The sequence below is a fragment of the Taudactylus pleione genome, unplaced genomic scaffold (genome assembly GCF_031769625.1).
Source record: "Taudactylus pleione unplaced genomic scaffold, aTauple2 ptg000086l, whole genome shotgun sequence".
NCBI classification, from domain to species: Eukaryota; Metazoa; Chordata; class Amphibia; order Anura; family Myobatrachidae; genus Taudactylus; species Taudactylus pleione.
Window position 1 is genome coordinate 22,714,188 of NW_028284488.1, and position 144,179 is coordinate 22,858,366.

A 144,179-nucleotide genomic window follows, 5' to 3' on the forward strand; every position below is an offset into this window, starting at 1 on the left:
CCCAGTGAGCTTCTGGCTCTTAATAGAGCCGGAAGCTCACCACTGACATCACTCGTGATGTCAGTGGGGCCGTCCCCAAATGGCAGGTGTTCCGTCGGGAACGCCTCCGTTTGGCCAGCCACCCCCCCTGCCCGCCTCCAAAACTGTGAGAGCTGTGGATCAAAATCGTCAGCCGCCCCTTTTGGTGCGAGACCCGGAGCGACGGAGCGCCCGTCGCTAGCCAGGTCTCGCGCATGCCAGAGCCGGCTCCGGCGTGCGCAGTGGCCAAACATCGACCCGCTCACGAGAGCATAGCGCTTGCGAGCGGGTCTGAATCAGGCCCAATGTTTTGTCAGAAGCCAATTAACCTACCGTATGTTTTTTGATTGTGGGAGGAAACCGGAATACCAAGAGGGATAACCAACAAACTCCAAACAGATAGGGCCCTGCTGTCGGGATTCCAACCGCCGGGCAGGGGTCCGGCGGTAAATCATACAGATTCCCTTTTTCAGCCATAGGAACTTGCACTTACCCCAACCAAGAGGCTCATATTGGCCCGGTCACACTTTCACTACCACATTCAAGCGTTGGACTTGGCATTAATGACTTTCCATTACAAGATACTTATTGTAAAACACAATTGTAGGTCTCTATTGAAAAATAGTGTAATGACTTGCCGGGTATTTCAAAAGTCTTGGGTAGCACCATACTTGCCTACTTTTGAAAATGACTTTGAGGGAGATTGTAGATGGCTGCAGAATGCGACGCGCCGTTGTGGGGGCGTGGTCTGCTCCACCCAAAGGGCGTGTCTAACTCCACCTATGGGCGTATATATTCCTATAAGCTGACGCCCTAGCTCCCCCACTGACATTAATACATCTCTACCCTGCCATATTGACATTAATAGATTCCCCCCCAGACGCACACATTCATTTATATGAATAGATTCACACACACACACACACACACACACACACACACACACATCCTATGAATAGATTCATACACAGGGGCCCATTTATCAAAGTGCATTTGAGGTAAATTCCCCGAAAACACCTGTTTTCGGGGGTTTACCTCAAATACTTAGTATCCCCCGAATGTATGAAGGAGGGACCGCAGCAGGTATCGGAGATACCTGCTGCGATCCCTCCATTGCCGCCGGCAGCCGCCTCCCCCATTTGGATGCTGCCAAATGTATCAATATCAGGAATGCGAAGCATTCCCGATATTGGCCCCAGCAGCTAACGCTATCTAAAGATAGCGTTAGCCGCTGTTTCCTATGAGCACTTACCGCATATCAGCCGGCGGAGGGATCTGCCAGATCCCTCCGCCGGCAATCGGCGCCGCTCATGTGCAGTCCGCGGGACTGCGCATGCGCAGAAGCCCCGACTGCCCTCCGGAGACATCGCAGGGACGGGCTCTTTTCGGAGCCCGTCTCCCTGCATGTCCCGGATAATACATCCGGCAGATAGGATCGCATTTTGCAATGCGATCAGGGGCGGTCCTGCATGCCCTGATCGCATTGCAAAATGCGATCATTAATAAATGGGCCCCACAGTCACACACAGACAGTCTCAGCACATCCCATGAATAGATTCACACACACACAGTCTCTCACACACAGACACCCAGTCACACACATCATATGAAGATTTCACCTCCCCACACACACACACACACACACATCACATTACTACACACACACACACACACACATACATCACATTAGTACACACACACATGCATCACATTACTACACACACATACATCACATCACTACACATACATCACATTACTACACATCACATTACTACACATTCATCACATTACTACACATACATCACATTACTACACACACATACATCACATTACTACACATACATCACATTACTACACACACATACATCACATTACTACACATACATCACATTACTACACACACATACATCACATTACTACACACACATACATCACATTACTACACACACATACATCACATTACTACACACACACACACACACACACATCACATTACTACACATCACATTACTACACATACATCACATTACTACACACACATACATCACATTACTACACACACATACATCACATTACTACACACACATCACATTACTACACATCACATTACTACACATTCATCACATTACTACACATACATCACATTACTACACACACATACATCACATTACTACACATACATCACATTACTACACACACATACATCACATTACTACACATACATCACATTACTACACACACATACATCACATTACTACACACACATACATCACATTACTACACACACATACATCACATTACTACACACACACACACACACATCACATTACTACACATCACATTACTACACATACATCACATTACTACACACACATACATCACATTACTACACACACATACATCACATTACTACACACACATCACATTACTACACATCACATTACTACACATACATCACATTACTACACACACATACATCACATTACTACACATACATCACATTACTACACCCACACATACTGTACATCACATTACTACACATACATCACATACAAACACACAGTAATAGATCTCTCTCCCTCCCTCCCCCACGGCACTGACATGAGTTATACATGTGGCAAGGGCTGCAGTGAGCTCTAACACTCACAGTCTCAGGCAGCTCCTCTGTCTCTGTCTTCAGTGTCCTCCGGCGTTGGCTCCTCCCCCCTCCGTCCTCTGTCATCACAGGCTGGCCAGGGAATGCTGGGAGCATCAGTCTCTCCCAGCAGCAGTCTGTGAGCAGGGGAAGGCGTGCCCAGGAGACCTCACAGCAGCCACACTCCTGCCTCCCTGCACCCGGTGAGTGCGCCCCTGCGTCTTAAGCTCGGGCCCCGCCCCCTTTACCTCCGGACCCGCGCATGCGCAGTCCGGATTTTTAGACAGGGCAGAGGGAATGCGGGGGATTCAACTTACTTTACGGGGTTGCGGGAGCTCCCACCTTTATTCGGGAGACTCCCGCGAAAATCGGGAGGGTAGGCAACTCTGGGTAGCACATAAATGTGAAGAACAGAGGGTAAAACAGAAAGAAAAGATAAATGTCTTAGCAATGAGCCACAAATCCTTTGCATTGCAAACTTTACACACTGAATTTGGGAAGGGGTAACAAACCTGATAAAATGCTTGTCAATGTCTTAATGGCATAAAGAGTGACTATAAAGAATCAAGGGAACCTAGTGCCAGGGCTGCCATTAGAAATTGTGGGTCCAGGACTGACAAAATAGGCTGGCCACCCCCCCCCCGACTTGTTTCTCCCCTCCTGAGGATGCATGTGGCTCAGTGATGTTACTGTTTGCAAGGGGACACTCAAAGTAGCTGCCTCAATGGTATTTATTTTATTAGTGCACTTTAACTGAAACAAAAAAAACAAATTTGTTTCAGCATGTGACATACTGTACAAGTGATTATATTTAGCCTAAATATAATCACTTGTACGCCACATGATGAAACAAATCATCCCATAATTTAAGTCTAATTTCTTACCTCCTTGAAGGAGACTCCTTCTATCTTCTTCCCCTGGTCTGGCTGGCTTGCTGGCACTGCTCCTCATCCGCGGTGGCCCCTCTGATGGCCTCTGTCCCCTTCCAGAGGCACAATGTGAACAAGACTAAAACTTTTTTAAGTGGAAGTGGGCGGATCATGTAGCCAGGGCCAGGGGGTGTAAGTTCATCCCCGTCGCCCGGAGGCAATTTAGAGTTTGGTAGTGCGGCACTGGCTGACGCAGGCTGGCTGGCTTGTGAGGCCAGGAAGTCTGCATCCATGGACGCTGATCCTGGTCTCATCCATAACGGAAAATGGGGGCAACATCCTTCGGCTAAGAGAAAAAAGGCTGGTAGTACAATATTTTGATTGAGGTGAAAAGATGAGACCACTTTCAGCAAAAAAATTCGGCTTTGTTTACTCTGTTTGGTGTAATGTACAGTTATGGTTCCTCTGCCCACAAGGCCTGTGGTTCACTTACTCTTCTTGCTGATGTGATTGCAATTGGAAAACTTTTTTTTTCTTCTTTGCAGTAAAAGTTTTTATTTAAATCAACAAAAAGAAGAAACACATCCAAAATATTCCACAAAATTAATTATAAATCACAAAATAAATCACAAATAATATAAGACAGGTCAAAAATAAACAACAAAGCCATAAGAGAGAAAATGTTGGTGACGGGACTGGGACTGACACATAAATTCAAAAGGAGTCGGGAGTCTACGAGCAGCCAGGGCCAGATTAACAATGGGGCAGTTGGAGCTACAGCCCCAGGCCTCCCATGAAAATAGGCCCACTGGATCCCCTGCAGTGCAGTGTTGACAGGTATTTTTTTTCCTGTCACCACTCACTACCAACAGCCCAACACATTATCCTCCTGATCGTCCAATCAACAACCCTGCCCTGTACTACCCATGTGCCGACCACCGAGTCAATCTGAAGCTCTGCCCCCTACTATCCAAACCTGTGCAACCAGTGTGTGAGCTCTTTCCCTGGTTGCAGTAAACTCCGCCCCCGGTTAGCTAAGCTCCGCCCCCAGTCTTCCAATGATGTATCCTCAGTGTGAGCCCCTTGTCACGCTAAGCTCCGCCCCCTGGTCTCGCTAAGCTCTATCCCCAGTCGCGCTAAGCTCCTCACCCCGTCACCCGGAAATGTGCCCCCAGTGTGGGAGTCCCCTGGTCTCCCTAAGTTCTATCCCCAGTCACGCTAAGCTCCTCACCCCGTCACCCGGAAATGTGCCACTAGTGTGTGGTCATGTTAAGCTCCACCCCTACGGGCATCCAAAACACTTACACAGGACACACCAAGACATGGGTGCAGGGAGCCCTTTTTTGCTGGCAAAAACCCTCCTAACAGCCATCTGGGAGCAGCAGACATATCAGTACCTGGCTACCCTGGGGCCTGGACCATACAGCATTGGAACTCTGCAACTCAGGAGGGATGAGTGGTGCATCCAATTTTTCTCTACTTGGTTGTATTCCTTTTAGTTGTCTGCGATTCAGGTACCATATGGTGATTTAAGAACAACAGGGTCTGAGTCAGAGATGTACATAATCACGGTGGTCTACATACATCTCCAATGTTTGTGGGTCTGTGCATGCGCAGGTCCCATCCTGCGCATGTGCAGAACGAGTCCTGTGTGATCACTCGCAGTCCCCCATCATCCGCAGCATGATTGACAGGCTGCGGCGTTTAGAGGACTGTGTGGGGACGGCAACCTGGACTGTACTTACAAAACGGGGGTTGTCACCATCATGTTGTAGGTGTGCCAATTCCAGGAACTGTGTCTCTGGACGCAGATGTTTTGGCCCTGGCAGAGGAGTTCCGGTAGCCGGTCTGAATAAGCTTCGGCTTACTCGGATGGTCGATGTATGTAATGGTGATCCGATGCTGCGTCATTGGATGCAGCACTCAGGTCAATGCTGCATGAGGAGACGTCTTTTTCTTTAAAACACCTCGTGCTGTATTAGAATATTTCAGCATCCAAAGACGCAGCAATAATGCTCACTGTGTCCATCTCTGAATCCGGCCCCCTGCTCACTATTGAATATAGATACAGAGAACTTTACATATACATTTGGGACCTGTGAGAAGCATATAACTCTTCACCAGGATTCTACAGGAACTTCTTAATACTATTTAATCCTGTTGAGTGGATTTTGCCCTTTTTTAACTATATTTTTATATTTTTGCATTTTTTATTTGACTATTTTTTTAATAATGTTTTTGTGTCTTTAGTTTGTCATTTGTATACCAGTAATCACAACATGCATTTTTAATTTTTATTTCCCTGTAATATCTACAATTATTTATATGGGGCATATTTACTAATTATCAGGTTTCAGACCCAATAATTAGAATTTCTTTTTGCCGCTATTTGTGGCAAAAAGAAATGAACTTTCCCCCAAATGTACTAAATATCATATGCAGGGACAGGAGCTCCAAAAGAAGCTCAACCCTGTGATGTGTAAAGAAGGGAAATGATGGCAAAACAATAATTTCCTTTCTATATAGCAGACCGCACATGTGTGGTGGCCATTTCCAAGAAGGTCTCTCCTGGTAATTTTTGGCCACAGGCTACTATAGGGTAACGACATCTGAAGATGCCATCATCCTATCCGGGCAAGCTCCGGAATGTGAAAGGTAAATCTGACAGCTTCACAGCCTCATAGAAACATATTGTGGATGCTGGAGCTGTTACAATATCCTGCAAATAATATTTGATAAATAGGCCCCTATAACCTTTATTAAACTACTCATGGTTTGCCTACAGTATTTACTGTTGTATTACTTTTTTTTAGACCACAAATTGTACACTATTTGAAGCAGTAGTACTGCTTATGTGCTAGGAACTTTGATTACTCTACAATGCTGACATCTGTATTCAAGCAAAACAAGGGTGACTACTATCCAACGGGTGGAGGGCGGGGGTGTCAAGCTGTGAGCCTGAGCGCTGAGCGCTCACAAGCGGGTCGATGTTGGCCCAGTGCGCATGCGCATGACGGAGCCGGCTCCGTCGTGCGCATGCGCAAGACCCGGATAGCGACGGGCAAGCCGTCGCTCCGGGTCTCGTACCAAAGGGGGCGTGCTGTCGATGTTGAGTGACAGCATGCCCCCTTTGGTGGGCGGGCTGGGGGCGTGGCTGGCCAGACAGAGGCGTTCCCATGGGAACGCCTACCATCTGTGGCCGGCCCCACTGACATCACAAGTGATGTTAGTGGGAGCGCTTTTGGCTCTGTTTGAGCCGAAAGCACTCATGGGCTTGCGGCAACGAGACCCTACCACAAGGGTCTCATCGCAAGCCCGATGGTCATGATGGTCTTGACCATCGCGACCATCATCATGGCCCTCGCTATAGCTGTGGATGGTTACCCACAGCTATGCGAGCGGCCAGGAGGCCGCTCAAGAAAACCAGCGGGCCAGCCCTGATTCAGAGTGAGCGCTCTGTCAGAGCGTCCGGCTCTGAATCAGGCCCTGTGTCTTACAGAAAGCTTAGCTTCACGTATAATAATTTTATACTCAAAAATCCTACTCAGTTACTTTTTCTATAAACATGAAACTTGCCACTGGTATGTGATAACACTACTATCTGGTGGAGGCTTCCCAAAGCCTTTGCATGGAGAATCCTATTTGCAGGGCCGGCTCCAGGGGTCGGAGCACCCTGTGCTGGCTCTCTCTAGTGTGCCCCACTCTCTAGTGCGCCCCTACAGAATGGGGGTGTGGCCTAATTGCCATAGGCCATGCCTCCTATGTGACACCTCCAAACAAAGTCAGGCTGGGGGGGAGCAACACTAGCTTGGCTTCCCCCAGCCCTCTCCCGTCTGAATGGATGCTGCGCGCAACATCCATTCAGACTCCGGGGTCCGGCACCGCCGCACAGCTGTCGGTGGGGGACCCCAACCTCCTGATTTGACCACCCGCAGGCCACTTTAGCCCACGGGTGGAACAGCGGGACAGTACTGTCCTGCTGAAATCGGGATGTTGGGGAGGGGTGTGCGCTCTATTGGTGGCGCCTCTGTTCGACCGCACTGGTCTAACACCCCTAGTGCCGGCCCTGCCTATTTGACTAGTACTGTAGCGGTGGATGGGTACGGGATGCCGGCGATCGGGATTCCGTCGGTCAAAATCCTGATGCCGGCATCCCGACAGAGTTAGTATACCGAAACTTGTCGGTTGGTAACCCTCCCCCTAACCTTCCCTTTCCGGTGCCTGACCCTAACCTTCCCCTCCCCATACCCTAAACCTAACCCTCCCCCCTAGTGCTTAAACCTAACCTCCCCCCTAGTGCCTAACCCCCCGCACTCTACAACTAACCCTCCCCCCCCTAGTGCCTAAACCTAGTCTCCCCCCTTAGTGCCTAACATTAACGCTCCCCCCTAACCCCGCTACTTACCTTTGGGATGCAGGCGGTCAGGATGCCGGCGCCGGGAATCTGACAGGTGTCTGCACCGTCATCCTGACTGTATCCCTTGTAGCAGTACTTGCACCACTGCATTACCTGTTCTGATAGCGCTATCCTAGCATGGCAATTACAGATTAAAATAGTTTTTATGTAAAAATTGTTGAGATTTTTTTTTATCATCTTAATTATTATTTTTTAAACTTATTAGTATTTTTTTATTAGCATGTAAAACTAAATCCCAAACCAGCTCACACGTGCACATCTGCAAAGAAATAAATTAAACCTTACCGCCCTGGACCAGTATTGCCATTGCAGCAAAAGGCAACAGCTAAGAAGGCAGTTAATTTATACATTTACTGCAGTGGCCAGGGATGTTGGAAAACTTAGCGAAATATGCCAATAATAAGTGCACAATTATTATTTTTATTAATCTAAACTATTCTATCAGTAATGGAAAGACAGACAGTTCTCACCTTTTATTCTTGTTATAGCTCTATTTTAGAGTGATTGAAGGTAGGCAGTAGCTAGGCCCTCCATGGAAATAGCCACACCCACAGCACAAGCCACACCCACATAACACTGGTCACGGCTACACATCACTAGTCACACTGCCGCTGCGCTTGTCACCCCCCCTGCAGCGGCACACAGTAGGCCCTTCATAAATTTTAGCTCCAGGCCCATGTGGACATTAATCTGGCACTGCGAGCAGCCTCTCGGATCGATTTACTAGATAGGTAAAATGTTGGATAGGGAGATATCTTCAAATCTCGGAGGCCGGTAGATTCCAAGTCTCTTGAACTTGGTTATAAGGAGGCACCCCAGACGAGGACACCAGCTGACTGACACACGTCACCCCAACCTGTATCCAATGTCGATATGTGAACAAAATCACCCCTGGGGGAAATTCCGGATTATGAAAAATTGGGGTCATAGGAGAGATTGTAGCGGAAACACATGGTCTTTTCCTTAATGATTTCCAAAGAGTAAAACTGGGGTCATAGGAGAGATTGTAGCGGAAACACATGGTCTTTTCCTTAATGATTTCCAAAGAGTAAGAGTCGGACCTACAGTGGGGTGGGTAATAGAGGGAAGGGCCTGTAACCACACTGTCAATCCAAGGCTTGCTAGGACACCGTGGCTCTCAAGCCTCACCCACTGTCTGTCAGAATCTGGTCAGGTCCATTCAAGGACTCTACTGAGGGCCACCACTTCATAGTAAGTAAAGAATTGGGGCAACTGAAACACCCCCAAGTGTCTACGTCTGAAGAGAACATCATGTCTAAAGCGAGGCCATCTTCCCCCCACACAAAGTCTCTCACCAAGCGGTGAATGTTCAGAAACCAGCTCTTAGGGGCATAAATCGGGAGGGTCTGGAGCATCTAAAGTACTCCTGGAAGTATATTAATTTTGATTATACTCACCCTACCCAACCACGAGAACGTACCCTGATGCCAGTCCCGAAGTTCACTTCTGATCTTTGTCAAAAGGGGAAAAAAAAGTGTCTGGTTGTAAGGCAACCAAACGAAAGCACTCTATAATGGTGCACTCCTATTTGTAATCTGAAGAAGACAGTTAAAACCTCACTTTTAATGAGTCAAATAATAAAATAAATTGTATAATCAGACATAATATAATATTAATTAATATAAAGTGGACACAAGAATCACTGCTTTGGGTATCAAGCCGTATGAGATGAATACACTAGTATTCAAAATTCGGGTTATATCCACCGTGGATTAAATCAGACGAAAATATTTACATAGATAATACACAATAACAACATAGAACATGTAAAATATTAAAAGACACCAGGATAATGTAGGCACTTATAGTACACTTAATGCAAACATCCCTACCGAAGAGAAATGGGTGCAAAGAAAATGTCGGGAATGATATTAAGTTGCTGACAGACTCGGCTTCTTATTCTCTTACTAATAGCATAGGAGAGAAAGTGAGAGATCTGACATGGCATTCATCCCTAGAAACAACAGTCAACTGAGGTTCCCTTTATAAGCCCTAATCTCTGCTGTTATTTGTCTTGCCCTATGGTATGGGACAAAGTAATGAGAGGATTAATAGGCTGGTATGAAAACCTCAGGGAAAGTATAGACAGATAAGGAAAGAAACAGGGTAATCTAAGTGCACTAAAACTTGAGTATCACTCAGAAAAATTTGGATGTAAAGTGAAAGTCGGGAGTGGTAATAGTTGCTGTCAGACTCTGCTTCTTATTCTCTTACTAATAGTAGAGGAGAAAAAGTGAGAGATCTGGCAAGGCACTCATCCCTTGAAACAACAGTCAAATGGGGTTTCCTTCATAAGCCCTAATCTCAACTATCATTTGTCTTGCCTGATAGCATAAGACAAAAAAATGAGAAAATTAATAGGCTGGTATGAAAACCACATGGAGAGTATAGATCAAGTAAAATAAACGGGAATAAACTGGGTGTATTGCTCAATACATCAGAAAACAACCTAATAGGTTCAGTATTTACTCAGACACATTACATCCTCGGTATATAAATATTTAGTGTTCATACCATGACATAAGATAATAACTGAAGGCAAAATTATTATTGAAATAGTCAAAGTATTGTGGATATATAGCAACTGTGAAAGTAACAAAATAGGCAAAGAACAAAGTAGCAGAAAGATATATAACAAAAAAATATATCTCTAAGGTCAGAGCCAGATGTAAAAGCTATTAAGTGTACCCAATAAAATGTATAGGACTATCATATCCAGTATATAAAGCACCTTTTTCACATGCTGTATCAATAGACATTACAATCGTAACCAGTGCCAAATATCAGGATCTAATGCAGAGTGCACCATTATAGAGTGCAGAGCGGCTGACTGGTGCACCGTATCCTAGGCATGTGCCTCCATACAGATGACACTAGCAGGTACAAACAGTCTGAAAAACCTGGTGTCGGGGTGTCCCGCTATGCGCAATGGCGGGGCACCCGGGGAATCCGACGCGCATTTCGCCTGGCTTGCTTGCTCACGGAAGGTGGTGCCGGGTCTTACCATCACTCAGTCTATATCCATGAAGTGACGAATCAGGAAGGCCCGGTGTGTGATGGGCATGCGTATTAAGCCCATCACAAAAGAGGGAAAGCAGGTGGAAAGTTAACGAGGGTCAATCCCTCATGATTAAAGCGGGTCCTATCATTCCGGCTCTGTAGTAATGGCTGTTAGAATAAACATCAGGTTGCCAAATTACAATTAAATAGAAGCCAGAAAAAACCTGCATAATCATAATATTGATCTTAGGAATATATGAATTACATATATTAAGAACCCTTTATTGAGGTTCTACCACAATAAAATATATGAAAAATTAATAAAAATAGTGATAGTGAACTGAAATAGTGCAGTATAGGATAACCGTGTTGTACAACATGACCCTAAAATACAGTGGAATAACGTTGCAAATAAGTAAACGGAATTCTGAATTAGTGTATAAATAATATGAAATTAAAAATAAAGGTTGTGCAGGTTGAGTCTCCCATATCCAAAATGCTTGGGACCAAGGGTAATTTGGATATCGGAATATTCCGTATTTTGGAATAATTGCATACCATAATGAAATGTCTTAGGGATATGGCCCAAATCTAAACACAGAATGCATTTATGATTCATATACATCTTATATACACAGCCTGAAGGTTATTTTATACAATATTTTCAATAATTTTGTGGCTCAAATAAAGTTTGTGTAGATACATGAAATTCATTTATATGTCATATACACCTTATACACACAGCCTATAGGTCATTTTATACTTTATTTTTAATAATGTTGTGCCTTAAATAAAGTTTGTGTACATTGAACCATCAAAAATCAAAGGTTTCACTATTTCAGTCATGCTAAAAATATTCCGTATTTCGGAATATTCCGTATTTCGGAATATTTGGATATGGGAGACTCAACCTGTATATGAAATAGATAAATAAAATAAATAAATGAATAAATAAAGGCACGTTAGCCATGTGGTGAACAATGCTGTAATGACATATAGCACCAAGTAAATAATAATCATTTTAATAATTTAATCCTAACAGTAATTTAGTGTTGTGTTAAATACACCAAATATACAATAATCAAAAACAAAATCAAAATATATTTAATTGTATCAAAAATGGGGAGAGAGAGAAGGAGAACTGAAACAGGGCATCAGACCATGAGTGTCCTTACCTAAAATATCCTATATGTATCCGTGCAATAATCACATATAGTGTTAAATATATAAAAAAATAAAATTAAATAGGAATCCCATGGTAATCTTTTATATACTATTAGTAATAACAAAATGAGAATGGTAAAGTAAGATTACCGCAAGGGTAAAGTAAATGATAAATATTAACAGACTATAGAAGAAAGAATTAAATTCAAGTTAGAAATGGAACATAACTCTTATATTCGTTAAGTCCTTTGGGAGTCAGAGTTCCCAAACGGAAGATCCATTCCGTTTCTTTTCTTGCCAGGTTATTGTGGACATCACCCCCTCTGATGCCTAGATGAATCCTTTCAAGCCCAAAGGCTTTAAGAGACTGTGGATTACCACCATGTTTATGTAGGAAGTGTCTCGCAACTGAGGTAATTTTCTTCATTTTGGCCTGATCAGAGCGGGCATTCCTGATATTCCCTACATGCTCCAAAATAAGTAACTTGAAAGCTCTTGTAGTCATTCCAACGTATCTTAATCCACAGTCACATTGGAGACAATAAACTACTCCAATGGCTTTACAATTCAAGAAGCTATGTATCTTAATAAGGTTCCCATGCCTATCCTTCACTGTATTTGTCTTCAAAATATGTGAACATGCCTTGCAGCTTCCACAGGGGTAGGTGCCTGTGAGTTTATATTTCTTCCTTCTTGACTCATTTTCATAGTGACTGTGAACCAAATGGTCTTTCAGATTTTTCGCCCTACTCCAGCTCATGGAGACGTGTTCCTAAATGTTGTTTTAAAATTGGATCTGACTGTAGGATGTGCCAATGGTTCTGTATGATCTTCCTCACTTCACGCCATTCACTACAATAACTGGCCACAAATCTAATCTCCTTATTCTCTTCAGATTTCTTTCTTGGAGGAAAGACTAATCTGTCTCTCATTGTTTTGAGAGCCATAAACCTGGCTTTGTTAATTGAACGGTTGCTGTAGCCCCTCCTAGAAAGTCGGAATGCCAGTTCCTGACTGCGTATTGCAAAGGTCTTGTCATCAGAGCAATTATGCCTGAGACGGCGAAACTCTCCTTTGGGTAAATTCATAATGGTGGGGGGAAAATGACAACTACTCTTATGTAGGAGACTGTTTGTTGCAGTCTCCTTCCTATACAGAGCAGTCACTATATCTCCATTAGAGTTCTTGGAGATTTTAAGATCTAAGAATGAGATACACTCCTGGTTGACCTCCCAGGTGAGCTTGAGATTGAGAGAGTTTGTATTTAAAATCTGTACAAACTCCAAGAAGTCATTTGTGCTACCGCTCCATATGATCAGTATATCATCTATGTAGCGAAGCCATTGTTCAACATGTCATGTATACTTGTCATGATGTTCCGCAAAGACTATCTCCCGCTTCCACCAACCTAAATATAGGTTGGCGTACGTCGGGGCACATGTTGAACCCATCGCTGTGCCCCTGCTCTGAAGGTAGAATTTGTTTTGGAATGTAAAGTAGTTTCTATGTAGGATAAAGTGAAGTAGGTCAATGAGGAACTCTGAAAAATCACTTTTATCTCTCATCTCAAGAAAATATCTTGTTGCCTGTATCCATCCTGATGGTTTATGGAAGTATAAAGAGATTCAACATCTACAGTGATCAGCAAGTGGTGATCCTCAATCTTAATATCATGTAACTTTTGAAGAACATCTGTTGTGTCTCGAAGATAAGATGGTAAAGATAAAACAAAATCTCTAAGATGAGTATCAACGAATCTACTAGCCTGTTCTGTTAAACTGCCAATACCTGCCATGATTGGCCTTCCAGGGGGGTTTATTGGGTCCTTGTGGACTTTAGGCAGAACATAAAATGTCGGCGCTTTTGGATTTTTTACTGTAAGAAAATCGAATTCATGTTTATCTATAATACCTCTCTTTAAACCATCATTGATTAACCTGTTATAGGTTAGGAGGAAGTTATCTGTGGGATTGAACAGTGGCTGTTGGTAACAGGAGGTGTCATTAAGTTGTCTCATGACTTCCTTAACATAGGCGTCCTTGGGCCATAGGACTATGTTGCCCCCTTTGTCTGATGGTTTCAAAACAATGTGGTCCCACTCCTTCATTTCTGCAAGGGCATCTCTCTCTTGCTGCGTGATATTCTGGTGTCGTGATTGATTACACGTGACCAGAAGATCATCCAGATCCCTGGATACCAGTTCCTTAAAGATGTATACTGCTGGGGATATGTTATTCTGGGGAAAGAAAGATGATCTTTTCTTACACTTCGGTCTTACTGGATTTTCCAATGTCATCACATTTGGAGTCATGGGAATTGTTTCCTCAGCTAATTCTTCTAGAATACCCAAGGCTTCTAGATCCTGTTCAGTATCTATATGTGTTACATTGGATGTTGTCCCATCCAGGATAGCACCATCCAATGTTGTAATATTAGCATCATTTGAAAAAAAATTCTTGAGGAATAATTTTCTCCCAGTTGGAGATCCTTTTCCCATGCAAATCTGTTAAAGCTAGTTGTTGGGGAGAAACTAAGACCCTTTTTCAACAGTGAAATTTGTGCTTCTGTTAGAATCTGATCTGACAGATTGATGACCTCCAGATCATCTTCCTTGGGAGTGGAGACTACCTCCGTTTGTTGGTCCTCTGCGATTGTCTCTGTGGTATCGGTGAGTCCCATATAGTTTGATCTCTGCCTCCTCTTCCCACCCCTCCTTGTGCGCCCCTGGTGGGGTATCTTCCTCTGGTGCCCCTGCCAACGCCTAAAAAAGGAACCAGGGATTTGGGGGAAGTGACAGTTGATTCTCTGAATTGTGTTTCCGTATACTCTTCCATTCCTGAAGAGTCTGCCTCTGAAGAAGAATATTTAAATTGATAATTCTGTTGTCAATGTATATTAACTTTATTTACCCTATTGAACTTAAAGATTTTTCCTGTGGCAAAGTCCTTTTTGTCCCGTGAGAATTTCTCCTTCTTACGATCAATGATAACCTTCTCTAATTCCTCCAAATCTTTTTTTCAAAACATTTTTGAAATAGGGGTAAAAAGTTATCTGAATACAACCTGGACAGGTCACGGTTCAACCAAATCCCCAAGTATTTAAGCTTTGAGGGATGCCAGGAGAAGGGTAAAGAGGCCTGTAAACCTTCCGCCACTGAGGTGGGAAGTGAAAGGTTAACTGCTATAGATTTAGAGTACTTTATTTTGAAATTAGAGAGAGCACCAAAGTCCTGGAACTCAGAGACTAAGGGCCTGATTCAGAGCCGTTCGCTATTTGCGGTCGTTCGTTCAAAAACAAGGGGTGGCTATTCAAATGATCCCTTCGCAAATTGCAGTCTGTTCACACCTCTAAGTCTGAACGAGCGAGCAAAACATACGCTCGTTTATTTGTTAAAAACGCCCCCTGGCCGCTCGCACCATACGTCATGTCCGCTATTTATTAGATTAATCGAGTACATCGACCAGCGTATGAACTGCTCGCTATTCTTGTGGTTGGTTTTTGCTACCACAATCTTGCGAGCAGTTCTGGCTATAAAACAACCCAGTGACGTGGTCAATGACGCTGCTGTATTAATTATGCACACCCATAAAACGCCCGTTTTGACCTTTAAGCACGCCTGCGTTCGGATCTCCACTCCCCATTTTCACGCACCTTCCCCTGTTACCACCCACATACGCCTCATTCTGTCACTCAAAATAGCGGGCATTCGCTATATTGCGAGCACATGAATTTCGGCCGCACTGACTGGTTCGCGCATGCGTATAACGATCCATACGCATGCGCAGATGTGCGAACATCGCTCGGAACGAGCGTACTGCCGCTAGCGAGTGGCTCTGAATGAGGGCCTAAGTTAGATACAGAAATAGAGGGGTTGGTAAGGATGGCCAGAAGGTAGTCGGCAAACAAGGCCAGCTTATATTCATGCCCATCTACAAACAACCCAGATATGTCAGGGTTTAATCTGATAGCCCTAGCCAATGCCTCCATACACAAAATAAAAATAATGGGGGATAGGGGGCAACCCTGTCTAGTGCCATTAAAAATCTGCACTGGGTCGGAAAGGGCACCATTTATCTTAATACGTGCCGTAGGTGTGGAATATAAAGCCAGGATCCTATGCAAGGATGCAAGACCCAACCCCATGTGTGCCAATAAACCCCTCATGAAATGCCAATTTATTCTGTCGAAGGCCTTCTCTGCATCAGTGGATAACAGAAGAGCTGAGGAATCTTCCATTACAGCAAGATGCATCAGGTCAATTACTTTGGTAGTATTGTCTCGAGCCTCCCGGCCCAGGACAAAACCAACCTGGTCTGAATGAAGAATCTTCAGTCTGTTCGCAATAAGTTTGGCTAATAGTTTAATATCTGTATTCAGAAGGGAGATAGGCCTATAGCTGGAGCACAGGGCCGGGTCCTTACCATCCTTATGGATAACCGCAACATGGGCTTCAAGGGACTCGGATGAAAAACCTATCTTAGATACAGAGTTAAAAGCCGACAACATCTTGTGTAAAAGAGTGGTCTTAAACTTTTTATAATACGAAACCGTAATGCCATCAGGGCCCGGGCTTTTACCAGTAGGGGTGTTTTTTAGAGCTTCTTCCAATTCCTCCAACGTGAATGGGCTGTCTAACCAGTCCCTGTCCTTGTCAGAGATAGAGGGGAAACTAACCTTCTGGAGATAACTAAATACAGTCTCCCTGAAAAGCAGCAACCTCTGCGGGAGAGCCCAAGGCTGAAAGGTTATACAGCTTTGAATAATAAGAATGAAATGCTGAGGCAATATAGGGGGTCAATCTATAATCTCTACCAGTCCCATCCTTGACCACCTCTATAAAAGATACCGCTCTCTGTGGCCACAAGGCCTGTGCCAATAATTTACCTGGTTTATTGCCCCATTGAAAATAACAATTTTTGCATAAACGAAAATCTCTTTTCACCCCTTCATTCAATAGTTTATTGAGTTCAGATCGGGCCAAGGATAAAGCTTTCTGATCTGTAACTGACAAAGAGGCTTTGTGTTTCAATTCAAACAATCTAATTTTCTGGAGCAAGTGACCCTCTCGTTGTTTTTTAATATAAGAACCCAGTTGGATCAATTTCCCCCTCAATACACATTTGTGAGCCTCCCAAACAGTGAGGCTGGAAACCTCAGGAGTGTCATTTAGTTCAAAATAGTCAGTGAGAGTCTGGTCCAACTGAGGTTTACAATAAGCATCCGAAAGAAGGCTTTCATTTCATAAGCACCAAGTGCAAGTTTTAGGAGGAAGAAGACTGGTAGAGAGTGTAAGAGTGATCGGGGCATGGTCAGACCAAGTCATTGGTTCAATAGAAGTATGTTGCAAGAGATGTAAGAACCTATGGGGCAAAAAAAAATAGTCCAATCTAGAATAAGAGTTGTGCGGAGAAGAGAAGAATGTATAGTCTTGGTCAGTAGGATGTTGTAAACGCCACGCATCGATCAGATGGTGCTCGTGTAGCGTGTCTAACACTTTGGTATGGTTTAGAGGGGCGACTATGGGAGGAAATGGAAGTATCCACATCAGGATGAAGTGTCCAATTCAAATCGCCCCCTAGAATGAGGATGCCCTCTTTTAAGGCATCGATACTGTCTAACACTGTTTTTAGGAATGATGGTTGGTTGGTATTAGGCGCGTAGAGACATGCAAAGGTGTAAATCTGACCATGGAGAGTGCCCTTAACTAATAATGCCCGTCCACCAACTATAGAAAAGCGCTCCAGGGCTGTGAAAGGGAGACGACAAGAAAATAGAATTGCTACTCCTAGGGTTTTACCGTCCCTATTATTACTATAAAAAGTATTAGTAAAATTGCGTCCATTCAAAGAAGGAGCCACACCAGCTTTAAAGTGTGTCTCCTGGATAAAAGCCACATTAGCCTTAAGGGCATATAATTCATGCAGTGCCCTGGAATGTTTTTCAGGGATATTTAGCCCTTTTGCATTAATTGAAACAACCCTATGGGTTGTATTCCTAGAACTGGTCGCCATCATATACTAATAATGATCTTGGCTGGGGGGAAGGGGCATGGGAAGGGAAAAGAAAAAAAATTTAAATAAATAAAACAAGAAAAGAAAAAGAAAAAAAAAAAAAGACAAATAGATAACAACAATAATGGAGAACATTGAAAAACCGCTCCTTAGCCGCATGGGTGTGACGTACACAACCTGGCATAAGAACAAGCATATGCTGTGTGGGGGAACACCAGGGGTCAGCGACAGTAGCCGCCAAAACTAGAAAAACACAGTAAACTACAGCTGGCCACAGACATAGCGATGTGCTCACGATCCGACATCGTGCACGATTTCCCTTGAAAACTCTCCTCGGCAGCTCTGCACACGATTTGGTGTTTGCAGTGTCCAATCTACAAACAATCTATCGTGCAGCCAGACATTGCTCCAGTGCATTTGTATCCCAGATTGGCAGATCTGCCCTACAGCATGGCAGATCTGAAGATGCGATGTGCGACCAGAGGGGACGCGCATCGCATCGTGATTGTGAGTGGGGACATGATTTTCTCACGATTTGGCCATATTTTACACGATCTCCCGTTCCAATGTGTTGGAATCGGCCAGATCAGGTAAAATATCGCTGTGTGTGTGGCCAGCATAACAGTGCAGAGAACTATCTAAGCATTTACAGTTTCAAAATATTATAAAATCTAAGGTAGACCTAAGACATAATCCTTCCAAAAAAACGTCAATAGAACATCAAAACATGGAAAATAAGAGTGTAGAGAATCTGTCAAAATATATAGACCGAAAGAACATGGGAAAAATATATCAAACATGTAAGGCACAAAAGTGAGCCACCTCTGGGTTAGCACAAGTCCAGGCAGTAAGTTCGCAGTTGAAAGGGGAGATATAACAATCTCTAAATGTAAAGAAGGCAGATGGCAAACAGTGTGATAATTCCATATAACAGATGATTATCCAAAAAAGTCCCTGTAATATATAGGCCGGCTAAACCCAGGTCCATGGGATTAACAAGGCAGAGCAGACCAAAAAAAAAAAATCATGTCACCCGACTATCGGATGGTCTTCTACGACGCTTGGGACTCTTTCTGGGTGTTCTACAACTTGCCATCTGTCGTCGTCCATCTGAAGCGCAGGTGGAAAAGGACCCGTTGTGCAATCTTGCCAATCTGGGAGCTGGGCAGGAGTAATCCCCAAAGCGGCGCAGAAGGAAGACAAATCCGAAGTATTTTTAAGGATGAGCTGTTTCCCCTGGTGCGTTACCTGTAGACTGAAAGGGAAGCCCCACCTATAGCGCAAATTGAGATTACATAGTTCCACCGTAAGAGTTCTGAGGGCTCTGCGGTTCTGGAGAGTAGAACACGACAGGTCTTGGATAATCTGGATCCTCTGGCCATCTATCTCGATGGAGTCTTGATTACGGACCTTGTATACAATATCCTCCTTCTGTGTAAAATAATGTAGGCGACATATAATGTCTCTAGGCTGGTCTCCCGCTGAGGATTCTGAATCCCTACCCAGGATATTGTTAGAGATTCTGGTGAGATAATCAGTCATACTATACGCAGGGATATCTTACGATACACACCGAATCCTAAGATTGTTGCGCCTGCCTCTGTTGTCCAAGCCCTCCAACCGCTAGGACATGGCAGTGATCAAAGATGCCTGGCGGATCACCACTTCACGTTGACCATTATAAGCATCCATTGAGGTGTCCCGAAATTCCTCACATTGAGAGACCCTCTCGCCCAGGTGTGAAATGTCTGCTTTAATTTCCGCAAGTTCTGAATGGATAGTGGCATGAATATTATGCTCTAGAGAGGTAAAGTCTCGACGGGTAGGCATAGAGTGCAAGAGTCGGAGTATTTGTAAAAGATCATTTCCATCAGGGGTCTGGACGGACTGGGAGGAAGCAGCAGAAGGGTCAGATTCAGCCACAGGTTCGTGAATTGGTGAAGGCAAGGAGTCATCACTGAGCGGTGATGGGACTGTCGACTTAGGGAATTGCCGCAGGTCTGATCTAGAAGGAGGAGGACATGCGTCCTTTTCGGCAGAATGCTTTTTAAACTTCCCCATGGCTCACAGTAAATTAGATGTTAGGACAAAAATAAATAAAAAGTTATACACTCTTCTTAAAATTATGAGACGTGTACTGAGACAGCGGTGAGGTGACTGCTGGTCACATTCCCCAGTGAAAAGTGGCCTAGGCCACCATGTACCCGGCAAGTGTTAGAGCATAAGAGCTAGTCGCATCTTGGGGCGAATCGGAGTACCTCGAGTGCTCTTGTACCTATAATAGTAGTATGCTCTGAGGTTTTGATTATGTCATGCAATCACAGCAAAAATCCACAAGAGGGCGCTCAAGTGATAAAAATAATAACTGTTAGGACTCTATCTGAAGTGCAGTGAATAAATTAAAGATGGCCATGCTCTCCTGAGATCGGCTCCTCCAGACCCAGTACATAGGATACAAATCAGGGATAGTGCCAGCAACTGCAAGGTAAGTGCAGGGTCTTCACTTCTGAGTAATTCCAGGCAGCAGCTGAGCCAGGGATCACAGCAAAGGGTGTCTGGGTCTCTGCAAAAATCCCGATCCCGGCTCCAATGAGAACAGTAGGCCTCAATCTTTAGAGAGGCAGGAAGCTCCCCAAGCTCTGTAAACACTGCTGCCTGCTATGTACCTGATGAGAAACACAGGTAGGGCAGTGGCAAGGTCTCAGGGGCCCGGCAAGGGAGGAATATAGGGGATGTAATTCAGAAAGGAGCCCTGAAATCACACGTCCTCCTCGAATGGCTGCCAGTCCACGCCCTTCAGGAAAACTACTTTTAATGTCAGATGCTTAAGAGAAACTTCTTCTAGAGGTTCGAATGGAGTCACCATTAATGCCCTCAGGACTAAATTCAAATCTCATGGGGCTATGAGGAATTTAACTTGTGGACGTATCCTCTTAATTGCTTGACAGAATCTTTTCACCAATTCATCTTCTGCTAGCTTTCTATCCAGAAGTGCACTGAGAGCTGACATTTGCACTTTGATTGTTGAAGCTGCCCAACCTTTCATAAATACCTCATGTAAGAATTGCAGTATCTGTGCCTTCATAGCATCAGCTTCATTTCCCCTGAAAGAGATAAAGGTTTTCCAAATCTTGTAGTAGATCTGTGAAGAATTATTTTTTCTTGCTTGTAATAGAATCTGTATTACTTGTTTTGAAAGCCCCTTCTGCTTTAATAACTTCCTCTCAATCTCCAGACCGCTAAAGTGAGGACTGTCGGGTTCTGATGTAGTAACGGATCCTGTGTTAATATGTCCGGCCTGGCTGGTAGCAACCATGGTTCCTCAATTGTAATTTTCAATGCTGTTGAAAACCAGGCTCTTCTGGGCCAATAGGGAACTTGTTCCAGTTCGATCTTTTTTAATACATGGTATATCAATGGGAAAGACGGAAAATCATAAGCCAAGTGAAAGTTTCATTTCTGTGGGAAGACATACAGTATATGCCCTTTGTCCTAGGTATGTTATTTCTTGAGAAAAATGAAGTAGTTTCATCTGTTGCCATTAGGTCCACTTGCAAACCTCCGAATCTTATTATTAGTATTGCTCAAAATAGTCAGGTGCATAAATATTGGGACATTGATAGAATTTCCATATTTTGGCCTCTATTCACCACCACAATGGCTTTGAAATGAAACAAACAAGATGTGCTTTAACTGCAGACTTTCAGATTTAATTTGAGGGTAATTACATTCAAATCAGGTAAACGGTGTAGGAATTACAATGGTTTCTATATGTGCCTCCCACTTTTTAAGGGGCCAAAAGTAATGGGACTATCAACTCAAAAGCTATTTCATGGACAGGTGTGGACTATTCCCTCATTATTTCATTATCAATTAAGCAGGTAAAAGGTCTGGAGTTGATTCTAGGTGTGACATTTGCAATTGGAAACAGTTGATGTCGACTCTCAATATGAGATTAAAGAGCTGTGACTATCAGTGAAGCAAGCCATCATTAGGCTGAAAAATCAAAACAAACCCATCAGAGAGATAGCAAAAACATTAGGCGTGTCCAAATCAACTGTTTGGAACATTCTTAAAAAGAAAGAACTCACCTGAGAGCTCAGCAACACCAAAAGACCCGGAAGACCACGGAAAACAACTGTGGTGGATGACAGAAGAATTATTTCCCTGGTGAAGAAAAACCCCTTCACAACAGTTGGCCAAATCAAGAACACTCTCCAGGAGGTAGGTGTATATGTGTCAAAGTCAACAATCAAGAGAAGACTTCACAAGAGTGAATATAGAGGGTTCACCACAAGATGTAAACCATTGGTGAGCCACAAAAACAGGAAGACCAGATTAGAGTTTGCCAAACAATATCTAAAAAAGCCATTACAGTTCTGGAACAACATACTATGGACAGATGAGACAAAGATCAACTTGTACCAGAGTGATGGGAAGAGAAGAGTATGGAGAAGGAAAGGAACTGCTCATGATCCAAAACATACCACCTCATCAGTGAAGCATGGTGGTGGTAGTGTCATGGCATGGGCATGTATGGCTGCCAATGGAACTGGTTCCCTTGTATTTATTGATGATGTGACTGCTAACAAAAGCAGCAGAATGAAATCTGAAGTGTATCGGGCAATATTATATGCTTACATTCAGTCAAATGTTTCAGAACTCATTGGACGGCGCTTCACAGTGCAGATGGACAATGACTCGAATCATACTGCAAAAGCAACCAAAGAGTTTTTTAAGGCTAAAAAGTGGAATGTTATGTAATGGCCAAGTCAATCCCCTGACCTGAATCCGATTGAGCATGCATTTCACTTGATGAAGACAAAACTGAAGGGAAAATGCCCCAAGAACAAGCAGGAACTGAAGTAGAGGCCTGGCAGAGCATCACCAGGGATGAAACCCAGCGTCTGGTGATGTCTATACCAGGGGTCTTCAAACTTGGCCCTCCAGCTGCTGTGGAACTACACATCCAGCATGCACTGCCATAGTTTTAGCATGCTGTTATATCAAAAAGGTGGCAGTGCATGCTGGGATGTGTAGTTCCACAGCAGCTGGAGGGCCAAGTTTGAAGACCCCTGGTCTATACGTTCCAGACTGCAGGCCTGCAAAGGATTTGCAACAACGTATTAAAAAGTGAAAGTTAGATTTAGGATTGTTTAGTTTGTCCCATTACTTTTGGCCCCTTAAAAAGTGGGAGGCACATATAGAAACCGTAGTAATTCCTACACCGTTCACCTGATTTGGATGTAATTACCTTCAAATAAAATATGAAAGTCTGCAGTTAAAGCACATCTTGTTTGTTTCATTTCAAAGCCATTGTGGTGGTGAATAGAGGCCAAAATATGAAAATTATGTCAATGTCCCAATATTTATGCACCTTACTGTATATCTGTGTTCAATTCCCATTCTCCCGGGAAAATTTGTTTCCTGCTCAAGAAGTCTGCTACCACATTTTCCTTGCCAGCCACATGGAGGGCTGAAAGGGAAAGCAAATACTTTTTTGCCCAAGTCCTGATCTTTGAAACCTCTTTCATGAGGGCCTGACTTCTAGTGCCACCCTGGTGATTTATGTATGTTACCACTGTCATATTGTCTGAAAATATTCTTAAATGAGTTCCTCTCAGATAGTCTTGGAAGTACTGTATAGCCATACATACAGCTTGCATTTCTCTTCAATTTGAAGAAAATAATGTTTCCTGTTGAATCCACCAACCTTGTGTTACCAGTTGTGACACATGTGCTCCCTAATTTTGACTGACTTGCATCTGTCCTTAGGACTAGGTATTGTGGTTGTAGCAGTGGTGTTGATATGTTCTTCAGATTCACACTCTTCCGCCAGTCTAGGGATTCTTTTGTGTCTTGTTTCAGTCATTTGTGATGATAAAGAGGTACTTTTTCTGAATGAACTTTAATATGCCCCTACTGTAGGCTTCTCATGTGCCACCTTGCCCAAGGGACTACATCTATGGTTGACGAGATTATGCCAATCAGTCTTAATCCTGTAGAGAGTTGAATCCTGCTGCGATTCTGTATGATCTTGACCATTCTCTGTATCTGCATACATCTGTCTTCTGACAGATATCCAGAGGTACAGGGTCAGCCTGTCATAACCTCTAGAAATTGGATTCTCTGGACTGGATTCAAACAACTCTTGTTCCAATTTATAATCCAGTCCAATGTCTGCAAGCATTGTAGAACTTGGCCCGCATTGTTTCGCACTATATCTTCCGTCTTTCCGGAAATCAATATGTTGTTTAAGACTAGATCATTATTCTTGGAGCTCTTAGGTGCGCCATCACTGTCACTAATACCTTGGTGAACACCCTTGGTAAACTTTATAAACCGTAGGGAAGACATGTGAACTGGAAATATCTTCTTACTATACAAAATCTCAGATATTTCTGATAATTTATGTACACTGGAATGTGAAAGTAAGCTTCTTTTAAATCTATCAATGCTAGAAAGTCCCATTCCATAATGCCTGCTAGACTAGATTTTAGTATCTCCATATGAAACTTTTGTTCAGTTCTCTTAGATCCAAGATGATCCTGAATTCTCCTGATAATTTTTTTTTTTTTACCAGAAAGAGAAGTGAATAGAACCGGTTTCCCTTACTACAGTAGGTACTGCTTGAAGGCTGATACATTTTGCTAAATTGCCTTCCATGGCCATGTTTTACACTTGTAATTGGCATTCTTGATAGTACAAATTTCTGGTTCCTTCTAGAACTCTATTCGATATCTGTTGAATACCACATCCAGAACCCATTATCCTGAATATAATGAATCCATTGATTGACAAACTGTAATAATATTCCCCCTACTGCTATTTCTAAAGGGGCCCTGTAATCACTGAATCTCCTGAAATTCTACTGAAAGGATTGTCTGGTCATTCCTGAGGAATACCTCATTATATATATATATATATATATATATATATATATATATATATATAGGCGACTGGGTCTGTAGGTCTTAGCATCTCTTTATTGTTGTTTTAATGATGGAAACGCGTATCTATTCCACTTATCCTGAGATAATCGATCAGATTTACCTCCCATCACACTTTGTATTAGTGAGTCTACTTTACACCAATGTAAAAAGAATCCTTTATAGGGTAACATAGCCAACCTGTTTTTTTGTTTTTTTTTCATTCAGATCAGTCATCCAGGATAATACCATAAAGCTCTCCATGCTACTACCCCTGTATCCATAGATTTAGTTGCATATGTCACAGTGTCCAAAAATGCATCACATAGATATTCAATAGCTTTCTGCATAATCTCTACCTTTTTCAAATGTATTGTTTTTATATCCTTTCTTCAATATCTGTATGCAAGAAAGCACTCCAGAGTCTTAGTGCCTTTGAAACAAAGGCCATAACTATACCAGCCTTCAGAGACACAGCAGAAGAAATATGTCATTTCTTGAATTAATTATCTATTCTTTTATCCATGGTATCCTTACATGCTGCACAATCCTCTGACACAGAGTTTTTCAAACTCGGTCCTCAGGACCCCACACCGGTCATATTTTCCATGTCACCTAGCAGGTGCACTGGTGTATTCATTACTCACTGACACATTTTAAAAGAACTACAGGTGGAGCCAATTATTTCACTTATGATTTTGTGAGGAGACCTGGAAAACATGCACTGTTTGGGGTCCTGAAGACAGAGTTTGAGAACCTGTTCTCTAACAGAATTGTTGTTCTTGCTATTAACTCTGCAATTGCAGCATCCACTTTAGGTAATGTACACCAAATAAGCAAATCATTATCTCTAAGAGGATACATACTTTTAATATGGTGAATGAAAAAAATGGGGAGGAGGGTAAACTCCTACCAAGCTCTCGGCGCTAGTATTAGTAGTATAACACTGTCAGCGAGGATCAGCTGCAACTGCTTGGAGTTTGGTGTGAACTCCCACTACAAAAACTATTGAAACAACATGGGCAACGCGCTATGATCACATCTGACTACAATGAATTGTATGTCTAAACAATGTAACACACACTGAATGAATAAAAGAGATATTTTACTTCTAAAAATGGAATGAATACATCACACACAATACATTACACACAATACATATAACATATATAATTTGGACTGTTAGGTTGCAAATATATAAAATGATTATATCAAAATGATAACTTGTGTCAAACAGTAACTCTTCTGTTGAGCAAAGAATGAGTGATACAGTTAGATGTAACAAATCAGATCAATTGTGTCATTTCCATGGAATGAATTAGTACTGTCTCAATTCTTTGTACACCGTTTGAAATTACTGCGTTCTCACACCTGGAATGAGTATATATTATCTGTATTAATTGATTTAGGTTTAAAGATATCGTGCTGGCGTCCCAGCATATAATAATGATATTAGTGATAATCAATTGAAGTTATATAACTTCTATTCTGGAATGAATAGTCCTGTGAAAAAATATGTCCATCGACAATGGGGATAGAGCGGCAGATATATAAATATCTTTCTCTCCGTTTGTTGGAAAGGAGAGAGTGTATCTTACCGCTACCGGGAAGGATGCAGCAGCGTTCTCCCAGAAAATGTGAACACTGTGGGGAGCTGAATATCGACGTGCCGTGGGATCGGTGGTTCCGCTGTGTTTGGCTGTAAGGTCAGCTCCGGAATCCCGCTTGCACAGTGCGTGTGGCAGTGTTCTCCCGGCTGGATGTGATCACTGCGGGGAGCTGGAAGGTGATGCTCCATGTGCGGCTGTTCGATCAGCTCCGAAATCCCACTGGCACGATGAGTGTGTCGGTGCTTTCCCAATTGGATATGGTCACTGTGGGGAGCTGAAAGGTATTGCTCCGTGAGACGGGTGTCTCCGCTGCCTGGGGCTGTGTGATCAGCTCGGGGATTCTCCAAAAGGTACAGGTGTGTAGAACGTAGAGGAAGGACTGAACAGCAATGACATCAACGCGTTTCGTCTCTTTAAACTGGAGACTTTTTCAAGACTGACATTGCAATGTTAGGTGCCGTATTTATCCTTCTGAAAGGTCCGCCTTTGTAATTATTTTATTTTATTCCATTATTATCAACATCATTATTTCTCATATCATTTTTCATTTTCACATCTATATATACATTCATTTATATTAACATTGCTCACAATTACATTCATTTGCATACCTTTCAGCTCCCCACAGTGACCATATCCAATTGGGAAAGCACCGACACACTCATCGTGCCAGTGGGATTTCGGAGCTGATCGAACAGCCGCACACGGAGCATCACCTTCCAGCTCCCCGCAGTGATCACATCCAGCCGGGAGAACACTGCCACACGCACTGTGCAAGCAGGATTCCGGAGCTGACCTTACAGCCAAACACAGCGGAACCACCGATCCCACGGCACGTCGATATTCAGCTCCCCACAGTGTTCACATTTTCTGGGAGAACGCTGCTGCATCCTTCCCGGTAGCGGTAAGATACACTCTCTCCTTTCCAACAAACGGAGAGAAAGATATTTATATATCTGTCGCTCTATCCCCATTGTCGATGGACATATTTTTTCACAGGACTATTCATTCCAGAATAGAAGTTATATAACTTCAATTGATTATCACTAATATCATTATTATATGCTGGGACGCCAGCACGATATCTTTAAACCTAAATCAATTAATACAGATAATATATACTCATTCCAGGTGTGAGAACGCAGTAATTTCAAACAGTGTACAAAGAATTGAGACAGTACTAATTCATTCCATGGAAATGACACAATTGATCTGATTTGTTACATCTAACTGTATCACTCATTCTTTGCGCAACAGAAGAGTTACTGTTTGACACAAGTTATCATTTTGATATAATCATTTTATATATTTGCAACCTAACAGTCCAAATTATATATGTTATATGTATTGTGTGTAATGTATTCATTCCATTTTTAGAAGTAAAATATCTCTTTTATTCATTCAGTGTGTGTTACATTGTTTAGACATACAATTCATTGTAGTCAGATGTGATCATAGCGCATTGCCCATGTTGTTTCAATACTTTTAATATGATTTACTTTACCTTTTATCTAGATTTTGCCACTCTTGGATACAATTTCTTCCAGGCAACTTCTACCCCACTTTAGTCTGTCCTCAAACAGTTAAGGTGCATACACACGTAAAGATTTTCTGTCCAACCATCCAACTAGTTGATTGGTTGGAATGAAAATCTGGTAAGGTATGAAAGCAAATGACAATCAGCAATTTGCTCCCAAATGCCGGAAAATGGACAAAAACTGTTGTTTGAACAAATTGTTTAGATCAAACATTTAACAAACTTGACTGACGACCATTTTCATCTGTTTTCTGGCATTTAGGAGCAAATTGTTGATTATCAGTTACTCCCATACGTTACCAGATTTTCATTCCAACCAATCAACTAGTTGAATGGTTGGACAGAAAATCTTTACGTGTATGCACCTTAAGTCTTGCACTTATGTTCTGGAAAGTCTTTATAATTATACATTTGTCAACATGCTATCAATCAATTCAATATAAAAAGCTCTCACATCTTTCCAGACTCCTCACTGGACAAATCACACTCCTGTAGGAGACCATATTCAGAAGAAACAACATCATGTTCATAGTCAAAGACCTTTTAGACATATGTATAAATGTAGTGCAAACCTCTGCTTTAGATACAAGAGACTTTTTTCATTTTTTTCATCCAGCTCATTAACTCTTGAAACTGGTTAGGCTGCTGAGCAATTATAGGTGTGGGACGCTTCTGAGCACAATCCCCACCAAATGCCATCCCTTGCCTAAAATGGTTTATCACAGCTAGCATACAGTCACTTTAAATTGTTTTCCTTAATCAATGTCTTCTAGTTCCAACAGTAGTTACAGCTAAAACCTAAATGTGTATAAATGCCCACTAAAGGGACTTACCTCGGCTGGGCACTATTTGGCTGTTGGGGAGAAGGCTCTGCATCCATTTTGTGGCACACCTGCAAACTTCCAATGGCATGGATCCTTTGAAAAGGTGCAAGGGAGAGAGACACCTGCCTCTGGTGTGCAGCGCCATATTATAGCCCTATGACCTTAGTTCTGAGGTCGGGTGCATGCACGTGCTCTCCTGCACAGGCTGCTGGTCTGGCAAGTCATCGGGTCGCATCTGTGCACAACGGGCAGACATGCCATGGCGCATTGTCCCGCGCTTCGGCTATGGGGAGCCACCCCACCTTTGCCCATCGCGCCCTAAGCACTGCAGTCTAAGAAAGAGGTAAGTCCCATTCTATAGAAAATAACAAACTTCCCTTCTCTGCCTCTATACTGCTAGGAAACAGGAAAAAAAGACAAGGGACAAGAGGAAGGGGCTGGACTATATACAGTGAGGGGACAGTCCCTGAAAAACCTTCCTGTCTATACTAAGGTGAACAGGTCCTATATCCCAAGGTGTGGCTACCATGGAGGAACAAAGAAGAAAGGATCCCTCATTACAGTATGTCCAAGCTATAGGCCTATTTCACTCATTGATGGTAAATGGTACGCCAAGTGAATTGCAAACAGTATGGAGGTGTTCCTACCCAAGTTGATCCATTTAATAGTTATTGTCATGTAATATTATCAATCAGAATTTTTAAGTAAACTGAACATTAAGCAATGGGTATCTATTGCAGAGAATCATACCCTTTTGGAAGGCATTCATACGGTGCACTACATTTATTTTGGGGAGCACTGTTCTGAAAGACCCAGGTTCTGGCTTCTGAACTGGACTAAAACTTCTATTAGCAGGTATAAGAAATCCCTCTTAAAGAATCCAGTGAAAGCTGCATTATTTGTATATAGAAGCTATTAGAATGTCTGCAAATGATAAACACATGGCATTCTGTACTACTTGGTTACAGTCACTTGAATCCAAAGATTGATGCCTATAAAACTTTCCTGTCGGGGTTGGCAATCCATGAAACAGATCTGAATTGTAAATTACATCTTCTGGAAATATTGATATGGCACAATGTGCAACTCATTTATTTGATTTCTTTTGTTTCTGTAGCATTTCTCTGTTTCCCTTCCACTCTCCTTCCCCTTCCCCTACTGCTTACCTTATGTTGTCTTTTGACTGATAGTAACAGAAAAGCTTGCCTATCTACGTGTCATTATATTCTCATTATAGTGTACACATTGGATGAAAGGGGAACACATTTGTACTTCAGTTACGTCCCTTTCCCCTAGAATTTGTGTGTTCTCTATGTTGTCTATTAATATGTAGCCATCATTTAATTGTTTTAAAGGGCAACTAAAATAGTTTGAACAAAAACAAATGCAGGCTGGGAACACTTGTGCGGCTCTTGTTACCTTCACATGCAAAAAAAATATTGCTCTGTGGGAAGAGATTAAAAAAGTTACATTTAACAGTTTAAGAGAGTGTACTTATAGGAGTGTCTCAGTTTATGGGCAGATGGAGATTATTTTTTCAGGTGCACAAATGGAAAGAGGATATTGGAGAGTGCTCTAGTGCTAGATTTGTCTCCTCCATAGCTTGGTTATTCAGCCTATCGCAGGAGCTGCCTGTGGCACTGGATTATGAACTTCGTAGTATATAGAAATGTGTTTGCTACTACAATCGGTCCTCTCTAGTTTGACCAGAGCCTCACATAACCACTCTATGCTGTTGCTAATGTTTATATTGTGTCCATGTTGAATTTGCTCTTCCCAATTCAAAAAGTTCCTACACATGGACACAGGAATTGGCAGAGCTGACATACTCAGTGCTGTGGTTAACATTATAATGCTCCTATTGTTCTGACCCTACAAATCTCCAGTTCATTTATGTGTAACAAAGAGTTATCGGATATTGAATAAAAATATTGAGACATAAGATGCATAGCTCAGTAGCTTTATTAAGCATAGATTTGGTTCTGAGAACTCTGACCCTCATTTCATAACACAGTAAATCAACCATACAAGAGCAAATACAAATTAATATAATCATGGAAAATAAAAGGATCCCTTCATATAAACTAGCAGAGAACAAAATTCTTAAAATGCATTAAAAAAAATAGATTGTTATCAAAAGGTAGAGGCATAAAAATATTGAAACAAACTAAAATGACTATACATTTGCCTCATGTCTACGAGTAAAAAAATATATCAAAATTGACCTAGCGCTGTGAGTGTCCCACAAATAATATATATTTTCCAAACAGGAAGGTAACATAACAATCATTAGCCATTACACATTCTTGTACTTGCAATTGTTAGACCGTAAAAATCCGGAACCATGGGACTAATAGGAGTTGTTAGTACTCATGAGCAAGATTTTATTTATTCATTTATTTGAATTGATTCAATGAAACTAAATAAATTGTTACTTTAAAAAAATAAAAATAATGGTTGTTAAAACAATAAAAATGTTTACTATTGACACAGGATGTGTGCGGTGTGTTTTATGGTCATTTAAATGGTGGCACTGTTCCTTTATATGTTGTGTATAGAATAATCCATTGTTGGTGTCTCAGACTAATCAAATAATACAAATTCTAGGAAAAAGATTACTCAAAATATAAATAAATGTTTAAATCAGACAATATCCACAGGATTGTATTTCTAGGTGTTTAATTTAAATTCATATTTTCCTATAATAAACACTTCCAATATACCCAAAGCTTAGATGGGGTACATTTCAATAAATGTTTTACTTTATTTTAACACAAAAGTATGAGTGGATTTTTATTTTCAAAGTAAAGTTTCATATCACAGGGGTTTATAAGTACTTTATTTTTAAAAGAAGAAAAATAAATTATGGGAGCCCTACTGTAGGGTTTAAATGCAGGTTAAAAAAAAAAACCATACTTTCAGATAGTAGATTCCCTTTAAATGATAATCCTGTGCCAGTCCAGCTTTAGGATACAGTCATTTGACAAACCAAAACTAAATATTGTAGGACAATACTTACAGCATGGAAGAGTTGACATCCCAAAACTTTAGAAAGGAATTATTACAATAGCTTTAAAAAAAATCATAATATTTATTCAATATCACCTAGTTTTTAGTGAGCACAGAATACATTCAGAAACAAAGTTAGGAAATATGTATAAAGTTACATGAATTTCAGATATCATAGATCTGAAGACTACACTATAACTTAGATCTGTTTTCCAAGAGGATTTGCTGCAGTATCAGTATTTTATAACCAACAAAGTCCCAAACGCCCTGCCAGCCAGATTTATAGATCCACAAGATATTCGCAAGAGAACCGCAGAGACTTGTATGTCCCCAACAGGCTAGAAGGGCATGTTATTTTTACAACAGCTGGTGAGCCACATGTTGCTTTCTTTGTTCTATAACAGTTTATCCACACTAAAAAGGCAAATTATTTTTCTTATCTTTGCTTATATATATAATATAAAATAGAAGTATAAGAAGACTTGATTGCATATTATATGGATCCCAGATTCATTTATATTAGAATTGACCTTGTGAAAAACGTTTACAATAAACAAACCAAGAAATGTGTGAAAGCCAGTTAATCAGGAACCGTCTACATGTGTCAAAGACTACCTAGTAATAATAAATATAACCCATCACATTGTACATACAAGAGGAATAAAGCCAGTCAGAGAATTAGCTTTTCTGTTGTACCCAAAAACTGCTTTCCCCAACACTTCTCCAGAAAATATGCAGATGGCACAGTAAGTTCTAAGAAAGGTGAAAAGTAGCCTACCTCTTATAAGGAAACATTATGATGTATGGCACGTGAAGAGAAGACAGTGTGAAAGCGGGTGCCTACTTCCAAGATATAGGGGTCTATGTATCTATGTACTAAGCCTTGGAGAGAGATAAGGTGGAGAGAGATGAAGTACCAACCAATCAGCTCCTGTCATGTTACAGGCTGTGTTTGAGGAAATTACAAATAGGAGCTGATTGGTTGGTACTTTATCTCTTTACAAGGTTTAGTACATAGACCCTTAAGAAAGTTTTTCTCAAAGGTTACCAGCAGCTTAACCCAGAATGTTCAAGTTTGCAAGGATAAGTAAACAGATGTAAATAAGTAAGGCTTTTTCAATCGTTATGCTAACATTCATCACTAAAGGACATATTCAAATGTACAAATATGTTTGAAGAATATGAATGTACACTTTACAAAGAAAGTTGAATAAAAAGCATCTGTCGCCTATAGAATGACATAAAGAGGTGAAGATGTGTAAATGCGATGAAAGGCCTTAAATAAGTCCTCATCCTAACGCATGGTTATGTTGATTTGTAAAAGCTGGCATGACGCAGTAAGATGCAGTCAGCCGATAAAGTTTTTATAATCATGCAAATTGGCGCACCGTCGTTTGGTGGTGGGGCTTAACAGGTTCTTGTGTCCAATTAAATCTGAAAAGGGCGACATGGCTATTCTGATCAGGTCAATTAATGTGCCATTCCCTAACCAGAATGCATACAGCCACTTATGATCTGGTCATTGTTAACAAACCTTAGCTCTATCTTGGCATCCATGGGGGATAATCATTGAAGCACCAGACTCCATCTGAACCTCACACGATGTGCAGCTTTGCACACTGCAGGGATTTGCGGGTAAGGGAAAACCTTGTTCATTTTTGCCCACACCTCCATTTGGTACAAGCAAAAACGTGCAAGATTTCCTTCCCGGATAACCCACTTTATATATGTATTATCTGACCAAACAACTTGATCATTGCATCCATGGCAAATGCAATATGTAACTTATATTCACCAGAGAAAAGGCCTACTTTGACATATTGATGTTTGGACCCTATAACAGCAGTAAAACTACTAATCAAAAATGAAACACATCATGTGCAGTTAAGAGCTTAAGTTGTAGAAGCCAACCTTCAAACAAGACAAGTAGAAAGATCTGTAAATACATGTTCAGGAAATACTAGCAGTAACTATCATGATAATCACATACAGTAAATGTACAGCCTTTTTTTTTTTCCTTTTAGCTTAAACACAAACCAGTGAAGTCATTGCAAAGTATTGTACTGATGCCGCTTATTTTAGACTACACATAAAATAGTGTGAGTTCACAGACAGGGAAAAGAGCTGTATAAGACAGCAATAGCTGAATGTTTCCCATTGCTGCTGAACTAAATTCCCTGCTGTGTGAGAATGATGGGAACTTATAGAACAGCACAATTCAGCCACCAATAAACAAATGATGGAAACCAGCAAAAGATCTACATACGAAGAGGTTTATTAAAAAAATAACGCATCTATATGCCCTTCACTTGCCCCAGGTAGTATGCAGGAGGTGATAATACACCAGCATTTCATTTATAGATTACTTTACCGAGCAGCTACGTTTGTAATTTAGGCATGTTGTAACAGAAGTCAAATGTAACAACTCCCTCACCACCTATATGATACCAGTGTAGCAGATCTACCTCAACATTACTTCTACATTCTTAAGGCACACATCCACTAGCAGACCAAAATACGACTGCACGATGACGACATTGTACGGTCTGTGCTGTGCCTACACTGAACGGTCAGTTGTTCAGTGCAGGCTCATCAATCATCCCCTAACATGCTCAACCTGTCGTTATCGTCAATTTGTTCAGCATGTTCGACCGATGATTGATGTCGGAAACGACCAGCGGGAGCGCGCATCGCTGGTCGCTTCTGACATTAATGTGCCAGATTCATGCACGATTCATGAGCGATTGAATGAGAACGATATCGTTATCGCTCAGTCACTCATAGAAATCGACTACTGGATGTGTGCCCTAACACTTAAGGGGTTTGGATTGGAAGGGGAGGATATTGGGTGATTTAAACTTGAAACCAGAAAACATTACGATGTCTTCCCCAGCATAAAAAAAGACACATTTTATATAACCCTGCAAAAAAAGGTAAAAAGAGCCTGGATGGAGGTGATGCAGCCCCCAGTCTTTCCATGCAACCCATTGTCATTGCTTCAACAGCTTTTTAAAAAATAATAATAAGAACACCACAAGCAGACAGTGCTGTACCCAGATCGCTCAATGATCAGTCTGCTGCAGATTCTTGCACAGTGTTTCTGCTGTGAAAGGATGTTTAAAAGCTTCAAGGATGAAGGATCAATTTGGAAATATCCATTAAGGCAAGCCTTCAACAAAATGTCCATCTCTAGTCCAGTAAAATTTCCACAGTACATAACAAATGCCTTTTATATCCCTCTGTCTACGAATCGCTGCCATTGGTTATTTCATGATTCATTCTCCTGAGGTTGCCTTTAACTTTGAGAAACTCTGGCTTATTTTCCTGTTCCTCCTCAGTCTTATGTTTTTCCATTTCCATCTGCAAGATAGATACAAAGAGCTTAATGAACCACACCTCTATTAACCATATCGCACAGTTATCAGGTTGGTTAATTTTTTTTTTACATTTGTAAACAAAAAATTAAAAATTACTTTCTGACAATATGGAAGGTTCACTAAAAATTACTTTATTCACATAGTACGTACTGTACTATGGATAACTGTACATGGAAGAGGCCATCTGTGCAGGGGTGTTGTAAGAGGAGAGGGTCCATGTGCAGACTCAGTGCGGGCCCCCTTCTCTGTGGCAGCGCAGTAGATTCTGGCTTGGTGCCAAAATCCACTGCCCATGCGCGGGTCACCAGAAGAATGGCGCTTGCGCCTTATTCCCAGGAACATGTCTAATGCGTATGCGCAAATCACCAGGAAAATACCCACCACCATTCCCTCTGATTTTTGCTGCTCTGCAGCGCCAGGCTGCAGAGGGGTAAGTATAACTATGTATGGGTGCAGGGTGTGTGGTCTTGGCCTCCATGAACCCAAGGGCTGGTGTGCACCACACACCCTGCACCTATTACACTGTAGATACGCCATTGCTTCTGTGGCTGTACATCTAGCCAATGAACTGCTAACAGGGCATGGTAGAAACTGTAATACAAGATTGGGCTTAAAGATGTTAGTTGCCTATCCCTGGCATTCAAAACCACCAGCCCCCTTTAGGTCAATACAAGTGGCTATTCCAGAGCAGCATGGATAGGTCAGTATATTGTTAAAAACAATGCAACTTTTAGGATCAATAGTGAATAGCCAACACTGCAACATCAGTTGTTTTCTAACATCAGTAAACCAAGGTTCTTCAATGGCAGCTCTCACCTCTTCTAGCTTCTGATGCCGCTTTTGCAGTTCTATCTCCAAGTCTGTCTTTTTCTGCTCAGCTTCTTCTTTTTGTAGTTTGATAACTTGATCTCTTTTTCTCTTTTCCATAACTTTCTGCAACTCAGGTTTGTTTTGGGGCGAGAGGCCTCTATAAATGCCAAATCATATTCCAAAAATTAGAAGGATTGAGAAATTGAAAAAAAAAAAAATCTAAATATTCTTCTATATTAATTCATTTAAAACAAGCCTTTTTTTTACAATGTTTTAATATTGACTGTTAGGTAATGTATTCATAAATCTATGGGCCCGATCAAACAGGTCATCTAAAAGGCAGCTGTTGCTGTCTGTCAGAGACGGATTATAGGCAGGACGACAGGGGTGGTCATCCCAGGGCCCCCACACACTGTCCCTGGCCACATCCCCCTGATGAACCATTTTTTTCTTTTAATGAAGCTGTGGCCCGCAATTAAGCCACACCCCTCCCGCCTTTTGGCTCCGCCTCCACTTCAAAGACCCACGAATCGCGGTGGTCGAACTTCTGCTGCCTCTGAAACTAGGAGAAGTAAGCAGTAAAGTATATTTGTATGATCTGTGTCTATATGTGTGTGTATGTATACATGTGTACTGTATAAAATTATATATATAGATAGAGAGAGAGAGAGAGAGAGAGAGAGAGAGAGACACACACACACACAATTCAATAGATCAGAATACGACGCTTGAAAAACAGGAGTTACCCCTGTGCTGTGAGCTTCAGCAGCTGCCTTCACATAACAGTGCAGTCTACAGATGGGAAAGATAACAGTACAGGTCTCAGGGATTCCCACCTACTAGCAACATGGATGGAGCAGAAAATATAAAAGTGGGAGGGATATGGGGACAACAAAACTGAGCAACCCCTTTAAGATAAGAATACCCAATACCAAGTTGAGCACCGTGGTAGCGTGCGTCCATGTACTAGTGAATACAGCTTGTAATAGCTAGTGGGGTATAAGGCTGCCAAAAGATGGGTCAGGTCCCAGTACTAGGGGGCGTGACCAAGCATGAGGCCTGATTCAGAGATGGACGAAATTGCAGAGTCACACACAGGCAGCTTTGCAATTACGTCCATCTTAATGCAAATGTAAAAGGAAGAGTAAGACACCTCCTTGCTGCATTTGCAAGCACCATCATAATTGGTTGCTCCTTTGGTCAGGCTGCGGGAGCTAAAGCTTCTCGCAGCCTGACTAGGTGCTGGTCTCTTCAAAGGACGAAGCAGACCCTGGCCTCGTCCGTCAGTTTCCAGGAACGGTGACCAGAAAAGCCCCCACTCCGCCCCCTAAACACTGCAGCATGTCAATCATGCTGCGGCTTCAGGGAGTTTGCGAGCGTAATCACTGGAACCATACTGCATATGCATAGAACAGATTCCTAACCATTGGATATGTACGTACATCTCAGAATCAGGCCCATGATCTGAGGGTGCTCTCCACGGAAATTGTGCATCACCCAAGGGAGGCACAAGCGCAGCAACTTGAGGGAGTGGTTAAGCCTCCATGGCCGACCTGGGCCCTTGGAAAGCCCCCCTTTGACGTCCCTGTAAAGTGCAGAATAATATGTAGGTGCAACTAAACCATATCTTTCAGGTGTTACATATTTTCTAAGACTGGAACACAAATTGCTGCTCTAAGTGATACACATGGCAGACTATGGGAGAAATGTATTAAACCTTCTAAAGAATGGGGGAAGTACACAAATGGAAAAGTTGCCCAAGCAAATGCTAGAAAACGATAGGTAGATGCTGATTGGTTGCTATGGCCAACTTCTCCACCCTTTAGAAGATTTGATACATCTCCCCCTCCTTTTCAGTCGCCTTATGTTGACTCTACAATTTTCTAATATTACCAATCATCAGCCCCTCCCCCCAAGCTCCTCTGAAAACGCCAAATGCTTTTTCTCTGTAGATTGATGTAAATTGGTGCTCAGCAACAGTCTAGATTGAACATTACCTTTTCTGGTTCATTAACAATTCTCTGTGCAGATCCTGGTGGTTTCTGGAAGTCTTCACTGGGTTTACTAATTTGTGGGGCTTTACTAGTTCTGAATTATCAGACTCAATGTAGTCTGGCTCAGCCATGATGCTCTTCACAATCAGATAGTTGTCACCAAACTCTGAATCAATTGGAGAATTTTCTGAAAACAAAAGCAAATAAAACCACTTCAATATGGTAATTAAGAAAACAATACAGAATATTTTATTATACTATTTCCCATTTCACAAGCCGACCCTAAAGCTGGGTACACAATATATGTTGTGTGTACCCAGCGACAGCACAAAGCAATGGATCGATATATCACGCCCGCAGTACACACTACACGATCCAGTGTACGATCACACAATATTTTGTTCCATGCCACATTTACCAGCATGGCGTCGTTCATTGCATCGTCCCATCTTCTGTGAAGTACAGCATATAGGATGATGCGATGAATGACCACCGTGCACGCGCATACACAATATACGATTTGCATGATAGATCGTTCTGATACACGTTGGAATGATAGATCATAAGAAGGATTGCATAGTGTCCACCTATCTTTAGTCTCTGAGTCACTATCTAGAGAACAGTTACATAAGCAGGCAATTAATGCACCAGTTCCTGGTATGCAAAGTTATATCCACGTTATAAATTCTATACTATGCTTGGATATAGGGAAAATCGTCCAGTGAATTAACAATTGAGGGAATTCTGAAATTGAGGGGTCCATTTACTAAGCCTGGAGATAAAGTGAACAATGCTAAAGTACCAGCCAATCAGCTCCTAACTGCCATGTCACAGGCTGTGTTTGAAAAATGACAGTTAGGAGCTGGTTGGCTGGTACTTTATCTCCATCCAAGGCTTAGTAAACAGACCCAAGAAGGAGATAGTTTTTATGCTGCATCTTCTACATACACTATTTTGAAACATGTGCCATCATTATCGCTATGTATACTTTTAAAATACATTGTTGGTTTAAAGACAAAAGGAATAGGTAGAATATTACAACCAAAAAACAAGAGAGGTGTAGAAATGACTAGTGAATAATGAATGCAGAATGCTAACAAATGAACAGATGCCCATAGTCAATCGGTATGTAATGCCTCCCTGTCACAATACCAACAGCGGCATCCCGATGGTTGGTATCCTGACAGGGGCTGGGTAAGTATACTTACCCTCCCCCTTCTCCCCCTAACCCTACCTTTTTGAAGACCAACGTTAACCCTCTCCACCCCGCACCCTAACTCTCCCCATTAGTACCTAAACCTAAGTACCCCCCCTTCGTGCCTAACCCTAACATCTTAGTGCCTAGCCCCCCCCCCCCCAGTGGTGCCTAACCCTCCCCCTAGGGGTGGCTAACCCTAACCTCCACCCCAAAACCTAACCCCACTAAGCTACCTAAACCTACCAATTTCCTTGCAGCTAACAGTAAGGGCTCCCCAAACTTACCTAATTCAAGCTTGCGTCCTACTGTATGTTATCGTCGGGATTAAGATAGCCGTCGGTATTTCAACGCCTATCTTAAGTCCCTTGTCGGGCTACCCCCGTCGGGATTTAAATCAGTGGCATCTCTGCTGCAAGTCTCATAACTACATTAAGTCAATAGATCTAATCTAAGATTGCATGCACTAAAATTTAAGAGGACTGTATTAAACCTGAAAATATTCATTCACTGGTATCTTCACTCACTGGCTGATTAACCCTATGCTTCACACATTTGTCACGTAATACATGAAATCCATTGTAAATTCCCAAACTAACTGAACAATACAGGTATTTATTTATGTAGCCTTGTCCAATCTTTGTATGAATGTTGCTATTGTAATCTTTTATGTTTATGCAAAATCTCAAGTTAACAATCTGTTATAGAGTACCCCGACTTCCATAAATTTCTGTTCTTGCTATTTTAGATGATTAAGAAAAAGGAGACTGGTCAAATAGTTATTTAATAATTGAAAATCCCTTAAATTCTGAAAGATTGCCTACACAAGCAAACCAAATATTAGCGAGAACTTCAGCTCCCAGTGTACACAGTTATGAGTACAAACATAAGACATACTGTACTAGAAATACTGCTGATTCTAATTTTGTTGTTTTGGAAGGCACCTTTCATATATTGCTGATACATTCCACACTGGGATCAATGATACTCCTTTTCCCTTTTCAAGTTCTGGTAATCAGCCTGTGGCCGACGAGGACTGCATAAGAACACTGCTCACAGTGCAGCACCTATGTGTTCCTACCCTAATACTTACAAGAAATATTTACATGTACACATGATTCCCTCCAACTGTCCGAACACAGTAACCTAGGATAAATTACATAAGTTATTTAATTTAATTTGCCTATGTGGCACAGTGGTTAGCATTGCTGCCACGTATTATTACTTAAATGGCCCGTTAAATATGCGGAAACTAGCGTTCCTGCATGGTTAAGTTAATGAGCCCTTCATCATCAGGGGTCCAATATGACCACCTGATATTCAGCAAAACATTTTCGGAGTTCGCATGAGAGAACACGTGCCATCTTCAGATGGCGCTTGTTCTAGTAGCCCCACTCCTTTCTATGGGAAGAAGTCCCGGGGATGCGAAGAGGGATCCAACCACCGCCTCCTCACTAACACCCTGGGGGCTTTGCACATGCGTGACCTCAGGCTACATATGCGCAGGAGCCAGCCGCAGGGGTAGGTAAGTAACGCTGCTACTTCTGTAGTAGTGTTACTAATCACAAGGATAGCTGCTTTCCAGAGCAGCTGACCCGCACCGGAGCAACGATGAATTACTACCGTGTTAAGTATCGCCTGCTGCGAGGAAAATACTTAATCGGGGTCCATATAAATGAATAGGCTCCTATATGTGTAGCATTTGCATGTTCTCCCCATTTTGCGTGGGTTTCCTCTGGAAAATATGCTGGTAGGTTGATTACAAACACACTGTTTAGCTTTATCATAAGTCAAAGTAGGGAACATAGATTGTAAGCTCCACTAGGGCAGACACTGATTGAGAATATTTAATTATTTAAATCAGAAGTCAATTAAAGTTGCCTTAGGAAGATTACTAATAACTTATAATAAGTAGAATTCAATTAGAAAAGCAGCTGATAAAAATGTAGTATTCATTCTAGCACCCTGCAACAACCCCTGCAGATTCTCTTTCCTGCCTGGGGTGTCGCTCTTTTCTCTGGTGCTTCTAGCACACTCTGCTGATGCAAGAACTGCTGAGATACAGAGCAATGTGTGCTAGAAGCACCAGAGAAGAGAGCAATACCCCAGGCAGGAAAGAGGAACTGCACTGGTTGTGATGGGTGCAGGGTGCTAGAATGAACACTAAAAATCTGATAACTGTGTAGTGTGTGAAAGGTATGTGTATACGTGATGCACTGCCTAAATTCATGTAAGTCTTTTACATACATGCTAACATTGTACATTCAGCACTCAGAGTTGTGCTCCTGTATTCCCCAAAGATCCTTCAACTGAAATATCATTGGTTGGATCAAACAATTGGTGCAAAAATCTTTACTATGTTACTAATCAAATATATTCTGCTATGCTGTGGAAGCAGGTGAACGTGTGTGCCTACAGGTGCGTATCCACTTGCAGATAGAACAACAGTACGATTACAACATTGTAATCGCACAGTCGTTTCCCATCCCCTGCAGTGCCTACACTGAGCGATATGTTGTTCAGTGCAGGGATGAGGGAGGCACCCTCCCTCATCCCTGAACATGGCCTATCTGTCATTATCGGCAGATTGACTGGCATGTTCAGGCAATGATTGATGTCGAAATCTACCAGCGGGAGCGCACATCGCTGGTCATTTTCGACATATTCATGGCCGATTGTGAACTATTAATGAGCGATTGAACGATAACAATATCGTTATCGATCAATCTCTCATTTTAATCGCCTAGTGAATACGCGGCTTTACGTTATCTTGGGTGCAAGAACAGTTCTATTTGCTAAATTAATTGCTAGTTTCTTTGAATGTTCACCCCACATCTCAAGTCACTGATTTGGATCAATATTTTTTTCTGGATAAAACTTAATTTGTACACTCCAATTATACAACATAAATTCATAAAAATATTTTCAATTAATCACAGCACTAATGCTCTCCCACAGGTAGAAGGTTCCTCCTTTGATTATACCATACATGCCAACTCTCCCTCATTGTCAGGGAGCCTCCCTGAAATATTAGCAATCTCTCTGTCTCCCTGACGAGTCTAGCAATCTCCCGGATTGTTATATTAAAAAAAAAACCAGAGCTATATACATTCGATTGTGATCATTAGTATCATTTCCCTGCATTGGTTATAACAATAGGCACAATATCCCTATGGCTACATGCATTTTCTGATAAGTATTAGTGTTTTTTTCATTAACAAGTAGATCTTACTATCTGCTTTTGCTCTCGTTTACATTTGGATATAAGTAAATTTTATGATGCGCCTCTCAGATGTAGCAGTACACACCCACTATACAGCCGCACTCATAGGTGTTGCTTTCCCAATCTCCCCGAATGCTTTTTCAAAAGTAGGCAAGTATGGATTATACCAGATCCAAATCTATTGTTCAACATTACCCTACTTTGGTTCTCATCCCCAATGCATTTTTCTTGACCACTTCTCCCTGTTTTTCAGTTTTGTTTAGTTATAATTGTTCAGTTGTGGGGACGTACCCTATAATGCTTTTTATTGTAGAGTATAAAACATAGCAAAATAAAATTGGATTATAAATAAAAAAAAATATGTTAGTAGCAGTTTATGCCAAGGCATACTGTACTGCATCCTTATGATTAGTTCTCAGCACAAACAGAAGAATCAGTATGTAATGCCACCGAATGTGTTCCCAGCGGATGTAATACTGACGCTGAAAGCCCGAACAGTGGAGATCCCGTTTGGGGCTGGCAAGTACCGGAACCCTCCCCCCCCCCCCAAGTGGTGCCTAACCCTAACCTTCCCCCGGTGGTGCCTAACCCTAACCCCCCACTTTCTGCACCCTAAACCTTACTCTCCCAGGGGGTGCCTAACCCTAACCCCTCCCCAGTGGTGCCTAACCTCCCCCCCCCCCATTCTCGCAGCCTAAACCTAACTCTCCCGGGGGGTGCCTAACCCTAACCTCCCCCCAGTAGTGCCTAACCCACCCTTCCCCTAGCGTTAGTGGTTCCCACACTGTGCGCCATGGCACCCTGGAGTCCCTTGGGTCATTTGCAGGGGTGCCTCTGGTTGGTGGTCCAGCAACAAATTACATTTTTTATGGTCAATGTAATGTAATGTAAGTATGTGGACAAACAGGAGCGCAAACCTGTCCACTAACTGAACCTAAGGATGACAGGGAAGCACAATTTACTTCACTTTACTATATTTTTTTCTGAATTTTTCATTAACAAGCTTTTGGTTAGGGGTGCCGTGAGAACAATGCTGATACTCTACGGTGCTGTGATTCAAAAAAGTTTGGGAACCACTGCCCTAGCCTAACCCGAGGGTAACAGCTAAGAGACCCTGCTTACCTTCGTTTGGGATGCCGGCTGTTGGGATTTCAGCGTCTGGCTAGAGATAAGGTCGGGATTTAGACAACTATGTTTAGTACCAGGTCGGACTTCCAGCGTCGGGATTCAGGCGGCCGGCAGTAAGTTAACCGCATCCACATACAGATATAGCACTAAGAGAAATCACTGTACATTTAGATTCCTCTTACATGTGGTTTTTAAAATAGGATAAAAATGGTCAGTTTGGATATATTTTACACTAGCTGGGATACCCGGCATAGCCCGGGTTGAAGACTGGACCCTGAAGTACACCTGCAGCCTTTATTTGTTTACATTGCCCTCACCTACTGTTTGCTAACATACATGCAAACAGTGGTGTAAGTACTGTGGGTGCAAGGAGTGCAGCTGCTATGGTGCCCGAGCTGCCTCTGTGGCCCACCGCTCCCCCTGCACCCAGTCACGCATACAAGGTGGGCCGGTCCAGTCAGGGCCGCCAAGGGGGGCCCAGGTGTCAGTGGTGTTGATTTGGTGCCAGCCTGCCAGCTGAATATAGATGGCACACTGGAAGGCAGTCATGGAGAGACTGCGTCGCCGGTCGAAAGGCAATCAGAACTCATGGACCGGCAGCCAAATCAGCACTCCTGGCTGCCGGTCTGTGAGCTCCCAATGGCTCGCGACAGGCACCAGCTTCAGCTATGACAGGCATCAGCTATGTGAAAAACTTCTCCGGGGCAGCTGACACTGTGCATGCACCAGACGGGAGCTGCGAGAGAGAGATTGAAAGATCTCTGTCCTGCACCGGGAGCCTCTGTCGGCTTGCAGCAGTAAACTACCAGGGCTAAACTCCGAAAAGCTTTGCTTTTTGGAGTTTGGTACATTGGGGTCAGATTGTAATCACCATTGATAATAATGGGGACTGCAGTCTGCAGTGCTAATTAGCAGTTTTCTGTGAAATCTCCTACATTGTGTTTTTAGTACATAGGAGCAATACATAAAATGATGCAAAAACTGCAGTTGCTACATAATTTTATGCAAAAAACATAGGCCCCACTGATTGTTAAGCTGTACACAGCACACAGCTGAGAAAGAACATGTACCTGCCTTAGTTCATTACCCTTAGAATAATTGATAAAAAAGCCAAATGATTGCCTTTTTTCAGTAAATGCAAGTGAACCAGTTCCCATAATAAATGTCTGAATTTAGGAAATATAGTAGATAAGCAGGATAAATTGCAACTACTTCCCAACCAGTAGCAGATTTTACCTAGGGGCTGAACGGCTGCAGCCACCCCAGTATAATCTGTTACCTCTGTGCCAGTTGCAGTCCGTGACTGCACTGGGTACACTGTAACAGTCAGCGGCTTCCGATTAGAAGCACTACCTACCAATCACACACAGGACAGACAGCCCCAGGGGGAGGTGTTTTCTCCCCCTGGAGCTGCCAGTCCGGGCTGCAATTAGTAGAGACTCGCTTCTAGTGGAAGTCGCTGCTCTGCTTTTCGGGCAGCCCCACACAGCTTTTAGGGGCTCCAGCCAAAACAGTCCCTAGAAGCCGGAATTATGCGCATGTGCGGCGCCACCGCCTGCTTGTAGCCATGTGCCAGTCCTGGCGCCTGCCAGTTCCATTGCAGGCGCTGGGACCTGGCCGACTGGACCAGCAACCGTGGCAGTTCTCCACTGCTGCTTCCAACTGTCCTGATTTTGCCAGGATAGTCGTAAACTGATAAAGTTTTAAAAAGTTGAATATAAGGAAGAAAAAGGACAAATAATGTAATGTAAGGGGAATAAATAAGGAATGAAAATAAAATAGTGTTATGGATTGTTTGAGGAAGGGGGTCCCCAAATCAGTGTTTTACTTAGGGCCCCATAAGGTCTAAATCCGCCTCTCGGCCTGGCCCCAAATCCACACCTGCTGGCTGCTGATGGCACACTGGGGGAGGCAAGAGGTTACTGGAGGGACACGGGAAGGAGTTGCTGGCTTGGGACATAATGTGTAAGGGGCACTACCACTGTGTGGAATAATGTGTTATATGGGGCACTGCTACTATGTGGCATAATCTGTTAAGGGCATTACTGTGTGGAATAATATGTAAGGGGCATTACTGTGTAATGTAAGGGGCATTACTGTGTGGCATAATGTATAAGGGACACAACCATTGTGTGGCATAATGTGTATAAGGGGTACTACTATGTGGCATAACCTAAATAGGCTCTGTGTGGGGGCAAATGTATTATTTTTACCTCTGGGGGGGCCCTTTTAAGATCTTGCTATGTGACCCAAATAGTTCTAGTTACACCCTCGCATGGAAACACAGAGGCTCTGGATTGAATATGAATTTGCATGAGTCATCAAGATTGCAGCTTTCTCACAGGCTTTTGGCAGAATGCCAATTTCCACTGGATCCAGGCCCAGAACATGTGTAATTTAAGAGTGTCTCTATTTTTAGGATTGTATGACAGTGTGTGACCCTGATGAAGTTCAAACCTAGGCAAAAACCTAATCCTGGTCAAACTACACCACCAAGCCAAATTTGGTGGAGCTAGGTCCAAAACACTCTCCGTGCTTGAAGGACAAAAAGACAGACAGACTTTCTCGCTCATTATATAGACATACTCATAAATTACAATTCTGGATGCAATATTGCAGTCAGAATAAGTGTTATTATCCAGGATTTTTCCGTACGTTGACATCCATGGCGAAAGTACAAAAATTGTCCCTGTTATTCCTCACTTTACTAATATCGGTGTGTCTGACACTATCACTGCAGCAGTCACTTCCTTTTATCTCATCTGGATTTCAGAACATTAAGGATAATCAGGTTCTGGATAGAAGATCCCATGCAGTTTCATACTTGCCTACTCTCCCGAAATGGTTGGGAGCCTTCCAAAAATAGTCTGTCGCTCCCAGCCTCCCAGCAGGGTGGAAAAGTCTCCCGGCCGGCGCGCCGCTCGTACCCCCCTGCAACCCCTGCTGGTGTCTGCTCCCACCTTTCATAATTAGCCGGTCTGGGGGCAGCTGATGACGCCATTCACGCTGAATCGTGTCATCGTGGCCTGCCCTTGACAACACAATGCCGGTAACCTGGGAATTGTGTACCGGGGGCAAGGCCATGATGATGCGGTCACACACCCCGCCCCACCCTCAAAGTTCCGTCACGCCTCCCCAGCTGTGCCATGCTGACTGCCTCTCTCGGAAGAGACAGCCAGATTGTTGGCAAGCCTGCGTTATATTCTGCTGTAACTTACATACCTGTTTCATATGTACACCAAATCAGCAAAGATATTGCTTGAATTATGAAAGCACACCGAACACAACAAAGATTCTGACTGCCAATGTCAGTGGATAAGAATATTTCTGCTTGTGGCTCTTAATTATAAAGCAACATTGTAGTTACTTATTAACCTGCTGCAACACATGTCTCTTTGTAAGGAGTACAACCTATTCCCTAGTGAGTCCCTTCATTATTGCAAACTAGAATGCAGTCAGATCATCAGGCTAAGCAAACAACTATAAAAAGGTATTTAAATGAACTAGGAAATAAATATCGACAGACCATTTATTGTCTGTATTAACATATTAAAACAATAAAGGAAGATAATTTATAAGAAGGCTGCCAAAATTCATGCAGCAGAAAAACCCCATGAGGACTAAAAGGAAGTATCATTTCACTGAGATGAAAGTGGTCACAATAGTGCAAAAACAAAAGACGGATTATAAAATAGAGATACTGAAATTGTGAGTTTTACACTGAAATTAAAAGTTTTACACTGGAAGATAAACTAGAATAAATTAACCAACTATAATATTCATTAAAAAAAAATAACCCGTATGATTATTTTAAAAGATACATATAGTTGATGAAAGGTACACATATACTCAAAATGGAAGCTGGAACACTGTCTGAAAGTCCTGTGCTTAAAGTAATTCTTCAGAGTAATTATAATGTGAGCTACACGAGCTGTACAGCGAGTCTTTCCCTATACAGTTCAATCTGAAACTGTATAAGTTGTGGTACAGTGCCCCACAGTGGCATAGCATGAAATACTAGTACTATAAGCACACTGGAAAAGGAAGACAGCAAGAAGAAAAGAAAGGAGGAGTCAAAATCCGTTTATACATATTTCATATATAAGTTAGTGAGGGCACAGCGATCACATGCAGATAATGCATCAGTAGAATTATCAAATTGTAGAATTCAACCATAAGGCATCCCACCTAGTTAGCCATGACAACAGAAACACCATCTCTTGCCACTGGTAGTCGTAAGGGTTCCTTTATAACAAAACAAAAAAGACGCCATGGTTGTGACAGAGGCCAATGATAAAATATTGACTTGTATGTAATTATAGAAATTATTATGAATAATCTTTATATAGGTCATATTATGGAGCACTTTATAGATAATGGGGTAATACACAGTTGAACACAAGTCGGCCACAATTGCACTTACACTCTGCGTGGGGATATTTGCCTATGCAGAGTTGTATGCATCTATGCAACCACACCACCCCTATACATGCACTTGGCTTCAGCCATCATCATTATCAATACGCACTTACACCAGCCCTATTCCTGGCACAAGAGATCCATCTGCAAAACTAACTTACAATACATTCTGCATCAGCCCCAATGTAGAATCATTCATGTCTGGCCGGAAGCAGCAATTCTCTGTTGCACATACATACACTAACCTTAAATGTCTTTTTAAACTGTGGAAGGAGCCTCACAGAGACACCGGAAGAACATACAAACTCTACATACCCAATGACCTAGTCCGTACAGAATATATGACCCAAGCGCTGTAATGCTGGATCCACACTGGCCGATATATTGGCCGATCAATTGATCGGCCAATATATCGTGCCCCCATCAGCCAGTATGTACAGACGATATGTCTGAACGACGTCGTCCACAGACATATCGCATTGGCTGTGATGCATATGTGTCCATCGGCAAGTGTGTACGGGCAATCAGGGGCACCGAGAGGGGGGGGGGGTGAGCCGCGGGCGGTTACTAATTACCTGGGTCCGGCACCGCTCAGCAGCTGGAGAGTCTCCTATGCCAAGGGGGGGGGGGGGGAGCGGTCACGTGGATTGCGCCCCCCATTGGCTGTGCGCCGGGATGATGGGCACACATCGCCCCCCCCCTCCCCAGCGCACGTCTTTTTATTTTCCGAAGGGGTCGTGGCCACGAGTTCCGCGATTAGGTCACGCCCCCTACATGGCCCCAGGCAGCATGCAGAGGATGGTCGTTCAGTGTGTATGAACGGCCATCATCTGCAGATGTATCGCTATAGTGTGTACCCACCTTAAGGCAGCAATATTAACCAGTGTGCTAAAATTGTCTCAATTGCTGTAGGTATTCATTATTTTTCAATCTGGAATTGTACAACTTCTCACTGTCTCTGCAACATATTGTAGATAAAATACTTGATAGAATGTGGAGAGACAAGCATGAATAATACCTAAATTAAGCATATTCCATAACCAGATGTTGGTAATTACATTAGCAGTTAGAGATAAAGCTATAATAAACATCCCAGAGGCAGCCTGGCGAACACAGACATGCTTAAAATAATTGATGTAGTGAAAATAGAATATAGATTTTAACCACAATATAGTATTAATTGCTTGATGACTTTCTAATAGTGGGAAAACATGACATGTAACGGAAGACAAGATTAAGTCTATGTGAATTTCTTGACATGTATAATTGGCCTAACAAACCAGAAACCACTGGTGCACAACATAGAGCCCACTAAGCCATTTTTGCAGCCCATGGTAAGCAGGACAGGTACAGGGGGAATTAGCCCGATGGGAATGATCTTGGCTTCCTGGTTCCTCCTGTTTTTCATTGTACTAACTCAAATATATTGTGGCTATGGAGGACTACTCCTGCTGTGGCAGTGAGACCTGACAGGCCTTAATCTCATTTACTCTAATTCACTGACTATGCTTTTACACCTGCGGAGCATAGTCTAACAAGCAAAACTAGTAAGTTACTGCTTGTAATCTGAAGCGGAATATGTTATTACAAAGATGACATAGGGGAAGGGTTGGGTACGGGATGCCGGCACTCGGGATTCCGGCTGTCAGAATCCCGACGCTGGCATCCCGACAGGGTTAGGATACAGACACCAGTTGGCCAGTATCCTAACCCTCACCCCTCTCCTTACCCCTCAGTCCCTGCTGCCTAAACCTAACCCTCCCCTCCTGGCACCAAAACCTAACCTCCCCCTAGTGCCTAACCCTTCCCCCTTAGCGCCTAACCCTAACCTTCCCCCTAACCCCAGGACTTACAGTCGGGATTCTGGCGCCGGCATTGTAAGTGCCGGCATCCCCACTGTCGGGATTATAATTACATCTCGGGGGAAAATGTGTTAGTACAGAGGTGATGGATGCTACAAAAGGGGATGGAAGGAGAAAATATGTTTTACTACAGAAGTGACTGATACCAGAGCAATGGTGGGGGGGCGGGTGATGTGTTACTACAGATGTGACTGATACCAGAGCAATGGTGGGGGCCGGGTGATGTGTTACTACAGAGGTGACTGATACCAGAGCAATGGTGGGGGGCAGGTGATGTGTTACTACAGAGGTGACAAATGGGGAAAATTTTCTCCTACAAAAGTTGCGGGGGGGGATGTGCTGTTATAAGGGTGGTATGACAGAGAGGGCAGGGGTGACAGAAGTATTTTACTACGGAGCAGGGGCGTGCCAAGAACTATAAGTGCCCCCTTTGCCTTCTAGAGAGAGACCGCTCTCCTTCTCCCCAACAGTTATTCATTTTATTAGACATAGTAGTGCCCTAGTTCATTTTAGGAGCTATAGTGGAGCCCTATGGTAGTGTCTTAGTTCAAATTATAAATCGGTGTCCCTGGTACATATGCAACATTGTAGTCCCCTATGCCAACAATATGCCACATTGTACTGTGGGCCTGATTCAGAGCCGGACGCTCTTTCAGAGCGCTCGCTCTGAATCCGTGCCCTCCCTGTCTCTTTTTAGAGCGGCCTCCTGGCCGCTCGCACAGTTGTGGGTAACCACCCACAGCTATAGCAAGCGGCCAAAAAGATGGTCGCGATGGTCAAGACCATCGGGCTTGCGACGAGACCCTTGTGGTAGGGTCTCGTCTACCACAAGCCCTGGAGTGCTTTTGGCTCTATCAGAGCCAAAAGCACTCCCACTGACATCATTTGTGATGTCAGTGGGGCCGACCCCAGACGGTAGGCGTTCCCATGGGAACGCCTCAGTCTGGGCAGCAACGCCCCCTGCACGCCCACCAAAGGGGGCGCTCTGTCACTCAACATCGACAGCATGCCCCCTTTGTAGCGAGACCCATAGCGACGGCTTGCCCATCGCTATGCGGGTCTCGCGCATGCGCACGACGGAGCCGGCTCCTTCGTGCGCATGCGCACTTTGCTAACATCAACCCGCATGCGAGCGCTCAGCGCTCGCGAGCGGGTCTGAATCAGGCCCTGAGTCCAGTGCACATGCCACACAGTTCCCCCAGTTAAACAGTGCTTAGCAGGCAAGTCCGGGAACCTTGTACACAAATTTATGACCTGGGTGCAGTTGAGTCAAGCCCCAGGGGTGGGCCTCCTAAGCATCTGGGCCCATAGCAACAGCACTCCCTGCACCCACTATAGCTACGCCCATGCTACGGAGGTGGTTGTGGAGGTAGAACGTGTTACTACTGAAATGAGAGAGGCCTAAGGTGGAGGGAAATTAAATTAATTGTGAACACATCCACTACAAGGGATGACCACACCTCTGCTGGTAGTGCACAACACAGTTGTCCACTAGGGGACTTCTGCAAAATACAGAGGTGTATGGTATACCTGCAAAAAGTTTCCTCTTTGCTCCTGTACTCTTACATATTCTACATGCAAGTTTTACTGTAGCCCCATAAAATGTGCACTGTCTACCAATGTGACCCTTTAACAAAAATAAGGCTGTTCTCCGCTGCCATAAAGTAACCAGAACTTACTAACGGTGTGCAAAATTATTTAAAGATACATATGCAAAAGTAATATATTATTTGACAGGGAAAATTAAAATTAGCCAAAATTATTGTTATTTGAATGTAATAAAATTTTAACTACTCTGTTTTTGAGGACTGCCTGCTGATTTGTTTCCTGAAATGGTGGGCTGCACATTTTCAAATATGGCAAAAATACAATTAAATGCAACACTTTACATCTTTCCTCAGTGGGGTAAAAATGTGTTTATTAGCAGAAATATTTTCCCTGTTCTCCCTGAGGCCAATACACAAATAGTCTGCACAGGGGCATTTTAAGAGAGGAGGAGGCCCGTGTGCAGTCTCCGTTTGGGCCCCCTCCTCTCTGTCGGTGCACAGAGTGCAGTAGATTCTGGCTTCATGCCAGAATCTACTGCACATGTGCGGATCTCCGAGAAAATGGCACCCGCGCCTACTTTCCCAAGGACATCTTTTCTGCGCATGTACAGGTCACTGGGAAAATGTCCGCCGCCATTTTCCCAGTTATTTTTTTGCTGCGCTGTAGCACCGGTCATCAGCACATCAGAATCTGCGGAAAGGTAATTATTTTATTTAATTATTTTATTTAATTATTTATAACAATGGGTGCACCCATTATAAAGATGCCTATGAGTCTGCACTTTAATAAATAAAAAGGTTTACCTATATAAATGTTAAATTGGTAATGGATCCAAAAGAAACTCATATGTACAAGGTATTTTTAAAGGTATAATTAAAAGTCTAAATAAAAATGAATGCAACCGTAGGAGAAGAAAATCAACGTAAAGTTATATGCTTAGACTAACACTCCCATATGATAAATTAAACTATGATTTACTTGTTTAAATCACTATTTATCATGTAACAATAAAGTCACCAAATAAAAGTTTTTATCAAAGAAAAGAAATTCATGATAGAAACACAGGAAAAGGAAATTCTCAGAGAACAAGATGTTACTCAAAACACGTCCTAACTGAAGGAAGGAAATCGACACCACAAATTTTCACGTCTGTTGAAAACAATTTCCCCACTGACTGAAATATTTTACATAACAAACAGTAGAGGTCAATAGAATAAAAGCATATAAGCAAAATGCACAGGACAGTGTGTTTGCATCATACTTGCCTACCCTCCCGATTCGGCCGGGAGCCACCCGTAAATCAGGTGCCGCTACCGGCCCCCCGGAAAGGCAGGCAACTCTCCCGGGTCCTGGCGACCCATCTGCCACTCGCGGTTACTATATAAACCCCAGCAGCAGGAGGGGGGGGTGACGCGATTCATGCTAAAGAGAATAAGAGAATACGTGAAAGGGGAGGACTATGCTGTGAACAATCTGACTGGAGGGCTGTTCAAAAACTCACTACATGCGTCTGTGGTTGCTAGAACGTAAATCCTGAATTTATACTCGCTCAACTGTGTTCCATTCATTGATGTGACCAGGTCATACTTGCTTACCCCTCCCGAAACGGCTGGGAGGATCCAGAAAATCAGGTGGCACTCCCAGCTGCCCATAAAAGCAGGGTAGTCTCCCGACCACCTACCACTGGAAGCTCAGACCCACAGCAGTAATTTCAGAACTGTGTAGCAGAGACTGGGCCACTATAATGCGACCGCGTGGTCACGTTCCCCACTCTGCCCCCAATGCCGGGTAATGTCCACGGCGGCCGAGACCCCTGGCATTAACCAGAATGTCGGAAAGTATGAACCCGGTGTTGTGTGCACTTGCCATTGGTGGCCACATTATTGAATGGGTGTTTGGAGGGTAGATAATAAGGAAGCAAGTATGCCCCCAGAGTGTGATCATACACAAAATGTGATTTGGCCACACCCCTGTTCCAGCTCAAAGCACACCTAAGTAGGCTGGCTAACCATAGTGATTTATAATAACAAAAAAATATATATTTTTGTGAGGATACGGGGTTCTCTCAATCACCCAGACACCGAGCAGATGAAACCAACGTGATGGTTTATTTTTCCACAGCAACAGATAATATGTCAGGACAAGCAGTAAATACAGTGAACAGGTAATAAACAGGTAGCAGTCCAGGCAGAGGCAGTCCCAGTAGAGTATAATGTCCCAGAACAATTCCACGAAATAGCTAGAGACCCTCAGTCCTCACAGTAGAAACTATCACTGATCACACTTGCAGTGAATAGCGCATAAGTCCACTCAATCGTTTCCAGGACCCCACATGTAGAAACTATCAGAGATCACACAGCAGTGATAGTCCCTAGGTCCAAACAATTGTTTCCAGGATCCCATACAGTAGAAGCTAATCACAGAACACACAGCAATGAATAGCGTATAGGTCCTTGCAGAATTTCCAAAGTATAATTCCACAGAGAACTGGTGATGCGTTCCACTAGCACCTTAGCAGAGCGAGGCCTCTTAGCCAAAGTCAGCGACTAACATGTGGAGTTGCCTTCGGTGACCTGTTTTGAAATCTTCCAATTTCCCACGATATTGTGATCACCCAGGGGGGGTTGCACCATTTGCTGATTGGTGCGCGTCCCTTATGCTGTCACTTTCTCCTACCTCCTCCGGGTATTACTTCCCTGACGAACACCTGCTGGGATGGTTCCGTTTAGTCTACCAGATTCACATGAGGCACAAAACAGGCAAATGGAAGGAGGAGTAAATCCTGAGCGTCCCCTGGGGAGGTGGGAATTAACTTAGAGGGTCTTTTGTTGTGGGAGGTGTCACCTTGCTCTAGTGGTTACGAATAGCGCAGACATATGGACCAGGCTAACATCAAGGCTTATCCAGTATTAAACATTACAATTACTTACATTATTACAGTACATAATATACATGCTAATGGAAATGTGTGTCCTGAGAATGATCACACATACACTAGGAGACGGGAAGGGGGACACAAAAGGACTAAAAAGTAAATTGATCTCTGCAATGACTGAGATGCTGCCAGTAAATTTGTAACACACATCCCATGTCCTCACAATTTTCATTACAGCTTTCTGACAGATGCATAAAATCAAGCATTCAGTCATGGAATCTCCCTAGTCAAAAGAGCAAGATGACTTTCAATGGGCTATAGTCATAGAGTTCCACCTTTCCAAGTCACTTTATGAATGTGTACCAGCCAGGTTCACTATAATTGCAAACATAAGAGTAACTTAGAAGCAACAACAGCTCAGCTGCAAATGGTAGGCCACACAAGCTTACAGAATGGGAATGCCAAATGCCAGTAACGTGTAAAAATAGTCTGTCCTCGGTTACCGATCAAGGGCCTCATTTATTAACAAGTTTTATCATTCACAAAGAGTGATGCAACTCGTTGCATTTGATAATGGTGCTCCAGCCAATCAGCTCCCAACTGTCATTTTTCAAACAGACGACAGTTGGGAGGTAATTGGCTGGAGCACCATCATCATACGCAATGAGTTTAATCACTCAATATAAAACTCGTTGAAATGTAGTCCTTAAGGTGCCCATACACGGTGCGATGCACCGTGTAGGGCGACTGCCGATCCGTCAGTAGACGGATCGTGCTATCACCGCCGGCAATTGTGCGGTCCCCGCTGACCGCATGATATGCCGGCTCCCCCCTCCTCCATCTGAATGGGATCGTACATCGCATCCCAGATCAGATGAACCTGCGGGAAGATCTGGGGATACGATATACGATCCCGCGGGAGCGAGCAGCATGATATCCGGTCAGATATCGTGCCCATACACGGCACGATACAGCACCTATATCGTGCTGATCCGTCGGATCGGCAGGTATATCATGCCGTGTATGGCCACCTTTAGTTCCTGGTTATCTACTGGCTTTAGGAAAATGTTGGTGTGTCACATTATGTCAAACAGTCACTGCAATCTGCACCGATATTTCCTGTGCAATGTCGGTGTGTAGGTGGGTGTGTAGTTGGGGTGTACAATGGATTATTAACATACTGAAAAGGCTGCCATTCCCCTGGCACTCTGGACCACAATTGGGTATGGAGTAAAACTGCTACATAAAGCACTTTTTTTTTTAAAGCCATGACCCTTAAATCGCAGATGAAGATGCACATGAATAAGATAGGAGAAATGAAGTGACGATAGTTTGCACCAACAACACCTATACTGTAGAAATTGATGATTTTTTTGTCAGTTTTTAAAGAAAAGAAGAAAAAAAGTACTCCTCTTTTATGGGGCACACCTCATATGTATAGTAGATAAAATTTAGCCTTTATAATTGTTTTTACTTTAAAATATGTGATATAGTCACATTATAGTAAAGGCATATAAGTTCGTAGAATTTAATGGACAAATATCCTGTTGTGAGATACAAACGGATGTGTTTTACATTAATAGGCAGCACAATGCATTTCCTATTTGTAAATTGTAGTAATTGCTAAAATTTAGATACTGCAGCCAATGAAGGTCTAGGCTGTGTATAATAAGTTAAATTCCTTGACATATGTGTTTTCCACTATGTGGAGAGCTGTAGTTTGATATCTCACAATAAATATGACAATACACCGCAAAACACCAAAAAACAAGACAATAATAATTAGAAAAAATGGCTTATATATATATATATCATAAAGGCACATATAAGAGAGATTTATAAATGAATAAAGGTACATGAATTTAAGCCATTATTGGAAAAATATCCTCTAGTGAGATACAGTGAAAATAAAAGAAATAACAGCATGATTAGTTCCCCGTCCAGAACAAATATATAATAACTGATGAGTAGTTACAACAATCACATTAGTCTGAGCTGTATATCTTGGATTAAATCTATAGGTTTTCTATACATGTGTCCCCTGCTATATGAGGAACAGAAACTTTGTATCTCACATTAAATGTACAAATGAAGATATACACCAACATATGGTAGGAAATACAATGATAATTAGAAAAATGTGCTAATAAGTGATCATATATGCTGTTGTGCATATATCGGCGAACATATAGGTGAAAGTAACAAAATATTGGTGAAAAAAAACACAGATTAAAAATTAGCACCTTGACCCAGTCCTAGTGTCACAAAATGATTGGTTGGGTGAGGCGTCCCTCATTAGACTGGGAAAGTTTAAATTCATTTGTCAGGTTGATTTTGCTGCAATGATATATAGTCTAGAATGAAAAGCAGTATCCGTGCATTTAGATACACTGGTATCTGCTTTCCCCAGTCTTCTAAAAATATCAGACTGGAGATAAGAGTCCCTATGCAATGGCACAGATAAGATAGAGCTGCTTCTGCTGCTAGCCCTGGTTCACAGCTTTGCCCTGTTGTTATGCATTGCAGGGTATCAGCATGGATCCTCGGCTAGTGAGAGAGCAGTGAAATTAAGACAAAGTACCTGAGAGTGATATGCAGTAAAATCCCAGTGGACACAGGTCTGGTGGTGCAAGGGTCCTCTGTGCGCAGACAGGTGCGCCGAGAGGGGGGGGGGGGGGAGCGGGTACAGATTACCCGGGCCCGGGCTTCCTGAGGGGCCCGGCGGGGGCCCGGGTCCGACGCCGCCCCCCCTCCCTCACAGCAGCCCAGCACACAGCGTGTGCTGCAGTTGGAGACTGCTTGTGGCTGCTGAGCAGCAGCCACAGCCGTCTCCTATGCCTGTGCGGGGGAGCGATCACACTGATCGCGCCCCCCCTGGCTTTGCGCCGGGCTGAGGGGGCTCAGAGCGCCCCCCCCCTCCCCGGCGCTGCAAATCTTTTTTATTTTATTTTTTCGACAAGGGGGCGTGGCCACACCTCCTATTACTGGGGCCCGCCTTGGCGGTCCTGCGCACAGAGGTAACCGTGGAGCGGTGCCTGACGCGTGTTTTGCCGGGGGCTTTCTCACAGGAAATTTTTTTGTCAGACAAGGTATAATGTGATTAAAATAATTATCAAATTAAGTATAAATCCTAGCAATAAATACTAACTAGAGACCATATGAAAACATGTAGTCATCCATGTCACAACAACATGTAACAGCTGTCCAGATGGAAAGAACAGCAGTTTTTATATTTCTTTTTCGTTTAAATTTTAGCTGCACACACACACACAACGATTTAGTAAATGAACGATTTTAGTAAACGATTTTTGTTCATTTTTTCAAGGGAAAAATGAACGAAAATTGTTTATTAAAATCGTTCATTTACTAAATGTAATGAACGATTTTTTAGAACTACAAACGATTTTTTCATATTCTCTTACTGAAAATCGTTGAGTTGGCCAGTCTGACTGAACTACAAAAGTGAACGCGAGTGAACGATAATCTTTCATCGTTTTCACTCAGAAAGTGAACGATTTTTTCAACGATTGAACGATAATCGTTCAAAAAATCGTTGTGTGTGTATGCACCGTTTGAAATAGAGTAGCTGGTCACATGTGGATTCAGACATAATGCTTCATGGCCTATTTTTGTTATTCGAACCCACTTTATTTATCCATCAGAACTGCTGATAAGGACATGCATTTTAGATATACAGAGAACAGAAAACAAACAAACAAAAAAAGTAATTTTAATACAAACTGGATCAGTCGATCCTGTCCTGGAGAGAGTGAAGAAGCACAAAGGCGGGTGAGGGGGATGGGGAGACACTGTATATCTCCAAAGGGTGCACATTTAGTTCATTAAAGACAGCAATTTGTTATTTCAGAAGAGCCAAGGTAATTTTAATTAGGCTCAAACACCAGAACATCCAAGGCTTCTCAGACAGCAGGGCTCAACATCATGCTGTTAATGACCCTAGGGAGAATGACAAATGAATGACAGATCCCACTTTGAAAAATCAGGTCTCAAGTGGAAAGGTGATTATAACCTAGGCTCATTCAGTGTAAGAACTCTGCTCTCACAAGACAAAAGCACCATAATACGATAAGTTATTAAGTGCAAAAACAAATATTAGAAAATGTGCTTTATTATTCACAGGTGTAAAGAAAAAAAACTGCATGGTGAGGCAGTGAGGCAACTGAGCACTCTCGGACGGTGTAGGGTTTTACAGACTGACTGTGAAGAATAATACCTGCATTGGCCTTGACCTGATAGACAGTAATGCAACTCCAAACCTTAGCATGTTGGAAAAGTGAAAGGTTATGATATGATTTTTAACACCAATACATATCTCCCAACAGTTGAAATTATTATTCAGGACGTGATCTCACCCTTCCAAAAAAAAAAGTCTGGTAATGTTACACTGGGGCATGGCCATCGGGAGGTGCCATGTTACCCAGGTGCATGCCTAACGTTTCTGCAACTGTATTCCTGCCCTAACAACTTTCCACCAAATTAGCCCAGCATTTCTGTGTGTACAGTCAGGACAGTTGGAAGGATCAACATATTATATGGTTTACTAAATTGTTTATCCAACAGATATTATGGGGAACTTTAATTCTGCACAATGACTGCGAGTTGCAGGCTTTCTGACCATTTGCCTGCACCATTTGATTACCAACATAGTAGCTTTTTCCCCTCACACTCCATAGAGGTGAATGGGAGATCTGATTGCAGATAGCCTTGCCCTCCTCAGAGACACGGTCCATTACATCAAGGAAAGGAACGTGCATGCGGCTCTGGTCAGCCGTGATATTCACAGTTCGGTGTTGGTGAACGGCTGGAAGACTGACCCCTTTCCTATTCTATCTGGGGTCAGACAAGGCTGCCATCCCTCTTTCACCTCTTCTTTTTGTCAGCCAGTATGTCAGCTAGAGACATTCACACTATGGCCCCGATTCAGAGCCGGATGCTCTGACAGAGCGCTTGCTCTGAATCAGGGCCGTCCTTCTGAATTTTTAGAGCGGCCTCCTGGCTGCTCGTATAGCTGTGGGTGACCACCCACAGCTATAGCGAGCGACCAGGAAGATGGTCGCGATGGTCAAGACCATCGCGACCATCGGGCTTGCGACGAGACCCTTGTGGTAGGGTCTTGTTGCCGCAAGCCCTGGAGTGCTTTTGGCTCTATCAGAGCTGAAAGCACTCCCACTGAACATCACTTGTGATGTCAGTGGGGCCGGTCCCAGACGGTAGGCGTTCCCATTGGAACGCCTCCGTCTGGCCAGCCACGCCCCCAGCACGCCCACCAAAGGGGGCGTGCTGTCACTCACCATTGACAGCATGCCCCCTTTGTAGTGAGACCAGTCGCTATCCGGGTCTCGCGCATGCGCACGACGGAGCCGCCACAGTCTTGCGCATGCACACTGGGCCAACATTGACACGCTTGTGAGCGCTCACGAGTGGGTCTGAATTAGGCCCAATGGCCCACAGACAAAACACAGCTCATCTCCTGCCACAGTAATGCTCCCTGCCCCATCCGAGATTCCTTCGGAGCTCTGGACATCCCTGTACAGACTCTGGAGATATTAAATTATTTGTGCATCATCACGTCCCGCTTGGGCTGTCTACCTGTACCAATTTACGTGTGAGTGCAGACTGCAGCGGTGCATGTGGACTCTGTGACAGTGGATGGACAGACTGAGGGAGAGAGAACACACACAGATCAGGAGAAGTAAGTAACATAAGGAGGGCTCTGGACTGGCACACAAGTGGGAGGTTCTGGGCTGGCACACAGTGGGGGGGCTCTGGGCTGGCACAGCAAATAACCTTAATTGCCTAGAGGCACAATGTGACAAAAAAAAAATCTTGTGGCCTTCCATTCAAAGTCATTTTCTTAATATGGCACTCCAATAACGGGTTTGGACACCCCCAATTTACAAATAATTATTTACAGTAACTATCTGAGTTTGCAGTGAAATAAAACTCTACTTCTTTCATATTAGAAATGCCTGTAATTGTTTCAAATGTACATGACTACCTACAATTCTGTACAGGCTGCAGACAAATCATTTACCTTGGCTTTTAATAATGCAGACACCTCTAGATAATTTCACGAACTACAGGCAGGAAGGTCAGAGTATGAATTTTAAGCCTCAATCTGCTTCCTCTTCTTTCCTTTGCCCTCTACCCCCATCATAGGAAACACCCAAAATTGCCATTGTCTGCATCTAGCCATATAGATTTGGATTCATGGGAGAATGAAAATGTGTGATCATTCCCAAGGCACACATTACTAAACTGTACTCGCACAAAACAGTTTGCTCTGAAAATAGCCCAAGTCAATAGGAACTTCGAGTAAGACATGAGCTTTAATAAGACTCCTAAACTCCAGCAGCAAGTGTCAAGGGTCACAGCTGATGTACTGTTTTCCCAAAGTCTTCTGCTTTCTGGTAGTTTAGAATGACTAGCTGTATGCTAAATCTTTGGTTTCTTTTACTGTAAATGAAAACGTTAAACACAAATATGTAAAGAGATACTAATAAAAAGAAAATAATCATGATAGATTGATAGATATAATCACAACAAAATACCTTCAAATGGGATGGGTACGGGATGCCGGCGTTCGGGATCCCTTCGTTCAAATTCCCGACAGGGTTAGGATGCCAACAATGACCGCAGGATTCCCATCTGCCAGGATATTGAACATATCCCCTTCAAAAGGTAGGGATAGAAAAATGTATCACCTGTACACTCTATGAAATAAACTGCATGAAATAATGATACAGGTCAGTTTATAATATGTGAAGTGTCAGTTCTATCACACACACACACTTTTAAGAACCTCTTCATCAGCAATGTAGCTATTCTTAAGATAGATACACAGTGTCCGATTTTTTGGCAATTCGAAAGCTCAATTGTGCGTTACCGATTTCAGATAGCCCACACTGAGTTTGCATAAGTCCGCCCGCAATGAATATGACACAGGGGCGTCACAAGGGGGGGTGCGGGCCACACCCGGGTGTTACCCACCGAGGGACACCAAAGTGCTGACTCCTCCTCAGGAGCCGGGTGCTGCACGGTAGTATTACTTGCAGCACTCTGCTTATGACACAGTGAGGGAGCAGTCACTGCACACAGACTGGCCCCCGGAGGGCCGTCTGCATCTCCGGGACCCCCTGAGTGACTCAAACGGAAATTCAGGCCGCAAGTCCACACCCCATTTGATGGCGCGAAGCTTTGCTCTGCTTGATATAGAGAGCTGGAGGAAGAGATTCAGTCTTGGCCGACTGATCGGATAATCAAAGGAATAAGTTTGTGGACATTTTTTAACAATTTTATCGGCAAAAGTCTGAAATGCTCATGCCACACAATAAATAAGGCCAAATACCCGATTATGGGCAAATTGGCCCAATAATTGTACAGTGCCTAATTAGCTTAAGAGGTACTCTATTGCACGTGATATTATGCAGTCACATAATAAGTGCCAAGGGAGTGAGAAGATGGGCACCAGGCGTGTCCTAAGGTTTTTAGATAAAACACTCCATCAATCAGCAGTGAATACCATCAGTTTACAAACTCCAACAAAAATGCAGCGTAGTAAATCTTGTCCATAGACTCAATTCTCAATGACTATGTTGCTGAGGCTTATTAATAATATCATCCTTGAATTGGGCTTTTTAAATTTAGAAATAGTCACACGCTTGTCATCACTCACATTTAGGACTCCATTGAATAACGATGCCAGTTGCCAGTGGTATAATTATTTTAGTATCACTGCATCTTGCAGTGATACTAACTTTTATACTGCCTGTATCACAATCACTTACATGTCTGGGGAGGTACAGCAGCTACGTGTTACCGTCAATGAGCATGCGCGTAGTGCTTTAACTCAATGTAAGAATTCCATGAAACTGGTGAAAAAATAAGTGTCAACATTGCCAGCAAAGCCATCTATAGATGACATAGGCTAATGATTTTTATATAAACATTGGTAGCGGTTTGCTAAATATTGGATTGCTGTCATAACCATTTTTATTGTCTGAAAATAGTGCTGAAGAGGTTATGAGTCTTTATTGAATTGAGCCCTGAGACGGTTTCTGTATTTGTTTTTTGTAAGCAGATTTCATGACCATTCCATCTCAGGGCCTAATTCAGATGTGGACGCTACTGCATTAGCAGCTGCGATTTTGTATGTAGCTCATACATGCCTACTCTAGGCATAACTTCCGCATTCCGCCCACTTCTTACTGAAGTGGGCAGGATGGGGAGATTTTACGAGGAATTTCCGGTCTGTGAGTAGGGGGTGGGGCTTAAATTATGCAAATTGTGTCATTACCCCGCTCCTACTCGCAGACCCACGAATCGCAGCCTTTTCCTGTGGTGGGGCGGGGCCTAATGACATATAAAGTCCGCATCTGAATCAGGCATCTAGTGTCAGTATCTGCAATGCGATCTTTGCCAGCTGTGGAAATGGAACAGAGCACACATTCTTCCAAGTCCTTTTTTAACTCCATTGGAATGCCTACATTGGATCGTATTTCAATGAGATCATTTTTATTAAATTACCATCATTCATGGAAGTAAATGTCAAAGAAAAATGGATACATTATCCATCTTTGAATTTCATCAATATCTCCTGTATAAAATATCCATGATCGTTGGAATGATGGTTTTTGTGCATGTACACATTGCGGAGCAGGAGTCTCCTCGGCAGGGTGACGCCTGCTCAGTGGGGTCACTGCACATCGGACCAATGTCTCTGAGCAGACCACCTGCTCAGTTTACCTGTCTGCACGGAGGATGGATGCAGCGCCAGAGCACTCCTCATCCAATAAATAAATTAGGCCAAACTACCCAAAAAAGTGTAAATTCAGTCATTTTATTTTATGCTACATGTCTGTTAGACTGACAGGGAGCATCCAGATCAGTCAGTTCCTCAGTTCAAGGTCACTGGAAATCAATTATGACAAATACACAGAGGACACACTGCCTGTTAGAGAATCCAACAAATACAACTCATTTAGTCCCATAGAGAATATTTACTACGACAAAAACATGAAGATGTACTGAACGAAGCAATACTATCAGCCGGAATTATTTCAGGCACACCTAAAACAGGAGCAAATCATACACCACAAAAATAACACAAGGGCTTGTTTTTCACTATTCCAGGGCATGTGGCAATGTAACAGTTGTAGCATTTCCTCCTATGTCCAAGTAAGACACACTATTCAAATCTATAAATATAATTCAAAATTTGAATTTACTGTGAAGACCACTTACATTTACCACACAACATAACTAAAATAGAGATCATTAAAAAAAAAAAATTCACTGCAATTGAAAGTATTATTATTATTATGGTTGATATGTAAGGTGCCACAGTACTCTATAACGCCAGACAGGGAGAAAGGCAGGGCATATATAAAACAGGGACATACAATGTGATAATGCATGTGAAAACAATGGGTGAGGAGGAAGGGGGGGGGACAGCCTGCAATGTGGTGGGAAGGGGGCACATCTGAGACACCATATGTACTGTCAGGGCTGTAAACTAGGAGTGTGCACCCTGAAGGAATGGCACCCTGCAGCCACTTGTGCTACTGTAGAGCCGCCCAGAGGATCCTTCGGAAGCTCTGGGCAATGCTCTACTTACCGGAGCCGACGGTCCCGCCCCCAAGGCGTGATGTCATGTCATTACAGGTTTAGGGGGCAAAGCCAGCACAGGGCAGCATAAGGCCCTGTCACGGCGCTGTGCACTGTAGATGTAGCAGTGTGGTTCATATAATAGAGAGGTGGGGTTTGGATGAATTATGTCCTTACCTCCATGGATAATGAAACTGATCCACTCCTCTTCTGTGGAGATGGGTATGTGCACTGAGTAAAGTAACCCCTTCTCCTTTTCCCTCCATTTTTCTATATACAAATTGAATAAAAAGAAGGGGTGTCAGTAGCACTCCTGTCTTATTGACAGGATTGGAGTTATAATCATTGATATTGGATAGAAATACAAAAACATGATAGGATCTCCAAATACTCCTATATGTCACTTATTGAATTGAAATATACAGTATATGGACTGGTTGGTGCGGGAATTCAATTCTCTTGCCCCCTAAGAACTGCTTTCATAGTTTGCCAGAAGAGGAGTGGCATCTCATAGGTAGGCCACTATAACAACGTCCTCACAGTTATATGTGGATAAGGAAAGGTCAGTTGACCCTTTCCTAGGAACATGCACACTGACTGCATTCATAAAGACGCATTTATTATTTATTTTTTGTCAGTTATTTATATAGCTCACACACACATTTTCCACAGCACTTTACACATAATATTTGGCCATTCACATCAGTTCTATTACAAACAGCATAAACACACACAAGAAGCCAATAAACCAGTAAATTTTTAGATTGAGGGAGGAAGCTGGAGTATTTGTAGGAAATTAATGCAAACACGGGGAGAACATACAAACTCTACCGTTAGCGCCTTGGTGGGAATCGAACCCAAGACCTCAGAGCTGTGTGGCCAGTCACACAATTACCTCATATGTCCAGGTCACTGGCTGCATCTTTAACTGCACCAGTCATGATAGAATAAATTCAAAGAGTAATTAAACCTATGAAGCCTCATGGGGAGAGATGGGATAAGTGGCGGATTTTACTAAATATTAATGGACTGCTTATAGGAACCTCTACACAGTTTTTTTTAAATGTGATCATTGCCAACTACACTATACCTCAAACAACCAGGTTCATATAGGGAAGACATTTGGTTACTAACTTCCGCAAAATCATTACAGTTTTACAACAATAACATTCATCCCGGGACCGAAGATGCTTTTAACCCTAAATGCAGAAAAAGTATTCAATATGATTACCTGGGAACACTTACATAAGTCACTTGAGAGGATGGGTTCCCAGATTAGTTTTAAGAATTTTGAAGAAAATATGAGGTGGATATATCTAACATTGGAGAGAGAACGCAAAGAGAGATAAAGTACCAACCAATCAGCTTCTGTCATTTTACAGGCTGCAGGCCTGATTCAGAGATGTACGTTAATGCATTCGTACCTGTGATCTCTTACAGATTGCAGTTGCTAAAATCCACCCACTGCTGCCTTCTCATATCTGTCTGACGACGTGCAACATCATAGACATCGGTACCATCAACGCACATCAGCCAGTCACGCAGCATGTAAGTCAGGTCTGACCAGCCGCAAACGGGTGTGGTTTAAGAGATAGACAGTAATTAGATAGACACCATATGTTAGACAGTCAATAGTTAGACATGTAAAAAGGTCGACATGTACAAAGGTCGACAGGGTCAAAAGTTCGACGTGGAAATGGTCGACAATTTTTTTTCAAATGTTTTGACCTAATCTTCACCCTAACCTTGGTACCTAAACCTATCCCTTCCTCCTGGTGCCTAACCCTAACTGTGGGGGTAAGTGCCTAACTCTAACAAAAAAAGAAAAAAAAAAGTCAACCATTTGTGTGTCAAACTTTTGACCCTGTCGACCTTGTCTATCTTTTTACATGTCTAACTTTAGTGTGTCTGACTTTTGTCCGTCTAACTATTGACGGTCTAACATCTGGTGTCTATCTAGACGTTGTCTATCTAATTACTGTCTATCTATAGTCCGGAACGTGCCGCAAACACTGCAACTCTCCTGACATACAGAGAGCTCTCATGCTGCGAAGGAGATCGAAATGGCTAATTAATGCATGCCTGTGAAATGGTATTTAAACGGTCAGGCACGGCTGCATTTTTTTGACCACCACCCCTTGCAACCCCCAAATGTTGACTGTCACTCACTTTGCGAGTGGTTCCTATGTGCGAGAGTAATCGCAATGTAATCGCTAAGCGTGCAGCGCAGCTTTCGAGCATGCTCATTTGCAAACAATTGCCTGATCTGATATCGGCTTTTCGTAAATCTCTGAATCAGACACGGTGTTTGAAAAATGATCACCATATAATGCAGAGAACATCTCAATGACCATGCAGAGAACATCATAGTTGCCACCATATAATGCAGAGACCAACACAGTGACCACCATATAATGCAGAAAACATCCCAGTGATCACCATATATTGCAGAAGAAATCTCAGTTACCGTCTATTTGTTGTAGCTTAGTAAAGACTGCTAACAATGGGGAGGGCATCATAAAAAACACATTTTTCCATGAGGCATGCAGCATGAAATATATCATTGATACCACACCTTTGGATACTGTAAGTTTAGAAAAGCTTAGTACACCGGTGAATCATTGTCTTATTTCCTCTCTGAACATTCCAATAAATTTTACTTTTTTGTCAGTTAGTGTAGTTCAAGGTTTTCACATAATTGTTACAATGTAAATACAAAAGTTCTGAATCTCCTATAAACCCATCCAGTTCTTATGATCAATATCCTTCCCGTCTTTCACTGGGAACCAGTTCAAATAGAATGGAAAATGTTAGTCATGTCACAGAAATCTTGAAAACGGCACCAAACTCTTAGTCATAAAGTAACAGGAAACAGTTTTTTTGTGATGTATCTGCATTGTGTTATTTCATCTGATGAACTTTGAAGTGTAAAAGATCGTTTTAAATCTTTCTGCCAAAAGAAAAGAAAATTCATTGCAAAAGAGGTCTGCTAGGAATAGTTTCTTGTTACCAAATAAACTGCATTTATATTGATCTCACACTAAGGCCGGTATCCAATTAGCCCCTATCATTTTTCTCACAAAAAAATATGGGCTGTTATCGCAATTTTTGCCTATGGACATTATTTCGGGCTATCCAATTACAGCCCGTTTTTTCGTGAGAAAAATGTCCAGTTGTCGTGAAAAACCTGTGATTTTCGTGATCGCCGACACAAAAACGCGCCTGCCTGAGGGGAAACACAATCCCCGAAAAGCGCTGGCATTCAGGGCTAATTGGATAGCTCTGGGTGCAGGTGCGCATCTATAATGGGTGCAGGGTGTGCGGTGCACACGGGCCCCCGGGTCATGGGGGGGCCCGCACCACACACCCTGCACCCATGTTATCTAAACTTCTCTCCAAGGTCCCATATCGGGTCGCTCAGAGCTGCTCAAAACGCCAGAAAATGGCGTTCTGCGCATGCGCTGTGAGGAAATCGCCGGGAAAATGGAGGCTGCTACATTTCCCCTGCAATCTACGCATGTGCTGTAGACTCTGGGCACACTCTAGTGCGCAGACTCTACTGATTCTGCGATGGCTCAACAGCCGCGTCAGTCGGCTGCCGGGGGGAGAGAGTCCATGATGGGGGATGCACATGGGCCCCCTCCTCTCTAAAGATGCCGCAGCCTGGGTGATCCATTAGCACCCGAATAATTTTCGGGGCTAATTGGATACTGGCCTCAGTACATTATTTTTTAATAATTTCATATACAGACATGTCCTTTCTTACTGTTGCTTCAGTCGTGCCAAATAGTCCTTTTCCAGATCCCCGGCTACTCAGCACAGAAGCGAATAACTGCACTGCTGCATTGCTAGTGTAATGGGTGCGTGACATTTGTATACCTGTACATCTGTGTCCACGACTTTGAATATGTGCAAAACAAATTCCTGTGCGGTTAAAGTCGCAGCCTAGCATCTCTAATGGCCTGTGAGCAGCTTTTCACAGATTATTTGAAAATGTAAAGAAAAATACAAAACATTACTTGGAGCGTCTCGGTCGTGACTGGAGTTTTGCAACATATGGCATATAGACGCACAGTAAGTGACAACACTCCTGTAGGTGCATATTTACACTAAGCCATAAACCAGATATTAGCTTTTAGTATCAAATTTGCATCACAAAGATGTTTTTACACTTAGACACATTAGTGTTAGTCAATAACAAATACTTTTATTTACACCCATAACAAAAAATCAAGGTTTAAATTGAATATCCTAAATGCAGTTACATTTTTAAAACTTTTGTGCGTGTTTGCTCTACCTGAAATGTTCCTATTATTTTTATTTTGCCTAGACTTTTACCTTATTCTATGCCAACCACATCACAGAGCAGAATATGATGCAGTAATCAATATGTAGAATGCAGAGTATACAGACACTAGGGCTGATACATCGCTCATAGCAATATGTGTGCAAGTTACCCCAAAAAAATAGTGGATGCAAAAATTGCGTATTCCTGCACATGTGCAGAGCTGTAGAAATCTTCAGATGCCTCCTGATCTCCATTGGAAGCATATGCAAATAGTCTGTGACAAGCAGGTGAAAGATATACCTCCTAACAGGCATCTGTATATGTATATGCACATCATTGCTTGTCTGAATAAGACATATTTGCAGGGCCATAACCAGGGAGGTGTGCGAGCAGTGCCATCGCACGGCTCCCGCATTTGGCTTGCATGGTGTCTGGAACGGCAGCCAGCATTACTGTTGCACAGCTGTACAGGGCATCCTTTGGATTCTCTAGGCATAGACTTGGCAGCTTGTACAGTTGCCCGGAGCATTCTCAGGAAGCTACAGGCAGTTTTGCACTTCCCGACGCTGGTGGACACACTCCCTCAGCGTAACATCATGTGTTGAGGTCAGGGGGCACAGCAAGCACAGGATGCAGTGTCACCTTGTTTCAGCATTGCACATTTACATAAACATACTCAACTTCTTACCCATTCATATCCCTGTCCAACTAAAAGACATTGGTCCTGATTCAGAGGTGGACATATAGGCCGCAGCACCTGCAACTTTTTATGTAGTGCGACTGCGTCTTTATGCGAATACTGCAGCCAATGGAATTTGTATAGAGATGCCCACTGGCTGTGTAAAAAGTCATGCCATTGGTCAAATACTGCAGGAGCCCTATGGAGGCACAGAAACTCCATGGCCGCTGAAATCAGTGCAGCTGCAGATAAACTTGCAGTCACTGCCTGTGACATGTGCTTCTGGCCAGCCACCCCCGTTACCATCCAGTAACACACACTGAAATTCCTCCTCCCAGCGTCCTAAGCGACTCAGACACATGTGCAGGCTGAAAACCAATTGCTGCACGTGCACAGTGCGGCTGGGGTGCATGCGCAGTAGTAAAAAGTTGCTCTACTGCATCTGACAGACATTCCATGCATCTCTGAATCAGGTCCATAGACATAGACAATGTGTTGGCAAGAGTGTGCCACGAAGACACCTGTTTTCAGACGGATCTCTTGCACTAGGGATAGGGCTGGTGCAACTGTGCACGTATAAGTAGCAGCAGGTCAGTTACATAGATGCATACAGGCAAAGAGATGCATTTCTTTTTACCTGCACATAATGTAGATGTAATTAAGGGCGACCTGTGTTCATCTCTGCATCAGCCCCATCATCTCTGCTGGATGTGGTTTACAGGGGCTCGGTGCAGAATCCCGGCGGTTGGATACCGGCAATCACAAACCTGACAGCAGCAGCTCAACAGTCAGAATCCAACTAGGTAAGTATGCTAACTCTAACCCTGCAGCCTAACCCTAAACTTCCTCCCTCCAGCCTAACCCTAATCCCCCCCCCCACAGCCTAAACCTAACCCTCACTCCCACAGCCTAACCCTAAACCACCCCCCTCCAGCCTAATCCCAAAACCTCCCCCCTCCAGCCTAACCCTAATATCCCCCCCCACAGCCCAACCCTAACCTCCCCCCCTCCAGCCTAACCCTAATCCCCCCCCCCCCACACAGCCCAATTCTCCCTCTCTCAGCCTATCCCTCCCCCCACAGCCTAACCCTCCCCCTAGTGCCTAACTCTGACCCCTAACCGGCACCGGTATTCTGACTGCTGAGATGTTTACAGGACCTCTCACTGTGACAACCACTGGATGTGATAAAACATTTCTTTAGAAGAGGCTTTTATGAAACTGCAAAAACAAATACTACAAGAAAATCATTTTTCTAGTGCAGTTTATGTAATGAAAGCAAATATCTGGTTGATTATGTAATCTACAGCAGTTTTATTTTATTATTTCCATAAATGTGTATTGTGATGATTAATAATACAAGGGAATCCAAATGATTTACATTGCAATATTTTAGTAACCGTCTTCACAGGTAACGTGTTCCAAATACAGCTCATTTGCAGTGAGAGTATGTAGGAGATGTTCATACGCTAATATGTTTCCAGTCTCTTCATTTTCTCATAATACCGGGGACATAAAAAGAAGAGATGAATTCAAGCAAGAAACACTATTATGTGTATGGAACAAATGTAGTAGAAATCCTCTCAGCATTCATAAACCACAGCCCTCCCCGTGCCAGAGCAGGCAGCAATGTGCAGCTGCTATAAGTGCACTCAGAAATAAAAGGTGCTAGAGGGCTTTATTGTATTGATGGTTTTCAGCAGATTTCCTCATCCCTCTGCTTGTATTCACTATGGTGCTGACTGTATCCAAATGAATCTCCTGGTCTATAGACACTTCTTCACAGTCATTGATACACAATCCATACAAAGTAACATTGTGATTACAGTAGGGACAGACTTGACTAAATATATATTCTGCATGCATATAAATGTTTGCCATCACAAAAGAAGGCTCAAAATGTATCTACAAACTATAAATCACATGTGTGTTCAAAGTCAGTGACCAGTGAGTTATGCAACATAGCATATTAGGAATTGTATCCTTGCATTGTAACACATGTACAATGTGTTGGGCTGGCTCTTAGAATGCCAGCCCTCTATGTTCACATAGCAAAAGCAGCATGTTAACATTTGATAGGCTGGTGGCGGAGTGAAAGGACAGGCCCTAAAACCCTGCTGTGTACAATGTATGAATAGACTATAATGGCACTCTAATGTCTGCATCACTAAGAAGAGAATGTAGATAGGGAAACCATGTCAGTCAGGACACCTGATAGGGTTACAATAAGATCAGAAACCAATTTCAATGCAAGCGGCCAAGGTCTGTCTAGTGCTTGGCCCATGCAGCAACTAGTTTGCTTCTAAGGAGCCAGTTACTACATCAAGAAGATGACCACACAGATAGGCCAAAATAAGTCATATTTTACACACCAATATATCCAACAGTAAGACAATATTTTTATTTGGGACTGTACATGCTGACATATTGGTCCCGATATCACTGTTTATATTGCAAAGAGCAAGGACAGCACTTCATTTAAAAAAAAATATATGTAGTTTCAAGTATCTCTCAAATAAATTATTTTCTGCGTGAATAAAAAATGTTAGATGAATATTTAAATTTAGCAAAAGTAATATGACAATTTTCATTTTCACTTTTCTATACTTGCTGTAAACTGTAAGTAGAATGGGAACATGCTGTTTTTAGATTATAGAAGTAGATTATAGGCTAGAACATGGGAGAAAGTGGCCAGTATCACATGGAAAAGGCCCGTATAGCTCACATAATCCATCCCTTTCCTGAGTACACTGTACAGGTCATCAGAGGTCACACAGGCTGAAACCCTAAACTAATGCCAGTTCTAAAGGACAGAAACAATTGCAGTAGTAAGTAGAACTACTAACAAAGAAAATAAGCACTTAATCTCCAGCTCAGTTCTAATGTTTGCCACAACACTTTCATTTCATGACACAAATAGTTATCTGCCACAACTACGTATAGTTAGGATACCAACAATCCATTTAAAACCGTTCAAAAATGCCATTAAATTAAAAATGTTAATTTAAGCTTATTTGTATGAATAATAGAAAGGTCACAGGGAATCAGATCCACAATTATATTTAGTATATGGATACACATAAGTGAAATTGTAAGATTTATTTATTCCATTTGTGTTCGTTTCCCACATTTAAATGCATTACAAGATACAGTATATAATCATCTCATTCAAGCTAGCACACATGGATGACAATTACCTGGGGCACATATCTTAGTACAGTAAGTATATTGAAAGGAGAAAGCTTGCTGCCAGCTGTATAACACTGGCCTCACAGAGGCTAATCCTGCTACTGAGTAATACATGAGGGTGGCCATATGGATAAGTGGGCAGCTGAAACTATGGCAAGATCACTTTTAGCTCACACGTATCAGGCGATAGCAGTCGAATTCTGACCAAACTTACTCATCAGTGCTACAGTGATGGGAACACACAATGCAGAGGAAAACAAAGAAAATGTATAAAACACATATAATAATAATAATAATAATAGAAGACAAAAATGTAGTTCAAGTGTGTTACCACCTTTACCTTTAACAGACAGGCATACAAAAATAGTATTTGTTGCCGCTAATGCATCAAGAAAATATCTAGCAGTGCACCCAGGTATTTAAATGCAGTAGGTCGATCACTGAAAACTCAATTTCCAAATAAACTAGAAGGTCTCATGCATGTAGTAGGCTGTGGCTCTACACATCATAGCATGATGGAAAATAGGAATAGTGGCTGATCAACACCTAAGAGCTACAGGCTCACAACTTCTGATCTAGAGGTTTCCATGTATTTTACCTACACACCCTCTCACATTATTTTACCTACACACCCTCTCACATTATTTTCCTACACACCCTCTCACATTATTTTACCTACACACCCTCTCACATTACATGCAAATGCAACAATACAGAAACATATGGGAGTAAGGTAACAGGTGCACACAAATGGACATGTGATTTTATGTTAGCTTAATGTTCAATATCAGGTCAGATGTTATTAAGCTGAAACTTACATTAGAGAATAAACATGACTAGTCTCTACCACTGTGCTTTTTAAAAAAAAAAAGGAGAGAGAGTGTGAGCAAACAAGATAAGGACAACAAAGGAAAAGACCTTGACCTTCTATTACCTTTAAACTTATGAAATGTGTTTGAATGAGAGTGCAAGAGAGAGAGCGCACGAGAGAGAAGGCCGCAATAGTTCTAAGTGACATTCTCACACGAGAGAGAAGGCCGCAATAGTTCTAAGTGACATTCTCACTTAAATCTAACGTTATTTATTTTATTTTTTTAAATGTATAGTTATCTGATGTAAACACTAAGAAAGACCACCCACATTTTTGGGGTGCACACCTACAGCCAGTTTAACATTTAAGTAATTCACTTCTTTCCCCATGTATGCATCTTCAATGCTTAGACTAGTAATCACTATGATAAACACACAGTTACAAAAGTTAGGGCAGTTTTAAACACATAGAAAAAGCAAATAATAGTCCAAGCGCCAGTGGCAGTGTATAGAGCTCACTCCCCCGCTTGTATACAATGCTGCACACCAAAATGAGGCTTTGCCAAACCTAACAGTAGTGGAAAATAAACAGCAAAAGTAGGTGGCGCTTAGTTCACACAGCAAGGGGTAATACGTACCGTTTTTATTAAAAAATAATTTACCATTAATAATAATAAGCAATCAACATTTATAAAACTCCCGGGAGTGGGGATATACATACATCAGTATGGTTACAATAAAATCACAATAAAGAAAACAAAAAACACAAATCCAGAATAAAAAAAATAGATATACACAGATATAGGGCCATATTCAATTTGGATGCGAAAAGTCGGAATCAGCGATAAATTATCGCCGATGACGTCATTTTCGCATGTTTCAATTATCCCCATATTCAATTACACAGACTTTTCGCCGGTTCAAAAAGTCTTTGTAAAAAAATGGTGATAAGTTTTACATGGCGAAAAAAAGTGCAGAATTGGGGTTTAGGGATGCAGGCTTAAAAAAAAATAAAAAAAAAGCCTGCACCCCTGGGAATTGCCCCTAAAAACGAAATGTGTCAATGCGGCAGGTGTATTCTTCATTGCGGATGGTCGCGGCAGGTGTTTTATTGAAGAACTTTTCAAAGTAACTTTAGGGACTTAAAAAAAATGCTTATACCCATTTTCATGTACCCCAAATTTGATGGGACAAGTTTTATTGACTAAAAAAAAAAAACCCTAAGTACTATTCTTTACCACTTCTTCATTGTCGCAAAAATGCACCTGCCGTATCCTCAACGCGTTTCACCGCACTCCGGCGGATTTTTCAAGAGGCGGAAATACTGGTCAGTGAGCCAGGACCAGACCGGTCCTAGTAAATAAGGCAGGTGTAATCCTCACGGCCGCCCTGCACTCCTTCCCACCGGCCTGGCAGTCTCTCACTATTACATCCAGGCGAATCGGAGATCTCCGATACGCGTGGATGTAATAGTGAGAGATTTTATTGAAACCATACTGATATATCGATATCCCCACTCCCGGGAGTTTTAGAAATGTTGATTGCTTATTATTATTCATGGTAAATAATTTTTTAATAAAAGCAGTACATATTACCCCTTGCTGTGTGAACTAAGCACCACCTACTTTTTCTGTTCAGTTTTAAACACAAACTCATTTGTAATAGTCTCATCTGTCACTCTAGACAAGAGGCCTGATTCAGAGATGGAAGGTATTGCAGAGCCACAAAGAAGCAGCTGTGCAATACCGTCCAACAAAATGTAAATGCTGCAGGAGGTGCCTGGAGGAAATAGATACATCCTTGGTGCATCTGAGAGATCCAAGTGCAGCATCTGTAGACGCTGACTCTGATCACCATCTTGACCATTGGTCGTGATGGTTGACCTTTTGGCCAGGGCTGCGTAGTCTGTAGATTACATCAGCCTGGCTGATGCCCGGTCACTTACGAGGCCAGGAATTCTGTGTCCGACGCAAACCCTAGTCTCGTCCCACCAGGAAAGCTGGGACAATGCCCAGTTTCTGGAAATGCTTGCAAGGGAGAGCCCCCGTTCCACCCCCTAAATGCCACAGCTGGGAGACACTGCAAGCAGTCTTGCAGATGGAAGACTGCACATGTGTAGTACACATCAACCGCATGCGCAGTCCTCTAGCAATCGCAGATGTGGGCTACCCTTTGGGTTAGCGTACATCTCTGAATCAGGCCCAAGATTAGTTGGTCGTAGCACAAGCCAAAGAACATCAGGTGGGGGTTAAACGAATCAGGAGTACATGCATTTTATGTACTGGTAGCGAACTACAAATAAACCAGCAGACTCATCAAATGTCAGCCTTCAGCATATATTGACTCTTTCTAAAAAGCTGGTATAGTTTAAGTAGAAGAGATTCCTATTTTATTTTATGAATTAAACCTGGCCACACATGGGCAAAACTATAGATCTGTGCAGGACACAATAGCATTGATTCAGTTATTACACATTTGGGCCAAACTGGAGGTCTTCAGAATAACTAGATAAGCCCTGGTAGAAGCAACTCATACTTACCGACTTTTATCATTTCCTCTCCAGGAGAGGGATGCAGGTCGCAGCTATTTGGGGCAAGGCCTGAATATTCTCATTATTAGGCTATGCTCTCTCCCCCAAAAATGTGCATCTAAGAAGAGGGAGCAAAGCCAAATGACCCGATAATCATAGAATCATATCATATTAGCCCTGCCCCCTCTCCATGGAGGCTCAGTTCTCAGTATTATACTCCCCAGTCTGCCCACTTCACTAGGAAGGACCACCCACTCTTCTGGAAGCCTGTAGGAAAATTCAGGAGTCTCCCAGAGGTTCCAGGAGAGTAGGTAAGTGTGAAGTAAGCTAAGTGCACATTGAAAACTTCTGGAAAACACAAAATAGATGTGCACACCTGGCTAATGTCCTTAATTAACAAATATTTGAACAATATGTTGCTGCCATTTTGTAGGCTGCAACAAGGCTGCCATTGTTAGACAACAATGTACTACACAGGATTTCATGTCTAACCAAACCCATTAGAGACACATGAACATTTGATGTGACCATTTTTCTGCAACAGTATTCATGATGCATGGAAATGTGACCCCACAAGATCAATATGTATTTTAAGCTAGATGTAATTTTTTTTTTACTATACCTTTGAAAATGGCTCTTATATTTCATAGCAGGATATTTTACCACACTACAAAGTACATTGATTGCAAGTGATACATATTAAAAGGGGGGGGGGGGGGGGGGAGAGGGAGAGGGAGAGAGAGACAATACCAAATAATCAAACTTATGTAGAAGGAAATTAGAACATGATAGAAACAAATGTAAGTATTAAAGTTGAAATCTGCAGTTGCCTTCCCCTTTAAAAGGTCAAATGGGAATATGATATGTGTTGTTGTTGCTGCTAATATTACCTGGATAATGCAAATTGAATGCAGCAGCCACATTACTATAGTATTCAAAAGCATTCAGGCATGGGTTCCAGTTCCACTTCCAAAGTCACACCCATTTAAAGGATCTGTACTTGGCATTAGAATTAGTAGTAAACATATATTGGAATCAGTGGATACGAGGCCTAATTTTTATGCGTCCTTCACAAAGAGCAACACCAAAGGGGTAAAGCCAATGTTTGCTGCGCTCAGTTCCCATTGGCTTGCAGATGTGGGGTCTACATAATGGTGGAATCCTGGTCATTGGCCATGCTTTAGTTAGCCAAGAGGAACCAGTTCGGGGTCACAAGGTGTCTTTATTAGACCACTCTGTACATTGAATCTGTATTGCTCCATTTGGCATCACCACAGTTTCCCTAATGGAGGCTATTCCTCCTACAGTACAATGCACTATGGACAGTAAAGCCTACACATGTAAACACGCTGCTGTAACTAAGAACATAGCGATTACTAGGAAAATTTTTCTGTGAATGTTTTTTCCCTCAATAATCCAAATAAAATACAAAACTCAAATATGATAAGTAAAGAAAGTCATATTTGTTCTGCAGAAATGTTTAATTTAACATGCTTGACTAAGTAAGTAGAAAAACATTTATACTGTAACCAACACATTCCATTAATGCAGGGCTCCCGGGCGTCAGGTCGCCATGGCGACTAAGATTTTTAGTCCTGGCGACCGGGATTTCCAAGCCCCTATACCCCCCCCGCCCCCATGCTGCCGCCGCAGGGAAGCTCCATTTGCCGGGCGCCCGCTGAAATTTTACCAGCGGGCACCCGACGCCCCGCAGCGGCAGCCGGAGCTCACTCCTGAGCTCCAGCGTCCGGCTCCCCCCACGGGCACTATGGGAGAGACATCATGACGTCTCTCCCATAGTTCCGAAGAGCGGCAGACGGCAGCGGACGCAGGATCGTGGCCTAAGGTAAGTATTTTGGTTTTTTTTCTGTGTGTGTGCACGGCACACTTAGAGGGGGCTTACTACTGGGGGCACTATTACAGGGGGTGGTCTATACAAGCTTTCATATATTTTGGCAATGGACGATGGTCTGGCTCCTAAACTTTTAAGTTGGCTCCTAGATTTTACAAAAATTTGTCAAGCCCTGCATTAATGTGAAATTTTGTTTGAGCACCTGAGCTAAAAAATGCAGAATAGATCTATAGCAATGAAAAGGTTTAAAAAAATTCAGACAAGTGAAAACATTTCCATCATATTCACAAATACTGAATATTTAACAGTCCCCATATCTTGACAGCTTTGAGATGCTTCGCAGTGTTTATAATTTGTATTGTTCAATTTCAGCTGTTTCAGAAATAGCCCAGCTGTGTGTGACCTTACTGGAAGTATGCATGCATAGGAAAAAATATTCCCCCCCTCAGTCAAAATTTTTACTTGTATATATTTAGTTCTAATAAAGCTGGCATCACTTCAAAGTGTGCAGATATGCAATTACTACTATCCAGAGAAAATAAGTTAATTTTATATGCATAGTTGATTTGTATTTTTTTCTGCAATCATTTAGTTTGCAGGATCTGTGACTTTGACCAAGTTGTTGAGAAAGGCTTGTATTTTTATGGAAATATTACCAGTGCCTGATCTCTATTAACCCATGCATAAGTAAATATCACAAGAGCATGTCATCATCACTAGCAAATATCACAAGGACATCAGATAATAAGCCTAAGCTGAGGTCGTATGGTGCACAAATGAAAGTTATGCCATTATATTTTATATGGAAAATGTGAAATGATGGACTGCTTTTATTGGAGACTAAATGAAAGAACAGCTAAAAAGTCAAGTACAGCTGTGTAATTCAGCACGGGTATCACACTGCTGGATCTCGCATTGCCAGACAGCATGTTTTTGATTTTCTAAGCCCATTTACCATGCAACATGCTTTCCATGCAGTGCAGCTATGCTTGGAATGGCCTGCTGAAGATCAGCATTACACATGGCTTGTGGTCAGGGCAATAGCCAGACACGAGCCGCTCGTAGGAAAAAACAGTTCTTACACTAAACAATGTTTTACATGATTAAAGGGAAAAATTTCAATTTCAATTCAAGTTTTCTATACAATAACCTTTGCTTGACAACAAGTAGTCACTTTGTAATTACCCTCACCTTCATTAGATAATTTTCTGGCTAATTTTCCATTCTAGAGGGTTAAAGTCTAATGATCCTAAAACGGTCCTACTTTTATACCTGAATGGCATAATACATTATACAGAATACATTATGCCATGTGTTAAGGGGCCTATCCATTAGCAGATAAATTTGAACGATATATCGTTCAATTTATCTGTCATGGATAAGCCCTGAACGATGACAGATACGCACTCCCGCGGCCGACAAATTGTGTCTTTCATCTCTCCAACATCTTTGTCAATTATCGCTGACACATATTAGAAATATCTGTCAGTTTATAAGCGGTAAACGACGAACGATATTTTTAATGAAAATGAATAGAAACAAAAAAAAATTCACTCCCTGAATGATGTCATGCAATATCGTTCGTCGTTTGCAAAAATTTGTCATGTACATGACAGATATCTGTCACCGCAGCCCCAGGATTTTTCAAGGATAAATCTTTTGTCTTTCATCGTAGAGAAAGATCTGCTAATGGATAGGCTCCTTTAGTCTTTTAGTATTCTTCAGCCATTAGTGTTAATTGATTAATAACATTGATTGACATTTTTTAATTAGGATGGGCATAATCTCAGGCATTTTCACTGAGGCTATGATGTAGCTTGAAAAAGGAGCTGGATTCTCCGAAACATCGCTGCTGAGCCTACACATAATTTTCAACAGGTCCCATTTTGTTCATTCAAAGTGAATGAACAGAGGAGAAACTAAATTAAATCAATATGACCACCTTTTGCCTTCAAAATAGCATCAATTCTTCTAGGTATGCTTGCACACAGTTTTTGAAGGAACTCGGCAGGGAGGTTGTTCCAAACAACTTGAATAACTAACCACAATTCTTCTGTGGATGTAGGCTTGCTCAAATCACTCTGTCACTTTGTGTAATTCCAGACAGACTCGATGATGTTGAGGCTAGGCTTCTGTGGAGGCCATATCATCACTTCCAAGACTCATTCTTCTTTATGCTAAAGATAGTTCTTAATGATTGGCTGTATGTTTGGGGTCGTTATCCTGCTGCAGAATACATTTGGAGCCAACCAGACTCCTCCCTGATGGTATTGCATGATGGATAAGTACCAGTCTGTATTTCTTAGTATTGAGGACACCATTAATCCTGACCAAATCCCCAACTCCATTTGCTGAAATCCAGACCCAAACTTGCAAAGAACCTCCACCATGCATCACTGTTACCTACAGACACTCATTATTGTACAGATCTCCAGCCCTTCAGCTTAGAACTGGCAGAAACCAGTGGGACCCAGGTACACCCATGTAATTTTCAGAGAAGTCTGGCCAGAAGTTGTCTTCATGGAAGAACTGCAGCCAAAATCCAGAAGTTGCGCCAGAAGTTGTCTTCATGGAAGAAATGCAGACAAAATCCATACCTTTGACGTGGAAACAATGCCAAGCGTCTCAACTATGCACAAAAACATAGGAACTGGGGTGTAGAAAAATGACAGAAGGTGCTCTGGACTGATGAGTCAAAATTTAAAATATTTGGCTGTAACAGAAAGCAGTTTGTTCGCCGAAGGGCTGGAGAGTGGTACAATAATGAGTGTCTGCAGGAAACAGTGAAGCATGGTGGAGGTTCCTTGGAAGTTTGGGGCTGCATATCAGCAAATGGAGTTGGGGATTTGGTCAGGATTAATGGTGTCCTCAATGCTGATAAATACAGGCAAGTACTTATCCATCAAGCAATTCCATCAGGGAGGTGCCTGATTGGCTCCAAGTTTATTCTGCAGCAGGACAACAACCCCAAACATATAGCCAATGTCATTAAGAAGTAGTGATGCGGATTTGAAGGCAATTGATAAAAATAAACTAATTTCTAGGTTTAGAAAGCATTCTTACTTTGCAAGACAGACTAGATAGTGCTAATTCTGATTGTAGGAATCTATCCTCAGTGAACTATAGAACAGAAGAGTCAGCACTCAGCAAACAGTGTTCCAATGTTTTAGGGGCTCCTGAAGAAATAATTACATTCTGCTACATTGGAACACATTTGAAGAGTGCTGACTCAACTGTTTAAAGCTCCCTAAGTGCCAATGCTGACTGCAGGATTCTGTCCACTTTTATTGCATGGGAGCACCTGGGCAAGTAATATATCCTTGGAGGAGTGACATATATATATATATATATATATATATATATATAATTAGATAGATAGGAGAGATTTTACACATACATATTTTCCTTACGATCAAATCTATATAATAATGGAAAAAGCATCTGTCTGTTTGTCCTTTATGCACGGCCAGACTTGTAGACCTAGCTCCACCAAATTTGCCAGGGTTGTGTAGTTTGACCAGGATTAGGTTTTTGGCTAGGTTTGAACTTTGTCAGAGCCACACACTGTCAGACAATACCTAAAAATTGGGACATTTAAATTACACAGGTTCCTGGGCTGGCTCAAGTGGAAATTGGCAGTCTGCCAAAAACCTGTGTGAAAGCTACAAAAGGATCCTTTTAGCCTCACAGTCAAGTGTCAAACTTTGTGACTCATGCAAGTTCATATTAAATCCAGAGTTAGTCCTTTATAAAGTGACCATATATGTTAGTCAGCCCTCTGTGTTTGCATGCAAGGGCACAACTAGAACTTTGAGGGCCACATAGCAAGATCTAAAAAAAAAATAAAAAAAAAACACACACAAAAAAAAAATAAACCCCACACATTTGCCTCCACACATTGCCCATTCATGTTATGCCAAACAATAGTAGTGCCCCTTACACATTATGCCACACAGAAGCGCCCTTTATAACATTATGCCACAAAGTAATGCCCCTTACACTTATGTCCCCCCAACAACTCACCTCCCCGTGTCCCTTCAGCAGCCTCTCGCCTCCCTGTGCGCCATCAGCAGGAGTGGTTTTGGGGGTTGGGCTGCCAGCTAATTATAGCTGGCATACAGGCAGGCAGTGGCAGACATGGACAGTGTCAGCGCAATTTTAAACTGGCGCCAATCACAAGCCAATCGGCGCTCACAGACCAGCAGCCAATCAGGAGCCACCACTGCTGATTCGTTGCCGGCCAGAGAGCTCTAATTACCTCGCAACCAATGGCGTGGTCTCTCCATGTCTGCCTGTCAGTGTGCCAGCTGTAATCAACATCGGCGCCCTCGGCGGCTCTAACTGTACCAGCCCACCTTGCGTGCGTTGACTGGGTGCAGGGGGAGCTCAAGTCCGGCGGCTGCGAGGGGCATGGCCAAAATAAAGGTGCATGGCTTAAGCCCGGAGTTGCTGCTAGGCTAGCAGACAGGCTGGGTTTTAGGGGCTGCATTAGATGCATCCCCTATGAGCCAGATAGGGCTGCCGTTATAGCAGGGGAGTGGCTTCCCATGGGAAGCGCTCTCTCTGCTATTGTAGTCCAGACTGGCAGACCCAGGGGGAGAAAACACCTTTCCCTGGGACTGCCTGTCTGGCTGTGATAAGCAGGGAGTCCTTCCAATGAGAAGTCAGTACCACTGCTGCGGGTGGGGAATTTTACTGGGGGGACTTCAGACCCGCAGCCCCTAGGTAAAATCTGCCACTGGATACATGTCAATTGTTACCTTTCTATGCTATTAACATCGTAGGAGCAGAAATGCTGGTCGCTTAAAAATAAAGGTGGCCCTGCCACACTGGGAGAAGAAATGATGCAATTATTGAAAAAAAATAAAAATTTCTCTAATAGTTCATTAAAATTAATTTTCATAATATTCATAACTGGTGACTGAAAACAAATGTAAAATATTTATGAAGCAAAATAAATACACATATACACACACACACACACACACACACACACACACACATATATATATATATATATATATATATATATAAAATCAGCAGCACACGGGTCAACAAATTCACATCAAAGCGGGTCAGCGCTTCGGAGCTCTTAAATCACTCTGTCTTCAGGATTAAAGAGCTCCGAAACATTGACTACACTAACCGCTTTGACGTGAGTTTATTGAGCGGAGTGCCGCTGATGCCGATCATTTATTATGGGATCTCTTGCTGTGCGATTTCTTACAGAAGGCACCAGGGAAGCTGTCATATGATTACACTGGAATGCTGCCCTGTATGACTGTTTATATCTATAAACAGTCAGGTGCATAAATATTGGGACATTGACCTCTATTCACCACCACAATGGCTTTGAAATGAAAAACAAGATGTGCTTTAACTGCAGACTTTCAGATTTAATTTGAGGGTAATTACATTCAAATCAGGTGAACGGTGTAGGAATTACAACGGTTTCTATATGTGCCTCCCACTTTTTAAGGGGCCAAAAGTAATGGGACAAACTAAACAATCCTAAATCTAAACTTTCACTTTTTAATACTTTGTTGCAAATCCTTTGCAGGCAATTACAGCCTGAAGTCTGGAACGCATAGACATCACCAGACGCTGGGTTTCATCCCTGGTGATGCTCTGCCAGGCCTCTACTGCAAATGTCTTCAGTTCCTGTTTGTTCTTGGGGCATTTTCCATTAGTTTTGTCTTCATGAAGTGAAATGCATGCTCAATCGGATTCAGGTCAGGGGATTGACTTGGCCATTGCATAACATTCCACTTTATAGCCTTAAAAAAAAAAAACTCTTTGCAGTATGCTTCGGGTCATTGTTCATCTGCACTGTGAAGCGCCGTCCAATGAGTTCTGAAGCATTTGACTGAATATGAGCATATAATATTGCCCGAAACACTTCAGAATTCATTCTGCTGCTTTTGTCAGCAGTCACATCATCAATAAATACAAGGGAACCAGTTCCATTGGCAGCCATACATGCCCACGTCATGACACCACCACCACCATGCTTCAATGATGAGCTGGTATGTTTTGGATCATGAGCAGTTCCTTTCCTTCTCCATACTCTTCTCTTCTCATCACTCTGGTACAAGTTGATCTGTGTCTCATCTGTCCATAGGATGTTGTTCCAGAACTGTAATGGCTTTTTTAGATGTTGTTTGGCAAACTCTAATCTGGTCTTCCTGTTTTTGTGGTTCACCAATGGTTTACATCTTGTGGTGAACCCTCTATATTCACTCTTGTGAAGTCTTCTCTTGATTGTTGACTTTGACACATATACATCTACCTCCTGGAGAGTGTTCTTGATTTGGCCAACTGTTGTGAAGGGGTTTTTCTTTACCAGGGAAATAATTCTTCTGTCATCCACCACAGTTGTTTTCAGTGGTCTTCTAGGTCTTTTGGTGTTGCTGAGCTCTCCGATGCGTTCTTTCTTTTTAAGAATGTTCCAAACAGTTGATTTGGTCACACCTAATGTTTTTGCTATCTCTCTGATGGGTTTGTTTTGATTTTTCAGCCTAATGATGGCTTGCTTCACTGATAGTGACAGCTCTTTGGATCTCATATTGAGAGTCGACAGCAACTGATTCCAAATGCAAAATGTCACACCTAGAATCAACTCCAGACCTTTTACCTGCTTAATTGATAATGAAATAACGAGGGAATAGCCCACACCTGTCCATGAAATAGCTTTTGAGTTGATAGTCCCATTACTTTTGGACCCTTAAAAAGTGGGAGGCACATATAGAAACCGTTGTAATTCCTACACCGTTCACCTGATTTGGGTGTAATTACCCTCAAATTAAATCTGAAAGTCTGCAGTTAAAGCACATCTTGTTTGTTTCATTTCAAAGCCATTGTGGTGGTAAATAGAGACCAAAACATGAAAATTCTGTCAATGTCCCAATATTTATGCACTCTCTCTCTCTCTCTCTGAGATAGAGATATCTATCTCTCTATAAGAGAGAGATAGATATATATTATATTATATAATATAATAATGGAGGAATGACAGGTTCATTTTAAAGATAAGCCTACATAATTTGAAAATTGATCAAATTTTTAAATATCAAAAATGAGGAGCCAACCTACAGCAGTAACCCATGAAATTCAGGCCTCAGACAAAAAAAAAAAAAAAAAAAGGCTTTTGATCAAATTTACACAGTGTACTAAAAACTCTTTTGGTTTTGCTGAAAGCTTGTTCATTTCCCTGGGATGGAGTTTTGTTGACGGTTTCTGAATTTCATTACATTTGACAGGAGGTTGTTGTGAAAACATGGACACATATTGTTCAATGACATATTTCCTTTTCTAACTTTAATGACTAGAGTTTGAGCATGCATTATTTGGCAATGTGCGAGCACTGACTCAGATGTTGCAACAATCCTGCCAATTTTCCACTTGTAGTGTTTTACCAAATACACTGGGTGATTTCACAAAACATTGCCTATATACAGTATTTCTACATCTAGATAAGTAATAGCAACAATGGCAAGCACAAAAAGTTGTTCTTTGTGTGGTCATGGTGTTAAAGTTGGGGTGTTATGCATTAAAAACTAAAAGACAAAACTCATGATTGCTTTCCTTACTTTCTAAATGATTCTAAAGCCGCACATCCACTAGGCAATGGCGGCACAACAGTACGATTACAACATTGCAATCATACCGTTGTTGCTGTTCCCCTGCAGTGCCTACACTGAACGATTTGTCATTTAGTGTAGGCACCCTCCATCATCTGTGAACATGCCCAATCTGTCGTTATCGGCAGATTGACTGGCATGTTCACCCGATGATTGTTGTCGGATACAACCAGTGGGAGCTTGCATCGCTGGATGATTCCAACATTAGGGGTGCACGATTTATACACGATTAATGAGCGATTGCATGATTACGATATCGTAATCGTGCAATCGCTCATTAGTATCGGGTAGTGGATGTGCGCCATAAACCTGGCATTATTTAAACTATCAAATCAGTATAATTTTCCAGATGATTTAGCCGGCAGCAAATTTATAAAACTCATATTTTGGAAGCAGCCAAATGGTTCTTCATCCGATAATGACTACCTGTTCATGGCGATAGGGTAGGTAGATTGAGCCATCTAGCACATACATGATGAGCCTCTTTCACAAGCAACTTTAGTTCCCTGTTATGCATTGTATTTCTGCATACAATATAGAAACGGGATGCAGTCAGCATCCCGGCGTATGGGACGCAGACCGTCTAAATACCGGCGCTGAAATCCCAACAGCGTCGGGATCCCGGCACCAATATCCCGACCACTTGGATCCTGAAGATAAGGATCGGCAATTAGGGGAGGGTCAGGGTGCAGTACTAGGGGGAGGGCTAGGGTTAGGCACTGGGGAGGGAGGGTTAGGTTTAGGGTGCGGGGAGGGGGAGGTTAGGTTTAGGCACTGGGGAGGGAGGGTTAGGGTTACTTACCTATGGGTGTCGGGATTCTGACTGTTGGGATACTGCTGTCTGTATTCTGACCAGCGGCATCCTGACCGCCGGCAATCCATACCCTAAACAAGTATTAATTTAGCAAGTCTATTTATTTGTTCATGTATTTTCTATATTTTGCTTGTTGTTATTTAAATATCCAATACACTTCATTAATGCAAATTTTTGCACGATTCTTGTCTGCTCAAGTACTGTATTCATGGGCCCGATAAGCGCTTCCTGCATCAAATTAAAGATGAATGGCATGTAACCTAGAGAATTATATACCAGTCCATAACATTATGTGCATTATACTCATTGATACGTGTTTCCTTTTATGATATGTGTCATTCTCTAAGGCTCCTGTATTATTGGATATTATTCTTTCAAATGTCTCGTTCATGTGATTTTGTGTTTAGTTTTCTTTTTTCACTTAAGAAACTTGTATGTGTTGCTCCAATGAAAAATAAAGAGACACAAACTTAGCAGTTTTCCACAAAGTTTCACAAGAAAAATCTTATGATGGAAATTCACTCTATCCAGTCAACATTTTCAGCTTATGTGAAATTTCCACTGCGTTGGAATGCCAGAGGCTGCACACATTAGGACTAGAGCTGGAGCCTGGAATTGTTATTTTCTGTTGAAAAGAATTGCTGAGACTTTATAGATGAATGGAAACCTCATAACAAGCTTCCATATACTGTTTAACATATCAGCTGACAATGGGTAACAAATACCCAATGTAGCATCTGTCAGTCCATACATTTAAACTACCATCCTTAGCATACACTGGCAAGGTTTGGCATGGTGTGCTAAAACTTGTATGTTTTGTTCCACTCTATACAGCCTGTTCCCTCTGAGTCTACAAGCAGGCAGTAGGGTGGCACTGAAGCTATGTGCAGGACTTGTGCCAGTGAATCCATTTCATCACATAATTATACAGTCGTGGATAAATGCCAGAATTTACAAGCTCTTATCTTGAGAGTGCCTCTCTATAATAGTTATACAATGCAAGCTTAGACTCTGAATATCATTTAAGAAAAATCTATTTTAAAATGTTCCCCACTAATAATGCCAACTCTGTGCAAATTCGCTATTGCTTGATCATTTTATTTGCATAGAAACAATTCAACACAGATGAAATCATACCATCTAACGACACTTACAGTATCAGCAGCAATCATCTAACCAGATATTTCATCAGTTCTAGGGAATTCTACCTCACTACACCTAGAATCATCTCTAGGCCCTCTATCTTTCATAAGTGCCGTACATTACTCTTATTCTCAGTAGTAAGTTAATTTAATACATTAAAGGGGGAGATTTAATAAAGCTTGGAGGCCCCCATTTACTAACGAGTTTTATCACCAAAACGAGTGATACATTTCACTGCGTATTATAAATGGTGCTCCAGCCAATCAGCTCCCAACTGTCATTTATCTAACAGTTGACAGTTGGGAGCTGATTGGCTGAAGCACCATTTATAATACACAGTGAAATTTATCACTCGTTTTGGTGATAAAACTAGTTAGTAAATGAGGCCCGGAGAGAGATAAAATTGGAAATAAATAAATAAATAGCACCAACCAATCAGCTACTAACGGTCACTTTACAGGCTGTTTTAATAATGACAGTTAGGAGCTGATTGGTTGGTGCTATTTATCTCCAATTGTATCTCTCTCCAAGCTTTATTAAATCTCCCCCTTAATCAATGATAGACACCTATTTGTAATAACATTCTGGCAGGTATCTTAAACAAGCATTAGCAAGTAAATATGACAACACAGCAGGAAGGAGCTGGGGTCTGCAAGTAAAGGCTTAGAGGGTCGCTTGTGACCCCAGGGCCACATGTTGCCCATCACTGCTGAATAGTCTGCTCTTTGCGGAGCCTCTCTAAGTAATTCCCTATTTTTACTGAAGCTAGAATGTGTAAATTACACTTAAGTTTGGAAGTCCCGATCACAGTGTCGAAACGTGCACACACACACACACCTATACAGTCCAATGCACGATTTTGGCCCCCCATCTGTCTAAAATCCTTGGTGAAAAAGACAAGGCGGCACTGGGCAGAAGCATCGGACGGAACGATGGAAAGTGCCTACACACTGCACTTTTTGTCCGATATTGTACTCTCGAATCAGATGAAAATGAAACTACAGATAAAACCTGATCTTTTGATGTAACCAGTTTCCTTCCGAGAAAACATGTTGTGTCACACTCTTAAATTATTGCATGAATGGGTCAGTAATCCAAAGAATGGCCCGACGATTGTTTAGGTGCGTGTCTAACTTAAAGTAAAAATTCATCAGGATGTATCAAACCTTAGAGATATAAAAGTACCAACCAATCAGCTAGCTTCTGTCATTTTAAAGGTAATGTTTGAAAAATTACAGAAACTGATTGGTTGGTATTTTATCTCTCTCCAAGACTTGATACAACTCCCCCACAGTCTGTAAAATTACAGTTATGAGCAGATTGGTTGGTACTTTCTCCCTCTCAGAGGCTTCATACATCTCCCCTGGCAGTTAGGAGGTTAGCATCATTGGTAATGAAGAACAGCAAAATATCTTGTGTCAAGAATTGGCCATGCCCGCCCAAACACTCAGATGGAATGTGCATGGTTTCCTTTTTATCAATATGACGTTAATAGGAAAACTATACAGGTAGGGCAGGAACATACAACTACACACATTACACAAATGTAATTACTTTAAAGAGCTGCAGTTTCAAACCTGAACGCCAGGCAGCAAGTTCATTCCAAATACTTTCGAAAACTTCTGGTATACACATACTTTGAGTACTTTAAAGTTTATGTAGGAACAACAAGAAACCACCATCACAGTGTGCATGTGTATTTAAACAGACTTTAGTGGATATTGGCTGGTACCATCAATAAGATGATCAGATATATCACAGAGTCCATGAAATAAACCATGAAAGGCAAAGCTGTATTAGTTCAGAAGTAACCAGACACAAATTTATAGTTAATTTCTAATTCTACCACAGGCAACAGAAGATGTCATAGAAACTGGCTATTAAGAGGAAGTTGACCTCTATGTTTATTAAAATGAAAGGCACGGGAATGCATTGAGGGCTATCTATGAAGGTAGAACAGGTTTTTGTGTGCTAATTTGCATACCGGTTTAACAAGTGTCTCACTAGTACTTAGAGCTATGCTTTATGATATATAGAACCATTCACATATAAATCGAGCTCAACTGAATTAATAGTGAACCCAATGTACCCCACAGTTATACTACATATATGTCTACTGTAAATTGAACATAGAATATACAGATGCTATTACAATTTCTACACAAAGTATCAGCTTGCAGAATGATTCTCATACACACTGTATTACAGGAAAGCCTGCATCATCAGGGGCCGCCTGCTTCAGATGGCTAATCAAGCTATAGGAGTTTGGAGTGTACAGACACAAATATTAAACATTAATAGGCTTTTATTGTTCTCATCTGCCAAACTGAAACTTTCCGTATTAGCTACTTACATAAAAATACTGAGTATTCCCCCTGATGTCTTCTATATATAATAAACTATTTGCTATATTCAAATAAAATATGGTCAACGAAACACATGGGTGATGATCCCTCTTATTATGGAAGGCATGTTATTTCCATACACTAGAGTGTTTAACACTTTGGATAATAGTTTAGGTTTTAACAGACATTTTATGTTTTGCTGGATTAACTAAACAGATACAGTACTGCAACAAAGTCAACAGTAAGAACAATAGTTAGTATACATTATGGAAAGCCTGAGCTAAACATGCCAAATAAATATAAACAAATCCAACAGAGCAGGACACATTGGCTACAATGTATGGGCCATATTTACATTACTACACATGGCATAAGTAAAACATCCCACAGCCTAATGCTTCATTGTCAGGAGTAATATGTTGCTTACTCTTTAGCAACTGACAGACTACATCTGCTCCAATCAGATCTAATAGAAATTATGCTTAAAGATGAAAAAAAACAAAGTGTTCAAATAATTGTTTCAGGTTATTAATTACACAGTGTATCTGACGCAATGAACACACCAAAACCTGAGCGCTCAGTTACATGATAAAAAGTCCCGATTAAAGGACAATAGCAGCAGCTCCCAGCCCTGTCATCTTCTGCTTTCTAGTCACTTGACAGTCACAGGACAGAGTCTGCAGCACAGTGGTAGGAAGCCTGCATGTGTCATTAGGTGTCTTTCTTCATTCTAATCTATTAGCAGAACATCAGAGCAATATACGGTGGGTAAAACAGTACTGAGTGATTCAATTTAAGCTATCAAGACATTATCCCTGCCTCACTGCACAGGTAGGGTGAGGAAGACATGAGACTCGGGGTTAATTTTAGTGCATTTGGAGCTGGTTTTGGATTATCCACCCTAAACCTCTGGGGTAATGAAAAGGTGATCAGATGTCACAGTCACAGCCCCTCCTGCTTTCCCATGATAAGATCATTGTTTACACATCACAAAGTTTCCCTGCATCACAGCAGTACGCCACTATGTCCGTCCTTACACCTCCTTGCTGTATAACACATGGAGGCAATGTGCTAACATATGCTCATTGCTACCAGGATGCTCCTGCCAGCTCCCTATCAAATCAAATAGACTAAAAAGGTACGGTTTATAGATATGTATGGGCACACACATGTTAAGTTATTTACTTGCATCATCATGGTTATGTAAGTGATGGGTATAGCTCAGTGATGTACTGTTACAAGAGGTCACCTCATTTTGCACCACGTTCTTAAATCAGGCAACTCCATGACCTGATCTCTTAGCTATGTTTTAGACCAATTGTCCCATAGACTTCAACATTAAAAAGCATAGTCCTCTCCCAGAATTTTGTCCTAATGAATGATTAGCCCACAGGCGGATAGACTGGGCAGCTGGGTGTAATCTGTCCCAGGCAGTAAAAGTTCTGAGCAGCAGACCTACCTCACATCCAGCTAACGCCCTTTCCCTCTGAATGAGTACAATGTCAGTCAGGCAGGCTGCTGGAGATTCCTGGTCTCTGCTGCTTGCAGACTATGGTCAGATGTATCCGCTTCCCTAGGACTCTTCTCCTCCAGCCCTGTTTCCTCACAATAACCTCCAGCAGCAGCAAAGCGCAGCTTAGAGGGGTGGAGAGGGGAGTTGCTACTGCTAGCCCAGCAGCTCCCCACACGAGGCCCCTCCTTTGGTGATCACACAACAAGCATGTAGTGTTCCCATGCCCAGCCTGTTTTGTTTGTTGAGATGGTCTGTAACTAATTTAACTCTCCTCTAATCTGTAAAGAGATGATTTCATTTGATCAGACCCACGTTTAGGCTGTGGCTCTCAGTCTGGGAGACTGTATCCTCCCATCTCCCACCTAGGGGTGCTGTATTACTTGAAAATTGTATTGATATAGTTGAACTCGTTTTCCCAAATACATATGCTTGAATGCTTAGCTTTTGTGACTACTATTGCAAAAAGATAATACAATTATGGTACATATACAAATAATGTGATTTATGTATTAGGAATGCTGCTATTTATATTAGTAATGTTTTTATAAGTGAATTGTTCAAATTAAACAATTTGATAAAATACATTAGTGCAAAAATGATTTACTTTTTTTATACTATATTTACAAACTGTTAACCAGTTTTGTTTTCTTCTAATTTCCTGATCTAAATCTTGGCACAAGTCAAATTCACCTGGCCACATGTATATGCACTTACCTATTGTTCAGCTAATGTGTTTGCGCCGTCTACTCTGACATCACAACTGGGCGGGCATATCAATTTGCTCGATCAGTTGAGATGTCCGTCACTCTGCAGCAAGTCTATGGGCAGTCGGCGGATCGGCCTGTTCACACAGCCAGACCTGCCAATATATCTGCAAGATATATCGGCAACGGCTGTGCTGCAGGGCAGATGCGATATGTCTGTGAATGACGTCGCTCACAGACATACCGTCTCTGTACACACCCACCGATGCACTAAAGATATATCACCCGTTTAATGTAACAGTCGATATATCTGTCAGTGTGTACACAGCATTAAACTTGCTTTTCTAGGTAGTTGTTGGGGCCATATCATGACAGAGCTGGATTTGCATTCCTGAAACATCTTGGACCTGATTCAGATCCGGTTGCTAAGTTGCGCTCGCTCTGAGTGATTTTCGCCCGCATGCGCATAAATCTCAGTGCGCGTGCGCAAGCCTGTCTTTGCGATCAGTTTTTGGTTGCTCGAAAGCCACTATCAGGTCACTCCTTTGAGTGACAGATAGTGCCGTTTGTGGGTGGTAACTGGGGAAGGTGCTTGTGAAGGGGGGTGTGGTGTTGCGGACACAGGCGTGTCAGGCCGCCAAAACACAGTTTAAAGGGCGTGCATAATAAGCAAAGTAGGGACATTGGTCACGTCACCTGCATGTATTTCAGGCCGCACTGATCGCTGTACTTGCAGCGGGTTAAGGCAACCTCAAGGGCTGCGAGCATCTCCAATGGTTCTCGATGAGCCCGATTAATCCTACATTTCCCGGAGATGACGTGTGTTGCGAGTGGCAAGGGGGCGTCTTTAGACACTTGCGAGCACACTTTGCCGTAGCTCGCTAAAACATAGTGGGCGTCCTTACGCGACGCAGTGTGAGCACTTTATTTAAATATCCAGCCCCTTTTTGCCAGCGAGCGGCCGCAACTTGCGAGCTTGTCTGAATCAGGCCCCAGGTGTGGAGAGCAGTACCGGCAATAGAAATCTTGGGGCCAGTACACTCATGGTTTTGGGACCCCTATCCCTACCTGCAGGGTCCAGGCTTATCCTCCCCTGTATCTCTCTAGACACATTCCAGTGTCTTCAGCGCAATCCCCATGTGTCTCTCTAGCCTCAACCACCTGTCTGTCTCTCTCCACCATCAGCCTTATACCCTTTTTGCAGAGCACCTGTACCCCAAGGCCCCCAGGCTAGTGTGTCACCCCTGCATCATTACAGTGCCTCACTGGCTGCTGGCACTAGAACACCCCATCACCCCGTGTCTCTCCAGTCACCAGCACAACCCCACATTTCTCTCCTACACAGTAGTAGCCCCCCCCAGTGTCTTTATGGTTCCAGCAAACCCCCCCTTCCCAACCCCCTCTCCAGGTCTTTCCAGCCCAGGCCCCTCACTTACCTTGTCTGTCTTCTGTGGCTCCTCTTCCCATCACTTCGGCACAGGGTGACAGCATGACATTGCTCCACTAAAAGAAAAAACTTTATTGCACTGACCCTTTTCATGCCTGTGCCTGCAGCAGCACAGGCAAGCAACAGCGGTCAGGTACTGGGCTGGACGCTGAGTGGCCGGCGCCCTTTAAAGTTTCGGGACCCGGTATAGCTGTGTCCCCCTAGTACCTCCCTGTCGCTGAGCCTGGCAGAGAGTCTCCGAATGCATTCAGAATGTTCGCCATCAGCTTACATTAGTGCAGACAAGTAATAACACCTCTACTGCTAGCTTGTCTCTGTGCTTCTTGTCTATAAGCGCCCAATTTAGTACGTAAACCCGATGTCTACGCACATCTCTATTGTTTTAGATCTGCGCATGCGCAGAAGCCCCACTGTGTATATGCAGATCTGTGGCTGCAATGTCGCTCTCAATGCCCCAAATGCCACAGCATACTTGACATGTTGCTCCATTTTCTGGGCGTGCCGAAGTCTGGGACACTACTTCACTGGCCTCGGCTGTGTGATTTTACTGGACATGCAGCAGCGGATCGCAGAAGCCGGAAGTGGGCGTATTTTAATGTAAGACACCTCCTGTGGCTTTTGCATATTTTAGCACAGCCTCTGCATACAACGATGCAACGACTGTGTTAGCTACATCCATCTCTGAATCAGGCCCTGCATTTCAGGCATCTCCCAATAGAAGCTTGAATAGTCTGATGATATTCCTGTGCAATCTGGCCCTGATTCAGAGCTGGACGCTCTGACAGAGCGCTCGCTCTGAATCAGGGCCGTCCTTCTTAAGTTTAGAGCGGACTCCTGGCCACTCATATAGCTGTGGGTGACCACCCACAGCTATAGCGAGCGGCCAGGAAGATGGTCGCGATGATCAAGACCATCACGACCATCGGGCTTGCGACGAGACCCTTGTGGTAAGGTCTCGTTGCCGCAAGCCCTGTAGTGCTTTCGGCTCTATCAGAGTCGAAGGCACTTCCACTGACATCACAAGTGATGTCAGTGGGGCCGGCCCCAGACGGTAGGCGTTCCCATAGGAATGCCTCCGTCTGGGCAGCCACGCCCCCGGCACGCCCACCAAAGGGGTCGTGCTGTCAATCACCATCGACAGCACGCCCCCTTTGGTACGAGACCCATAGCTATGGCTTGGCCGTCGCTATCTGGGTCTCGCACATGCGCACGATGGAGCCGGGTCCGTCATGCGCATGCTCACTGGGCCAACATCGACCCGCTTGCGAGCGCTCAGCACTCACGAGCGGGTCTGAATTAAGCCCTCTGTCTGGCAAGTCTCTGCATTTTTCTCTAAGGGAATTAACCTTAAGGTGCGTATACACTAGTAGATAGTGAAACTACAGTACGATTACAACATTGTAATCATACAGTCGTTCCTCTTTCCCTGCAGTGCCTACAGTGAGCGATATGTCATTCAGTGCAGGCACCCTCCCTCATCCCTGAACTTGGTCAATCTGTCTTTATCAGCAGATTAACCAGCATGTTCAGGTGATGAGTGATGTCAGAAACTAGCAGCGGGAGCGCGCATCTCTGGTCGTTTCCGACATTTTCGTGCCAGATTCATGAACAATTAATGAGCGATTGAACAATAATGATATCATTATCGTTCAATCACTCATTTTAATCGGCAAGTAGATATGCGGCTTACGACATACAGGGCCTCATTCAGAGGCGGTCAGAGGATGCAAGCGGTCGCTCAGAAACTGGGCGGCCACTTGCATCTTGACCGCCCGCCTCTGTTGCGGTCGTTAGGCTGTGGGTTAACACCCATAGCTCTAACAACCGCTCGGGTGATGGTCGCGATGGTCAGAGACCATCGCGACCATCAGGGCTTACGACGAGACCCTAGGGTAGGGTCTCCCTTGTCGTAAGCCCCGGAGAGCTTCTGGCTCTGTCTGAGCCGGAAGCTCTCCACTGACATCACTAGTGATCACTAGCTGTCAATCAACATCGACAGCTCGCCCCCTTTGGATCGAGACCCGCTACGACCCGCTACGACCGACTTTGCGCTACTAATTGTCACGCAAAGCTCCGCCCACTGGTCTCGCTAAGCTCTATCAACAGTCATGCTAAGCTCCTCACCCCATCACCCGTAAATGTGTCCCCAGTGTGGGAGTCCCCTGGTCTCCCTAAGTTCTATCCCCAGTCACGCTAAGCTCCTCACCCCGTCATCTGGAAATGTGCCACTAGTGTGTGTGTGGTCATGTTAAGCTCCACCCCTACAGGCATCCAAAACACTTACACAGGACACACCAAGCCATGGGTGCAGGGAGCCCTTTTTTGCTGGCAAAAACCCTCCTAACAGCCATCTGGGAGCAGCAGACATATCAGTACCTGGCTACCCTGGAGCCTGGACCATACAGCATTGGAACTCTGCAACTCAGGAGGGATGAGTGGTGCATCCAATTTTTCTCTACTTGGTTGTATTCCTTTTAGTTGTCTGTGATTCAGGCACCATATGGTGATTTAAGAACAACAGGGTCTGAGTCAGAGATGTACATAATCACGGTGGTCTACATACATCTCCAATGTTTGTGGGTCTGTGCATGCGCAGGTCCCATCCTGCGCATGTGCAGAACGAGTCCTGCGCGATCACTCGCAGTCCTCCCTCATCCGCAGCATGATTGACAGGCTGCGGCGTTTAGAGGACTGTGTGGGGGCGGCGACCTGGACTGTACTTACAAAACGTGGGTGTGTCACCATCATGTTGAAGGTGTGCCAATTCCAGGAACTGTGTCTCTGGACGCAGATGTTTTGGCCCTGGCAGAGGAGTTCCGGTAGCCGATCTGAATAAGCTTCGGCTTACTCGGATGGTCGATGTATGTAATGGTGATCCGATGCTGCGTCATTGGATGCAGCACTCAGGTTAGTGCTGCATGAGGAGGAGTCTTTTTCTTAAAAACACCTCGTGCTGTATTAGAATATTTCAGCATCCAAAGACGCAGCACTAATGCTCACTGCGTCCATCTCTGAATCCGGCCCTCTGTTCACTATGGAATAGAGGCCCTGATTCAGAGCCAGACGCTCTGACCAGAGCGCTCGCTCTGAATCAGGGCCGTCCTATTTAAATGTGGAGCGGCCTTTTGGACGCTCGCATAGCTGTGGGTTACCACCCACAGCTTATGCGAGCGTCCATGATGATGGTCACGATGGTCAAGACCATCGTGACCATTGGGCTTGCGACGAGACCCTGTGGTAGGGTCTCGTGGCCGCAAGCCCTGGAGTGATTTTGGCTCTATCAAAATCACTCCCACTGACATCACTAGTGATGTCAGTGGGGCCGGACCCAGACGGTAGGCGTTCCCATGGGAACGCCTCCGTCTGGCAGCCACGCCCCCGGCACGCCCACCAAAGGGGGCGTGCTGTCAGTCACCATCGACAGCACGCCCCCTTTGGTGCGAGACCCGGAGCGACAGCTTGGCTGTCGCTGTCCGGGTCTCGCGCATGCGCACGACGGAGCTCCCTCCGTCGTGCGCATGCGCTTTGGGGTAACATCGGCCCGCTTGCGAGCGTCCCGCGCTCGCGAGCGGGTCTGAATGAGACCCAGAGATACAGAGAACTTTACATATACATTTGGGACCTGTGAGAAGCATATAACTTTTCACCAGGATTCTACAGGAACTTCTTAATACTATTTAACCCTGTTGAGTGGATTTTGCCCTTTTTTAACTATATTTTTATATTTTTGCATTTTTTTTATTTGACTATTTTTTTAATGTTTTTGTGTCTTTAGTTTGTCATTTGTATACCAGTAATCACAACATACATTTCTAATTTTTATTTCCCTGTAATATCTACAATTGTTGCTATGGGGCATATTTACTAATTATCAGGTTTCAGACCCAATAATCAGAATTTCTTTTTGCCGCTATTTGTAGCAATAAGAAATTAACTTTACCCCAAATGTACTAAATATCATGTGCAGGGACAGGAGCTCCAAAAGGAGCTCAACCCTGTGATGTGTAAAGAAGGGAAATGATGGCAAAACAATAATTTCCTTTCCATATAGCAGACCACACATGTGCGGTGGCCATTTCCGAGAAGGCCTCTCCTGGTAATTTTTGGCCACAGGCTACTATAGGGTAACGACATCTGAAGATGCCATCATCCTATCCGGGCAAGCTCCGGAATGTGAAAGGTAAATCTGACAGCTTCACAGCCTCATAGAAAGTTAGAAACATATTGTGGATGCTGGAGCTGTTACAATATCCTGCAAATAATATTTGATAAATAGGCCCATATAACCTTTATTAAACTACTCATGGTTTGCCTACAGTATTTACTGTTGTATTAGTTATTTTTAGAGCACATCCCTCTAAAATTGTACACTATTTGAAGCAGTAGTACTGGTTATGCGCTAGGAACTTTGATTACTCTACAATGCTGACATCTGTATTCAAGCAAAACAAGGGTGACTACTATCCAACGGGTGGAGGGCGGGGGTGTCAAGCTGTGGGCCTGGTTCAGACCCGCTCGCAAGCGGGTCGATGTTGGCCCAGTGCGCATGCCCACAACGGAGCCAGCTCCATCGTGCGCATGCGCAAGACCCAGATAGCGACGGGCAAGCCGTTGCTCTGGGTCTCGTACCAAAGGGGGCGTGCTGTCGATGTTGAGTGACAGCACGCCCCCTTTGGTGGGCCGGCCGGGGGTGTGGCTGGCCAGACGGAGGCGTTCCCATGGGAACGCCTACCGTCTGGGGCCGGCCCCACTGAAATCACAAGTGATGTCAGTGGGAGTGCATTCGGCTTTGTTTGAGCCGGAAGCAATCCTTGGCTTGCGGCAACGAGACCCTACCACAAGGGTCTCGTCGCAAGCCCGATGGTCGCGATGGTCTTGACCATCGTGACCATCATCATGGCCCTCGCTATAGCTGTGGGTGGTCACCCCCAGCTATGCAAACGGCCAGGAGGCCGCTCAAAAAAACCAGAGGACCGGCCCTGATTCAGAGTGAGCGCTCTGTCAGAGCGTCCGGCTCTGAATCAGGCCCTGTGTCTTTTCCCGAGTTACAGAAAGCTTAGCTTCACGCGTGTGTGTGTGTGTTTATTTACTAGCACTTTGCCATAAACATAACAAATGTTTTAGCTAGCTTTAGCAATAATAATATTATACTCAAAAATCCTACTCAGTTACTTTTTCTATAAACATGAAATTTGCCACTGGTATGTGATAACACTACTATCTGGTGGAGGCTTCCCAAAGCCTTTGCATGGAGAATCCTATTTGCAGTGCCAGCTCTAGGGGTCGGAGCACCCTGTGCTGGCGCTCTCTAGTGTGCCCCACTCTCTAGTGCGCTCCTACAGAGTGGGGGTGTGGCCTAATTACCATAGGCCATGCCTCCTATGTGACGTTATTTGGAGGCGTGCCCGCATGGCACGCCTCCAAACAACGTCAGGCTGGGGGGGAGCAACACTAGCTTGGCTTCCCCCAGCCCTCTCCCGTCTGAATGGATGCCGCGCGCAGCAACTCCGGGGTCCGGCACCGCCGCACAGCTGTGTCGGTGGGGGACCCCAACCTTCCGATTTCACCACCCGCAGGCCACTTCAGCCCACGGGTGGAACAGCGGGACAGTACTGTCCTGCAGAAATCTGGATGTTGGGGAGGGGTGTGCGCTCTATTGGTGGCGCCTCTGTTCGACCGCACTGACCTAACACCCCTAGAGCCGGCCCTGCCTATTTGACTAGTACTGTAGCAGTGGATGGGTACGGGATGCCGGCGATCGGGATTCCGTCGGTCAAAATCCTGATGCCGGCATCTCGACATGGTTAGTATACCGAAACTTGTCACTTGGTAACCCTCCCCCTAACCCTCCCTTTCCGGTGCCTGACCCTAACCTCCCCCTCCCCACACCCTAAACCTAACCCCCCCTAGTGCTTAAACCTAACCCTCCCCCCTAGTGCCTAACCCCCGCACTCTACAACTAACCCTTCCCCCCTTAGTGCCTAACATTAAACCTCCCCCCTAACCCCGCTACTTGCCTTTGGGATGCAGGCGGTCAGGATGCCGGCGCCGGGAATCTGACAGGTGTCTGCACCGTCATCCTGACTGTATCCCTTGTGGCAGTACTTGCACCACTGCATTACCTGTTCTGATAGCGCTATCCTAGGATGGCAATAAGAGATTAAAATTGTTGTTAGGTCAAAATTGTTGATTTTTTTTATCATCTTAATTATTTCTTTTAAAACTTATTAGTATTTTTTTATTAGCATGTAAAACTAAATCCCAAACCAGCTCACACGTGCCCATCTGCAAAGCAATAAATTAAACCTTACCGCCCTGGACCAGTATTGCCATTGCAGCAAAAGGCAACAGCTAAGAAGGCAGTTAATTTATACATTTACTGCAGTGGCCAGGGATGTTGGAAAACTTATCGAAATATGCCAATAATAAGTGCACAATTATTATTTTTATTAATCTAAACTATTCTATCAGTAATGGAAAGACAGACAGTTTTCACCCTTTATTCTTGTTATAGCTCTATTTTAGAGTGATTGAAGGTAGGCAGTAGCTAGGCCCTCCATGGAAATAGCCACACCCACAGCACAAGCCACACCCACATAACACTGGTCACGGCTACACATCACTAGTCACACTGCCGCTGCGCTTGTCACCCTGCCCTGCAGAGGCACACAGTAGGCCCTTCATAAATTTCAGCTCCAGGCACATGTGGACATTAATTTGGCACTGGGTGGGGCAACACTTGTATGATGCCATACCAAGGGGCCCAGGGTGAAATATAAGTCACATGGTGCTTGTTTTGCTGGAGGCAGGTGTGATTATAGACAGATGTACAGTGTCCAGCAGAATTTTATTTTGTGTAGAAGCTGATGTGGCTACTTGTGGCAGATTACAAGGATCAATTATATAATTAGGACTGTTCATGTTGTCTTTTTAGTGATAGTTATAGGGACAAATTATGAGTATGTGAGAGGATACCTCAGTAACAGGGGATGCAAAACCTAAGAAAGGAGATATAAGGCAAACATTGGCCTAAAGACCAGAGGCCTACAGATGCTCCTTAGTTGCTGTAAGTGACTACTTCACCTAATACAAGAGGTGAAAAAGTCATTTAAAAAAAATATATTTTTTTTTTGTTTGTTTTGTTTTTTATGTTCCCAAAGCAATGTATTACACATCATATACTACAATCAAAATAGCAAGACACAAGGGGTTATTTTTGAAATCCTATTTTTTGGGGGGTAGCCACAATGTATGTACAGTATGGGAGTCAGCAGCAAATATTGGAAATAGGTAAGTATGTCAGAACAGTACATTCACTGCCTTATCCCTCTGCTCACTGTTGCACTAAAAGTCCAGATGGCAGGACACTCACTATAAGAGCGGGTGCGCTACTCTGCTGAGGATTTACAGGGGAGGCATATAACCACTGACATCACCAAGCCAACCTAAAGCTGGGTACATACCTGAAAAATGTATCTGCAAATCAACTGATCTCAGGGCCGATGCTAGGTTACTTGGCACCCAGCGCTTCCCCTGCTCCCCCTCCACCCCTTCTCTCTCTGCTCCATCCCACTGAGCTTATACTGATAACAGCGGCGGTGGGTGGAGGGCGGGGTTCTTCCGGAGGCGGACCCTGGTGCCCCTGTGTGACTGAATAACCATCTGGCCCAGGGTCCTGCTGGCCGGGGGTCATGTCGCACCCCCCTCCCCATCGGCCTGTGCAGCAATTGTACACGCGGTGAGCTGACTGCCCGTAAAGACAGCATGATGTGCAGCTATATCTGCCATCAGCTGTGCTGCACAGCCGACGTGATATGTCTGTGAACGATGTCGTTCATGGACATATCGTCTGTACACACTGACCGATGCACACACAATATATCGACCGTTCAATTGAATGGCCGATATATTCGGCCAGTGTGTACCCAGCATAAGTCAAATATGTTAGCCTATTTAAAGATAGGCACAGATCTGTGACAAAGTATTAGGGGTCTATGTACTAAGCAGTAATAAGTGCCAGAGTGAAAGTGATAAGTCTGTGATAAGTGCCAGCCAATCAGCTCCCAACTGTAATTTTTCAAACACAGCCTGTGAGATGACAGTTGGAAGCTGATTGGCTGGCACTTATCACAGACTTATCACTTTTCACTCTGTCACTTATCACTGCTTAGTACATAGACCCCTTAGGCTCTTATCTGTGCTCCAGCAGAAAGTGAAGACTGCACAGTGTGTTGAACCGTAAGTAGTACCTAAATAATATACATTAAATGCATCAATTGACCATAGTGTTAATATTCAGCAGCTATTTAATATATCTCATGTAATAAACATAAAAATTAATAAGCATATAAAAATTATATATGTGAATAAAATCGTGAGAACATATATAACAATGCAATCAGTCACAAGGAACGTGTCTGCAGGTGCACATAATGGGGTAGATATACTAAAGCTGGGTACACAGTCACACTAGGTCGACTTGATGGCCCACTGGCCGCCACAGTGACCAATCGGCTTATTCAGGTAAGTGTATACACTTATCGATTGGCTACTCGACTTGTAGTCCTGACGTCAGAGGTGGGCTGGCATTTCAATTTGCCTACCCAGCAGTGACGTCAGTCCCTGCAGCAAGTGTACAGGCAGTCGGCACAACCAGATGTGCAGATATATCTGCATATATATCATCTGTCGGCTGTGCTTCACAGACAACAAGATGCCTGTGAATGACGTCGTTCACAGATATCGGGTACACACCTGCCAACGCACGTGTGATATATATCGGCCATTTGATTGAACTGCCGATATACTACCCAATGTGTACCAAGCATTAGTCTTGGAGAGAGATAAAGTGGACAGCAATAAAGTACCAACTAATCAGCTCCTACCTGCCATTTCAAAGGCTTTATTGCAAAATGACAGTTAGGAGCTGATTAGTACTTTATCTCACTCCATGGCTTAGTACATCTATCCCATAAAGAGCTAAATATAATATATGTGAATGGTAGTTCTCATGTGAGGTAAGGGATCCTTCCTGGATGACCATTTGTAGCACAATGACAAAATCCGAATACGTGTCCGTCTCTTGTCTGCAGTCTGTGCAGACCTGTGTGTGGGAGGTGGGCAACAGAATGGAAAACCGGAGAGCTTTTACTGTAAGGTTCCAGTAATTGTTACAGATGATAATCCTGTAAGGAAGTGTCGCCAAGAGTAGGAATTGTCAGGTATCTTGGACCCTATGGGTGCAGGGTTACTATATCCAAAATCAGTTAAGTGAGATAAGAATCAAATTTCTTAGGTGACCCCAAAAGGTGAGTCCTCCTTAACGTGTTTGCACTGGCTATACCAGCTTCATCAGGGGCCAGGTTGCCAGAGTCTGTTGCGCATGAACAGGTATTCAGATCAATTTTTCTACGGCGCATGTGCAGATCACTGGGAAAATGGCTGCCGCTCATTTTCCCAGTGATTTGTGCAGTGGGACTATGGAGAGGTAAGTATTACAGAACATGGGTGCAGAGTATGCGGTGTGGGTCCCCCTGGACCCAGGGGCCCGTGTGTACTGCACACCCTATACCAATTATAGATATACAGTATCTTGTGAGCAACTACTTTTTTTAGCTGTTTGGTGCAAAATACAAAGGGTTAGGATTAGAGCTACATTGTGAATTCCGACATTCGGCATGTCGACATTACGTCCATGTACACATACGTATAAAAATTACACAGCTATTATATTGTAACTTTCCCTGCAAAAATGCTGTGTTTGAACTTTTTCAGGTTTGTGTGTCTGGTAAATGCATATGGTGGAGAGAGAGTAAAGGCCCCCATACACGGTGCGATTCAAAGCTGGCAAGATGTGTTGTACGATTGCCCTTGAAATTCTTCCCTTGAAATTCTTCATACGATGTGGTCAAATGGTGTACGATTGATCGTTACGATCATGTTATAAGATGCATAGAAGTGCATCACATTGTACTCAAAAGATCGTAGATCTCTCTGCAAAACCATCTGATCTGTGATCCAACTAAAGGACGACGGGGACGTGTATCGGGGTCGCAGAAAGCACAAAAAACACCTATTTTCATACGATTGGTCTGTACAACCCATCAAAACTGTCTATATCGGATAAAAAATCGTACTTTGTATGGGAACCATTAGAATTCACTGGAAGTGAAGGAAAATTGGGACTGGTTTTATTACATGTAGTGCTTTTGTGTTTATTACATCATTTTCAATTTGCACCTTGTATAAAGTACGACTGGCATGTCAAAAAGGTGTCATGCTGACAGTATAGGCAGAGGTCTAGTAGTTATCACTAAACAGATCTTTTGCTCTGAGAAAAATGTTTTAATTAACAGGAAATTAAATGTACCTATAGTACTACGCCCTTTAAATGTCATTTAAATAATCTTGTCTAACAAAATTAAATTTTCAATGTGGGAGCAGACTAGGTTAATTTCTAGCACCTATCCTGCACTTGGCAAGGAACACCCTGTTCCACCCAGCTAATCCACTAGAATATGCAGTCTTGCACTTCTAGAGACACTCCCATTTTATCCCCTAAATACATGTTTTCCAAAAGCAGCATTTGTATACAAATAAGCATATTACCTCATAAAAATGCATTTTTTAGCTGTTATGACAACTTTCTTAAATTATAACTATTGAAAATGTCTGATTGGTTATTAAAGTTGCTACATAGAGCAATGTTGGTAAATAAGCCTAAATATCTTACATATTTTAAATGACAACCAAAATTTATGTTAGAGCATGTTAACACATGCAATACTAAGGGCATGTGGCAGAGCTGTTTCCTACAGGGAAATACTAGTGTTTCAGACAGCCACTAAAGGGCCTCCAGCAATACAGTGCAGACTGATCTGTCTATAAACGCAGAGTTCCTCCCAACTCACCATGCTGTAACCATGGTCACTGACCCAGACAGGCAGTGTGTGTTGAGGGAGAAGAAACAAGTCAGAATTTATGGTTGCAGCTCTTTAGAAGAAATTGACATCTATGCACATATAACATGTCTGCATCATATATGCAACATGATAAAAAAAAAAGCTTTTAATAGCAATATATTCCTCTGGACCTTGGAACTTTGCCAGTATTGCATTACCGTGATTGTCTTGAATGCGTCTAAGAAGATTTATAATGTCACTGATAAAGTATTCTTTTACATTACAGTATTTCTTGCTTGGATGAGAATCTATTGGATTATCTTACTTAGTTAATATGTTTGCAGGCAGTGAAGAACTCTAGATTGATTAGAACTGGTAACAGGGTCATTTAAGAAGGAAAGTACAAAAATTGTAAATGTTTTTTAAAATTTTTAAATCACAAATTCAAGAAAACAGATTGTGATGTTTTACAAAGATATAGGGCCTGATTCAGACCGGGTCGATGGTCCCCCACTGCTTATGCGCACGCCGGAGTCGGCTCCGGCGTGTGCACGCGCGAGACCCGGCCAGCGACGGGGGCTCCGTCGCTACGGGTCTCGCACCAAAGCAGGGCAGCTGTCGATTGTGATTGACAGCTTGCCCCGTTTTGGAGGCGGGCAGGGGGGGTGGCTGGCCAAACAGAGGCGTCAGTGTCAGTGGGTGAGCTTCCGGCTCTATTGGAGCCGAAAGCTCACTGGGGCTTGCGGGAACGAGACCCTACCACAAGGGTATCGTCGCAAGTCGCGATGGTCGTGACCATCGCCTGGCCGCTCGCTAAAGCTGTGGGTGGTCACCCACATCTTAGTGAGCGGCCAGGAGGCCATCTTTTAAAAAAAACAGGGAAGTCCTGATTCAGAGCAAGCAGTCTAAAAGAGCGTCCGGCTCTGAATCAGGCCCATAGTACAATAGGTTTCCAGTTCACAAGCTACTTACATTGATTAAAATAAAATTGTAATAACTCTGAGAATACTACATTCCACTGGGACACCTACATGTGCTAAAGTAGGTTCTATTTAAAACTGATTGCTATTGCTGGATATTTTGAACCTATACACAAACAGATTTGGAACATATTGCTCAAAATGGAGTGTTGTGTTACATGTGTCGTCATATTGGACTTTGCTGTAAACTTGTCTGCAGTTGCCAAGCTACGGGATCAGCCTATATTTGGCCATGCTAAGGCACGGGAAAGGTCAAGGAAAGGCACATGGTCAGGGTGGGCATCAACAATTGATTAATAACTGGCAAGTAATACAAGTTCAATAACTTAATCAACAAGAAAGCTATATTATTCAGTAGTGAAAAACTATACTTGGTCACTTATCAGATAGAGAACAGAATTTAAATAGCAAGAAACACATAATAGGGTACAGTATGTCTGTGTGTTATCACTTGCGCACCTGTTAGGATTGCATGGGAAATAATAAAAGGATGTAAGTGCAACAATTATAGCTATATCTCTTGCACATTAAGTGCAAAATTTACTAAGCAGCAGGTGTGGTGTCTACACTGAAGCCACCATTGATCCCCAGAGGTTTCTAAATGACAGCCCGCAGTGGCATGTTCTACGTATTTGGCAGTGGTTTCTATTAAAACTAGGGATGTGCGCCGGACCATTTTTGCCGGATTTGGATTTGGTTCTAATTCGTCGTCCGGCTTTGGATTTGGATTTGCATTTTTTGCCAAAATTCGCAAAAAAAATCTAAAATGACATAAATTGGGCTTTTTTTTTCTTCCTATAGTGTTATTTACCTCAATAACATTATTTTCCAGTCATTTACAGTCAATTTAGACCACCTCACAGCTTAAATTATTGTTTTCACCATTATTGGCCAAGGGTTGCAGTGAGCTGACTGGTTCCCAAGTGTCAGAGCAGCGGCGCAGTGGCACAGACACCACAGAGCAGCGGCGCAGTGGCACAGACACCACAGTTTAAAGCACATCTATGAAACTATGCCACACAGCAGTGGCAGAAATGAAAGGTAGTGGAAGATGGAATTGTCCTTGGGCCCACCCACCCAGTCAGTGGGGTATGGCCAGCAGAGTCACAGTACTTGTATACACAGTGGGCTACATCCCAAGGAGACATAGTGCTTGTATACACACAGTGGGCTTATGCCCAGTCACGGAGCTTGTATAATACACACAGTGGGCCTTTGCCCTGTCACGGAGCTTGTATAATACACACAGTGGGCTATGCCCCTTCACGGAGCTTGTATACACTCACTGGGCTTATGCCCTGTCACGAAGCTTGTAGAATAGACACAGTGGGCTATGCCCTTTCACGGAGCTTGTATGCATTCACTGGGCTTATGCCCTTTCACGGAGCTTGTATTATACACACAGTGGGCTAAGCCCAGTCACAGAGCTTGTATAATACACACAGTGGGCTAAGTCCAGTCACGGAGCTTGTATTATACACACAGTGGGCTAAGTCCAGTCCCGGAGCCTGTATAATACACACAGTTGGCTATGCCCTTTCAAGGAGCTTGTATGCACTCAGTGGGCTTATGCCCTGTCACGGAGCTTGTATAACACACTCAGTGAGCTTATGCCCTTTCACGGAGCTTGTATAATACACTCACTGGGCTTATGCCCTTTCACGGACCTTGTATAATACACTCAGTGGGCTTATGCCCTTTCACGGAGCTTGTATAATACACTCAGTGGGCTTATGCCCTGTCACGGAGCCTGTATAATACACACAGTGGGCTTATGCCCTGCCACGGAGCTTGTTTGCACTCACTGGGCTTATGCCCTGTCACGGAGCTTGTATAATACACTCACTGGGCTTATGCCCTTTCACGGAGCTTGTATTATACACACAGTGGACTAAGCCCATTCACGGAGCTTGTATAATACACACAGTGGGCTAAGCCCAGTCACGGAGCTTGTATTATACACACAGTAGGCTAAGGGCCTGATTCAGAGCCGGACGCTCTGACCAGAGCGCTCGCTCTGAATCAGGGCCCTCCTACCTCAACTTGGAGCGGCCTTATGGACGCTCGCATAGCTGTGGGTTACCACCCACAGCTTATGCGAGCGTCAAGACCATCGCGACCATCGGGCTTGCGACGGAGACCCTGCGGTAGGGTCTCGCTGCCGCAAGCCCTGGAGTGATTTTGGCTCTATCAGAGCCAAAATCACTCCCACTGACATCACTAGTGATGTCAGTGGGGCCGGACCCAGACGGTAGACATTCCCATGGGAACGCCTCCATCTGGCAGCCACGCCCCCGACACGCCCACCAAAGGGGGCGTGCTGTCAATCAACATCGACAGCACGCCCCCTTTGGTGCGAGACCCGGAGCGACGGCTACCCCGTCGCTAGCCGGGTCTCGCGCATGCGCACGATGGAGCTCCCTCCATCGTGCACATGCGCATTTGGGTACCATCGACCCGCTTGTGAGCGTCCTGCACTCGCGAGCGGGTCTGAATGAGACCCTAATTCCAGTCACGGAGCCTGTATAATACACACAGTGGGTTAAGTCCAGTCACGGAGCTTGTATGATACACACAGTGGGCTAAGCCCAGTCACGGAGCTTGTATTATACACACAGTGGGCTAAGTCCAGTCACGAAGCCTGTATAATACACACAGTGGGCTAAGTCCAGTCACGGAGCTTGTATAATATTATAAATACACACAGTGGGCTAAGTCCAGTCACGGAGCTTGTATAATACACACAGTGGGCTAAGTCCAGTCACGGAGCCTGTATAATACACACAGTGGGCTAAGTCCAGTCACGGAGCTTGTATATTATAAAAACACATAGTGGGCTAAGTCCAGTCATGGAGCTTGTATAATACACACAGTGGGCTAAGTCCAGTCACGGATCTTGTATAATACACACAGTGGGCTAAGCCCAGTCACGGAGCCTGTATAATACACACAGTGGGTTAAGCCCAGTCACGGAGCTTGTATTATACACACAGTGGGCTAAGACCAGTCACGGAGCCTGTATAATACACACAGTGGGCTAAGTCCAGTCACGGAGCTTGTATAATATTATAAATACACACAGTGGGCTAAGTCCTGTCACGGAGCTTGTATAATACACACAGTGGGCTGTCCAGTCACAGAGCCTGTATAATACACACAGTGGGCTAAGTCCAGTCACGGAGCTTGTATAATATAAAAACACAGTGGGCTAAGTCCAGTCACGGAGCTTGTATAATACACACAGTGGGCTAAGCCCAGTCACGGAGCCTGTATAATACACACAGTGGGTTAAGCCCAGTCACGGAGCTTGTATTATACACACAGTGGGCTAAGACCAGTCACGGAGCCTGTATAATACACACAGTGGGCTAAGTCCAGTCACGGAGCTTGTATAATATTATAAATACACACAGTGGGCTAAGTCCTGTCACGGAGCTTGTATAATACACACAGTGGGCTAAGTCCAGTCACGGAGCCTGTATAATACACACAGTGGGCTAAGTCCAGTCACGGAGCTTGTATAATATAAAAACACAGTGGGCTAAGTCCAGTCACGGAGCTTGTATAATACACACAGTGGGCTAAGCCCAGTCACGGAGCCTGTATAATACACACAGTGGGTTAAGCCCAGTCACGGAGCTTGTATTATACACACAGTGGGCTAAGACCAGTCACGGAGCCTGTATAATACACACAGTGGGCTAAGTCCAGTCACGGAGCTTGTATAATATTATAAATACACACAGTGGGCTAAGTCCTGTCACGGAGCTTGTATAATACACACAGTGGGCTAAGTCCAGTCACGGAGCCTGTATAATACACACAGTGGGCTAAGTCCAGTCACGGAGCTTGTATAATATAAAAACACAGTGGGCTAAGTCCAGTCACGGATCTTGTATAATACACACAGTGGGCTAAGCCCAGTCACGGAGCCTGTATAATACACACAGTGGGTTAAGCCCAGTCACGGAGCTTGTATTATACACACAGTGGGCTAAGCCCAGTCACGGAGCCTGTATAATACACACAGTGGGCTAAGTCCAGTCACGGAGCTTGTATAATATTATAAATACACACAGTGGGCTAAGGGCCTGATTCAGAGCCGGACGCTCTGACCAGAGTGCTCGCTCTGAATCAGGGCCCTCCTCCATTAAAATGGAGCGTCCTCCTGGACGCTCGTATAGCTGTGGGTCACCACCCACAGCATATACGAGCGTCCAAAAAGATGGTCGCGATGGTCTTGACCATCGCGACCATCGGACTTGCGACGGAGACCCTGCGGTAGGGTCTCCCTGCCACAAGCCCTGGAGTGATTTTGGCTCTATCAGAGCCAAAATCACTCCCACTGACATCACTAATGATGTCAGTGGGGCCGGCTTCAGGCGGTAGGCGTTCCCATGGGAACGCCTCCGTCTGGCAGGCACGCCCACCAAAGGGGGCGTGCTGTCAGTCACCATCGACAGCACGCCCCCTTTGGTGCGAGACCCGGAGCGACAGCTTGGCTGTCGCAGTCCGGGTCTCGCGCATGCACACGACGGAGCTCCCTCCGTCGTGCGCATGCGCAGTGGGGAACATCGACCCACTTGCGAGCGTACTGCCGCTTGCGAGTGGGTCTGAATGACCCCCTAAGTCCAGTCACGGAGCTTGTATAATACACTCAGTGGGCTAAGTCCAGTCACGGAGCTTGTATAATAACACAGTTGGCTAAGTCCAGTCACGGAGCTTGTATAATACACACACAGTGGGCTAAGCCCAGTCACGGAGCACACAGTGGCAAGAACTACACTCTCTAACTGTAATCTAACTCTAGTCTCACTTTTCCCCTCTCTATCACTAACTGAGCGTGACTGTTCCGTCTGATACAGTCACGCGAAATGGCGCCGACAGCCGGGCGCCGCGCCTTTTATAGAGGCCGAACGTCACCCGGCTCTCGCGAGGTCTCGCGAGAATCCGACGCCGGCCGGGTGACGTTCGGCCTCAAGGTGGAATCCGAGCCAGGTGGGAACACCCAAACTTGCGTTCGGGTGGACTCGGATTCCACCTGTTCAGAGCGGTTCGGATTCCTCAGAATCCGAACCGCTCATCACTAATTAAAACTACTGCAGAGTAGCAGCTAAAGAACAGACAGGCTTCATTATTTTTAAAAGGATAGAAATAGTTTAGAAAAAAAAAGTACCCCCCCCCAAAAAAAAACAAAAAACCATCTATAATTACCGTATATACTCGAGTATAAGCCGAGTTTTTCAGCACAAAAAATGTGCTGAAAAAGTACCCCCTCGGCTTATACTCGAGTCAAGTATAGCGCTGACCGGACGGAGTTCAGTCAGCGCTACACACTGCCAAACACACAGCCGCCGGAGCCGGCAGCTGCGTGTTTGGTGTAATCAGCAGCCGCTGAGAGTCTGTCAGACTCTCAGCGGCTGCTGCTGCTCCCACTGCGGGAGCCATCTTCCGGCTCCCGCAGTGGGAGATGGGAGACACGTCATCATGACGACGTCTCTCCCATGCAAAGTGGCCGGAGGAGCGGACAGCGGCGGGACCAGGAGCTGGAGTTTCAGGTAAGTGATTTTTTTTTTTTTTTTATTATTGTCACGTCTCTCTCTACTGGGGGGGGGGAACTACAGGGGGCACTACCAGGGGGCGATTACTACAGGGGGCACTAAAAGGGGGAATTACCACTGAGGGAACTACCAGGGGGGGATTACTACAAGGGGGGATTACTACAGGGGGCACTAAAAGGGGGGATTACCACTGGGGGAACTACCAGGGGGGATTACTACAGGGGGCACTACCAGGGGGGGATTACTACAGGGGGGATTACCACTGGGGGAACTACCAGGGGAGGATTACTACAGGGGGCACTACAAGTGGGGGATTACTACAGGGGGCACTAAAAGGGGGGATTACCACTGGGGGTACTACCAGGGGGGGATTACTACTGGAGGCACTGAAAGGGGGGATTACCACTGGGGGCACTACCAGGAGGGATTACTACTGGGGGCACAACCAGGGGGAATTACTACTGGGGGCACTACCAGCTGCTGCGATTTCCCACACTAGGCTTATACTCGAGTCAATAAGTTTTCCCAGTTTTTTGTGGTAAAAGTAGGTACCTCGGCTTACATTCAGGTCGGCTTATACTCGAGTATATACGGTAGTCCTGGACCTCTGAGCCTGGTTTGGTATTGGAAAATTGGGGAGTGGGCATTGTGGGGCTCCTATTTCCCAATGATCCAGCCTGGGGGATAACACTATAGCAGGGAGATACACAGCAGGAATCAGGCACCTGATGTTTTATTCTGCGCTTGCATCCCGATGGTTACAGCAGGGGGAAACAGACCAGAATTGTATGGAGGGCCATGCAGTTCTGGTAGGCGTTCCTGGATGGTGACTGAGGTGCGGCTTTCATCAGAGGGCGGATCCCTCCGCTCCTGGTCAGCACCTTCCGAGGGAGCTTTTTTGCGCCTTCGTGTACTCTACTTCACCCTGGCGCCCTAGCATTGCCGTGTCAGACTTGGCAGTGCAAAATTTCACTGCTACGAAAGCAGCAGTGAAAACATTCAGGGAGACAGACGATTTTCAGGTTAGCTGTCTCCGCGCCGGAATAATGATGAATTGCTCTGGCGCTCACCGCGAGTTAGAGTGTTAATTATCAGGTCCACCCAGACCCCAATAATTAACATAATGAATAGACCCCTAAAAGTCTAAAAATTGGCAACAATTGTTACACTTAAGGCTTTGCTGTTGCCACTATTCTCTATGCTTATTAGGAACATAATTACAGGAACAAATAAATGTCAGCTGTCAGCCACAACCGTAATAAACTTACAGTAGCAGCTGAGTAGGTCATGAAACAAAAGTAAACACTCTATTGTACATTGGGAAATACTGAAGACTGCTGTGTGAATTTAAAGTACAAAAGTCATGCAATATTATTTGTGTAAGTGTTACAGTATCAGGGCCTGAAGGATTATACACCCAATATCAAGAATATGAATAAAGCGCACAGCAAGATCAAAAAAGTTGTAAATTCTTGAGTGTTGATACCTACTTGCTGCAGACCTAGGTACCATATATGTACTGGAGAAATGTTGGTTATTGCTGTTTGAGGACAATGGTCCTGATTTACAGATGGACACTAATGCGATCGCAGCTGCGATTCCGCACGGGCCACAGCTACGAAAATATGCTAATAGTTTCAAAGCTTACTCGAGCATAGGGACGGCCCACTGCTGCCTTCTCATCTGCGTCCGAAGTCGTGTACCAGCGTAAATATCGGTAACATCAATGCACATCGACCAGCCATGCAGCCCTTGTGGCAGGTCTGACCTGTCCCAAACACAGCGGCTCTCCTGACACACAGAGAGCTCTTGTGTATATGCGATCTCAATGGCTAGTTTATGCACGCCCATGTAATGGCATTTAAACAGTAAGACACACCTGCGTTTTTCTAACCACCCCCCCATTACTTCCCCCAAATGCTGAATATCTGTCACTCACTTTCCAAATGGGTTCTCTGTGTGTACGGAATCGCAAGACAATTGCTGCGTGTGCGGTAATGCGACTTTGACACATTCTGTGTAAAAATCGCCATTGCGTACATTTTAGAATCAGACCCAATGTCTTCAATTACATTATCTTCGACTAGCAGACTTATTTTGCTTCATGATTATATTTTCAACGAGAGGACAGCATATTAGAAGTTGAATAGACTTCAGTAGGGCCCTGATCATACATCACAGTTAGGTTCCTCACACACATCAGAAAGCAGAATATGGTCTTTTTTCAATCATAAATTTAGATAACATATTCATTACATATATGTATTGAGTATGTAATACGAAAGTCCTATAAATACAGCACACCCGTTGTTTACCTTAAATGCTGTATTTGAAATACAGTATGAATACTGTACTGTGAATAGCGCCTTCTGTTGAGACCTATGTTTCACCTGCTCTTCTGTTTTTTGGGGGGTTTTTTACACTTTGAATTCCCCTATAAACAATTTGGATATTCCAATCACTATATTACAGTCTGATATTGTCTTCAAACTTCAAAATTGTTAATTTATAATCTACTATATAAAAACGAAAATGTGTCCTTCTATACAAATCCACAGTTTACAAGCCAAGATTGTGAAATTTTACATACGAGCGTATTAAAACACTAAAAAAACTTGAAATCGAAATTAATTACTGTTCATTTTTAATTCATTAAAAAACACAATTTTTGCATAGCATTCGCGCTTTACAGGTCAGGTATGGAATTAGAAAAGGATTTAGCTTATCTAATATTTTTTTCTGTTCTATCTCTACTATCTACTATATAAGAGAGACAATTTTTCCTTCTTTCTTTCTTTCTATACAAATCCACAGTTTACAAGCCACAGTTTACAAGCCAAGATCTCTCATGGTTCTACACCTAAAACACCAAAGAAGAATAAAAACATTGGCCCTCATTCAGAGCCGGTCGCTATTTGCGCTCGCTCGTTCAAAAACAAGGGGTGGCTATTCAAATGATCCGTTCGCAAATTGTAGTCTGTTCACACCTCTAAGTCTGAACGAGCGAGCAAAACATACGCTCGTTTATTTGTTAAAAACGCCCCCTGGCCGCTCGCACCATACGTCATGTCCGCTATTTATTAGATTAATCGAGTACATCGACCAGCGTATGAACTGCTCGCTATTCTTGTGGTTGGTTTTTGCTACCACAATTTTGCGAGCAGTTCTGGCTATAAAATAACCCAGTGACGTGGTCAATGACGCTGCTGTATTAATTATGCACACCCTTAAAACGCCCGTTTTGACCTTTAAGCACGCCTGCGTTCGGATCTCCACTCCCCATTTTCAAGCACCTTCCCCTGTTACCACCCACATACGCCTCATTCTGTCACTCAAAATAGCAGGCATTCGCTATTTTGCGAGCACATGAATTTCGGCCGCACTGACTGGTTCGCGCATGCGTATAACGATCCGTACGCATGCGCAGATGTGCGAACATCGCTCGGAACGATCGTACTGCCGCTAGCGAGTGGCTCTGAATGAGGGCCATTGTCCTGTTTGGTTTATTGTTATATGCAGAGTTGGACACCATTCTTCTTGGGCCATCTGCAAGGTCAATAATAAAAATATTACAATGTTATTTTTGTTTAATTTCATAATTTTATTTTATAACATGCATTTTGCTACATACTAAGGAATTATGGATTTTTATTCTGTAGCATATACCGTATATACTCGAGTATAAGCCGAGTTTTTCAGCACATTTTTTTGCTGAAAAAGCACCCCCTCGGCTTATACTCGAGTCATGCCCGCATGGTACGCTGCTGAGTAGCGTACCATGCGGGCCACGGTGCAGACTGTGTCACTGTGACACAGCCTGCACTGCGTGTGTAGCGCTGACCGGATGGAGTTCGGTCAGCACTACACACTGCTAAACACACAGCCGCCAGAGCCGGTAGCTATGTGTTTGGTGTAATCAGCAGCCGCTGAGAGTCTGTCAGACTCTCAGTGGCTACTGCTGCTCCCACTGCGGGAGCCATCTTCCGGATCCCGCAGTGGGTAATGGGAGAGACGTCGTCATGACGACGTCTCTCCCCTTATGCAAAGCGGCGGAGGAGCCTGTAGCAGCGTCGGGACCAGGAGCGGGGTTACAGGTATGTTTTTTTTTTTTTACATTTCTTTCTACTGGGGGGGCTACTACCGGGGGGGTACTACCAGGGGGGGGATATCGCTACTGGGGGCACTACCAGAGGGGGGGGATTAATAATGGGGGAACAACCAGGGGGGGGGATGTTGCTACTGGGGGCACTACCAGGGAGGGGGGGAATACTGGGGGCACTACCAGGGGGGATGTTGCTACTGGGGGCACTACCAGGGGGGGGTTAATACTGGGGGGCACTACCAGGGGGGGATATTGCTACTGGGGGCACTACCAGAGGGGGGATTAATATTGGGGGCACTACCAGGGGGGATGTTGCTACTGGGGGCACTACCAGGGGGGGGATTAATACTGGGGGCACTACCAGGGGGGGATATTGCTACTGGGGGCACTACCAGGGGGGGTATTACTACTGGGGGCACTACCGGGGGGGGATATTACTACTGGGGGCACTACCAGGGGGGGATATTACTACTGGGGGCACTACCAGGGGGGGATTACTACTGGGGGCACTACCAGGGGGGATTACTACTGGGGACAGTACCAGAGGGGGGATTACTACCAGTAGCTGCTGCATTTCCCACCCTAGGCTTATACTCGAGTCAATAAGTTTTCCCAGTTTTTTGTGGTAAAATTAGGTACCTCGGCTTATATTCGGGTCGACTTATACTCGAGTATATATGGTAATCTAAGTCTCTGAACATCATTTACTATGGCTCTCGCGTGGAGTTTACAGTACCTTTTTAAATGCTGTATGAATTTATAATCAGTATTGATATTAAGACAGAATATGGTAAAATTTGATATCTGCATCCATGAGGAGAGATCCATCTGGTTTACAATCAGGCCCATAAAGATGCCAACTATACTGGGATACAAAAACAAAGCTCTGCAGCACAAATTTTTATTTATACTTGCTCATGCAAGAGCTTACACAACTAGATGGTATCAATAGTGCCAACCACAATTTTTTGTCTATCTCCTTGGTTGCTGGACCGCACTATGGAACGCACATAGACTACTTCTGGTTCATTCCTTTGTCAGCCCATGAAGGGTAAAACCGACTGGATGAATCTTATATACCGTGGAGACCCTGAATGCCTGAAACAGCTGCACAAGGAACTGGAAGTAGTTGCTGTGCATTTCATAGTGTGATCCAGCAATCAGGAAGTACACAGTCATCCTGGTATCAGAGCAACAGAAGCCCTTGGCCGTGTTTACATTGTACATCCAACAAATTTTGAATGCTTCTATCTCCGAAGTTTGCTTTACATCATTACAGGTCCTACTGTGGATGGGGAAGTTTGTCACACTTTTCATGAGGCCTGCCTAAGGAGAGGTTTGTTGGAGGATGATGTGTAAACAAACATTCTTAAAATCCCGGGCAATGCCGGGTACTCCAGCTATACTATATAAAAGCAAAAAATCTTCCTTCTGCGATCGTGAAATTTTACATATGAGCATATTAAAACACAGCCGAGGCAACAAAAAAAAATTGAAATTGAGATTAATTACTGTTAATTTTTAATTAATTAAATACCACAATTTTTGCTGTATGCTCATTGTGGGGTCTCACGGCATGTGGGTAGGGCCTCGGAGCGAGCGTTTTGTGTTGTCATGTTTTCTCATGATCTTAATGTTTATTATCGAAGAGAGCTTTAGCAGGCTTTCTCAGCATGCTCAGCTCTCTGACTATACCAAATTACGCAACAACATTGACTTCTTTCTTCGAACTGTGTCAAAATGATGACTTTGCAAGGACCCTGCTGTACTGTGAGCTGCCAAAATATTACAAATGGAATGCTTCTCAAAAAGATTTTATGCGCAGAAAACAGGGAGTCGCTGTAGTTGGTCATCCTGGTATCAGAGCAACAGAAGCTCTTGGCCGCGTTTACACTGTACATCCGACACATTTTGAATGCTTCTATCTCCAAAGTTTGCTTTACACCGTTACAGGTCCTACTTCCTTTGAAGCTAGCTAGTACAGTATATAATGCAGAACTTTGAGTGCATGCATTACAACACGTTCTAAAGGTGAATTAAAGGCTACATCATTGAAGAAATTGTAAGTGACATTAATACATATATAATATATGAGATTGAGATGGATATAGATATATATATATATATATATATACATAACTGTAATTGATAACCGTATAAAGTTCTCATGTCATCACTTCAGTGTTATTAGGATAACTTGCGCATTATAAGGAGTAAATACACTGTAAATTATTACAGATATCAGAATTCAATTCAGATTTCTGTGACCTCTATAGTGTAAAATATGATACATAGTAACATTGTCGTTTTAGTGGAACCAGCTTGAGATGTCATGTGCTTTGTGACAAGGTGAGTTACACTCATTAGTCATTAGAAGAGGAGTAGACTGTGGCCATAGAAAGATGCACATAGTCAGCTACAATACTCTTACTCTGTGGCATTTAAACAATACTCAATTGATATTAATGTGTGCCACACCATTACACCAACTCGACCAACTTTTACTGTTAACACAAGGCAGATTGGATCCATGGATTTATGTTGTTCATGTCATATTTTGACCATAAAGCTCCAATCATTAGTCTAGGTAGCTACAGTTCACTGATTTATCCTTAATGAAATTGACATTCACAACCAATATGCTTAACTGGTCCCAGTTATTTGTATTGGGTCTCAGTGGTGGAACTCCTGGAGGCAACGGAAGAATTTGCCTCCAGGCACCAATAATACTGGCATCTTCAGTTCTGGGCTGTTTGCACACTGCATACCTGTCCACACAATTAGAGTTCTGGGGCGAGACTGGTAGTGAGTTTTATTTTACGGGGTCTGGTGGGGGATGGGGGTTGTTATGGATTTGGACGATTTTATTGGTGGTGGTTGGGGGGGGAGGGGGAATCGAATGAACCTGCCGCTGGGGCACTGGGGCTGAATTTCCACCACTGTTGGATCTTGAGTGGTTTTGCAAGATGCAAGTAGACAGAGGTTGTAGAAACAGCGGACTACAAAATATTGTACTCAAAGAGTAGCTATAAATTTGACTTAAAGATAAAAAAGAAACTAATATTTTTTTTAGGAACCTACTTATCAAAATATCCTTTCTCTGTTTACTGCATATGAAACCATGATTTTCTATATGATATTTTTTTTTTAAGGAGACAAATATGTACTCTGTAATCACAATACAATACACTCGTCGCTGCGGAGAGCATGTCAATATTTAGATATTTGAACATACAAGACCTGAAGACCTTGCATAGCTGAAATAGTTGAAGTAATACAGTCATGGAAGGGAAATCCTCCCTTTGTTTTCCTGTCAAATTAAAATGTTATTCTTTTGACAATTTGCTACCTCTATCAGAAAAATAAATGACTTCCATATATGCAGTTGTCTGTAGTGTAATGCTGATTTACAAATAAAAACAGGCTGTTTGTCAGATTCATATGCCAGAGCCATACTTTTTAAATGCTCAGATGCTTACTAAACAAAATACTTGTCTGTTCTCCTAAAATGTCCTGGAGATTCCTGAATTTTGGGTAGTTACCCAGGCTTCTGGGAGAGTAAACAACCTCCAGTAAAGTGGGCGTTATGTCACAGTGAGTGGGGCCACAATGACGCACTTCAAGGCACCATGTTCTTCCACACCTCCCCACAGTGTAGTGTAGTGATGAAGTAAATCTACAGCCCAGCATTACACTAAAACTTATATACAGTAATGCTTTTAAATTCTGTCTCCACAGATGTGCACTAGAGCTGAAGGGAGGTACCGTCCCCCTTCAGAGCTTTGGTGGCAACTACAGAGACATATGGCCCATCTCACCTGCCTCTGCCCGCAGCCTGCCCAACAAGCCTCTAAGAAAACACAGATGGTAAGGCTGGGTACACACTTTGACGAAGAATCGGTCAACATACCTATCTGCCATCAGAGCAGCCAGTTGGTAAGCTGTACACACTTGCCAATTGACCGCTCAATGTGTCTGGGCTGACATCTCAACTGGGCGGGCATTTAAATTTCCCCACCCAGTTTAGATGTCAGTGTCGGCGGTCCTTGCAGCAAGTGTATGGGCAGTTGGTGGGTTGCCTGCACACAGCCAGATGCACCGATATATCTTTTAGATATATCGGCATCTGTTGTACTACAGGGCTGACCTGATATGTTAGTGAACGACGTTGGAGGGATGCATTCGTGATATATGGCCTGTCGATAGAACGAGTGATATATCGTAAAGTGTGTACCTAGCATTAGTTATTCCTGATTTCCATCTTAACCTTTGTTCCTGCATACCTACTCGTCTGGCTTATGGATTTTACTTTTATAATTTATAGGAGTGCCTACCTCTAGACTATATGAAGGATATATATTTATATTAGGGGTGTGCACCGGCCACTTTTCGTGTTTTGTGTTTTGGTTTTGGATCTGGATCTTTCTTCGTGTTTTGGATCTGGATTGGTTTTGCCAAAACCACCCTTCCGTGTTTTGGGTTCTGGGTTTTGTGTTTTGGATCTGTATTTTTTTTTAAAAAAGCATAAAAACAGCTAAAATCACAGAATTTGTAGGTTTTTCTGCTCCTATGCTATTATTAACCTCAATAACCTTAATTTCCACTCATTTCCAGTCTATTCTGAACACCTCACACCTCACAATAGTGTTTTTATGTCCAAAACGTTGCACCGAGGTAGCTGGATGACTATGCTAAGCGACACGAGTGGGCGGCACAAACACGTGACCCATCTAGGCGTGAAACTGCAGTGGCAGACAGGATGGCAGTTTGAAAAACTAGGCCCCAAACTGTACATAATGCAAAGAAAAAAAAGAGGTGCAAGATGGAATTGTCCTTGGGCCCTCCCACCCACCCTTATGTTGTATAAACAGGACATGCACACTTTAACAAACCAATCATTTCAGCGCCAGGGTCTGCCACACAACTGTGGCTGAAATGATTGGTTCGTTTGGGCCCCCACAAAACAAGCTGGCAATTAATGTGTCCCTGCACAAACTGGCTCTATGGAGGCAAGATGTCATCCTCATCCTCCTCATCCACCGATTCCTCACCCTCTTCAGTGTGTACATCCTCATCCTCACAAAGTATTAACTCGTCCCCACTTGAATCCACCACCACAGGTCCCTCTGTACCTTCTGGAGGCTGGTCTCCCTGGAAGAGCTGATAATTCATTTTGATGAACATCATCTTCTCCACATTCTGTGGAAGCAACCTCCTACGCCTTTCGCTGACAAGGTTCCCGGCTGCACTAAACACTCTTTCGGAGTACACACTGGAGGGGGGGCAACTCAGGTAAAATAGAGCCAGTTTGTACAGGGGCCTCCAAATTGCCTCTTTTTCCTGCCAGTACAGGTATGGACTGTCTGCCATGCCTACTTGGATGCTGTCACCGATGTAATCCTCCACCATTCTGTCAATGGTGACAGTATCATATGCAGTGACAGTAGACATGTCAGAAATTGTTGCCAGGTCCTTCAGTCCGGACCAGATGTCCAAACTTGGTCCTGCCTGTCCTGCATCACCGCCAGCGGGTTGCTTAGGATACCTAAGTTTTTTCCTGGCAGCCCCAGTTGCAGGAGAAAATGAAGAAGGAGCTGTTGACGTGTCACGTTCCGCTTCAGCTGACAGTGTGTTCACCAGCAGGTCTTTGCACCTCTGCAGGCTTGTGTCGGCCGGAAAGAGAGACACCACATAGGCTTTAAACCTAGGATCGAGCACGGTGGCCAAAATGTAGTGGTCTGATTTCAACAGATTGACCACCCTGGAATCCTGGCAAAGCGAATGAAGGGCTTCATCCACAAGTCCCACATGCCGAGCGGAATCGCTCCGTCTTAGCTCCTCCTTCACTTTCTCCAGCTGCTTCTGCAAAAGCCTGATGAGGGGAATGACCTGACTCAAGCTGGCAGTGTCTGAACTGACTTCACGTGTGGCAAGTTCGAAGGGCTGGAGAACCTTGCACAACACGGAAATCATTCTCCACTGCGCTTGAGTCAGGTGCATACCCCCTCCTTTGCCTATGTCATAGGTGGATGTATAGGCTTGTATGGCCTTTTGCTGCTCCTCCATCCTCTGAAGCATATAGAGGGTTGAGTTCCACCGTGTCACAACCTCTTGCTTCAGGTGATGGCGGGGCAGGTTCAAGAGTGTTTGCTGGCGCTCCAGTCTTCGGCACGCAGTCGCTGAATGGCGAAAGTGGCCAGAAATTTTTCGGGCCACCCAAAGCGTCTCCTGCACGCCCCTGTCGCTTTTCAGAAAATTCTGCACCACCAAGTTTATTGTGTGAGCAAAACATGGGACGTGCTGGAATTTGCCCAGATGTAATGCCCGCACAATATTGGTGGCGTTGTCAGATATCACAAATCCCCAGGAGAGTCTAAGTGGGGTAAGCCACTGGGCGATGATTTCCCTCAGTTTCTCTAAGAGGTTGTCGGCGGTGTGCCTCTTACTGAAACCGGTGATACACAGCGTAGCCTGCCTTGTAACGAGCTGGCGTTTCTGAGATGCTGCTACTGGTGACGCTGCTGCTGTTGCTGCGTAAGGTGATACATCTACCCAGTGGGCTGTCACAGTCATATAGTCCTTAGTCTGCCCTGTTCCACTTGTCCACATGTCCGTGGTTAAGTGGACATTGTGTACAACGGCATTTTTCAGGACACTGAGGACACTTTTTCTGACGTTTCTGTACAGTCTCGGTATCGCCTGCCTAGTGAAGTGGAATCTAGACGGTATTTGGAACCGGGGACACACTACCTCCATCAATTGTCTAAATCCCACTGCACTAATGGCGGATACCGGACGCACGTCTAACACCAACATAGCAGTCAAGGCCTCAGTTATACGTTTTGCTTCAGGATGACTGCTGTCGTACTTCATCCTCCTCGCTAAGGACTGTTGGAGGGTCAATTGTTTAGTAAAAGTAGTGGTGTTCCTACTTCCTCTCTGGGATGATGAACGACTCCCAGCAGCAGCAACAGCAGCAGCGGCAGCAGTAGGCGTAGCAATGCAGGATCCTCCAGAGGAATCCCGGATAGGAGAGTCAGTCATGCCAGTGACATGGCCTGCAGGACTACTTCCGATCCTGACTAAGGAGGAAATTGACGAGGAGGGAGTTGACGGTGTGGTTTGCAGGCGCTTGGATACAACAGGACAACGGGATTTAGGTGTCCCTGGACTGCTTACGGTCTTAGCCAAAGTTTCTGAACTTGACAGTAACTTTTTATGAACGCGCTGCAGGTGCCGTATAAGGGAGGATGTTCCTAGGTGGTTGACGTCCCTACCCCTACTTATTTCACCTTTACATATGGTACATATGGCAAGACAGTTGTTGTCCGGATTTGGATAGAAATATTGCCAGACCAAAGAGGTGGAATGTTTGGTCTTCTGCCCAGGCATGACCGTGATGGGCTTTTTCATCCCACGGACAACAACTGTCTCCCCCGGAGCCTGATTTAAACAAACCACATCACCATCAGAATCCTCCTCGCCAACTTCCTCCTCAGCGCCAGCTACACCAGTATCCTCATCCTGTTGTACTTCAACAGTGACATCTTCAATTTGCATATCAGCAAGTGGACTGTGGGTGCTCCTTTCAGCACTTGCAGGGGGCATGCAAATGGTGGAAAGAGCCACCTCTTCCCGTCCAGTGCTGGGAAGGTCAGGCATCGCAACCACCACCACACTTGGACTCTCCTTGGGGATTTGTGATATCTTCTTAGAAAGCACAGTTCTTCGCTGTGCTTTTGCCAGCTTAACTCTTTTGATTTTTTTAGTGGGAGGAGGGCTTCCATCGTCATGTGAAGCTGAACCACTAGTCATGAACATACTAGGGATCGACCTTAGCCGTTCCTTGCCACTCCGTGTCGTAAATGGCATATTGGCAAGTTTACGTTTCTCTTCAGCTGATTTAAATGTCTTTTTCAAGGTCATTTTCCTGAACTTTGCCATTTGGGATTGTATGTGCCCTCTACTATGACATTGGGCATCGGCCTTGGCAGACGACGTTGATGGCATGTTATCGTCTATGTCATGACTAGTGGCAGCAGCTTCAGCACTAGGAGGAAGTGGTTCTTGATCTTTCTCTATTTTATTTTTATCGGAGAAAGTTTGGTCCTCCATTTATGTTATATCGATTTGATATATACGTGCGGCTAAACACAGAAAATAATTTTTTTTTTGGTTTGGACTGGAGTGTACTTTGTGGGTTACAGCACCCTTTAACGGTCAAGCCAGCCGGCCCTTTACTTATGACACAGGCGCACTCTTGGCACTACTTTGTTGATGCACGTGCGGCTACTGCGCACACAATTCACAAACACAGAAAATAATTTTTTTTTGGTTTGGCCTGGAGTGTACTTTCGGGGGTTACAGCACCCTTTAACGGTCAAGCCAGCCGGCCCTTTACTTATGACACAGGCGCACGCTTGGCACTACTTTGTTGATGCACGTGCGGCTACTGCGCACACAATTCACAAACACAGAAAATAATTTTTTTTTTGGTTTGGACTGGAGTGTACTTGGGGGTTACAGCACCCTTTAACGGTCAAGCCAGCCGGCCCTTTACTTATGACACAGGCGCACGCTTGGCACTACTTTGTTGATGCACGTGCGACTACTGCGCACACAATTCACAAACACAGAAAATAATATTTTTTTTGGTTTGGACTGGAGTGTACTTTCGGGGGTTACAGCACCCTTAACGGTCAAGCCAGCCGGCCCTTTACTTATGACACAGGCGCACGCTTGGCACTACTTTGTTGATGCACGTGCGGCTACTGCGCACACAATTCACAAACACAGAAAATAATTTTTTTTTGGTTTGGACTGGAGTGTACTTTCGGGGGTTACAGCACCCTTAACGGTCAAGCCAGCCGGCCCTTTACTTATGACACAGGCGCACGCTTGGCACTACTTTGTTGATGCACGTGTGGCTACTGCGCACACAATTCACAAACACAGAAAATAATTTTTTTTTTGGTTTGGACTGGAGTGTACTTTCGGGGGTTACAGCACCCTTAACGGTCAAGCCAGCCGGCCCTTTACTTATGACACAGGCGCACTCTTGGCACTACTTTGTTGATGCACGTGCGGCTACTGCGCACACAATTCACAAACACAGAAAATAATTTTTTTTTGGTTAGGACTGGAGTGTACTTTCGGGGGTTACAGCACCCTTTAACGGTCAAGCCAGCCGGCCCTTTACTTATGACACAGGCGCACGCTTGGCACTACTTTGTTGATGCACGTGCGGCTACTGCGCACACAATTCACAAACACAGAAAATAATTTTTTTTTTGGTTTGGACTGGAGTGTACTTTCGGGGGTTACAGCACCCTTAACGGTCAAGCCAGCCGGCCCTTTACTTATGACACAGGCGCACTCTTGGCACTACTTTGTTGATGCACGTGCGGCTACTGCGCACACAATTCACAAACACAGAAAATAATTTTTTTTTGGTTAGGACTGGAGTGTACTTTCGGGGGTTACAGCACCCTTTAACGGTCAAGCCAGCCGGCCCTTTACTTATGACACAGGCGCACGCTTGGCACTACTTTGTTGATGCACGTGCGGCTACTGCGCACACAATTCACAAACACAGAAAATAATTTTTTTTTTGGTTTGGACTGGAGTGTACTTTCGGGGGTTACAGCACCCTTAACGGTCAAGCCAGCCGGCCCTTTACTTATGACACAGGCGCACGCTTGGCACTACTTTGTTGATGCACGTGCGGCTACTGCGCACACAATTCACAAACACAGAAAATAATTTTTTTTTTGGTTTGGACTGGAGTGTACTTGGGGGTTACAGCACCCTTTAACGGTCAAGCCAGCCGGCCCTTTACTTATGACACAGGCGCACGCTTGGCACTACTTTGTTGATGCACGTGCGACTACTGCGCACACAATTCACAAACACAGAAAATAATATTTTTTTTGGTTTGGACTGGAGTGTACTTTCGGGGGTTACAGCACCCTTAACGGTCAAGCCAGCCGGCCCTTTACTTATGACACAGGCGCACGCTTGGCACTACTTTGTTGATGCACGTGCGGCTACTGCGCACACAATTCACAAACACAGAAAATAATTTTTTTTTTGGTTTGGACTGGAGTGTACTTTCGGGGGTTACAGCACCCTTAACGGTCAAGCCAGCCGGCCCTTTACTTATGACACAGGCGCACGCTTGGCACTACTTTGTTGATGCACGTGCGACTACTGCGCACACAATTCACAAACACAGAAAATAATATTTTTTTTGGTTTGGACTGGAGTGTACTTTCGGGGGTTACAGCACCCTTAACGGTCAAGCCAGCCGGCCCTTTACTTATGACACAGGCGCACGCTTGGCACTACTTTGTTGATGCACGTGCGGCTACTGCGCACACAATTCACAAACACAGAAAATAATTTTTTTTTTGGTTTGGACTGGAGTGTACTTTCGGGGGTTACAGCACCCTTAACGGTCAAGCCAGCCGGCCCTTTACTTATGACACAGGCGCACGCTTGGCACTACTTTGTTGATGCACGTGCGGCTACTGCGCACACAATTCACAAACACAGAAAATAATTTTTTTTTTGGTTTGGACTGGAGTGTACTTTCGGGGGTTACAGCACCCTTAACGGTCAAGCCAGCCGGCCCTTTACTTATGACACAGGCGCACGCTTGGCACTACTTTGTTGATGCACGTGCGGCTACTGCGCACACAATTCACAAACACAGAAAATATATTATTTTTTTAGCACTTGGGGGGAGCACCCCTGATGGACAGAGCACCCCCTGGACAACACTACAGCACTCCTTTAGGACTGGGACACTGCACAGGACTTTGGAGTGGACACAGCCCCTATGGAGAACTGACTGCACAACACAGTCCAGCCAGCCCCTATGGACTTTGAAGTAGTGGACACAGCCCCTATTAACAACAGCAGCACAGCACAACACAGCCAGCCCCTATGGACTTTGAAGTAGTGGACAACAGCAGCACTACACTACACTACACTACACAGCCCTAACTCCCACCCTCCCTCTTCACTGTCCACAGCCGAGTGAGAAAATGGCGCCGACGTGTGTACCTTATATAGGATCCAAAACCCGCGAGACTCGGAAGGCGGGAAGATGACGTTTTGCCTCGATTTCAGATCCGAGTCAGGCGGGAAAAGTCGAGCCTGACTCGGATCGGACTCGGATCGGGGGGGCTCGGGGGGGTTCGGATTTCAGAAATCCGAACCCGCTCACCCCTAATTTATATATATTAATATATACAATCCTCCTGATGAAGTCCTGCCCGTTTTTCTGGGATATAAGTGACGAAACGTATTGAGTGTACATTGCTGACCGGCACTCTCTCCAAAACTTGCTGATATTGCATGTAAGACTCTTTCCAGTATTTTTATATATTTTTATTTTTTATTGTAATTTTCTTGATGTGTGGTGTGTTTTAATAAAATACCCCTATATTGGTGAAAAATACACTATGGGAGCATATGTATTTTATATACCCACATGAATATTGAGTACTGGAATATAGAGACCTGAGAATTATCCAAAGAAGTAAGGTACATCCTGGTAAAACCCCTCCTATATGACCTGTTCTGGAGGAAAAACCCGGATGACTACATAAAAGACCCCTTACTTTGAGCATATATACAACTAAATTGCAGTACGCCTAATATTATTATTCTTTTGTCCTTCACGGAAACATATTGAGTATACTACACCAGAAACCGGCTTCTCTTACCCCTTCCTTAGCATTAGTCACCGTTCTAACAGAGATAAGGTACATCTTGGTAACCTCTCCTCATTTTGGTTCGGGAGGGACGCTAACTGATGATGCAGGAAAGACACACTCTGACGAGCTCTTTTATGTCCATATTGCTGTACGCATAATATTTAAGCATCTAATATTTCTTTTGAAAAAACTTAATACACTATAGAGTGCTTGTTTCTAACTTCTATAAGCAATCATCACCTACTTCTGATACTTTGGGGTAAATTTACTAAGAATCATGTTTGGGCGAGTTTGCAATCTCACGTGAGTTTAGTCTGTTTTTCTGATGCATGCCATGCAATGGCGTTCAAATGCACTGACACGCCTGCATTTCACCGACTACCCCCCCGTCACCTCCCACAAACGGCACTTCCTTTCAATCTCTCTGCGATGGGTCTGCATAGCCACTGTAATCGCAGACCCGATCGCAAAGGCTGGTTCGCGCACTGCGATGCATACGCATGTGCAGAGTGGAACAATCAGCCGATTGTGTGCGTAATCGCAGTTGTGATCCTTGCTGAATCAGGCCCTGTGTGTGAAAGGGATATCACACAGCAGATTAGTGTGGTAATGATGATGTATGTCACAGCGAATTGCGTCATAAAGACTCTGCCCTTACACTTGACGTCACTAGGTAAGTGGGAAGACTGTTGTACTAAAAATAATTCAGTGCAGGCAAAACTGTCTTTACTTCTCGTTCAGGTGTATTATGTGGTTCCATTTAATAAAAAAAGAAACAAAATATATTGAAAAAACAACAACTCATCTATGTAATTTTTTTTTCTAAAGAAAATTTTGATCTTCTGAATCTTATAGTTACGTAATGACCAAGGCTGGATTTACCGCTAGGCAACCTTGGCGAACGCCTAGAGCCCAGCGGGTCACAAGGGGTCCGTGGCCGGGCCCCCCGGAATCTGGCCCTGAAGAGTACCGGCATTTTAAGATGCTGCTGATGGGTGCGAGAGGAGATACAGGAGTGGAGAGGAGGGTTGGTGAGGTGAATCTTTCACGGTGGGATGTAATAGGCATTACTGTGCGGGCATAATGTGTAAGGGTCATTACTCTGTGGCATAATGTGTTATAGGGGCATTACGGCATGGCATAATTTGTTGTGTGAGGAAATAGGGGTTCTGTGCTGAGAGGGAACAGTGATGCGAGGGGAGGGTAGGATCTGTGCTGAGACGGGAGAGGGGTCAGTGATGTGAGGAAAGAGCGGGTCTGTGCTGAGAGGGGGCAGTGATGTGAGGGGAGGAAGGGGTCTGTGCTGAGACAGGAGAGGGGACAGTGATGCGAGGGGAGGATCTGTGCTGAGACGGGAGAGGGGTCAGTGATGTGAGGAAAGAGCGGGTCTGTGTAGTGAGGGGACAGTGATGTGAGGGGAGGGGTCAGTGATGTGTGGAAAGAGCTGGTCTGTACTGTGAGGGGAAGAGGGGGGTCAGTGATGTGTGGAAAGAGCTGGTCTGTACTGTGAGGGGAAGAGGGGGTCTGTGCTGAGACGGTAGAGGGGTCAGTGATGTGTGGAAAGAGCTGGTCTGTGCTGTGAGGGGACAGTGATGTGAGGGGAAGAGGGGGGTCTGTGCTGAGACGGGAGAGGGGTCAGTGATGTGAGGAAAGAGCGGGTCTGTGTAGTGAGGGGACAGTGATGTGAGGGTAGGAGGGGATCTGTGCTGAGGCGGGAAAGGGGTCAGTGATGTGAGGACAGAGCGGGTCTGTGTAGTGAGGGGACAGTGATATGAGGGGAGGAGGGGGTCTGTGCTGAGACGGGAGAGGGGTCAGTGATGTGAGGAAAGAGCAGGTCTGTACTGTGAGGGGACAGTGATGTGAGGGGAGGAGGGGGTCTGTGCTGAGGCCGGAAAGGGGTCAGTGATGTGAGGAAAGAGCGGGTCTGTGTAGTGAGGGGACAGTGATGTGAGGGGAGGAGGAGGTCTGTGCTGAGACGGGAGAGGGGTCAGTGATGTGAGGAAAGAGCAGGTCTGTACTGTGAGGGGACAGTGATGTGAGGGGAGGAGGGGGTCTGTGCTGAGGCCGGAAAGGGGTCAGTGATGTGAGGAAAGAGCGGGTCTGTGTAGTGAGGGGACAGTGATGTGAGGGGAGGAGGGGGTCTGTGCTGAGATGGGAGAGGGGTCAGTGATGTGAGGAAAGAGCAGGTCTGTACTGTGAGGGGACAGTGATGTGAGGGGAGGAGGGGGTCTGTGCTGAGACGAGAGAGGGGTCAGTGATAAGAGGAAAGAGCGGGTCTGTGTAGTGAGGGGATAGTGATGTGAGGGGAGGAGGGGGTCTGTGCTGAGGCGGGAAAGGGGTCAGTGATGTGAGGAAAGAGCGGGTCTGTGTAGTGAGGGGACAGTGATGTGAGGGGAGGAGGGGGTCTGTGCTGTGGCGGGAAAGGGGTCAGTGATGTGAGGAAAGAGCGGGTCTGTGTAGTAAGGGGACAGTGATGTGAGGGGAGGAGGGGGTCTGTGCTGAGATGGGAGAGGGGTCAGTGATGTGAGGAAAGAGCGGGTCTGTACTGTGAGGGGACAGTGATGTGAGGGGAGGAGGGGGTCTGTGCTGAGACGGTAGAGGGGTCAGTTATATGAGGAAAGAACGGGTCTGTACTGTGAGGGGACAGTGATGTGAGGGGAGGAGGGGGTCTGTGCTGAGACGGGAGAGGGGTCAGTGATGTGAGGAAAAAGCAGGTCTGTGTAGTGAGGGGACAGTGATGTGAGGGGAGGAGGGGGTCTGTGCTGAGACGGGAGAGGGGTCAGTGATATGAGGAAAGAGCGGGTCTGTGTAGTGAGGGGACAGTGATGTGAGGGGATGGGTCAGTGATGTGTGGAAAGGGCTAGTCTGTACTGTGAGGGGAAGAGGGGGGTCTGTGCTGAGACGGGAGAGGGGTCAGTGATGTGTGGAAAGAGCTGGTCTGTGCTGTGAGGGGACAGTGATGTGAGGGGAAGAGGGGGGTCTGTGCTGAGACGGGAGACGGGTCAGTGATGTGAGGAAAGAGCGGGTCTGTGTAGTGAGGGGACAGTGATGTGAGGGGAGGAGGGGGTCTGTACTGAGACGGGAAAGGGGTCAGTGATGTGAGGAAAGAGCGGGTCTGTGTAGTGAGGGGACAGTGATGTGAGGGGAGGAGGGGGTCTGTGCTGAGACGGGAGAGGAGTCAGTGATGTGAGGAAAGAGCAGGTCTGTGTAGTGAGGGGACAGTGATGTGAGGGGAGGAGGCGGTCTGTACTGAGACGGTAGAGGGGTCAGTGATATGAGGAAAGAGCGGGTCTGTACTGTGAGGGGACAGTGATGTGAGGGGAGGAGGGGGTCTGTGCTGAGACGGGAGAGGGGTCAGTGATGTGAGGAAAGAGCAGGTCTGTGTAGTGAGGGGACAGTGATGTGAGGGGAGGAGGGGGTCTGTGCTGAGACGGGAGAGGGGTCAGTGATGTGAGGAAAGAGCAGGTCTGTACTGTGAGGGGACAGTGATGTGAGGGGAGGAGGGGGTCTGTGCTGAGACGGGAAAGGGGTCAGTGATGTGAGGAAAGAGCGGGTCTGTGTAGTGAGGGGACAGTGTTGTGAGGGGAGGAGGGGGTCTGTGCTGAGACGGGAGAGGGGTCAGTGATGTGAGGAAAGAGCAGGTCTGTGTAGTGAGGGGATAGTGTTGTGAGGGGAAGAGGGGGTCTGTGCTGAGATGGGAGAGGGGTCAGTGATGTGAGGAAAGAGCGGGTCTGTGTAGTGAGGGGATAGTGATGTGAGGGGAGGAGGGGGTCTGTGCTGAGATGGGAGAGGGGTCAGTGATGTGAGGAAAGAGCGGGTCTGTGTAGTGAGGGGATAGTGATGTGAGGGGAGGAGGGGGTCTGTGCTGAGATGGGAGAGGGGTCAGTGATGTGAGGAAAGAGCGGGTCTGTGTAGTGAGGGGACAGTGATGTGAGGGGAGGAGGGGGTCTGTGCTGAGACGGGAGAGGGGTCAGTGATGTGAGAAAAGGGCGGGTCTGTGTAGTGAGGGGACAGTGATGTGAGGGGAGGAGGGGGTCTGTGCTGAGACGGGAGAAGGGTCAGTGATGTGAGGAAAGAGCGGTTCTGTGTAGTGAGGGGACAGTGATGTGAGGGGAGGGGTCAGTGATGTGTGGAAAGGGCTAGTCTGTACTGTGAGGGGAAGAGGGGGGTCTGTGCTGAGACGGGAGAGGGGTCAGTGATGTGTGGAAAGAGCTGGTCTGTGCTGTGAGGGGACAGTGATGTGAGGGGAAGAGGGGGGTCTGTGCTGAGACGGGAGATGGGTCAGTGATGTGTGGAAAGAGCTGGTCTGTACTGTGAGGGGAAGAGGGGGTCTGTGCTGAGATGGGAGAGGGGTCAGTGATGTGTGGAAAGAGCTGGTCTGTGCTGTGAGGGGACAGTGATGTGAGGGGAAGAGGGGGGTCTGTGCTGAGACGGGAGACGGGTCAGTGATGTGAGGAAAGAGCAGGTCTGTGTAGTGAGGGGACAGTGATGTGAGGGGAGGAGGGGGTCTGTGCTGAGACGGGAGAGGGGTCAGTGATGTGAGGAAAGAGCGGGTCTGTGTAGTGAGGGGATAGTGATGTGAGGGGAGGAGGGGGTCTGTGCTGAGATGGGAGAGGGGTCAGTGATGTGAGGAAAGAGCGGGTCTGTGTAGTGAGGGGATAGTGATGTGAGGGGAGGAGGGGGTCTGTGCTGAGATGGGAGAGGGGTCAGTGATGTGAGGAAAGAGCGGGTCTCTGTAGTGAGGGGACAGTGATGTGAGGGGAGGAGGGGGTCTGTGCTGAGACGGGAGAGGGGTCAGTGATGTGAGAAAAGAGCGGGTCTGTGTAGTGAGGGGACAGTGATGTGAGGGGAGGAGGGGGTCTGTGCTGAGACGGGAGAAGGGTCAGTGATGTGAGGAAAGAGCGGTTCTGTGTAGTGAGGGGACAGTGATGTGAGGGGAGGAGGGGGTCTGTGCTGAGACGGGAGAGGGGTCAGTGATGCGAGGAAAGAGCGGGTCTGTATAGTGAGGGGACAGTGATGTGAGGGGAGGAGGGGGTCTGTGCTGAGACGAGAGAGGGGTCAGTGATGTGTGGAAAGAGCGGGTCTGTACTGTGAGGAGAGTCTGTGCTGATTGGGGTCAGTGATGTGAGGAAAGAGGGGTTGTGTGCAGTGAGGGGAGGGGGGATCTGTGCTGAGAGGGGTTAGGGCTAGGCTGTTGGGGGTGGAAGGTTAGGTTAAGGCTGTGAGGGGGAGGGTTAGGTTTAGGCTGCGGGGAGGGAGAGTTAGGTTTAGGGGTAGGTTTAGGATACTTACCGGCAGGTATTGGTATCCTAACCTTGTCAGGATACCGGCGTCGGGATTCTGAGCGCAGACATCCTGTACCCAACCCATACATACCTAGCTGATGTTTCAAGGCCGCAGCTGACCTTTTCTTCAGGGTGCTGTACAGGGGCATGATTTAGAAATTAAAATATAGTGCTATGGATTGTTTGAGGGATGGGGGCCCCAAAACCGCTATCTTGCCTAGGGCCCCATGAGGTGTAAATTCCGGCTCTGGTCATGACTGTTCCCGAGAGGCTCTTACACATGTCACCAGCATAGCTAATTCATAGCAGACAGCATTCATACTTCTGATCAGTTTGAAAGCTGACTCATCTAGCGACTGGAATAAGCTGCTACCTCTACCAGAGTAAAGAGGAACATTTTTTATTATGTAGCTGATGCAAGCGCATAGCTCTGCTGATAGAACATTATTGAGAACATATTTTCCTCCTTGCAGTCTTTTGGCATGAGAAAAATAAAAATCTGATAGCGTTAAGCATGTTCCCTAGGAAGTGTTTAGTTATTTTAAACTGTGGTAACATTTTTCAACTGCAATGTATCAAACCATTAAAATACAGGGCAGTGGTACTAGCAATAGTATTTCATTCACTTATTTTTCACTATTACTTCGCAGGTTGATTATTTTTTTTTATTTTTAAGTTGGGCAGATACTGTATAGCTCCACTAAACCGTAAATATACATTAGCTTATATGAAGAAGCTATTATAGCCATTTATATATGATAGATATGTTTGAGGAGCTTTAGGAGGAAGATATTTTCGTACACACAGACTAATCCCATCAATACACACTGCAGCCAGCCATATTTAGCCTTCCTTTCCAGGCAATGACTGAGGACTGTGGGCCTGATTCAGAGCCGCTCGTAAGCGGCCGCTCGTTCGCTCCGAGCGATGTTCGCACAACTGCGCATGCGTATGGGTTGTTATACGCATGCGCGAACCAGTCATCGCGGTCGGAAATTGTGTGCTCGCAAAATAGCGAATGCCTGCTAATTTGAGTGACAGAATGAGGCGTTTGTGGGTGGTAACAGGGGAAGGTGCTTGAAAACGGGGAGTGGAGATCCGAACGCAGGCGTGCCAAACGGTCAAAACGGGCGTTTTAAGGGTGTGCATAATCAACAAAGCAGCGTCATCGACCACGTCACTTGGTTGTCTTTTAACCTGAACTGCTCGCATGATTGCAGTAGGAAAATCCTACCACAAGCACTGCGAGCAGTTCATACGCCTTTCGATGTACTCGATTAATCTAATAAATAGCGGAGATGACGTAGGATGCGAGCGGCCAGGGGGCGTTTTTTTAAAAATAGCGAGCGCATGTTTCGTTCGCTCGTTCAGACATAGAGGCGTCAACAGACCGCAAAGAGCGAGCGCTCTATTTAAATATCCGGCCCCTTTTTCTGAATGAGCGAGCGCAAATAGCGTCCAGCTCTGAATCAGGCCCTGAGAACACAAGGTTGATCCTATTTCCCCTTCAACTGAAGGACCTAGACGTGACATCAGTGAGGGCGGAAGTGTGTTTCCATGCTTTGACAGCGCTCTTACTTTTTCTCAACTGTAGGGTCTGGCCACCAATAGTAAAAATTTGTACCCTCTCAGGCTGGCTTCACTCACCACGCTACGGGCACAGTGGCTCGCTTCGCTCACAGGTTACTATTCCCACTCTAAGTCCACGTGGATAATAACTGATGACGTCAGGGTACATTCGGTGAAGGGCATCTAAATGCTACCTAGTACAAAAGCTTACACTCATCTGTACAAAACACGGTTCAACATCTAAAGTTCTGAAGGGTTTATTATTTGTTCTATTATATAAGTTAACATTAGTATTAGTGGTCCATTAGGTTATTTGTAAAAAAAAAAACACCTCTTCCATTTGCCTTTGGCAGCATCATTAATTTTCGCAATAATGCCAATATACACCTATAATGGTTATTTGCATATATTATGGTAATAATAACATGGTTAATTCTCTGTTTGTCTTAGAGCAGATGTCTGTTGAGTACAGGTGTCTGATGACCATGGGGAATTTCTATCCCCTTTTCATGTATAAATGGCAGCACTAAATTATTTTCAGCAAGGAAACTCCAGTAAAATTATGATATCACAATATAATGATATTACTGCTTACTATTGAAGGATAGTAAAAGGCAAAGCCCTACAGCATACACAAGTTTATATATTGTTATTATTAAATAAAGCATTTAGTTTGAGTTTACCTAGCATTGGATTGACTTCCTCCTATTTAAGCACTCTGTAAACAGTCTACATTATCACATAATTATCAATTTACTAAAGCTTTCTGACAATAACAATTCAGTGCAAGTGCAACCACATATATCACTATATCATTAATGTATAGCAGAACTACATACATGTGACTATTAATGATAATCTTCTATTTACAGACTTTCATCAAATGAGAAGTTTCTGAAACTATTGTGCAAAGTAGACATGAATAGAAACACATACCTCTTAACTCTCCCTTTGTTATTGATAAAATGGATCACTATGTGCTGGATGAATATACTGTATATTGAGATACTTCTCTTTTCAATAAAACACCTCAGACTAACAAATTGTTGTAGTGCTCAGTTACTCTGGTTGGCGATGTGTGACTACAGGAAGTCTAGTGACTTGTGGTAGAAAACTGTATGAAACCTATATAATTTCATGCAAACCAATAGCGGAATATTTCAGACTTTACAAATGTCCTGTATTTGATGATATAAGTATCAGCATTTCAGCAGAAATGATTGTTGCAGAACATATACAGTACAGCTTGCATTTCAGGTATTATTAACAAAACGGATGAAAACCAATTCCCTATTACACTCTAAAAGGTTTCTTATGGCAACTTGATTGACAAGTGAGCACAAATTTGTGGGTGTTAACGTTTTCCAAATATAAAATATACGGCTAGTTAACCTGTGATATATATGAGATTCCATTTCTAATACCCCTTTTACACCGGTGCTAAAACCCGGGTTATTGCAGGGTTAACCCGGGTAGCTCCTTGGTGTAAAAGGGGAGAGGGTTGGATCGCCGGGTCGAGTGACATGGCAATCCAACCCAGGTAACTTGCAGGGTTTTACACGGGAGTAACCCGTGAAACCCTGTAGTGTGAATGGCGCGCTCCGGGTCACGATGACCTGGAGCGCGCCACATCCCGTCCGATTGGTCCAGCTTCAGTGGCGCTTGGAGATGACGTCATCTCCAAGCGTCCACTTCAACGCCGGAAAAGCCGGGTCTATGCAGACCCGACTCCGGTGTGAACGGCGCCGACTCTGGAATGTCCTGGGTCGGCGCCGGCTAAATTCCTGTTTTGATCCGGATTGGAACCTTGTTCCAACTCTGGGTCAGACCCGGAATTTAGGTGTAAAAGGGGTATTATTGGGTTGCATTAGGGGTTATGATCTTATTTGCTAAAAAACATCTCACATATTGTCCCAATGCAAAACTTGTAGCTAATTGAATCTGGTGTTTAAGGGGCATAATCAATTGGGGACATGAATAGCAAAAATCCCGCACCTGCGATGTTTTTCCTGGCCGCTGCTGGATTTTTGCTATTCAATCAGGTGAAGGGTTTTTTAGATTTTGGGTGCTGGGAGGTTTTTTTCCTGGTATCTCCAGAGCAAGTCTGATTTTTCCTAAAATCGATAATTTTAGGAGAAATCAGCAGGATTTGCCCTGGGACCCCGGAGGCACCCCCCTGAGGGCTAATTAAGCAATTGGAAGTTTCCAATTATCTTAATTAGGCCTTAATTTACTTACCCTCTGCAGCGCTGTCTTCTTCCTCCAGCGTGGGGACCCGGACTCCTGCAGCAGCGGTGAGTATGTCAGTTTGTGAGTGTGTATAAGTGTGTGTGTGTGCATGTGTGAGTGACCCCCCGTGTGTGTCCCCTCCCTGTAATGGGTGCTGGAAGAACTACATCTCCCAGCAGCCCTTGCTCCTCTCACCAGCCCCCGGAGCCTCCCAGCAGCCTTCTGCCCAGTGACAAGATGGAGGGGAGGCCGCCGGGAGCCGCGGAGACCACTGGAGACGCCCAGGAAGGCAAGTGTAATTTTTTTTTCTTACGCAGTGCGGGTTTTTCAGAGCTGAAAACCCAGAAAAAACTTTTATTTAATGGATACCACAGGTATCAAGAGCGCGCATACCCGTGGTAATCCAATATTGGGTACGAGTTGTGCAAGGTTTTCTACCTCGCTGAACCTCGCGCCCAATTTTATATGGCCCTAAGAGTGCACAGTTTGTTCTTTGTAATACTAAGTTGGCACATGTACTTTATTATTTATACTAAGGGGGCAACACTTAACATTATTTATATATCGCACATATATTTTGCAACACTTTGCAGATAATATTTCAGTTATTTGTATCAGTCTCTGCACCAATAGAGCTTGGTATTCCCTATCACATGGACACACAAACACACTTAGCTTAATCTATTTGTCAACAGCCAATTAACCTACCAGTACTTTTTGGACTGTGGGAGGAATCCAGAGCACGCAGAAGAAACTCAAGCAAACACTGGGAGAACATACAAACTCCACAAAAATTGTTGACTGAGAATTGAAGTCATGACCTCAGTCCGGTATATTGGCAATGTTAACCACTTATACCGATTTAATACCTAAATTCCAGGTCTGACCTGGGTTCCAAACCAGAATTTAGCCAGCGCCGACCCAGGATATTCCCGAGTCAGCGCCGCTCACACGAGTGACTCGGCTCTTCCGGCGTGGATGTGGATGCTTGGAGATGATGTCATGTGTGTATGTATGTCTGAATGCATGCAGTGTGTAAGTAAGCTTATATATGTGTGAGAGTATATGTATGCATGCTGTGTGTAAGTATGCTTATATATGTGTGTGCGTCCTAACACCTGAAGTGCACCACTCCACCGACAGGACATCACAATCATTCATACACAGTTTGTATTAGCTGGGTGGATCATAATAATAATAATTCTCCCATTGATGAGTTATAAAAAAAAATAATAATAATTGTGTATACTACAGTGTGTGTATATATATATATATATATATATATATATATATATATATGTAACAAAATAGGCGGCACTCTAGCGACTAGCGTCCCGATGAAAGAACCCAAGTAAAGTGTTCTGAAACGTTGACCTTATTTCACGTGGTCTATTGTACTTTTTTTAAGTCACTAGAGTGCCGCCTATTTTGTTACATATTTTGTGTTTCCATCCCTGCATAGGGCTGGTAATTCAGGAAGGCACTGAGGACAGTCCGCCCTGGTGGACATTGTTTAAGGAGCATTTGAGTGCCAGCTATCTTTTTCCCTATATATATATATATATATATATATATATATATATATATATATATATAGAGTGAGGGAGGTTGCAGGTGTGGCACTCCAGGCAAAAATACCACGGTAGGGCAGCGTTACTGAGTCAACGTTTCAATGTTTTTATTGTGTGGAGGCACCCAGCGAAGTTTAGTAGTGATAGGGAGTGCCGGACCCTGGTGTATGTTATATATATATATATATATATCAACATTTTAAAAAAAAATGTATGAAAACCCCCTCTTTAAAAACCTGCGTTTGCCACTGCTGCATGCGTACGCAGCATTGTGATCCGTAGTGAATCAGACCCTGTTACCTTTAAATGTTGCCCATAGGCAAATGCAGGGGGATGGGTCCGGTTGCCCCCATCTGATATAAAAACATTCAGCTCAGTCAGGATGACCCTACCGCTGCATCTAATGGCTTAACTAGGTTTGCTGGCCCTGCATATGTCGGCATTATGACATACACTACACTTTGAATGACACATAGCTGGTTCAGTGCTAATTATGCCCTCTTCATGGACTGGCCACACTCGCTCTAACATCAAGCATTTGGAACCCCCCTCTAGAAATCCTGTTTGCCCCGGCTGTCTATAGACCTAGAGGAGACAAATGACATTGCACTAAACATTAATACTGCTTCCAAATATCCACTAAAGATAATTATGTGATGAGTAAGCCAAAAAGCTATATTTTGCAATAATCACGGCAGGAGATAATGAAGGCATTAATTAATTCTAACAGTGTCATTAATGAGGTTAGAATAGATATTAGAGATGCTTTTAACATTTTACATTTGTTTTTTTCATTACAGTTATTTTGCATTATTATACATTATTACATTGTGGTATTGAGCAAGACTCCAGAGGAAATCTCGCTGCGGATTATCTAATAAGTAGGTTTCCTTGTATATCCACTTACAATTTACTGATGTGAAATGTTCACATTACATAAGGCTTTTAATGGATGTAATGATAAATATGCCTATTAATATTTTTGACACAATGATTCTGCTATTTGAGGAACACAGATCCACTGAGTAGATATTCCTGGAATAAAGTGAATTTCCCAGACAGTGTCTGCGCTTGTCCTGGCAGGGAGTATGTCGCAGCTGTGCAGCATAAGACGACCGTCCCTTTTGTCTTTAGAGCACTTGCCAGAACAGATGACTAATTGAGACAAGACCTTATGTAGAGCAGTTGAGAGACCTATAGTCACAGCAGATTCCAGCATGCTCTGCATTGTACATTAGAGAGCATAGGACTATTAATAGAGAATAACACTGGAGATAGAAGGAAAAAGGAAGAGAGAAAAAGATTGCATCTTCCTGATATTCAATTAGTTTAGCAAATAAATTGCACCATTACCCTAATTCACATAATAATTGAAGTGTTGGCCATGGAGAAAACTACAATAATATGTATAATATCCATGCTAGTCTTATGTTGGGGCTTCAATCATAAAAACAGGAGCAGACTGATGTAGCATTTCACACTATCTGATCTGTCGATAACACTTAGTGCCAAATTCAATTAGGTGCAAGTCCCGAGTTACATTAAGGCGCACTTCGTGGGATATTCTCATCAAACGTGCTCCCAATACCCATGTAATTGAATTACAAATGGCAAAGTTAATTCTGCAGTGCATTACCTATGTGAAGTGCATGAAAGAGTGGGGAAATCGTCCTGATACCAAAAGAAGTGGCAATAAGATAGCAGGACAGTGTAGATGGCTGCTAGTGACCATAAGCAAAGTATTGGCTGATTTTTGCAACTTTATAAAAGATGGAAAATTATAGCCAGCAAGTGTATTTCAGCAAATAAAAGTTTCTGCAGTATTTTGAGGTACATTAAAGTGTATCTACAGTGATATTTAAGTGTATATATTAAAAATGTGTAAATAGTTGGAAAAAAACATTTACACCTAGGGGGTAAATTTACTAAAGTGAGAGTTTTTAGAAGTTAGTTTTAAAAGTGATGTTGCCAATAGCAACCAGTCAGATTCTAGCTATTATCTTCTAGAAGGTGCTAGTTAAATGTTAAGTAGAATCTGATTGGTTGCTATGGGCAACATCACTTTTAAAACTCACTTCTAAAAACTCTCACTTTAGTAAATTTACCCCCTACTCTGGATGTGCAAACGAAAAACCGTGTCAACTCTCAATGTAACCCATATGAACTTAACATGGATATCTAATTGAATAGCAAAAAATCTCCACCACAGCTTTTACCTGCATTAAAGAGGCACGTGACCTACTTCATGGCTAATTGAATTTGGCCCCTAGAGCCACATGTTTAATAATAAAGACTAGTAACATCATGTGTGCAATAGACTGTTTTTTTTCAGCACCCAGTGCCAGCCCCGCCCCCTTGGCACATGATGTCGTGAATAGGGGGGCAGGGCCACCTGTACCTGGGAGTGCAGCAGTGCCTAGAGCATATTGAAGACTTTCCAGGCAGCTGTACACACAGCAGGGTGCCAGCGTGTAGAGTCCAAAGAACTCTACGGAATGCACTGTTGCAACGATACTGACTGCAGGGTGCCATTCTAGGCATACTGCTAGCCAGAAGCAAAGGCCGTGGGGCAGCGACAGTGCCACCCACAGTCCTAGTCTCTATGCAGCAGCACCAGTCGCAAATCTCTAGATACGGGCCTGCTTTTTACACTCATTTTTCTATTGCTGTGCTCCAGTAGCCTACAATATTATTCATTTCAATGGTACAACGTGCTTCACTCACAAACCTTCCACTAATCTTCCTATTGCAGTAACATGGGCTGAATTAATTTTTATTTTAAATCTCTATTATTACTTTATTTCACTTATCCAAGATGGAGTGTTATCTTCTTTATAATGTATCTATACACTTAAATGTTTGCAGATGTCTACATCTGTCTTTTGTTTTTAGTTTGTTGGTGAAGTCCCGGGATTGGAAGATGTGTTATTGGAAGCTGCTTCCCTGACAGCGTTTCCTCGCCATGTGTACTGAATGTCATTCTTAGCATCTGGTCTTATTGTGTTCTTCTTATTGGATTAGGAACAGGCCCAGTGGCCATGTCATGCTAGGGCTTGGTGCCACATTCCACCAAGAGATAACAAAGCCTGGCATACATTTGTCTCTGGCAATTAGTCATTATCTATTTCTACATACCATTTCTGTGTAAATTTGGACACATGAAAACAAATATTGTATGTTTCTACTGCAGTCAGTTCCGATTTAGTCTGCATACTAAAAGCATAAGGCATGCTAATGTGAATTAATTGCAATGAAAATGCAATTATATTATGCATTATGTCTATTTAATCTATATGTATATAAAGATGGTATGGCTGAACTGGTTAAGTGGTAACACCTATTTAAATGTTGCCATTTGTCACATACTGTCACACACACAACTAGTTTAAGTAATCAATCACATTGGATTCAATAAAGATTTGTTAAAAAGATGCATCAGTGGTATAAAATGGATCTGTTGTTTCACATAAATACATTGACATTGGGTTCTTTCTTTGAAAAAATAAAATAAAATAGTTTAATTTGTATCAAAAGAATTAATCAATGAGAGACAATCTTTCTTTTCATCAGCAGATCAAAGAAAATAACAATAGAATAAATCATATACAGCAATAAATTATGAAAGTAACAGAATAAAATAGAACAGACACATGGTGTAATGTTGTAGAATAAATTAAAATAATAATAGTAAAAATACATTCCCCAGAACAAATTTACAAAGATTTGCTCTAAACTAGAGAAACCAATCATACAGTACTCATTTTCTTTATTTTATTGGCACAAGACAGGTCAAAGGGAATTTCTGATTGATTCCTGTGTATCAATACAAGTGTTTATCTAAGTGCAGTGTTAGTAATTGAGCACTACTGTGTTAATTCATGAGTACAGAGATAACAAAAATACTTCATGCGAAAAGAATATCTTCTCTCAGTCAAAGTAGAGATTTTAGGGTAAAATTAGTAAGCAGCAGTTTTATCATCAATTAATAACCGATGGGCTGTCCTGGCAGTTTTGAGCTTCAACATGCAGTATTTACTAAGCTTTGCTTTTGACTGGTATGAAAACCACAGTTGATGCCATTGATTTATAAGGGAGGTCAAAACTACGAAAACTGTTGTTTCGGAAGTAGGATGGCATTCCCCATATGCACCAAGCTCTGGAAGCGACACTTTCCGGAGCTTGTACCCCATGCGCAACTTACTCCATCATTCCCCAAGAGGGATCCAATAGGTTCCATCCTAGTGTCCATCGGCCGCGTATGCACAGAAGGACTCCCGGGTCATTAACCAGTCTAAAACACTGCATTGGGCATTATCAGAAGAGCTACCTGTTGCGGTTTTAAATGCAATTGTATGTGCATATGGTGTTACTAAACACAGCTATGCATGCGGTAAGTGGCGGGATGTCCCGCATTCAAACTGCGATGCTTGACGCATCCTGCCCTAAGCCCCTATCACGCTACTAACCCACCATAAATCCACTGTTTTTCTAGATTGTGTGTTTAAAATTGAGGAAAAAAAGGCTTGGGGGCTCCCCTTTATTGATAACCAACCCAAGCCTTTAACCCTATGCTGGTAATGAAAAAATCTGGAGGGAAATGGCATGGAGTCCTCCCGACTCTTCTCTAACCGGCACTACACTGAACCAGCCAGCGCAGAGAAACGCTCAGCATGGGGTCCCACTGCCATAACATCAACCAGCCGGGTTGACTCCTGGTCAGTCCAGGAGTAGAATACCTAAGGAAGTGGGGACCTGCCAAAATAAGTGGGAAACCACCTCCCTATAGATAACCAGCAACAATAGATCTGCTTGGAGATACAATTGCATTCAAAGCACAGATTAGCCATAATCTACTATTGTATACAAGGGAATAAGGACTAAAGGTAATGTTCATCTATAGTTTAGACAAAAGTTGTTACAGGTTTTGATCTTGCCTTTCGGAACCATGACTATTAAATGTATCGTCCTTCCTTTCAGTGAGTTTGCTGTGCATTACGTGAAAGGAATTTCTACTTGTTAAAATTTCATAAATTATGCAAATTACATCATTATGGTAAGAGGACACATTATAGAATGTGCAGTTACAGATCCAAAATTATGTAAATCAATGCTGTTTACGTACTATAATAACATCATAAAAAGTTTTTCTTCCTCCAGATGAAATAATTTTTGCTTCTTCAAAAACCTACAACTAAATAATTATTTTTTTTCTTCCTACTGTACGAATATTTATATCATCAGGCAGTCTTTATTTTCATTGCCCTGGGATACTACACAAACCTGAGCTCTTTAAAGAATTATATTTAATGCACGGAGCTCAGCAGACCAGTGTTTTATCTCAGGTCAACAAAAATAAATATCCCTTCCTGCAATATATTGACACATAGCTAAAACTCACAAACTACAACTCTATTTAACCACTTAACTGAATTAGGTCAAGAACACCTTTTTAAAACTTATCCAACACTATTTTGTAAAAAAAAAAATTTTTTTTAAACACTGTGTACCATATAAACGGCAAATTTTATGGTATATAGTAGTGATGGCCATTGATAGAAACAATCGATGGTAACATCAATTGACACCACAGCTGCCGATGTTTTCTTAACATCGGTGGGGGGCTGCCATCTATATACGTGTGTGTGTGTGTATATATATATTAGACATATGCAAACTTATAAAGTACACACATGCATATATATATATATGTATATATGTGTATATATATATATATTTATTTTATTTTATTTTTTTGAAGGCACGGTATTGTATAAGGGATGGAGCTTGCTTCTGTTCCACCTCACTCTAGCAGGGCTGGGGGAGGGAGAGGACTGGAAGACCGCAGGCTGATCCTTGCAGTGTGGGGGGGTGCAGGGCAGGGGGAGGGAGGCTGACAGCGCCGAGCGCTCTTCTTTATTTTCTTGGCGGCTGCTCTGATCTTTGCAGCCACCGGGTGTGGGGAGTCCCGCTGTGCTGCCGCTCGCAGCAGGGCAGGGTTAAGGGAGACTATGACAGCGCCGAAAGCGCGCTGTTAGGGTGTGGGAGTTGCGGGCGCCGGGCTCTAGCAGGGCTGGAGTAGAGAGAGGAGGCACACGGGGATTATTGAAAAGTGCGGAGGGACCGGGAGGTCCCTCCTAGCTAGGCAGCTACTAGAAGCTCTTCCAGCAGCCGCCTACTGAGCTTTTCTGACTAGTCGTTACAGATACGACCATGTCAGGGAAAGCCCAGTCTGGTATGGTCGTATCTGATACGACCATGCCAGGCAAGTGGTTAATCAATATTTCTACAAATCCTAAATCTGAATCGATCATGATATTTAACCCTAGACATAACTTTTTATAACCCTGACTCAATATTTTAATAATGCACATCATTAAACAAAATTATGTACAAAGTGAAATAGGAATGATTTAATATAATAGTTTTCCTTCACTTTAGCATTATGATATACTTACCGACTAAAATATAAATGCTACATACAAGGCTCACAGACAGCTGATAAATAACTGTTATATGACAAGCACAATGTTTTATACCCAAGCTGAGTGACATCACAAAAACCATTAATGCAATGACAAGTCCAGCTTTGGAAAAACGTAAACCTACCTTCAAGGTAGCTGAAGGCCGCATATGCCTGATGCTACATAAGACTCTTATTATGGGGGTTAGAGAAGTTCAGTGGGCGTTTTTGTTGTCAATCTGCCTTGTGATTGACAGGTCTAGGCTGGTTTCAGCAGCCTATCACAGGTTTTGGTAGGGGAGGGTCTTAGGCCCTGATTCAGAGCCGGACGCTCTGACCAGAGCGCTCGCTCTGAATCAGGGCCCACCTCCATTACTATGGAGCATCCTCCTGGACGCTCGTATAGCTGTGGGTCACCACTCACAGCATATACGAGCGTGCAGGATGATGGACCATCGCGACCATCGCCATTGCGAGCAGAAGCCTGCGGTTGAGTTTCTCAACCGCAAGGCCAGGAGTGATTTTGGCTCTATCAGAGCCAAAATCACTCCCACTGACATCACTAGTGATGTCAGTGGGGCCGGCTTCAGGCGGTAGGCGTTCCCTTGGGAACGCCTCCGTCTGGCAGCCATGCCCGGCACGCCCACCCCTTTGATCAGACACTACGAGCGAAGGAAAGTCCTTCGCTCGTCGCGTCTCGCGCATGCTCACGACAGAGCTCCCTCTGTCGTGCGCATGTGCAGT

The 144,179-nt window shown here is 43.8% G+C and overlaps 1 protein-coding gene and 1 long non-coding RNA gene across 2 annotated transcripts; one reads left to right on the forward strand and one right to left on the reverse strand.

Moving 5' to 3' along the window:
• The first annotated feature begins 20,539 nt into the window (after positions 1-20,539).
• On the forward strand, positions 20,540-31,444 carry LOC148529219 (uncharacterized). Its single transcript, XR_015877835.1, has 3 exons — positions 20,540-20,620; positions 27,293-27,578; positions 29,436-31,444. It is a non-coding gene; the product is annotated as an uncharacterized LOC148529219 (long non-coding RNA).
• FAM107B (family with sequence similarity 107 member B) lies at positions 30,980-91,118 on the reverse strand. Its single transcript, XM_088468784.1, has 4 exons — positions 90,850-91,118; positions 38,229-38,412; positions 36,238-36,388; positions 30,980-35,404 (listed from the first exon to the last, which is right to left on the reverse strand). Exons 2-4 carry the CDS (start codon positions 38,354-38,356, stop codon positions 35,288-35,290), a joined length of 396 nt encoding a protein of 131 aa, XP_088324910.1. The 5' UTR covers positions 38,357-38,412; positions 90,850-91,118; the 3' UTR covers positions 30,980-35,287.
• Positions 91,119-144,179: the final 53,061 nt, after the last annotated feature.

Coding starts and splice junctions, on each gene's coding strand:
- FAM107B (XM_088468784.1), bottom strand. CDS start 38,356: ATGGCTGAGCCAGACTACATTGAGTCTGATAATTCAGAACTAGTAAAG. Junction 36,389..38,228: donor TTGTTAATGAACCAGAAAAG/GTAATGTTCAAT, acceptor TGGCATTTATAG/AGGCCTCTCGCCCCAAAACA. Junction 35,405..36,237: donor GGCATCAGAAGCTAGAAGAG/GTGAGAGCTGCC, acceptor TCTATCTTGCAG/ATGGAAATGGAAAAACATAA.